This window comes from Raphanus sativus, chromosome 7 (assembly GCF_000801105.2).
Source record: "Raphanus sativus cultivar WK10039 chromosome 7, ASM80110v3, whole genome shotgun sequence".
NCBI classification, from domain to species: Eukaryota; Viridiplantae; Streptophyta; class Magnoliopsida; order Brassicales; family Brassicaceae; genus Raphanus; species Raphanus sativus.
The window spans coordinates 17,010,324-17,154,502 of record NC_079517.1 but is presented as its reverse complement, the minus strand read 5'-3'; the positions used below and the strand labels follow the sequence as shown (position 1 = coordinate 17,154,502).

Sequence of the window (144,179 nt, the reverse complement as noted above, 5' to 3'; positions counted from 1 at the left end):
TATCCACTACTCTGAGCACTCTCTCCCTGAAGTAAATGTGACTTCCTCTCAGATGACTGAGTTTCGCGATTGCTTGCAACAAATCGAAATGTTTGACCTCCGTTATCTTGGACCTGTCTTCACTTGGAGTAACCACTGTCCTGAATCCCCTATAGCTAAGAAACTTGACCGCCTACTTGTCAACTCTACCTTCATCTCCCTCTTCCCTAACGTCTCCACCCAATTCCTTCCTTCGCTTTTTTCTGACCACAGCCCCTGTCTCACAAATCTCTCCAACCAATTACCCCAAGCTGGCACTAAACCCTTCCGCTTCTTTAATTACCTAACCAAACACCCACACTTTCACCAGTTGGTTAATGAGGCGTGGAGTCGGCTCGGAGACGCGGCTGAGAACTTCACCAGGTTTTGCTGGAAACTAAAAATCATAAAAGGAGTGCTTAAACAGATAAATCGTGAGAATTATTCCAATATTCAAAAGAGAGTTTTAGATGCTAACCGTTTGTTGCAAGCTGCGCAGGTACAAGCTTTGGAGTTTCCTACTACTGAAAATTTCTTGCAGGAGCGCCAGTTGCATGAGAAGTGGGTGTTCCTGAGAGAGATAGAAGAAGCTTATTTTCGCCAGAAATCTCGCATCAACTGGCTACTTGAAGGCGACCAGAACACCACCTACTTCTTCCGTATCTTTCAGACGAGAACCAGTTACAACTCAATCAGATCATTTCTCCTTCCAACTGGAACTATCATCTCTGATCCGCTTCTGATGAGTGCCCACGCTATCGCACATTTCCAAAACATCCTTGGTCCTGCAGTACTGCCTCCACAGTCTCTTCCTACTCCAGCAGAATGGATAACTGAACTAATCAACTTCTCTCCGAATCCTGCTCAGCTGCAGCAGTTGGTCTCTGTCCCTTCTGCTGAGGAAGTCACAAAGCTACTCTTCAAGCTCAATCCCAACAAGGCTCCTGGGCCTGATGGGTTAACGTCTGCTTTCTTCAAGGCTTCCTGGGGATTTCTAAGCCACGAGGTTCTAGACTCAGTTGCTCATTTTTTCAGCTCCTCGTTCATGCCGGCGGCCTCCAACTCTACTATCCTGTCGCTAGTCCCTAAGCATCCGGGCGCGTCCTCGATCTCTCAATACCGTCCGATAAGCTGCCTCAACACCCTCTACAAAGTTGTTGCTCGCTTGTTAGTTCGGAGACTTAAACCCATTCTGCCTGACTTGATTGTCCCTAATCAAACAGCCTTTGTAAAAAATAGGCTCTTAATTGAAAACACCATTCTGGCGGGTGAACTGGTCAATGGTTACCATAGGAGAACGGGGACAAAGAAAATCACCATTAAGGTTGATATTGCCAAGGCTTTTGACACGCTTTCATGGGAGTTCCTCTTCAACTGCTTGGAAGGTCTGCAAATCCCGCAACAGCTGCTCTCTTGGCTACGAGCATGCATCTGTACACCAAGCTACATGATAGGTTATAATGGGATGGTTCAAGGGTACTTCAAAGGTAAAAGAGGATTAAGGCAGGGTGACCCTTTGTCTCCTTACCTCTTTGTCATTGCTATGAACGTCCTCTCTCTTATGCTGAACAAAGCTGCTGCCGAGATGAGAATCCAGTACCACTCGAGGTGTAGCTCTTCCCGCCTAACTCATCTTTGCTTTGCTGATGATCTACTTATCTTCATAGATGGATCAATAGACTCTGTTCAGAATGTTTTGCAAGTTTTGGATGAATTTGAGCGCAGGTCGGGTCTGGCAGTGAGTAGGCAGAAATCTTCCTTCTTCTCATCGGGCCTGTCGCAACATGAAATTGACACCATCAAAGCTTCTACTGGTATGCCTAGTGGGATTCTGCCGGTTCGGTACCTAGGAGTTCCTCTCTGCACCAAGAAGCTCAGCCTTGCCAACTGCGAAGTTCTGATACAACAAATAAGGGCGAAGTTTAACTCTTGGAGTGTCAAGACTCTATCGTTTGCGGGCCGTCTGCTCCTCATTAAAACAGTGATTGCAGGGATAACTAACTTCTGGTGTGCTTCCTTCTTACTCCCTAAAGCTTGCATCAACAAAATCAATTCTCTATGTGGACACTTTCTCTGGAAAGGGAACACGGAAGGACATCACTCGGCCAAAGTATCCTGGGAAACTGTAACAAAGCCAAAAGAATGTGGAGGATTAGGAATTAAGGACTTGGGATTGTGGAATAAAGCTTCGTGTTTGAAACTTATCTGGATGTTGTTCTTTCAGGCGGGCTCTGTTTGGGTGGCGTGGTACATTACTGAGGTACTGGATGGCTCTCTCTCTAATTTCTGGACAGTGAGGCCTCACAGGAACAACTCGTGGCTTGCTAATAAGCTAATCAAGCTTAGAGGTGAAGTCTACGGCTGGATAAAAGTGCGTGTGGGTAATGGTTTGCATTGTAGATTCTGGACTGACAACTGGACCCCATTTGGATCGCTGGAGGCTCATCTCCTATCGGGCCTCGGCTCTCGCCAAGGGATCCCTATAACTGCGTCTGTAGCTGACCTATACTCTGAAGGGAATTGGCATCTTCCTCCAGCAAGAACAGATAACCATCTTGCTCTCCACGTCTTCCTTACTACACTTTCTCTCTCGGATTCTCCGGATTCCTATGAATGGGCAATTGATGACATGATCAGTTCGAAATATCAGACTGCTCATGTTTATCGAAAGCTTAGAGGTGAGGTGGCAACAGTACCTTGGGCAAAAGCAGTTTGGTTCTCCAAAGGGATCCCTAAACATAACTTCCTCACTTGGCTCTTCACTCTGAATCGGAGCCCTACACGTGATAGACTTCTACAATGGGGTCTCCCGGTCGATGCGACCTGCCTCCTTTGTAGCTCCTGCCCTGAATCGCGTGATCACCTGTTCTTTGAATGCGCTTTTACTTGGTCAATCTGGGATCCGATAGCAAGAAGATGCTCGATAACTCCTACTTGTCACTGGAATCAAACTCTTGTTCAGATGCAGTCTCTGGCAGGGAACAAACACTCTGGTAGAATCACCTTGTTGGCTTGGCAAGCGGTCATTTATTGGATTTGGCAGGAGAGGAATAAAAGGCTTCATTCTAACCAATCCCGAACAGCAGACTCTCTAATCACTATTGTTTGTAGACAAATCAAGGAGCGATTGCTTAGCTTCAGGGTCGGCTCCCCTGCTTTGTCTTCTCGTCTCCTCCAACTTTGGCTCTCCAACGATCATCTAACTAGGAATGCCTCATAGATTCTATCGATCTTGTCTTTCTCTATTGGGCTTAATGGGTTCTGATCTTAAACTATGGGTTCTCTTATTGGGTTGTATGCTTATAAATGGCTTGGGCCGGTTAACTATAGCTTAGGCTTGTAAACTCTTTTATTTCTCTTTTGCAATTTAAATATGAATGCCTTTTTCAAAAAAAAAAAAAAAAAAAAAAGAAAGTGCTTTGGAAATGTTTAAAAAAAAAGTTATTTGGAAATTTATCTAGTCGCTGTTACAACTTCACCTTAGTTATTGCTTCCTTCTTCGAATTTGTTTTCTTGTTTTTTTTTCTAAAAAAAAATAATGGTTAGGATTCAACTTGCTCAATGTTTTCGTGGATGCCAATTTTTTTCTGACAAAATGCCAAATTTTCATTTTTTTTTCATTTGATTACTTGATGTCAGTATTCAGTAAAAGAACAATGAAAATAAAAATCTTTAAAAACACAATGAAAAAACACTCAGAAACTGAAAATAATATATATTTTTAAAATTATATAAAGATATTTTGATCCCTACAGAAATGAGTCTAAATAAACTACGTGTAACAGTTTACGTTTTCGGTCTACGTGTCAATTTCATGTCTCTGACGATGCTGAAATATTATTTTTTCAATAATCGGAATTCGAAATCTGATAGTTTTACAGTATTGGGTTTTGTTCTCAAGTTAATCACTAATATGCCACAAATCTAGTTAAAAAATAATAGAACAGAAATATAAGATGAAATTGAATTCTTTGGGACTTCGCGAGCTCTATCAGGTTGATGTATGTAATGAAAGAGTTAGTTGATATATGATTTATCATCACCAAGCTGTAATTAAAGATCTAAGTACAGCATGTATCAAGTATCTTAATTAATTTCTGATATAAAAAATTATCAAACGCAAGTAATAGAAACTTCAACGTAGTTAATATAGAATTTATCAAAAGAAAATAAACAACTTATGTTTTCAAAATATTAACCCGATTTAGGGTTTTTGATTGATTAAAATCTCCTAAAAACACTACATCTTAACACGTGAAGAACACTTCAATTGAGCCTAAATTAAGGTTAGTTATAGATACTTGGTCAGTGGATCCGGTTCAAGTAGTTTACATGGTAGATCGTAGAAGATGATCGATTCTTCCATGAAATTAATCGAAAAGTATTTCAAATTCGGGTCAGTGCATTTCTCCCAGAGCCGACCAGATCAGTCAGTAGGGTTTATCCAAAAAAAATAGTTATAGATGGTTTGGGAATTATGTCAATTAACACCAAGTATGGATAGCCAGTTTTGTTAACATTTTCTCAAAAAGTATGGATCATTTGTTCAATATGCAAAAAGAAAGTTATGGGCTAGTAAATTAGTAATGCTGCATTGTTGCGTAGAATCGGAAACAAACATGTGGAAACGAAACGTTTCGAAACGTGGATACGTGATTTTTAAATTTTGTAAGAATGGAAACATTTTGGAAACATTATAAATATGTATGTGTATATATATATATATACATGAATAATTAACAATTATTTTCTTTGTCTGGTGTATTTAAGAATATAAATCAACAAATAAATTTTTATGTTAAATAATAGACATCAAAATCATATTAATTTTAATTTAGCAGATATTCAATACTTAAATATTAAGTAGCTTATCTCAAAATAAAGTTAAAGTTATAAAATTTGTTTAAAAAGCCTTTCATGTTTTCAAGACAGAATCACAAGTTTTTAAATTAGAAACGCAAGTTTCCATTGAGTTTTCAAAACAAAATTTTCTAAAAAATGAGTTTCTAGTAAATTTTCATGGGTTTCCAAAAGATTCAGATTCTGAAACTTTTCTAAAACATGAAATACAGCTTCATCCGAATTTCCATGCAACCTAATGCATCCGAATAGTATATACAGTAAGTTTTCGTCATTAGAAATAAGCTGTGTTTTTTTCTTCTCCCGGTAAGCTCTATTTTAGCGAAACATATACTATTAATTGAGACAAATCTTAAAACTGTTAACAAAAAACTTCTTTTACCAAAAATTAATACAAGACCTTGCTATTGTATTTCAGGTACAGTAATCTAGTCCAACGAAAGTGGCCGGTAAGCTAATAACGAAACTAAAATAATAGTTGACTGGGATTTTATATAGTAAAAAGAGAAAAATTTATGCAAAACTGTGTTTTTTATAACCGAGTATCCTGACCCTACCGTGATGGTCCAGACTAGAAACCGAACCTTTAGTGGCGCGGACGCACACCTGAAGGTGGGTCATGGCCAGGTAACGGTGTTCGGTCTCAGGCGCCAGAGCAAAACTGTGTTTGGTGCTCTATTTGTTTATCTTATTATTTTTCGAAAGAATAATCATCTCATGAAATAAAATTTTATCAACATTTCTCACTATAGATGACTCCATCATGAAATTAACTCTTATTTAGCGTTTATATGTCTTTCGTTAAATGAGTTTTAATAAGTTTTTTTTTTGCTAAAATTTGGCGTTTTAATTAAAAAATAAGTTACGACATACCAATGTGCATAATATGTAGTGCATATCATTTATTGTGAATACTTAAATTAATTTATCCAACATAGATGAAAATATGGATTCTTACGAGATGATGATGATGATGCAAATATGCATGCAAAAGTAAAGGAAATATTTATGTTAAAATATTTTATCAAAAATATTTATGTTAAAGAGAAATTTGGAGCCATGTACATAGTAGAAAAAATATTAACTCTATATCCATAAGAAGTTGATGGCTATAATATTCTCTGTATATTATGTGTTAATGACAAAATTATCCTGCGCGTGTGTTTCATTGCACAAATGATTTTTTTTGGTCATAGACAATATTTTTTTAGTATTCTGTTTGTTGTGGTAAGAATTACAAATGGAACGGAACTGTATCACATCATATATAATTTATCTGAAGAATGAAATTATGAACAAGAGTCATTAAGAAAAAGTAGAAATGACGACGACTAGAGAAGAAAACTTTTGGAGAAGATAAACAGTTACTATTGTGTTGTACTATTCTATTTGATAACATAGAATAGATTGGGTTTAGGGTATATGGTATGGGTTCAGGGTTCAGAGTTTGGGTTTAGGGTTTAGGGTATATGGTATGGGTTCAGGGTTCAGAGTTTGGGTTTAGGGTTTAGGGTATATGGTTTGGGTTTAGGGTTTAGGAGTTGAGTTTAGGATTTAGGATTTGAGTTTAGGGTTTACGATATATGATATATGGTTTGGGTTTAGGGTTTAGGATATATGGTTTGGGTTTAGGGTTTAGGATTTGAGTTTAGAGTATATGGTTTGGGTTTTGGGTTTAGGATTTAGGGTATATGGTTTGGGTTTAGGATTTTGGGTTTACAAAAAGTACTCTACACCAATTGGAACTTGTGCAATAAGAAATAGGGAGTTTAAATATATTGTAATTATAAGCCATTTGTGTGTCTGATAATATGACAATTCTACGTTGAATATAGTATAGTCTATGGTTCGCATTTTTTCATTTTGTACATTTTTCCCATGCGCACGCACTATAAAGGAGAGAACTGTCCATTTTGAACATAACCTTTCATATCAAAGAGATATAACTGTAGTATGACTATATTCTTCATTTATGTGCTCCTTATGAATATCCAGCAAATTGACCCTATGTTAAATTAGTCGGTGCAAAAGCATGGAAATGTGCCACAAAGTTGATCATATGTAGTTCAGAAAAAAATGATGATCATATAACTGACATGTCATCATTTTACCATCATCACCTTCTGGTTTTGTAAAAAAACAATAATTATAAGGAATTAAGGAGCGAAGATTACATTTTATTACAAGCGAAGACACTTATAGTTAATTTTCAAAAAAAAAAAAGACACTTATAGTTCGTGAGAATCGCATAAAAGTTATAGTACTCACTAACACTGTAAATCTTTAAAAATTTTCATTAGTACTTTAAATTTTTAATTTGACATTTATATCACAAAAAAACAGGAGTGGACATTTTACCTGCTATCTGGACCGTATCTGAACCCGATCCGGAAAAAACTCAAACCAAAATCTGAACGAAATAGCAAAATACATGAACGGATAGTAATTTAAGAGAAATTGGATATCCGAATCCGAACAGGTAAAATCTAAATCCAAATGTATATCCGAAGATAATAGAACATATGTATACTTACCCTTATATTTTTAACTTACATCTCTCATTTTATTTGAAATATTTATATTGATGCTACACATACTTTAAGATCATATAATATACATATAGTTACTGAGAATTTGACATTCAATTAAAATGAATATCAAATTTTTGTTTTATATATTAACAAAAGTTACATCCAAATTTTAGAAACAATAGACAAATTAATGTCTATTTATTTTTTGGAATGTTATCTCTAAATCTATTAATTAATCAATCAATTAAAAATAAAATATCAGTTAATCGAAAGCTAAATTTTTAAATATAAGAAACTTAAAAAAAAAAAATTCTTTCAAAATCTGAATATCCGAACCCGATCCGAAATAACCGAACCCGAATTAAAAATAATCAAACCTGACCTGAAATAGAAAAATACCCGAACAGGTTTTATATCCCTATACCGAAAATCCAAAAATCTGAAATACCCAATTCGAACCCGAAAGCCCACCCTAACAAAAAATATTCAATTTGACGTATTTATTCATCAGGTCAAAAAGTGACCAGAACTATTCATTTACGGGTAAAAATTGATAATGTGTTAATTTTCTAATAAATAAAAAATAAAACTAATTAAATACATAAAACCAGAAAATTGGAAAAAATAGAAAATTACATACTTTTAAAAATAAAATTATAATCTTTTGAAAAAGTTCTTAAAACAAAATATTCAAATAATATTTATAAATTTTCTAAAATTAAAAAATGAATTTAAAAATCAAGTAAAACTGTTAAACTTATAATACTCAAAAAGAAAAATACAAACCTTCAGAAATTTTAAATTGTTAAGAAAGTAAAGTAATAACAACTTTTAAATTTATAATAAATCATTACTTGAATTGTTTTTTAAAACTTAAAAATCTTAAGTTTTTCCTTTTCCTTTTTGAGTGCTATTATAAGTGTAACAGTTTTACTTGAAATTGAAAAAATTCAGTTATTTAATTTTAGACAATTTAGATTTTAAAGGTTTGTTTTTTCCTTTTGAATATTTTAAGTTTAACAATTTTACTTGATTTTTTTCAAATTTGTTTTTTTAAAAATTTTAGAAACTTTCTAAAAATTATTTGAATATCTTTTAGTTTTAAATTTTTTTTTAAAACAATCATGATTAGTTTTTTAAAAATAATTAATTTATCCTTTTTATTTAATCTTCTAATATTTTAATTTTATTTATTTTTGTTAGAAAAGTGACATATCATCAATATTGTTAGGCTTTTACAAATCCATGTCCAACTCTACATTGTCCGACTAGTACGATATTGTCCATTTTGGGTTCGAAGGCAAAGCCCGCCTGGATTTGGTTTTGGACTCCTTCCCAAAAGGTCACATACTAATTAGAGTTTGACATCTCTTTATAGTAAAAACATTATTTGTCTAAACTTCTAATGTGGGACTTTGTTTGCATTCACAACAAACCTCCTCTCAGACCAAGTACCACATGAACTTTTGGTTTTCAACCTCCAGCGAAACCTGGCACACATCTTATACCGCCGTAGTCACCAATGGAACTCTTCACTTAACCCTTGTTACACCATTAGAATTTATCTACGTAAGAGGACATTCACCACATAATCATTGCGGCACCATTAGAAATATTCACCTAATCTTGTACCGTCGTTAGGGAGAGACTTTCGATATAAGTCTATGGCACTATTTAATCGCGAAGTCACCTTGAAGATTCTCTTTCCACAACCGAAACTTTCAGGATCTTTGACTAGCTTATGCTACGTTCCTCATTTTTCATCGAAGATGGAGCAATTCAAACTTGAAGGATATTTTGGTTTTTTTACAGGTTTTCGTCATCCCGGCTCGGATACCAATTATTAGCCTTTTACAAATCCATGTCCAAACTCTATATTATCCGACTAGTACGATATTGTACATTTTGGACCCGAAGACAAAGCCCACATGGATTTGGTTTTGGACTCTTTTCCAAAAAACTCATACTAATCAGAATTAAACATCTCTTTATATACTAGAAATTATTTGTCTAAACTTCCATTGTTAGACTTTATTTGCATTCACAACAAATATTTACCTATATTTACCTGTAAATGTTGATGAATAACTAAGCCAAATTAAATATTTTTTTCTGATAAAAACGTCAAATTGGAAATTTAAAGTGTTAGTATAAAAAAAATTGGAGGTTTAAAGTGTCAATGAACACCACTTTAATTTTTTTTATGCAATTTTCCCTTTATAATTCTTTTACTATACAAGTCCATTTCCTAAGTTCTTAATATCTTATATATTCTTTTTGTTTCTTTTTATATAATGTTTTAGAAAAAAAAGGATTTATTTCAAACTAAATTATGTTATTAGTTTTCAATGTAAAAATTATTAACTTTTATTTAAATAACCATTTGTATTTGTGGTATATTTTACTATTAATCAAATTATACAAATAAAATATAAAAAATAAATATTTTATTTATCTATTCGCACAATCTAAACTGTCATCTAATAAAAAAGAGGGAAGGATGGATCGTATAACACAAATACAACGAATGACAAAATGGCAAAAGAATAACCACAGCCACAAAGCCCACCAAAACTTCTCTATGCTGACGCCCAGGGCCTATCTGGAGCATAGGTAAAGTAACCCATTTCTTTTTTTTAATCAAAAATAACCGATTTCTTAAGACATCATAATTTTAAGCAAAAAATTTAGTTGTACATAGAGCAAAAAAAATTTAAACATAAATAACAAAGGCATAAAGTTGTACATGAACTTAGAGCATCAGGAAAAAATTGAAAAATATTGAACCGGCATTACTGACACCAGAATTTTTACATGCCACAATGGCACATCTTAGCGGCCGATGCTAGATGAGTAAGCTCCAAAATGGCTACAACCTCTAACACTTAGAGATCAAAGCTGTCGTAGAACTGAGAGCTTGAGAGTACCCAGAGGAGGAGACCTCTCTCCGTCAACAAGCTTCGGTCTCTTGTCGATCCCGGTACTGATATCCATTGACTCGATAGACCCACTTACCTTGAACATGTATAGGAGTCCTATTGGTGCGAACGAGATGTTTGCAGTGTTTTCCTCTATAACCATATATTATGGTTAATTCATCTATTAAAATATATTTCCACCGTTCCATTTTAAGTATTAACAGATTAATTTTTTTAAAAAAATTATATGTAATCCAATAAAACATCATTACATATACACCTAATTGTATTTTAACAAATAAAAAATAAAATGGAAAATATAAAGAGTAATTCTATATATGAAATTTATAATTTTATATTGAAATTTTAAAATGTCACTTGTCTTGTAACGAAAAATTTATTCTACAGCAACATTTTATATAAAACAGAGAGAGTAGATTTTAAAACTATTTTATACTAATGTAAAATTAAACGGACCTTTAAAGGAGAGATGTAGAAAATTTCATATTCAAGGACTTCGAAAGTGTGAGGTATTGAGGCATCTTCTGGTAGTTCAGACCATCTTCAATCTAGCTGCAGAATTTACCGTAAAATAGAGTAGAAAATGCAGTTATGAATAAACAAAAAAAAAATATTCTATTTATAGAGTAATACTTTTTGTTTCTAGCATTTTTCGTTCTATTTTGTAGTAAATTATACAGTTGGGTTGGATATAACTTTAGAGCATCCCCATCTTTACTTTATAATTTATTTCAAAAATAAAATATGAACAAAAAATTAAAAAGTACTCTGTAAATAAAATGATTTTTTTTATTTTTTGTTCATACTTTATTTTTATTCTTTTTAGAAAGGATGTATCATACTTTATTTTCCATTCTATTTTTAGAATAATTTATGGGGATGAAGATACCCTTACCAACTCCCCTGTAAATCAAAACCAAGTTCATGTTTCTTAGTATTGATCTGTAATGTTCAAGCTTTTGTCTGGTATCTTGAAAGTAAATTTATTTTCTTAAAACTTGATTTGTATTGAATCTCCACTCCAACCTACACCAGCCACTTGAGAAATGAGATCAGCATCATCCGCACGGACTAAACCCGTGAGTGTACCAGGCGAAGTATCATGAATCCGGTTCTTCTTTGTTTCCTTGTACCAACCAGCACCTTGACAGTTAAACACACCAGGCAACTATACTAGTAAACTTATTCATGTTCTAGATCTTGAGCAAGCTAGTTCCATCCCTAGCTGGATCAGCAAAGACTCGTATCTTTGAAATAATATTTACCATAGACTATTTTAAAATTATGAAAAGAAATCGGTTTGATTTTACAAAGAACCACACCAATTTTAGGTTAAACTTCTAAATTATTTGGAAAGGTCACCATTAAAAGTTTACATGTAAATGTAAAAGTAAAAACAAGGATAAGACAAAGAAGATTTATATATACAAATGATATAAGGCTCTACAACTTTGGATTGTCAAAAGAGAAAAAAAAATCCAGTCTCTCATATAATTCTTGAAATGTTATAGAAAATTACAGATTATCACAAGAAAAACTAATGAAGATGTCTCGATCAACACACAATAATACAAAATATCTACACACTGCCACATGCCACACTTGTAAGAACAACCAAAAAAACTCAAAAGGATAAAAAAAATAAAGAAATGAAAAAAGATTTGCATCTCTTTGATTCAGACTTTCTCATCTTGTATCGCCATTGGCATGCAACGATGCATCTTGCATCAGTTTGAGGCTGATACTGTTAAACCGTTCCCTCGAGTATTGCCTCGAAGCTTTTCTCCAATCTGTTCCCGTCTTCATCATTGTCACAAATTCTTCATAACTTATTCTCCCATCCTGCAACAGAAAAAAAAGAAAGAATTTGATTATGTTTAGTTATTGACTTGTTTCCCAAGCAATCTTCACCAATGATGATTAGTCTAAACAAACCTTATCAGTATCAACATCACGGATAATGGCATCAACAACTTCTTCACTGGTACCAACTTCATCAGACAAAGCTTCCCTTAACTCCTCTATTTCTATATATCCGTTGTTGTCTTGATCAAAGAAGGCAAACGCTTTCTTGAGATGCTCGTCATTGCCCATTTTCCTTAGATGCACTGATATGGCAATGAACTCGTCACAATCCAAGTATCCATCTTTATCGATATCTCCCTGCAAAAAATGATAGCCTATAAGCTCAAGTGCATTGCGTTATATAACTTCAAAGATTTGGTAATAATAAATAAAAGCTTACAGCGTCCATCAAGATTTGTATGTCATCCTGAGGAATGGTATGACCAAGTTTCTGCAACCCTATTTTTAGCTCGTCTATGTTAATCTTCCCTCTTTGGCTTGTGTCCATTATTTGGAACCCTTCTCTTATACCAGAAGTTTCTTCTTCTGATAAATGCTCAGCAATAACCTATGGAGACAAAACAATGAAAGAACAAATGAAACTATTGTTTATTATATCATAGGAGATGTTTTTATGTTTATAAAGGAATAAATGTTGTACCCTAAGTGCTCGTTTCTTGAGCTTGTTCATGACAGTGAACTGCTTCAGCCTTGCCCTTACTGTTTCACCTAATGATACATTGGGAGCTGTCTTTGCATTCTGTAACCATGGATGATCTGCACAAAATGAAACAAGACACTGGTTACTACTCAGATTCCATATGACAACATTAAAAAAATTGCATCATTAGAAACCATTACCTAGCACTTGTTGAGCTGTAAGACGACGCTTTTGGTCAGGATCAAGCATTTTCCTGATGAGGTCTTTTGCGTGTTCAGAAACTTTAGGCCATGGATCCCTTCTGAAGTCCAGTTGAGATCGAATAATTGCTTGTGCAACTCCTTGTTCAGTTTCTGAAAATAATATAAACAAACAGAAGAAAAGATCCATTATTCCTATGATCACTTCAAATATATATGTCGCCCTATATAGACTGACAAAACTAACCTGCCCAGAAAGGTGGGACACCACATAGCAGTATGTAAAGAATCACACCAGCACTCCAGATGTCAACTTCTGGACCATAGTTCCGTTTTAGCACCTCAGGAGCCATGTAGTAGGGACTCCCAACGATTTCGTTGAACCTCTCGCCTGCAACAGAAGAGTTATGATTGTTTCTGTACCGCAAAGGAGTAGTAAAAAGAAAGCAAAAACAGAACAAAATAATACCTGGTTTGAAGAAAACAGAGAGTCCAAAATCAATAGCCTTAAGAGGTGCAGTTTCCTTCTTGTTTGCAAACAAGAAGTTCTCTGGTTTCAGGTCCCTGTGCATTACCCCATGCTTATGACACACCTGTAGAAATCAATCACATGGAAACTCATTAATCTCACATCCACAAAAAAATAAAAACATTCCCAAGAGGTTAATATTTGCACAAAAACAAACCAAACTATAATGAATGTCAAGAAAGTTCTCTTTATTCAGTCTCTATGCATTAAACCGAGAGTACCCTTCAAGCAATGAAACAATCCAATAATGTCCAAGAACCCTAAACTGAGACATAAAGATCAAAACCGAACGAACCTGAACAACTTCGATAATGGTCTTAGTAACAGCAGCAGCAGCTCGCTCAGTATAATGGCCTCTAGCCACAATCCTATCAAACAACTCACCACCTTCACAAAGCTCCATAACCAAATGAACAGCGTACTCATCCTCGTACGTCTCCTTCAACGTGACCAAATTAGGATGCTCAGGCATATGCCTCATGATCTCAGCTTCTCTCCTCACATCCTCTATATCCACAGCCGTCCTCAGCTTCTTCTTCTGAATCGACTTACACGCCAAAACCTCCTCCGTCTCCTTGTCCGTACAAAGGTACGTGACGCCGAACTCTCCGCGACCTAGCTCCCGACCTAGCGTGTACTTCTGCTCGATCTCTCGACCCGTTGGATCGGATAGGACTGTGAGTTTAAGAGCTCCTCCTCCGTTGTGGTGGAGACCGTAGTCGATCGAGAAAGGGTTTTGCTTCTTCTTTCCTTTCTTTGGTTTGTTGTTGCTGTCTTCGTTCTGAGGGAACGATCCCGCCGTTCCGCAACAGTTACCCATGGTTGAGAGAGATTGATTCACTCACAAGTCACAACCCGTGGTGATTCGAATAAGGATCGTCTAAACTTAGGTATAGATTCAAGGATATATATGTGAAAAACGAAGAAAAAGACGAAGAACACAACGCGTGAGATCGAAGAAGAAGAAGATATTTTCTTGAGGTGTTTTGATCAAATTGTTTGATGTTTTGTAATGAAAAGAAACAGAGAGAGAGATGATGGAAGGAAAGTCAACACGAATCTTCCCTCCCTGATCTCTCTTCTTCATCAACCTCTATGATTGTTTTGTTTTTCGATTTTTTTTTGTTTTTTTTGTTTTTTGTTTTTTGTTTTTTGTTTTTTTGTTTTTCTCTTTTCAATTGTTCTGTTTTATATTTTATTGATTTTATTACTCTACTGTGAATAAAATGACTATAAAGCCCTCCTATTTACGAAGGAGTTACAGCACAATCTTGTAAAGCGTAGTTTCAGTCTTTCAGACGCACTAGCTTGGTAAGGGTGTTTAAGTGATTTCATCGATCTTTAATATAAAAGATAAATGAGCGAGTCTGTGTCACGTTCTAGCTTTGAATTCTGAAAACACCAACAAGGGTAAAACTGTAAATGACGTTGGAGCCACTTTTAAGGTCAAACTCGGCGAATTTGACTCATTTATCCCTTTCGTCGGACCCAGCTAGTAATATTTTATTTATTGCGGCCCACGATATAATTGAAACAACTTCAATTTTTAATATTATTTAATATATTATTGATTTTTTTTTTTGGTTTCTAAATTGTGAAAACATTCTTGATTTTTCTTGTGTTACACAATTTGTTTTCAAGTATTCTCTTACTGATAGCATATTATTAATACGCTGATATAAAAGTCTGATTCAGGGAAATGATTATTAGGTCTACTTATAATGTAGACTATATAAAAAAACGTAACTGAAAAGTCAACTGAATAGAGACGAGAAAGCGAGAGGAAGAGACTTCGTCAAATGTGTTAGATTTATTTGACATCCGAAGCTCGATGATTACGAACCTTCCTTACTCCTTACATCGTTACACCTACACGAGTGTTTCTGGTAGTCCTAGTTTTTACCAAGTCAATGACTTAATTAAATCTGTTTGATTACATTAACATATAAAAAGGTCAATTATCTTTAAATTAATAGGCAATAAACTTAAGAGATTATTAAAAAAAGTTAAGAGATTATATACTTTTTTTTTAAAACACTTTTGCGTACTAGTTCATTCGTAAAGAACTAGTCTTGGTTACCATCAAAATGTTATGAAAAAAAGTTACCATCAATTATCTTTAAGAAAATGAATAAATCAAAACAAAAATGTAGACATAACAAAGAAATCTATATGAACAAGAACACACATTTTTTTCCTTTTCAAGAACCCATATATGATAAAGGAGGTGTAGTAAGTAGTAACTTAAGTAAAAATCATGAAGTAATAGTTAAACTTGGTGATGATCTACACGCTTTGTACGGGATAAAATGGGTTAAAAGAAATTATAATTACCAATTTATAAGTATTAAAAAGATAAAAAGTCATAGTAACAAATAATCTTTACGTGTTATATGATATTATGTTGTAACTTTTGATATACACAGATCAGTTAAAAATAAACAGTTTAGACTTTCAGATGTAATTTGCTATCAAGACTAAACAAAAATAAAATAATTGAGAGTAATAGTCTTCTTAGTAAACTAATATGAGTTTTCATAATTTTATACTATTCACCAAATCCCTATAAAAATACAAAATTAGTTTTTTTGGACAAAAAATACAAAATTAGTTAAAAACAATTCTATTTATTATTTAAACATCTACACTAAATTGATTTAATTAATCACTATATACCAAATTTTCAATTATGTAGGTTCAACTTAATTTAATGTCCACATATATTTCAAATTTTTAACGTCTGATTAATTATGTTATTACAATGCTGAGAAATATTACATAGACGATTTTACAGTCCATATGAGAATACACGTCTGGCTGCGTTACTCCGAGCCGCGCTATGAGATCAATGTTCGATGATATGTCATGCACCATGCTGAAGACCTCTTATAACAATTTTATCCATAATCTGCATAATTTACGTTTCTGGGATTTGAATCCGATATCTCATGGTGTAGAAGCATTTAACAAAATGTTACAAAAAAAATATTTTTATAAAATAACATATTAATTAATTTCGTAATTAGTAATATAAAATCGATGTAAATCAATGTTAACTAAAATTTTACTATATAAGAGAAAATAAAAAATTTATACCATTTTCTACAAATTCTGTAATTATATTCTGTATTATGTAAAAATAGAAGTGCTATATAAATTAAATATAAAATTATATTAAATAGGTAAATTAACAAATTTTATTTTTTCAATTGTCTCATTTAAATAAACTATCACTTATCATTAAAACTGGTTAAAATTTGTAAACTATATAATATTTTATACAAAAATAAATTCATTAACATAGGTTAAAATTTTATTTCTACAACTATATATTATGTTTTTATTTATTTTGAAACTCCCAACAATATATTTTTTAAAAAATGTTTATATACAAAAATATAATAGTATATAATAACCTTTAGTTCATATACTATTTAAAAATATATTATTAGAAAACTATGAAATTTTAGTAATTCATTTGAAATAATAATGACAAATCAAATTTTAGTTGTATATTTTTATTTTAATTATAACGAAATCTGTTGAGAAAAGTTTAGAAAATAGTACCAAAAATTCAAATATCTTTTATAAAATAATTTATTAATGTAGTAACAAAAATAAATTCAAGCTTCATGTAATCTTCCAAGCTCAAAAATAGTAGTGTAATTTTTCAATTTTTTCTTGACAAAAAAATAAAATTTCGAAAAATAAATATTCAAACTCAAAATGAATATTTCAAATTTACAAAAGATAAAACCATAGATAATAAAGAATAACTTTTTGAAATGCGCCACGAAAAAATAAACTATATATGTTGTAAAAATTAAAGCAATCTAATATTTTTAAATATTAACTAAAAATAAAAATAAAACTTCATATGATTAAAATATCATATATCAGTAAAATTTACTAAAATAATATCATAGATGTTACTATGTATAAACTTTACTAAAATAATAGGGCTATATTATTTAAACAAAATATGTTACTTATAAATCCCGTGAAATAGTAAAATAATATATGTCAAAGTATTTTTTTAAACACAACATGTAAATTTAAAACATCTTAAATATATTTATTTAATATAGTAAAGATAAATAAATATTAAAAGTGTATTATAGCAAAATGTATAAATTAAAGAAAAGACATATTTTGAAAGAGGTTAACTATTTGATTAATTCATATTGTTATTTTATTATATCTAACTTGAAACTATATTAGTAATTAATAAATATTAATAACATAGTAAAATGTATTATGCAAATCACTATATATTAATAATGCCGAATAAAAATATAAATAATAATATTAGAGAGTTACACATATATAATACTAAAATGGAAATTATATATTTAAAACATTTTTATATAATAAATTGTCACATTTAAATGGTATACACTATTATTATGAAAAATATATAATAAATTTTAAATAGTTATGATTTGTATATTTTTGCAAATACATTTTACTTTTTAATCTTTAAATTAAATATAGACTTTTAATTTATTTTTGATATTATACATAATATTTAATTTAAAAAATGTGAATTTTATTTATTTGATAGTTCACTTTTAAAAATAACAAAAACAAATACTAATTGTTTAATTAATTACTTTTTTTAATTATGATCAAAGAAGATATAAGTAAACTTTTTGTTAAACTTTATAAGTTTGTGAAATGTTACGATGTATTTGGTAATGAATAATAATTTTCATTTTACCAAAATTTACATATCGTTGATGAATTTAAAAATTAAACACTTATTTAACAAAACAAATATATAAAATAAGATAGAAAAACATGTTACGTTTGAAATAATTGGTTTTATTAAAAACTAGACAATTAGATAACATACTTATGCTTGTATAATGCATTAAAAATATATATGTAATTATAATATATACCATTCTTGAATATATGTAAATAAAATGAAAATTAACATTCGTACTGTTACGCGGATCGAGATCTAGTACTTCCTTAATTTTGTTGATTTAGATGAAACACAACTTTAACAATTTTAAACCTAATTTGGTTCAATTTCTTTTTAATATCCAAGATCACGTCAAAGATCTTTTAAAGATTTTAAATAAAAACAATTGTTAGTATTTTTATTAAAAATCAGTAAAATTGTTTTACATTCAATAGAGGTCCTAGTTTAAAAAAAATTGAAAATCAAAAATAAATTATCGTAATGTTTGGCCATAAACAATGGTTTCAACACACTCTTCTCTTTCAACACCCTCATTTTTCTCTTTTTATATTTCACAGCATTTTCTCTTTCTTCCACCTCATTTATTCAACATCCACTTCAATTTAAACCTCTACAATAATTTGTTTTAAAAAATTCAACACCCTACTCCACAACTTTTAATTCATATTATTTATTTTTCTTACAATATAACAATTACATATTTTTAATTAACTTAAAATAAATATAACATAACTTTTAATAATATTTATTTTGAATTATTATACTTAGAATAATTTTTAAATAATACCAAAATAAATATTAATAAGAGTCCCTATTAATAAAGCAATTAAAATTAAGAACATAATTTTTTAATAAAAAAGGATTAAAACACTAAAATAGTTGATTATGATAAAAATTGACGTTTTCTGTGTATCCGAATGAAATGAGAATAGTCTCTATTTATAGAAAAGACAAAATCATGAATTTTGATCTAATTTTTATATTTTTTTAAAAAAAAATCTTATATAAAAATACGTTTGAATTATTGGGTGAGGAAAAAACAAAAAGAAATTTAAACAGCTAATCAATACGTGACACGTGGCAGCTGTGGACCAGAAAGACAAAGTTTCAACCGTTGAAACTTTACAACACTCATTTATGCCACATAGATTTACTACATTTATCACACCTTCATTGGAGAAAGTTCAACTGTTGAAAAAGGTTATCAATACCCCATTGTTGATGGTCTGAGAAGAATGGGCAAAAAGATAGTGATCAAGCTAAACGATGACATGTGTTATCTTGTAACAAACGTTATATGGTACCTTGAAAATACACATCAGTTTCATGAAAGAGCACAAAGTCCCCAGACTCCCCACTTCCCTTTCCACAGAAAATGCCACATGTTAGCACACTTCCAATAGAAAGAATTATTCCAATAGAAAGAAGTATTTACCACTGAAATTCTTAAAATACATATAAATATACATATATAGTAATATTATAATTTAATTATGAAATTTTAGTTTAAACGAAAACTCAAACTAAATATCTAACATAGATACTTTAGGTTGGATTCCCGTAAACAAGATTAAACAGTTCTGGTGGCTGGTGAGCAATTCGCCACCAGTTACCATCCAGACTCTTTTGTTTTGTTTCCTTTTATTATATTACTCATATCCTTTTCGATCTATAGATCGATAGTTTTCTTCGCTTGGCGATACTAGTCTTCCGTTTAGCGGAATAAAATATTTCGGCCTTGTCCGATCAAAGTTTCCGTTTGCGGAATTTCGGCTTGGTCCGATCTCTTTTGTTGTGTTCTTAGCTCTTATCCTTCTACTCTTCACTCATATTCCATCTGTTCTTGAGGATTGATTTTCCTCTTATTGGCATGCTCAACTCTTGATTCAGAATATGAATAAATCTTCACAAATAAAGAAAGTGGAGTTTCCATGATGATCAAGATAGAAAGTCAGAAGATTCTAGTGAAATTTGAAGCAGAAATAGAAGAGTTGGAGCTGTCGTACAACAAGTGTTCCGACAATGTTCTGTCTCAATCTTACTAAAGCTTCTTCCATGGAGTTTCACCATAATATTTGGAGATGAAATCCTTGTCGAATAGATGGCGATTGAAGAAGATCGGAGCAAACAAGCAGTTCAAGTGAAGTCAGAGATGATTAACACGGTTGATTGGCAAAGTTCCGGCGACGTTTCTCTTTCTCTGTCCAAGGAAGCGGTGTGTTCAAGAAGCAAACACATAGTATACACGTGTTAGGTTTATGTTAATCCTTATCTTTTATTCTTGGATTTACTGTGGGCTGATTGTATAATCTAAAATTTTTGAACTTCTTGTATGGTCCTATTGGGCATGGTTTTAATAAAACCAAAAGTTGACAAAAAAGGTTAGATTCCGTAAAACTAAAAATCTCACAATTAAATATTAAAATAAATATATATGTATTTTAAGAATATCAATAATAGATATTTTTATTGGAAGTGTTCTTAGAAATCAATTCAGATTATATTTGTTTTACTATTTTCTTTCTGCAGTAATCACTGCTAAATTACGAATTATATTATTTTCTTATAATATTTTAATTGACCGACAACTTTAGTAATATTGCTACTTTTCTTTGTTACTCGACTAGTTAAAAGCATAAAAGGTATTCGAACTTGGATTGATCCAATGTTTGCAGAGAAAAAGATTGATAAAATGTTGGATTGCTATGAATCTAAAAGGCACCACTATTTTTGTTACTTAAATGGTTTTTAGTTTTTGTTTTTCAAAAACCAAATTTTCATCCAATCAAGATTTTAAAGAAATAGATTTCTTAAAATTTAGGAAAACTAGTTTTTGTGATAACTATCTAATTGTAAACAAAAATCAAAATCTGTATTTTTCAGTTTTTCAGCAACATTTGATGTTACTTTTCTTTTACTTTTATTTGCCTTTTGGTGATTTTAATATTTAATATATAGTCATTTCTTTCCTAATTATCGTACTTATTATTTTCATTACATATTCATGTATTCACCAAATTAAATTGTACATTAAAATCCATATACTTATTAAGATTATAATAAAAATTAAGTTACATATCATTCACAAATTATTTTTGTTCAGTGAGAAAAAAAAAACATCTACAATTAAAAATAAATAAATCATTGATCAAATTTTAGAAAAACTAAATTAAAAACCAAAAACTAACTAAACTACCAATTCGTAATTTTTGAAATACTAAAATTTATTATAAAATCGAAAACTAATCTAAAACCCAAAAATTTAAAAACTAAAAATCAAAATCTAAAAACCGTACAAACAGTCATCGTCTAAAGCAATCAAGCCGAGGTGGGAGACTAATGATTTACATTTTCAACAGGGCCCAATCAACTAAACCATACCATAGGTACGGCATGATACAAGGTTCGATGTGGCTACATATTTATCTTTCGGTTGACAATATCACAGAATGAAATTGACGGATACCAACTGAATTTATTGTTAAAAATGTGTTTTGTTTTGCATAATTATCGTTAGAAAACTTTTTTTTTCAAGTATCGATAAAAACTTGTCAACGTAACACAAATCAATTGCTTGAATCCAACCAGTGGCAGACACAAAACCAAAGATACGGGGTCATGTGCCCACGTCTCATTTTTTATTTTCCCATAGTAATTAGTATAAATCATAATGAATGCCTCCAATTAGAAAATTGGATATATTGTACAAATTTTATGTGCCCCCATCTACATATAATATAATCCTAGATCCTCCCAGGGGCGAAGCCAGACTTATCTCTTACTAGATGCAGAGTAATCTATCTTATTAAAGTAGAAGTACTTTAAGTTTTTGTTTGGTAATAGAGATATGAGTCTTTAAAAAAATTAAATTTTGTTTGGTAACAAAGATAGTAGAGAATTTTGTCTTTTCCTTATTTAAATGATAGATTTAAGTATTTAATGTTTTTTCCTAATTTAAATAATAGATTTCTTTAATAGAATGAATCTTAACCAAAATAAATTTCTTTATAGATTTTTTGTTAACATTAAATATTTTTCAATATTTATTAATAAAAATAATAAAATAAAAATCACACATCAAAATCAATTTATATATCATATACATAAAATATAAAATATTTTATTTATAAATTGTTAGTATAACATTTTTATAATATAAGTCCAATTAGTTATAAATATTAGATTTTTATATGATACACTGTGATATAATAGACGATTAAAATCACATAATATAATTATTTAAAGTAATAAATAAAATTTTTGTTTTAAAATGTTATACTAACAATTATGTAATATATATTAATTTACACACATATATATATATAGATATTATCATTAGAACAAAGAAAAAAATTGAACTGAAAGCAAATATTTATATGGCCACGGGTCAAACAATAGAAATAAACAACAATGGCGTAAGATTTTTTTTTAACAAATTTATTTTAATTTCAAATATTTTTATATATTTTATTTATTTATAAATTATTTTATTTTTTATTAATAATGCTAAGATTTTTAGAATTAGAAAAAATTATGACCCATCTCTATATTATTTTAATTAAGAATTTAAAATTTATATCAAAATACTTTTTAAACTTTAATTTTTATTATAACTACAAATGTTAATTTTTAATCTAAATTTATGTTTAAATATTACAAATATATCATTTATAAATAAAAAATAAAAACATAAAATAAATACTCGCCCGGTTGGGCGGATCAAGATCTAGTTAATATTAATGATAAAAATGGAGTATTGAACCCACGTCTCTTGAAAATGTGTGCACCCTAGCCACATGAACCAAATCCAGCTCATACGTCCATTGTAAAAGTTAAATTTCTAAATAAATTAAGGGTGCACGTGCACCCGTAGAAGTCAAAGTAGCTTCGCCCCTGGATCCTCCTCTGAATCCAACGTTGGAAACAAGTTAGCGTTGATTTCCATAAGGAGACCAGCTCCTAGTCCACGTTATTGTCTCATATAGGACTGGGCGTTCGGGTACCCATTCGGGTTTCGGTTCAGTCCATTCGGATTTCGGGTTTTCGGAGTCAAAGATTTCAGCTCCATTCGGATATTTCTAAATTTCGGTTCGGATTCGGTTCGGATCTTTGCGGGTTCGGTTCGGGTTCGGATAACCCATTTAAAATGTTTTTAAATTTTCAAAATTCATTATATACTTTAAATTTTCAAAATCTATAAGAAAGATAATATATTACATATAAATTTTCATAACATATATGTCAAAATACCTTAATTTAACATATAAATTGGTTTTCTTTGAATATTTGGATAAAGAATCAATAGATATTTAACTATTTTGGTGTTTTCAGTATACTTTAGCTATTTTAAACATTTAGTTTTGACTATTTGCATATATTTTCCGAGTATTTTGGAAAACTTAAAGGTATCTTATATATTTTTAATATTTTTAATATACATTATATATAAAAATAATGTATATATTTAAGTATATAAATTTATTTCGGATACATTCGGGTACCCAAAATATTTCGGTTCGGATCGGGTTCGGTTTCGGTTCTTTAAATACCAAAATTTTGAACCCATTCGGATATTTAATCAATTTCGGTTCGGATTTGGTGCTACTTTTTCGGATCGGATTCGGTTCGGTTTTTCGGGTTCGGAGTTTTTGCCCAGCCCTAGTCTCATACATAATGCATTCATCAAATACTAGTCGTGTCACACATCATCTTCTAGTTTACAAAACCTATTGCCGACACTCACTAATTTGTCTTCTGTATGTTCTTGCCGGAGATTGATATTTTTCAAACTACTCTATCTGGAATTTGGTGCCCGAGGACTTCGAACATGTTATCAAGACTTGACAGTTTGGTTCCGTTGTACTATTTTCCATATGGTCCATCCTTTTGCGGAGAACTCGAGCTTTGGTTAGGTAATGATTTTGGCTATACTACCAGACTGGTCCAGTTTATGCCTAACACTATTAAAAGATTGTAATATATATTAGATTAAGATTGATGCCTTGTGCGGAATAAACATTATACATACTTATTTTTACGTACTTTATTTATTTACATTTTTACATATTATGAAATAATAAATTTATATTAAATAATTAAGAAGACAGTAACTATTATGTGTATAATTAAATTGATGTCAACACATAAATCAAAACAATCACTGTTTTTTATGTAAAATAGATCCAAACAATCATTTTTATCTATTTTATATGATATATAATTAAATTTAAATAATATTAACATAGATATATAGTATACTTTTAATATAGTTACTATTAAATGAGAATTCTTAATCATATGGGTTTTATGATCATAAATATTTTTATAGCAAAATTTTAAATCATTGTTAACAAAATTTACAATATGGGAATTTTAATAGTTTTAGTAATTTAGAATCATTTTTAAAAGTTTAATGTAAATTTTAATCAAAATATTGAATTCTCATTACTTGCTTAATGCCAATTTAAAAATTTATGTATATTTATATTATATTTTTTTTAATTTAAACTATATATATATATATATATATATATATATATTAATCTTATTATCTATTAAATGATATTTCCTATTTATATGGTTATCATTCAAATGTTTTTTTGGTAAGATAAACTGTTGTGGGTAAAATAGTGACTGATCCTACCCCGAAAGGCTCCACATCTATGAAAATTCTATTAGCACCGTAGAAAATCTGTGGGCTATCGGCGACAGGATTTTTGGAGAGATTTCTGTATCACCCTGCTAATAGAGGGTCGAACTCGCGATCTCGGACAGTCATGTGTGAAAATCTCACTGAAACCACTATACCATTAATAATATCTAAAAAGACATTCAAATGTTGTAATTAATGCTTTTCAAATAATATATAGAGAACGTATATATTAATATGAGTATCAATCAAATAAAATTAATTTAAAAATCTATGAATTTATAGCTTCTTTTGTCTATTGTTGGACATAGGGTTTCAGTTAAGCATCATGTTTGAAGTTTGGTTCTACTACTTCACCAAGACACCAAGACACCAATGACATATGCGCGTTAGACCTTTTTATATTATTTGGGTTTAACCTCTGTACATTTGTGAATCGTAATATATTTACCGAGATTTTGTCTATGAAGTTTACATATAAAGTATAAACTGAGCAGACGTAATATGTTTGACGGAAGAAGAAGAAGAAGGCGCTGGATTTGTTTTACGTTAAAATAGTATTCCGAGCCCAGAGGATTAAGAGCTCTGGTCCGGAATCTTCAGATAATAATAAAAAAAAACATGGGATAATGTACTTTACCCAAATGGTCATTGTGGACTCGTCTTTGTAGAAAGTGTTAGGAATATCAGAAAAGAGAATGTTAAGACAAACAAAATAAGGATGAGGACAAGCTTTGTATTGATGTCGTTATCCAATTTCCAGTATTCAACTTTGGAGGATTGATGGTTTGGTCAAAATCATGTCATGTTTTGAATGGAAGTTAGAATTTCAGGGACAAAATCCAGTGTTTCTAACCAATCCCATCAGACCTTGTTTAACATTATTGGTCCAGTTTCACATGTTACGTAATTAGATTAAAAGTTAACCTCTTCTTTACGTTAACCCACTATATTCATATTTACCGCAAGATTCATGCATTATTCTTTTTCTGATTAAACAACAGACCAACTAGTTTTATAAGGAAAATGGGATAAGTGGCGGAGTGACTAATTTATTTTATAAAGATAAAGGTTAAATCATGGTCTATTAAAAAAAAAAGCTAACTCCAAGGTAAAAGATGCAGTCCACAGATAGATCATCTTCAGGATATTCAAATGGGCTGTAAACATGAACTCATATCCGCGTGGTTACATTTGGAGCTAATAATTTTGCACTAGAAGGGAGTTAATCTCTCGATTGGACCAACATGACAATTCTTTATTTAGTGAAAACCACTAGACCACCACGATGTGATTAGAGTGACTAATTTAGTAATTATTATTTATTTTTTCTATATAACAAAATCACCTACTTGAATATTTCTCATCAAACAATATTTTTTTTGCTCAACGTGTCCATCAAAATGCTAAAAAACTTTGAAATAGTTAAAACACACACACAATTACATTGCTTAGATTTTCTAAATAAAACGCTTTAATCCCTTCAACCAATATGATTGCACTATCTTTTTTCTCAAAAAAGAAGAAGATTGCACTAGCAGTTAAGAATGGAACTCATAGAGCAGCTCCAAGGGCATCTAACAAAATTGTTTATCATTTATAATAAAAGAAAAATTAACAAAATTAAGAGAGAGAATATATAAAAGTTTTTATCTAAGTGTTTTAAAAACCCCGTTAGTATGTTTATAAGACATGTGTCACTTGAACAATGTTTGACAAAACTTTAAGAAACTAAAATAATAATAATATTTTTATTTTTTATAGAAACTGGCATAGATTTTAACCATTAATCATGCTCTTAAGAGTTCGAAATTGGCGAATTATACAATAAAGTTAAAAATATATTTGGAATTCTAAATCCATTTCAAACCAATAAATTTTATATTGTTTACAATGAAGTATTCTAAAATATTAAGTGGATTTTAGTGCTTATATTTATGTGTTTAAAAGAAAAAACATTTGAGTCTTTTAGTTTAATAAATTTGATTCAAATGATAAATCTTCATTTCAATTGATAATATTTTGATGTAAGGTTATATTTTAATTAATGCAATTTTAGACTGATCTCATTTTTTAGTTTTAGAATTTTGTTAGTTTATAAATTTTATAAAAGATTTGTGCGATTTTCAAAAACTCAAAATTTCAATAATAAACCAGTTTTAGACTCATTAATTAATCAACGTGAATGTAATATATATATATATAAAACTGATTCTCAAATAATATTATAAAGATAATTTTCAACAATATATTGTAATGTAGATATGATTATCATGATTAGTGCCAAAATTATTAATAAAAATACTTTAAAATAAATCTGTAAAATACGTTTAAAATAAAATTATTACTCCCTCCGTTTCAAAATGTTATATATTGTAGATTTTTTCACATATTAAATCCCATTTATATATGCATATTTTTGTGACTATCTTTTCTCAAAATTCAAGCCAATAAAAATAAAATAAATAAGATTAAGTTTTTTTAGTAAATAAAATATGCATTAAAAATAAAAAAATAGATCTTTTTGAAACATTTTTGTTTCTAGAATGTAACTTTATGAAACTTATGTGATATGATAATGACTACACCTGATTTAGAGACCAATCAAATGAAACTATTTTAGACCATAATTATTGTAGTGCGTTAAAATCATAAAAGTATAAGAAATAGAGAAAAAGTGATTGTCTTTCCGTGAAGTTAGCTTAGCACCACTAAAATCTCAACTTTATTTCAACCTAGTTGACACAGATTCTAAGATACGGAGTATTAAATACTTCTTTCATATCTTAAATAAAATACAGATGTGCTAGAAAAATATAATTTTCTCTTATAATTTCATATGTATATATTTTGTAATAATATTTTGTAATAATATTTTGTGTAAAAGGGTTCACTGAAGTAATATGTAATACAATTTGATACCATTATCATATTAGTTGGAGTTAAAACAAATAAAATTAATTAAAATATTACTTTTTTTCCTAAATACTTCTTCTGTTTTTAAAAGATGCATATTCTGGAAAAAATATTTGTTTCAAAAAGATGTATTTTTTATGTTTTCTATATAAAAATTGCAATTTTCAATAAAATTAATTAAATTTATTGAAAGACTATTGGTTAAAATGCATTGAAATTTGATAATTTTTAAAAACAATACATGATTAATGTGTTTTCTTAATATGTGTGAAAACTCCAAAACATACATCTTTAAAAACAGAGAGAGTATATTCTAAAATTATTGATTAAATAAAATAAGTAAGCTATCATTGAAAAATAAATGTTAGGCTAGTATTGGACTCAGTGATGTGTAATCTAATTGGTTTCCGGAATTGTGATATTTAATTTAGTTAAATAAAAATAAAGGGAGAAATATTTTTTCTTTATTTGTCAATAGCATCTGTACAATATATTTTATTTGTTAATAAACAAAATTTCACACCACCAAATTTTTCTTTGATATATTTTTGTCTTCACTAATTTTTTATATAAAAGTTAAAATTTAATTAAATCATCAATATTTTTTAATACAGAAAAGGACTTTTCTTCCTCACATCTTCACGCCGCTTGTCTCCAAGTTGTCTTGGACTCGTCGACGATGCACATTATATATATTCTTCGTAGCCGAACGAGAAAACTCTAGAGAGATATTCATTGTCCAAAAAAAAAAAAACTGAAAACTTGTTTTTCAAATCTCTTGTCTGATCCCTTTTCTCACAGTCTGTCGATATAAACAATACACATCATCTCATACACATCATCTCCCCTGCTTAAAGCCAATTCAATCCAAAAGCTTTCGTCTTTCCTTTCCTCAGCCTCGTCCTCTCTCCATATTCAAGGTAGTTTTTTTTCTTTCTGGGTTTGGTTTCTTTTGTTTCATAAAGATCGTTTTTGTTTTTCAGTGAGTTTTCATTGCTTTATGCTGAGATCTGTGTTTACGTTTCCAAAGTTTTTTTTTTTTTTTTTTTAAATTTATTTTGATGGATTTGCATTTGGGGTTTTGAATGATAATGCAAAAAGGTGTAACCTTTATGATTTGAGAGATTCGGGGTTTGTTTGTTTGTGTGTGTGTTTTGATCTTTTATGTTGTGATTGTGACATTAGCTCAGGCTGAGTTGTGTCGTTCTTGGAAGCTATAGAAAAAAGCCTCTATGGTGAGCCTCTTTTGGCGCGAGATCCACTTCGCTGCTCTTCTTTCCTCATTTGATTTCTCACATTCTTTGTTTCTTCTTATTCAATAGGGAGAAGCCCCAGCTTTCTTTGTTGATCATCTGGAGAATGGACAACACACATCCAATGGCTTTGGTGTAAAAACCGAACCGGGACACAGAGATACATCTGTCCAAATCGGAGATCGATCCGTAAGCCTCAAAATTTGAAACTGTTGTTGATTCTTGGACCTTGGTTTGATCTTGAGGGTCCTTTTGTTTGCAGTATGTGATTGGTGGGAATCATGAAGGGAACCCATTGTTCCTTGGAGTTCAGATTCATGACAAAAACACTAACAAGTGGTGTGTGTTCTTATCTTTATAGCTGATAGATTTGTTTCTTCTCTCCCATTAATGTGGAATGTGAAGTCAATGTTGGGTGTGTGTGTGTGTTTCAGGTCTACTCCTACTGTTCTTGGAACAGGACCTAAACCCTGCAAGGGTTACTCTGCCATTGTTCTTAAACAAGGCCGGATCTTAGTTATCAAGAAAGGCTCAGCTTCTGATGACTCTATATGGTTCCTCGAGGTTAGTACTAACAATGTTGTTAGCATAAAGAATCTGTTTCTCGTTCTCATATGATTGATGGCATTCATGTAGGTGGATAGTCCTTTTGTCCGGGAACAAAGGAAACTGTTGGGGAGAGAGGTTGTTGCTTGGAGTAAAGGAGTTAGAGGAAACGCAGAGAAGCCTATTGTCATAAGCGGTCCCTCTGGAGTTGGAAAAGGAACGTTGATAGCTATGCTCATGAAAGAGTTTCCTTCAATGTTTGGGTTCTCTGTGAGCCACACAACTCGTTCTCCGAGGTGTATGGAGGAGAACGGTGTTCATTACCATTTCACTGATAAAACTGTGATGGAGAAAGAGATCAATGACGGGAAGTTTCTTGAGTTTGCTTCTGTTCATGGTAATCTGTATGGAACCAGCATTGAATCTGTTGAGGTTGTAACAGATTCAGGAAAGGTAATAAGAAGATTCATCTTTTGTGTCTTCTCTTTCATGCTGTTGATCTTTTAAAATGATTGGATTCTCGTGTGTAGAGATGCATACTTGACATTGATGTTCAAGGAGCGAGGTCTGTGAAGGCTAGTTCTCTTGATGCGGTATTCATATTCGTATGTCCTCCTTCAATGAAGGAGCTTGAGGATAGGCTCCGTGCTCGGTAACAATCAAGACTTTTACCGTATGAGTTTGTTGTTTCTTCAGCTCTTTCCTCAATTTTCAAATGCTGAAAAAAAAAAAACAGAGGAACGGAGACAGAGGAGCAGATTCAAAAGCGGCTTAGAAACGCTGAAGCAGAGATCAAAGCAGGGGAATCCTCAGGCATTTTTGAACATATCCTGTATAATGACAACCTCGAGGAATGCTACAAGAACCTTAAGGTTACTTTATCCCACTTTATGTTTTGAAAAACAAAACTCTCTTAGAGAAGTTCAAATGATGAGCAACAAATGGCTCTCTGTTTCAGAATGTTATAGGGATAAACGATGAAGCTCCAGTGAATGGTGTAGAAGGTAAATAGAACCAAAACAGAAGAGTATACTAATAAGGTATGAAAGTAAGCTTAATGATTTTTGTGTTTGATGAAAGCAGTAGAAGGGATTAGTCTTCCCAAGGAGCATACAGTAACAAAGGTGGAAGACAAGATTTTGATTCAAGAAACAGGAGAATCAACCAAGAACAACATGTAAGTTCTTGATTCTTTTTTCTTTTTGATATATGTAGAGAGTATTTGTTAATGAAATGTGTTTTGGTGAGCAGGATCGTGTTGGATTTATCCTCAATTAACGGGGGAGCACCAGGAAGAACAAGAGGGATTGTTCTGGACACAGTAAATTCTAGTTAATAAAGAGTCTGACCAGTTAGATGATGATGAACATTGCTTCTTGTTTTTTTTTCTGTTTACTGAAAAGACTAAGGCTTATGGCGGTTCAAAGGTTCACTAGATACGCACTGATGATGAATTGATGATGATGATTATGGTTATTATGAATTTTATGATTGTTGATGACATTCAAAAAGACATGATGAAATAAGATTTTTTTTGTTCCTTTTACTGATCTAAAATCTTGAAAAAGTATTTTCTTCTGGAATTATTAGGACATAAAAAGTTTCCAAAGAGGTTGAAACCGATGCAATGTCTTTCTTGTGATTAACAATAGGACATAGCAGTGTTTAGTGTTCTCAATATAGTTAGTGCCAGTTTGCATTTGAAAATCAGCCAATCAAGTTAAAGAAAACATCTCAATAAGAGAAGTAGAAGAAGACAAAGGTATTAAAAAAGAGAGCACCTTGTAAGACTTTGGAGTTAAATGGGGCCTCGAAAGTTTGCAACATGCATAGATTCGTGGGTCCAAAAGTCGGTGATAGAGCCTACCAGAGTGTTACTTTACCTGAAGAAGACGACGGCGATGTTCTCTTTCTCTCAAGTCTTCCTCCACCACACACAGCCTAATGAAGACCAACTAAGCCAGAAACCTTTAGCGTAGGTGAATACGCAACACATGAAGACATATAGGGAAGTTGTGTACCGTAACATGCAAGATAACCAACCGGACACTGAAATTTCACAACTTCATCTTTGGTCAATTTGAAACAGACATATTTCACAACATTTCATCTCTTAAACTCACGCTTTTATTTTCTCGGACTACTGAATAGAGACGACTTAGAGAGTGCTTCTTTGTTGTTATGCAAATCTCTTGCAAGCATCAGTGTGTGTGTTCCAATCCAGTTTAGAGAGGCTGTAAAGTGTTTTTGTAGAACTTTAACATATTGATAGGTACGTACCAGTTATAAGATTACTTGATACCAGGTCATCTCTTCAAAGCAAGAGCATTTGTTCAAGAAGAAGCTAGGAATACACTTTTCTTTTGGGTAGTTATCACTGATATAAATAGAATCAAGTTTGGAATCATTGACTCGTTCAAAACAGGAATTGTGGAAAAAGATGTCCTTACAAACGGCAACATTGATGAAAGTGGTGAACTGCTTCCTTTCATTACATGAATGAGTGAAAACTAAGAAATTAAGAAGTCATGTAACTTTCTTAATTCAAATACTCTTATTTGAACTCTTTTGGCGTCTTTGACCTTCTTCTACTTGAATCCTATCAATAGGCAGTCGTCGCACAAGTGACTCGTCGGAAGATTTCTCCATATGATTTATCCTTCAGTGATAATCTCGGAACCTTGATCTCAAAACCGCTGCCGAGTGGCCCTAACTATAACGAATGTTGATGCGCTCCGGATCGAGCATCTACCTGCTCGGATCATAGACCCGGTCCAAGGTAGTGATCATGTTGACCAGCTCGACCCAACCGAGAATTTTCCATCAGATCGTTTAAATCCATGTTGATCTGTCCAGATGGAATGATGCGTCTCAGTACATGGATCTGGACCAGGATGATGATCGTGTTGCTCAGCTTATCCCAACCAGTTCTTCCATCCAATCGTGCTGATCGTACCGCCCGTACCATACCATCCGGTCATACGCTTCGTACCTATCGTACTGTCTATCGTATCGATCCACGGACGTCTGGATTGAAAATTAGGCCATAACCACGACCTAACAATGGAACTGACCAAACCAAAGGAGTTCTTTCCCGACCAACTCAATGAACTAAGACTGATAGTCGAGCCAGACTTCACTTGGGATGTGAAGAATCCGAAGCTTCTCACATTTGGCCCTTTTGGTTCGTACCCGCATGTTCCAACGAATGTACTGACGTCCTTGCCTCCGTGTTCGATCCCATGTTGGATTTCTCACTCGGACATTTCTCTAAGGCAAGGATTTTTAAGCTTTCTGAAGATTTGACCCGTGCTGGAACACAACTCGTTCGTGAAGGACACCTGACAGACCGTACGGATCATCCCGCGTGCTTCCTGTTCCTTGCCGCATGTACCGACGACCGAATGGAAATATTTGATTCAGTGTAGGATCCAAGGATGGACTTGTCACTTGGATATTTCTCTAAGGTAAGGAGCCGTCAGCTTTCTGGAGACTTGTCTCACCCAGAAGTTCAGTTCGTTCGTGTGAAACACCCGGCAGGCCGTGTGAATCATCCAGCCCACGTCCTGATCCTTATCACCATGGACTATAAATGACCAGAATGAATCTTGACAGCAGTCGAAGGGTTTCCTTGACCAGATTATGAAACCGAATTGAAGAGTTTTTTTTGACCAATCTGCATGGAAGACTGAATCTTTGAATCAATTTAATTATTTCTAGTCTATATTTAGTTTTTTTAGATGTGTGATTCCCACATTTTTCTTATATCTTTCTTTAACCACATTTAGTATAAACATGTAAACACTTTTCATAATTTATTCAACCGATTTTCCTTTTTTTTATGAGTTTATCTCTTTGTTCTTTATCTAGAACATTTATTTGTTTTTTGGTGCATAATATCCAAGTAAATCCTTGTCTAGATTTATTCAACCGATTAAATCCTTGTCTAGATTTAATCGCACGACCAATCGTAGCTGTGGCCTGTGGGGCTGGGGATCTAGATAGAGTTTCCTCTTTCATGCTGTTTGTAGAGATGCACATTGATGTTCAAGGAGAGAGATCTGTCAAGCCTAGTTCTCTTGTGTTAATTAACAGATAACAATTACAGAACTCGTTTCTAGCTTGGGCTAATAAACAGTCACAATGAAACTAAATCACAACTAAAATACTTGATTGATAGACCAACTAATGAACTACTGTCTACTAGTGCCTATTCATATAGTCTAGTATGAGCATTCCATCAAAAAAAACAGAGGAGCATGCTGAAGCAGGGATCAAAAGAGAGGGTGGGGGGAATCCTCAGGCATTTTCGGTAATATAATGACAACCTCGAGGAATGCACCTTAAGGTGACTTATCCAACCTTTTGTTTTGTAAACAAAATTCGATGATAAACAACAATCGCTCACTGGGGATAAACACTCTTAAAGCAAGCTAGGTTCTGCACTATGCTAGGTTACTTTGTTTTGTCTTTCTCAAGATTTCTGTCGTAAATCACCACCTTGTCTTGTTTTCTCTCTACTGTTCTGCCGGATCAGATAGACATCACGAGCCTGAGAGTTTGGGGAATTGGCGATTCACTTCTGATATCATGAATTCATTTCTTGATCATTATGCACTCTACTTCAGAGAAAAGATCATTCGAATAAACTTTAACTTACAACATGCCCATGATACGCAGGAACTTCCTTTTTAGCAGCTCATTTTTATTTCTCAAACTTCAGACTTGTTTATGAAAAATCTTTCCTTCCACGGAGCCATCCTGTTTCACGAGCTTTTATTTGACTGTGTCAACTCAAACTCATCCTTAGAATCAACAACCTCATACTAACAACTTGGATTGTAATCAACGCTCCCCCTGCTTCATTGCATCTCATTCTCCCCCTGCTTGAGTTCTCACTCATTAAAAAAAAACACAGACTCCTAGCAGTACCTCATTTCAGTATCAGAAACTTTTCCCTGGACACATTCATGCTCTTGTCTAGCTTGTGCTGACGCTTTAACCTTTCCGGCTTCTCATCATCATTTTCCTTACTACCAGTAAACCATAGGGTGTCACCTTTATTCATCATGAATTTTTCTTTTAACAACAGAGACGATTGAGACACTATAACGCTTCACCGAGACACAACTTCTTTCAGAATTTCAGTAACCTGCAATGCAAACTCAGAAGAAAACTTTGACTCTTCAACTGCTTCATGCTCATCTTGGATCTCTAATACCAGTTACTTCATCTGTATCATTGCTGCGGACCTGTCGCTAGAAGCACAAAACTGCAGAACTTGACGTTTAGCTTTCTGATCATGGTCACAACGTAGCCACTGATAAAAGACTTTGTTGCTCAGTCATGATAAACTTTCACAGAGCTTCTTGTAATCCACTACTTCAGAATAGTCAATAACACAACATCCACATCCTGGTCTTGCCATGGAAACTTAACATTACCTGTAGCAACCTTAATAACAGCTTGCAAGTAAAGACCCACAAAATCCATAACCGGTCAAATAGGACACAACAACATATTAACTTTTAATAATTTAATTTAATAGTTTTAAATAAAAAGTTTCAAAATATCATACAAACTTAAACAAAAATACCTTCCAAAACCTCAGATAAAAAGAAATAAAAGGAGTATTATTTTTAATAAAACATTTAAAATAATAATTTTAATTATTATTAAAATTACATGCGAGTGGATTATCCGCATGTTTAAACGGAGTAGGTGCGGATTTCATATTTATTTTTTGTAGATCAAGCGTATCAAATCTTTTGAATAAAAAAACCATTCAACCCACTGAGTTGTGGGTCAAAGAGGGCTAGGTCTAAAGAGATCTTATGTTTTTTTTTCCTGGTCAAAAATAAGAGAACAAATGTTATCAGGAACTGAATGATTTAAAATTTTCGAACCAAACTCAAGTAATTTTAGAAATTTCCAATAAATTAACCGACCCTGAAAACCGAAAGCTGAAAAACCGGTTTGGAAAATTTGGTTCTGAGTTTAATCGCATGTCAATCATAAAATGTGGTGTTGGGCCCAGAATTAACCGAACATGAGAGGTCCAAGCCACCGTGACAAAAAAAAAAAAAAAAAAAAGAGAGGTCCAAGCCACAAACCGGTTGTTGCCTATATAATGAGAAACGATGGGACAGGGATCTGGAATAGAGTTTCTAAACTGCTTTTTATGTCTTGTCAGGTTCTTCTTCTTATCTCTCTCTTTCTCTCCCTTAGCGTTAAAAATAGGATAGGGATGATTATATTCCAATCCAATTAGCGATTTAGATGTGTAGATTCGTCCTTTTCTTTTACTTTGATATATCTGATTAGATCTTACATGTTAGCATCCAATTTAGGGATTAACTTTGTTTATGTTTTTTTTTGTTTGCTCTAAGTAGATCCATCAGATCCAGATCCAGTAATGGCAGGTGCAGTAGCTAGAATTTTGAAGAGGGTGGGTCTCCCTCCATTGGGTGTTCTGGATGTAATCTCGATAGGTTCATTACCGGTCCTAGCCTATATATACTTCCAGCAGGAAAAGCAATTTGCTAGGCTTGATGAGCAAGAAAATCGTGTGAATGCAACGGTTGCTGACATGAGGGCTAGAGGAATAATTAGAGATCGTTGATGATGCTGATTTCTCTTGTTGATGATGATGATTTCTCTTCTTTTTAGTTTTACATACGTTAGTTTTCCATCTATGATATTTTTTTTTTTTTTGTAACTGGCCTTTCCATCTATAATATTCCTATTAAATAAAATAACTCTCTCTTTGCATATATAGATGATCCTTTAGGATTTATTTGATCTTAACCTGAAAGGTTGCCAACTATCGGACATCTATACTATTAAAAGAGGATCATTATGAAAAAATCTATTTATAAGAGGTTATTGCACCCTCGTTAATGGCATAATAGTAATTTAGTTAATGGTCTTATATATCTTGGTTCTTCAAAGTTATTAATTAACATGATCGCGACACGTGTCATTAAATTTTTTAAGATTGCGACATGTATTAATCTATATTATAATTAAAAATATATATTAAGATAATAACAAAAACAAATTTTGTTAAAAAAAGTAATTGTAAGTATATCTAATAGTAATTTTCCATTTTAAAATCCTAAACAAAACATAGTTGCAAATAATTATTTGATAGTAATTTTCTTTTTAATATTTTTAAAGAGGTTAAAATTTATAATGATATAAAATATATATACTAAAATAACAAAAAACGAATTTTAATATAAATTAATTTTAAAATTGATTTAATAGTAAAAAGGAAATTTTAAAAATACTTAATAATTTATAAAATTACTTAATAGGAAAATTGGTTCTTCAAAGTTGTTAATTAACATGATTGTGGCACATGACAGTTATATATTTAAAATTGTAATATGTGTTAAACTACTTCATAATTTAAAATAAACATATAAGATAATAAAAACGATTTTTGGTGAAACTAATTATATAGTAAATTTCCATTTTAAAAATCTTAAACAAAATATTATTTAATAGTAATTTCCTTTTTTAATAATGCGACATGTTTTAGAATATATCATGATTAAAACAATATATACTAAGAAAATAAAAAACAAAAACGAATTTTTAAATTATTTAAGAGTAAAAAAGAAAATTTAAAAATTACTTAATAATATTATTTTAGAAATATTATTTGATAGTAATTTTCTTTTAATATTTTGAAGTTGTGTTAGAATATCTCATGATTAAAAAAAATATATACTAATAAAATTAAAAGAAATTGAAGAAATAATTTTCGTAAATTTAATAGTAAAATTTAATTTTAAAAAAATATTTAATTGTAAAATTATTTAATAGTAGTATTTAGAAAATTTTCTTTTTACGAATCTTAAAGAAGAGAGTTTGTAAAATAACTTATTTAATACTAATTTCCTTTTTCCAAAATCCAAAAAAGATAATTGTAAAAGATTATTTGATATTAATTTCCTTATAAATTTTGACATTTGTTAAAATATCTTATGATTAATAAAATATATAGGAAGATAATAAAAATAATTTGTTTTTTAAAAGTATTTTTTTGCAGGATTGAGCAAGAAAAATATCTGGTGAGTTTTCTTGCATGTTCTTTCACATTTTCGCGTGTTATCTTTTTTGGTGTCACATGAGGAAATAATTAGATATCATGATCTTCACATTAAACTGACGTTGAACTTTTTCTAAAAAGAATATAATTGTCATGCTGTTATACATTAGTTATTGTTACAATTATACTTAGCCGTTTGAACGTATAGATGTAGTGGTGAATATGAATCGGATATCCGGATTTTTGGAGATATTCTAATCTGATCCATTTTTTATAATAATCAATTATTTGATCCAATTCGATCTATAGCCACATGAATATTCGGTGCTCCGGATATTCAGATAATTTTAGATTTTTGACCGGATATCTGATTCGATCCGCACAAATAAATTAAAATTAGTAAATAAATCATAAATTCCAAATATAAGATAAATAATAATAACATTTTATTACAAAAGTAAAAATTTATTACTTTTAAAATTATAATAAATAACTTAATAAATTTATTAAAAGTACTAGAAAACTTATATACAATATAATATTTATATAAATTATTTATATACATATACGTCTTTACATACATGTATATGTATTCATATAACGGATCAGATCAGATATTCATTCTTAATAATATTAGTATTTATTGATTTGCTTCGTTTCTTACAGATATTGCATATAAGTATTTTCTTTGCTTTGTAGAGTTACATATATTTGAAATTTCGGTTCAAATCAAAACAGATAAAATCAAAATTTATGGATATTTGTCCAACTGTCATGGTATTGTGACTAAGTTAATGTGACTATTATGCTTATATGTGATTATGATTATATGTGTTTATTTTTATCAACATATAAAAATTGGTTATGTTGTTGTAGATCATGCTACTATGAAATTTAAATCAAAGAGAACGATTTTCCAATGGATTGTTGTAGGTTATGCTATTAAGGAATTTAAATAAAAAATGAAGACTTTCCAATAGAATAGTGTTATGGATAACTCGCCTATACAATATGAATATTGATGCCAAAATCCTAACCGGAAGTTATGTGGAAAAACAGATTTGCATTCTTAGAATAAGTCTCATACCTACATATGCAAGATGACATTTCAAAATGAAAAGACTTCAATTTTCTATAAGAGTGTTCTATGAAATGACTATCAACTAGAACTAAGGTCAAAGCTTAAAAAGTTGGTCTATTTGTCAAGTTGAGTCTTACAATTATATGTCGCACTATCAAGAGTCACTACAACTGGAGAACTTCAAATTTGTAAACATAGCGACAATAGTGTTTTACAAAATATTGTATATAGAAATAGATGTTAAAGTCACACCATGAATATTAAAGTAAATAAATTTGATGTTTTATCTAGAAATATATTAGATATTTAGCTGAATATCGATAAAAATATTAACTGGTGTTATGTAATATTAATATTTTTAATTGTGTCGTTTTTGGTTTTCTTACACAATATAAACAATATAGAGAGTTCACAGTTCTATATATTTCAATTAACTATAACTAATATTATTTTGAAAAATAAGAAAAGAGAAATATTTATTAAAAAATAAAAATATCAATGTACTATTTAAAACACCATTATTATTGAAATAGAATATCAATCAAAAATTATGTAAGAAAACAGATTATTGTTATTAAAATGTCACCAATATATACTGAAAATCCAAGCACTAACATGATAAAAATATTTCCAATCTTTTTATGTATTCGTGAATTAAAACATCAAATAAAACCCGTGCAACGCACGGATCCATATCTAGTGATAATATAAACTGTAAACTTGTATTTTATTGAATCTTTGTACAACGATATATATATACTTGACCAATGACCGCTTCCTATATCTCTAGAGTTTATCTATAAGACAAGTATATCAACAATAGAATAGGGACTTCTCAATAGGTAATCCTAACTACACTAGGATTCTCTAATATCAACAGATTTACATTAATCGGACTTCAAATCCAAAGTTTAATATTAACCTAATACATAATTACTTCAAATTATGGAAAATAAAGAAAAACTGTTAACCAACAAAGCTTAAAGCTCTTTGAAAAATATAGCGTCATGTCCTCCAAGTTCAAACATCAAAACATATACTATTCCAGGAAGAGATAACAATGCCATTAGTCTCCAACACAAAAATGTGACTATGAAATTTGTTGTCTGTCTTATGTTCTTTACTACACAAGGTACTTAGATTTCGGTTCTAGGCATAACACTCAACCTACTGAAAAGCTTATCAAAAATACGCGAGTTAATCAAGAACAGATCATACTGCTATTACTTACTACCATCAATAAACCAAATGCGCAGTCTTATTGCTATAGTGATTGTATTTGATAATACTACATAATAACATATAGCTAGTGAATAGTGATTAACCGATCTATAAGAAGATTTAACATTTATATTGATAAAAATGTAAAATTCAAATACAGCTGATGTTTTTTCGTTTTCTTTTAATATACTTTAAGGTTGAAGACATGGAACAAGTTAGACCCGTGGAGCAATGGTCACGTGGTCCCCGGATGAGTCGATCAACACAAACATAACATATCAACACCAATAGAAATATACAAATACAAGGTTGGTCGAAAATATATAGTATACGGTGGAATATTTGTGGAAGCGACCAAGCAGAAAAATTAGCAGATGTTCTCTGTTTTCTTTTGCCATGTGAATCCCACATGCACATTGACATTTGCAACTATCCCCAAGACATCCATCCTTGTAGTTATAATAAATCAAATACTATAGTAATGCGCTTCATGAAACATGTGGGACCCACTCTCTCAATTTGTTAAACAATGGGTCGATGGTTTTTAATTCATGTGCGACACTCTCTCAGCTTGATACCCGAGTATTATGTAATCAAGCAACACATAATGGATTTATTGTACATTATACATTTTTTTTGAAACACTCATTATACATTATTAAATCCAGTGAATTAATATCTGCATATATTATTTATTTCTCTGGCTATTAATACCTCAAATCTAAGTTTGTGTTTATATTTACTCAACCCATCATAGTTAAAAAAATATCAAATAATTTTTATACTTAAATTTCTTTTTTTTGTACTTTAAATTTTACATATACACTATTAAATAAAATTATTTTTTAAAAAATCTACTTATACAAATTTGTTACACTATTTCATTAAACTACTAATACTTTAGTCTTACCTTAAATTTAGATTAACAATATGTTGTCATATATTTCTTTAACAATAACTCAGTCAATATCTATCATAAACTCTTTTTAAAAAAAAATATCTATCTTATTTAATAACCAAGTATTTCGGCTGATTTACCAAATAAGTGGATCTTGGCTTATATACTGATTGGCGTAATTATTACTTGGGTTCCTATAGGATAATACCAAACATAATCTCATCCACGGTTAACCGTACCAGTGTAAATAACATTATTACTTATTGATGCCCTAAGGGGGAATTATTCGGTACACATTTTATACACAATAAATATATAATTAATATTTACTGATGCATGTACAATATTCCATATTTTAAACCAATAAACGGTTTATATATCGAGGCATGTACGATACTCCATATATTTTAGGTCTTAATTATCTCAACTCCTTAAAAAATAGTTTCATTTAACATAAAAATTAAATCACATAAACTAAATTTGATAAAATTATAGAAAATATTTTGAAACACACATATGAATTTTTCAATATAGAGTGTTGAAGATATAAAATATTTTATTTAAATTAAAAAAAATCAGTGTAAAATAAGTTTTAATTTCGGGTTAAATAAATAAAATCATATTACGGGTTAGAATTATTTAAAGTCTTCAAAAGTTTAGTCATAATTAAAATAACAAAAATAAGTAATAAATAAATTTAAGATAAATTTTATAAAAAGTTAAAATATATAATTTATCAAAAATCATAAGTTTTATTACGTAAAATAATTTTTCCAACAAAAAATTTACCCGCCCTTTTTAAGGGCGGGTCAAAATCTAGTAAACTCATTAAAGAAGAGACCATTTGAATGTTATGTTAAGTTTAATATTTTCAAGTTCACTGTGCTTTTATGTGTGTTCTCTTTCATGCTGTTTGTAGAGATGCACATTGATGTTCAAGGAGAGAGATCTGTCAAGCCTAGTTCTCTTGTATTAATTAACAGATAACAATTACAGAACTCGTTTCTAGCTTGGGCTAATAAACAATCACAATGAAACTAAATCACAACTAAAATACTTGATTGATAGACCAACTAATGAACTACTGTCTACTAGTGCCTATTCATATAGTCTAGTATGAGCATTCCATCAAAAAAAAACAGAGGAGCATGCTGAAGCAGGGATCAAAAGAGAGGGTGGGGGGAATCCTCAGGCATTTTCAGTAATATAATGACAACCCCGGGGAATGTGAATGCCACAAGAACCTTAAGATGACTTATCCAACCTTTTGTTTTGTAAACAAAAATTCGATGATAAACAACAATGGCTCACTGGGGATAAACCCTCTTAAAGTAAGCTAGGTTGTGCACTATGATACGTTGAATATGGTTAAAACGTTTACATATATGCTAGGTTGATGAAAACTCGAAGACATTTTTCTCTCACTTAATAAATTTTGATAATGAGTCCACAACTAGATTTAGACTTCTGTCCAATTGTTTTCAGGGCAATCTGTGTTATTTGATACTCTGAATGAACACTGTCAGCATATTTTATATGCAGTTTTGGAAAATGTAAATCAGAGGCTAAAGAAATCTACTCCTCGGTTATACTATTTTTCATAGAGAGTTGTTGGTAAATGGAAAACAAACATCACTGGCTTCAACAAATCACTTCAGAGTGTCCTATTTCTTTTTTTTTGTCAACTCAGAATGTCCTATTTCTAACACGCATTTATTGCATTTCTCTCAAATACAAACTTCAACAACATACACATGCTTTGCGTTCTATAAGCAACATCTATTGGCTTTAGAGTGCTGAATATCCCGAATGTCTTCTCCGATCTGGTAACACGTCAAGAAGTTGAAGTTAGGAGTACTGTATTAGGACGCATTTGTTAGCGTGGTGGCTCTTGTTTGTGCTTAACGCTATGCTTACCAGAGTTATAAAGAAGGAGCTTACACATGAACACAAGAACAAGTGCTGATGCTCCACCTCCTCCGTTGCATATTACATGAACTCGAGAACAATTTCCCAAGCGAACAACCCAGTGTCTTCAACTCCAAATTCTGAAGAGAATGGACCTTCTTTATTATTATCGAGGTAGCTTTTATTTTTATTTTTGGTGTCATTGCATGAAAATATTACCAGAGATGCATGCAGGACAAGACATATCCTTAAGGACAACATACTCTGGAACCATGATAACAGAAATATAGCCAGATATGAAGTATCAACCAGAAATGTTGCTAATAGGAATAGCCATACTCCAGCTCTTATTTATAACGGTTGACATTTACTTTTTCTTTTTGAAGCAAAAATGATTATCTAGACTAGAAAAACGATAATACACAAGCGTTAATGTGGTGGTGAGTTTGTTAAAATAAGAAAACAGGTTCATGAGTATAGTCCCACCCTTGAAAGTATAAACCACCTTTAGAATGAGGGTTTAGCACACAACAGAGTACATAAAGACAATAGCTTCAAGTTTAAAAAGGTTCCGAGCAAGTAAGATGATACGGGACTTTATAGGACGGCCAATGTTCTGTTCTTGCCGACCGGGGAAAGTGTCTGCAGCTCTGTGTTTGTCTAACAGAATCTCCTGTACCCACAGAGCAGTCATTAGAGCGTGTCAAAATGATTTTTTTTTTCTCTCTTAGCTTCTCTCTATTGAATATTGTTAGCAATAACTGAAAAGTGAATAAAAGGAAAAAATCCAATAAATCCATTATCTATACCTTAGCCATAAACTGATCTCTGCACCACTGTGCAATTCCGTCTGCTGATTCAGGCAAGTCTTTTATCGAGTGATACTTGATGTGAACATGCACCTGAAACCAGCAGCAATGATTTGGAGGATGGGCAGAAGTTACAGAAAGCTTTGGGACTATGATTTCTAAGACATAATGGAATCAAAGGTGACATTTCACTCTTTTTAAACCAGCAATCCACAAGATAATAGGCTATATTCGTTTCAGTTGGGAGTAAAATATGTGGATAATGAAGTGAATACTATACAGTTCGGTCTGAGAAGAGTGGAAGATGTAAACGAAAACGTATTCATATATTTACTTGCTTACCAGAGAAGGTTGTCCTTTGAATAGCCACGGTCATGTCACTTTATGGATGGGACAAATGAACGCATCTTACTAACAGCTGACACAAAGCCCTGAAATAGAAACACAACCAAAGTCTAGTAACTAGAACAGGAAACACAATATCCACACCACCAGATGGATCTGATGAAAGCGTAACTATAAGGATCATGACCACGCATTGAGATTTGGATCAATCATAGTAGCCATTATGATGCTATATTCCTATCTTATCTCATCGGTGGAACATTCGGGACTATAACCTTCTACCTATCTATATTCACCAGCAACTAGATAAAGTAACAGATGGTTCGATTTCACATACACAAGGCCGGTCACCAAGAAGTCTATCTTAATCCCCATTTAAGCGTTCAAGCAAAAAAGATTATCAAGCAACAAGATGCATGAAACTGTGAGATTAAATCATGTACCTGAGCCGAAATCCCTCCCACAAACTAATCATATCACTTCGGTGATTAAAAACGACAAGAACATGTTCTCTACCTGGAAGAAAATTATAGAAACAGTCACTGAATTAACAGATCCATAGAGCTCATATATTTCGATTCTCAATAAGTAAGAACTTACCCATTCGATTGAAGGTCTCATCATCAGCAAACACTTGGATCTAGGGCGGAAGAAAAAGTAAGTTTCAGAGCAAGTCATAATACTTAAAAAGTAAATCTACATATGGTCATGTGTACAGTAAATAAACGTAAAAAGGGATGGTCTCAATCTATTCTAGTCAGTGGATACATGATATTTACCTTAGCCACAAACTGGTCTCTGCACCACTGTGCAATTGCGTCTTCTGATGTGAACATGCACCTGAAACCAGCAGCAATGATTTGGGGAATGGTAGGAACTAGGAAGTTACAAAAAGCTTTGGGATGCGATGAGCCCTATGAATTCTAACACATTATGAAAGCAAAGCTACTCAACTCAAACCAGCAATCTCCAAGATAAAAGCATAGATTCGTTTCAGTTGTGAAAAGAAAATGGATAGTGAAGTGAATACCGTATAACTCAGCTGTGCGAAGAGTGCAAGATGTGACTACTATATGTTACTTAGCGAAGATCGCTTCATATATTTTACTTGCTTACCACAGAAGGTTGTCCTTTGAATAGTCTTAGCATCGTTAGGGGTGGAGAAGTTTTTGGAATAGCCACGGTCATATCATATATGGCTGGCACAAATGATCGCATGTTACTAACTGCTGACACAAAACCCTGAAATATAAATACAACCAAAGTCTACTAATTAGTACAGAAACACACAATATCGAGACCACGCACTGAGATTTGGTTGGACAGTAGTCGTCATTTTCCTCGTTAAAGGTCACAGTGAAGAGATCAAGTTGTCAACCAAGGAATGGGCAAAAAGAAAAAACAATAAAACTTACTTTGATGCGAGGAATCAATACATTTCGAGGGATATGCAACTCAGAGGAGGCTGCGTACTCTTGTGGTGCTTTAAGTTTAGCTTCGGTAAAGCGAGTTCCCTCCCAAAAAAAAAGAGCTAACCAGAAAGGCGGTGGGAAGTTGCTCAAGTGTTGAAGACCTGACTGTAAATTTAGATAAACATACATAACTCATGAAGTTAAAAGGAAGATTCTGCATTTTTCAGGCTAATGAAGTATAACATGCTAATAAGCATGAGCAAAACTGAATGAGCTTTACGTAATAAGAAGAATATAAACCCATGCCTTTAAAGTGCTTTCATCCTCCGCCCAATTTCTTTCCAGAAACAGATACTCTGAGAACCACACTGACCAGCCTATGACCTGTATGTGTGGGCCAATTCTATGCTTAAGAATACTTTAGAGTATGTCACAGAGGAACCAAAAGGAATCTCGACTGAAAGGAGAGGAGACCTTAGGATATCTTTTTCTCACCCCAAAACCAATTATCAAGGTTTTTAACTTAGAGCATAGATTTAACGATTACTACTTTCTTTAAATCTATCAAGCACAGCAGTAAACCTAATAGATTCACACACTGGCAGCTAATGCGCTTCCCAAGCAACCTGACCTCTGCAAGGAAAGAAAAATACGAAACAGTATATCAGTTAAAAGATTCAAGTAGGATAACATTGAGCCTTTTAGAGAAAAATGTTATTTATGATATATCTGTTCTTATCTCATCAGTGGAACATTCGAGACTATAATAACCTTCTGCCTAAGAAAATCTATATTCACTAGAAACTTAATAACCTTCTGCATAAGAAAATCTATATTCACTAGAAACTAGATAAGGCAACAATTGTTCCATTGCACATGTACAAGCTTTAGCCACCAAGAAATCTAGTACCTTGATCCAGTACCAATTATTTAGAAAACACGATGCATGAAACTGTGAGATTAGATCATGTACCTGAGCGGGAATCCATATCCATCCAACAAACCAATCAATATCACTTGGGTGATTAAAAACGACAAGAGTATGTTCTTGGCCTAGAAGAAAATTAAAGAAAGAGTCACTGAAGTTACAGATTCCGTACATAGCAGAACTTGTATGTTTCAGCAAACACTTGGATCTAATGCAAAGGAAAAAGGAAGTTTGACAGCAAGTCAAGATGAACAAAAGTACATGTGCTCACTAATTGAAACCATTTAAAACTTGTAAATCATAAACATGAGGCAAACGAAGTACAGAGAGAAGACATGACGATTCCTTCCTCTAGTCTAAAACCTATAAACAGAGTCTCGAGGTTTTTGGCATATCTTAGTGTAGAGAATCAACATAAAATAAAATGTGACCAATTAACCAACAAACAAAACTACTGAGCATTCCGACACTTTCATGAGTCTATATCCACTTCTAAAGGGCAAGAGCACTTTAATACTTAAACGATAACACACTCTTTTGATAAGTGCATGAAGCAGCTACAGAAAACACAGAACCCGGAAAGCCTAAAAAAGGGACTGAATCTATTGGATCGAAAACATTGGAAGGGTTACGAATATTAGGAAACCCACCTAAAGGAGATTGACAACAGCTGCAGCCTTCGCCATGGACAACACCTCAAAATCAACAACACAGCGTCGTTTCACATAAGCCAAAGATGGCACCCCAGATTCCAAATTAATTTTCTAAGAAAACAAGTCGTGAATTTAACAAATTGAAAAGTTTCAGGATTTATTTATGGATTGGATTGGATTGGATTGGACGAGGGCATCTCCAACCCTACTCTATTTTCTACGCTAAACTCTATTATAGAGTAAAATCTTCTCCAACTCCACTCTATATCCCAATCTAAAGATACATTAATGGGAATGTTTAAGTTAAGATGTATTATATTGTTAGTATACTGTAATATAATTATTAATATAATATGTTTGATATAGATATATAATTTATGGAAAATAAAATGTAAGGGATCAATTTGTAAATTTTGTAAGTAAAAGCTATTAGTAATAAAATTAGAAAATAATATATTTAAGAATATTCCCTTTTAGTGTCAAATATAGAGTAAACCATTGGAGTGAAACTTTACTCTATTTTAGAGTAACACTATTTTAGATTGAAATCTACTCTAAAATAGTGTAAACCATTGGAGATGGTATGAGAGGAGATGATCGAGAGGCTACTGCCGAAGTGTCGAACATGGCGTTTCTCTCATGTGTGGAAAAGATATAATAATGGGTATCTTTTAAGTTAAAATGTATTAATATAGTAATGTAATTTTAAATATAATAAATGTTTGATATAGATATATAATTTATGAAAAAATTTGTGAAAAATAAAATATAAGAGCTCAATTTGTAAATTTGTAAGTAAAATGTATTAGTTATAAAATAAAAAATCTATATATTTAAGAATATTTTTGGAGTCAAATTTTATAGGTAATACTAGGGGTGAGCAAAAAACCCAAATATAGAATCCCTATAATTAATGAAAATCTAACTATTAAATACGAAATTAACTAAGATCACTAAATCATGATTTCAATAGGATTCTTAAACATTAAATTCTACTATATCGACATATTGCAAATAAATGAGTTGGAATATAAATTTAATCTTAACAAAACTCTAAGATTTCAGATACATGCATAATCAAACAATCAAACCGGAGAACCGAATGAATACATGAATATTTTAAAATATTAATTATATATACATATAACATAACAAAAATTTAAAAAGTTTTTATTTAAAAGAATCCAAAATATTTGAAGATAACTAAATTATATAAAATATCCAAACTATCTAGACTACCCAAAAGTATCCAAAAATATTCAGATATTTTTATCTGAAATATCCAAAAAAATAATCTAAATCTTCCTAATCATTTGAAATTTTATCTTAAATAACCGATATTTTACCAGAAATATACGAACTACCCGAAAACCAAATTTTTTATGGTTAGTAAAATTTGAGTGCTCACCTTTTTACTTTCCACAAAATATTCACAATATATAAAACATAGTTAATTTTTAACCCTCAACCATCAATTTACCTAATTTATAGCTACCACCTAAATTTTTCAGATTGGAATATTTAATTTCCTAAAATAAAATCTAAATATAAAAGAAAATGATCGAATATTATTATACTAACAAAAAAATCTAAGCATGTAATCTTATTATGTTTAATTGAATTCAAAATTCTTTACAGAAAATCAGAAGTAAAGGCAAATGATCGATATTTCTATACTAATACCAAAACATGTTATTCGTTCAATTAAATTCTATATTCTTAGGCAAACCATATAAGAATTACATTTATTAATAGGATAATCAATAATAGTAAAATTTTAAAGTTGTTTCAGTATTAATGTCCATGACTTTGAGAAAAAATATTTGAAATCTGTAAATTATATAAGAATAATTAAGTATTACTTTTAATTAAATTTTATACAAGACTATATATAAATAATTAATATTTTATAGTATTATTTCATGCATATTTTATATAAATGTTTGCCAATGCAAATCTAATAATACAAATATATATAGGCAAGAAACTAATGTAATTGACTATTCAAAACAATAAATTGCTGAATATGAACAAAAAAATAGTTTTGTGTAGATATATTATAAATATATATTACAAAAAACTATATTTAAATTAAATGTTTTATAACAGTAAAAACATGTATTTGTTTTAAAAATGTATTTGACAAGGGCCTATACCAATTGAAATGTATATGTTTAGACATGTATTTATTTTTTAAAAAGTCAAATATGAACTTCGTATATAAGTTTAAAACAAAATTTTGGAATATAATTTAATAAAAATTTAAAGTTTATTTAAATCTATAATATTTACGTTTTAATGTTTAATATATCAAAATAAATTGAATAGAATCCGATAGAACGTAAATCTCATATATTAGAAAGTTCGGAAACTAAATGCATTAAAAAAATACAGCAATGCCAAAGCTAAATAACATATTAGTCTACAAAGCTAAATAACATATTAATCTACAAGATGAACACAAAAATCAAGTTGATAACATACCCAAAGATTAGAATATATAAAAACAAAAAGCATACCATGCGGGCGCACGAGTCAATATCTAGTATTTATTATGTCCAATACACTATACAGTAAGGTGATGTAAATTAGTCTTTGTTCTTGATCATTTTTCATCTTCAGACATTTATTGAATTAGTGTACTATGATATTTTTTTTTTATAAAGTGGATGTTTTAGGTTTAGATTTATGTTATCATTTAGTTTCTTCTACTTAGTTTGATTATTTTATAATTTTAACAGTAAAATAAATATATAATTGTAAATGAAATAGGAAAATAGTAAACAATAATAAATAGCAAAATTTTATGCTATTTTAGTTGTGAATAAATTAAATATTTAAATATATTTATATTATTTTATTTATTTCTTTATTCATCTTGAATTTTAGCGACCAGTAAAATAAATTATCAAAATTTATATGGTGTAGTTAGTATGAGAAATATTATATATGATGAGTTGTATATAGAAGTCATTTCGTGTGCATTACAGATTAAAATCACAATTAGAAATTTTGGAATCAATCCATGAAAAAATATGGACAATTATAAAGTATTCGAATAAATTGCAAAAATGTATAAAAAAGACTTAAAATGTAAAAAATGAATACAAGAAGACACATGTCAACAAAACTCTATTTCACACGTCGTAAGTACTTTACATATATATACTGTAAACACACCATATATTGAAAAAAAACACTCACATTTTGGGTACCAATTGTATTGAATACTAACCATGTCTTCAACTCCAAATGCATTGTGTTCAATATAATTTTGTAACGCTACACAATATTACATACTTTTAATCATTCTTATTTTAATTATATATACATGTGATTGATATATTTTTTTTTAATTACTCAACTATTTAGGTGTAACTGCAGTTCTATACCAAAAACAAGCCAATGCTACTTATTTTTGGACGGTGCGTATGATCTATAAAAAAAAATTAATTATTCTATAAGCAACATTACTCTAGACCCTAGAGTAACCGTATACCTTACGTTAATTGGAGTAGACAATATAGAAAAAGAGATTAATACCCATAAATGTACGCACAAGTGCATAGTCAAATTAAATTTAGCAAATTTGTAGTTCGCATTAGGTTAGCGGGCCACATCACTAGGCCCATTTATAACAAAGAAATTAACAAATAAAAGAAAAAATGATTTTATAAAAAATCATATGTACACTGGTTTTTTTGTACACTGCATTCTGATGATTATAATGATTTTGAGTATCTTACTATAGTTTTTGTTGCATAAGTTCTTTTGTACATTGCCATTGTTAAAAAAGTACAAACCCATAAACCACATAAAATATTTCACTCAAAATGAATAACTTTGATAGGTTTTTGTTGCAAAGACTTCAACTTTAATGAATAGACAAATCTTAAAAAAAAAAGATAACTAAACCAAAATGAAAAACAACAAGTTAACAAACATAATGCAAAACTCAATTTAGTTTGCATTATACGTAAAATGACACTTTATCTAACCTATAAGTCTATTTATTTATGATTAAACTTAATTTAGTTGTAATGTGGTTTTGGATATTCCATGTGAATACGTGGTGGTGTGTTTAGATAGTGGTTGTTAGAGATTTATTATATGTGTATAATGGAGTATATGTGTACAATAAAAATGGTGGTGCGTATGTGTACATTAAATAAGGTGTACACTAACATCGGAGATGTACTTTCATATATCTCAAAAGAAAGATCGACTAATAGAAAAAAAGATTTCATAAAAAAATTTGAGAAAAAAAAATTAAGAATCAAATTTAAATTTTCTAAAAAAATAGAGAATAAATGAGGAAGAAGACGAAGAAGAAGAAAAAGAGGGATCCACTTAGTTAGAAAAAAAAAAGAGATAAAAAAGGTTGTAGAGAATGAATGGTTGTGGTTAAAAGACGAAAAAAAATATATATTATTTAGTTAGCTTATTAAGTTAGTTTATAAATAGAAATGAGTTTGGTTAGAGAAAACTGCTCTAGTAGACTTAGAATGTAATAATAAACTAGATTTTGACCCGTGCTTCGAAAGCGCGGGTATTATTTTTCAGTTTTATGAAATATATTATTTGTTTGTAGTTATTGAATATATTTATCATAGTGAAATTTTCTTTATAATAAATTTGACACATAGAGTGTCTCTGGTAAACTATATGCTTCTCTGGCTTTGTTTTATTCTCTCTCCAATCAACATATTTATTTGACTTGTTGTTAAAAATAAATGATTTTAGGACGCAACTATACAATACTTTTACATTGATATTTTGTTTAAACAACGTGACATATTTTTTATATTAATTAAATATTTACATTGTAATTGAAACTAAATTTTGATCTGCACGCCCGTGCGGGTGTATATTTCAAATCGATTTATATGTTAAGTTTAGGTATTCTGACATATGTTATTCAGATTTATATACAATATATTATTTTATTTATAGATTTTAAGAAATTCAAAATATATAATGAATTTTAAAAAATAATTTAAATGAGTTATCCGAACCCGAAGTGAACCCGCAAAGATCCAAATATAATTCGAAATAAAATTTAGAAATATCTGAATGGAGCTGAAATCTTTGACCTCCGAAACCCAAAACCCAAACAGATCTGAAACGAACCCGAATGGATACCTGAACGCCCAGCCCTAGTCATAATTCGAACTGAAATTTAGAAATATATGAATGGGGCTGAAATCTTTGACCCTAGAAACCCGAAACTCAAACAGATCCGAAACAAACCGGAATGGATACCTGAACGTCCAGCCCTAGTCACTATTATGTATCATGTATATGTCAGCATATAATTAATTGTATTGGTCCATCATATAAATAATAGAATAGTCTTTCGACGTCAAAAAAAATTTGGTCCATCGTATAAATAATTATATAAGTAATAGTATTTTATATGTATCATCTTATAAATAATCATATATATTATATTCTTAAAGTTTAATGTGAAATATAAAAACCATAATTTAAATTGGTATATAAAATTAATCTTTTTGTTGTATTTCTTATATATAATGAAAACATTTTTTAATAATGGCTATTGGAAAATATTTTAGTAAAATAATTTTTGAATATATGAATATTTTAAACAATTTTTTATATAAATCAACTTTAAATTATTATTTTGATTTGAAATATTTATATAAAATTTAAATTTTATTTTATGAATATTTTAGTCAAAACAATGTTTTTAGGTAATTAGATTAGTCTATTTTGTATATTTTTAAAACTGATATAATGGATTTCCAATTTTATTAATAACATAAGCCATTATTTTTTCTTCTTGACATACTTTTATCCATGTTTCAAAGTTTTAAATTTTTTGCATTAGTTTTCTATGAGTTATTATTAATTTTATGATATTTTTTTGAAAATTGAACTCTTGAAATTTTATATTTGACAAAACTAAATAAGGTAATAATACTGTTTTTAAAAATTGTTTTACATGATATACTATTTATATTTCAGTTTGTGTTTTTATTTTCACCATAAAGAATGTTAAATAAAAAGAATTGTAAATATAGTGACATAATTTTAAATAAAAAGAAATATAGAAAGAAGGTTGTTAAATTTATTATTTAGCTAAATGTTTAAATAAAAAGAAGTATTAATTATGTTATTCATGTTTCCAATCAATTCTCATTTGTTATTAATTTACTGAAAATATAATGGCTAAATATGTAAATAAAAGAAAGTACACATCTCTACTATCCGTGTTGCCAAACATATCTCATTTATTCTACTATCCATATTACTAAATATATCTCATTTATTCTATTATCCTTGTTTCCAAACATCTCCATTTTGTACTTCAACTTTAATAATATAGATTTAAAACTGTTTTCTGGTGTAATTTTTTCATTTATACACTCGCTCTTTCTAAATTTCGTTTCCCACATCACCACATTATTACCTCTATCTTTCTTCTAACACTTTTAAACTTACATGGAGAGATCATCCTCAATGAGACAATGGAAGATAGGTCTTGCCCGTGGCAAAGGCGGTCCACAAAATGCTCTTTGTAGGTACCGTGGAGTAAGGCAAAGGACATGGGGAAATATGGGTGGCTGAGATCAAAGAGCCAAAGAAGAGGACAAGACTCTAGCTTGGCTCTTTTGCTACTGCTGAAGAAGCAGCCATGGCTTATGATGAAGCTGCTGAAACGATATGGTCCTGAGCATGACATTTATCTCAACTTACCTCATCTTCAGCAAAGAAAACATGGGCCTCTTGTGAACAACACTCAGAGGTTTAAACGGGTACCTTCAAAGAAGTTTATCTCTATGTTTTCTTCTCGCTGTGTATGCTTAACGTGAATGCTCAGCCTATGCTTCACATTATCCAGGAAAGACTAGACGAGTTCAAGAGAAACATGCTTCTATCTCAATCCTATTCTTCATCTAGCTCTCCCTCTACCGAATCGAGAGCTAATACTACTACTAGCTTTCTTGATGAAAAGACGAGCACATGGGAAACAGAAAAGATGTTGGAAGATGATCAGAACAAACCACAAATGGACCTGAATGAGTTTCTTCAGCAGATGGGGATCTTGAAGGATAAGAGTCGAGCATAAGCAAGCCAAGTAGCAGAGTGTCAAGAAGAAATTGAAAGTCCTTTCACAGATCAGAGTATTAACTGGGAAACGATGATTGATATGCCAGGCATTGAAACCTCAGTTATGCATTTCGACTGTTTCGGAAGCTATGATGATTAAAAGAATGATTTAGGTTTCCCTTCCATCTGGAACTTCTGTGGAATATTAGATGAGTAAAAATCTACTTATAGATCAGATTCAGAAGTACACGTGTGGTTTAAGTTAAGTGTAGTGTTTTTGAGTGTAAATAGCTACATGGTAGGAAAGTGATATGCTCTCAGTGCACTGTGCAGCAATAAAAATATGTCAAGTGTACTTCTAAATATGAACGACTTGTTCATTTTTCTCCTGAAGAGTTAGTAAAAACTAGTGAATGTCACAGTCCTGCAAGAATGTTATATGTTTTGAGCAAGTAACCATGCAAAAAGCTTACCTACCATGTAAAACAAAACATGCCATCATATAGAAAAGGACAAAAACAGAATAACATAAAGACACATCACATGATCCATTAACACCCTTCAAAAAAGCTTCAACTGCCTGCACTGTTCTAAATCGGAAAAAAAATCTAAGAGGGATATAGGTAACATCCATGTGACCCTAAATGTAGAAACTGTCTTTTTCGTTTCACTTCATGTCTCGTAGACTAGGTCTAAATAATATCTACAGATCAAAACATGAAAGCGTATACCTTCGAGAACGCAACAAACTCACTGCTTAACACACATAATTCATCTTTATTCCAATACAAGAAACAATGCAACAGATAGAAAGCGAGTAATAACTTGATGCTCCATCAAGCTTTTAGGGGTGAGGAAGAGCCAAAAAAGAGCCGAACCTAACAATCATTTATATATAAGGGCATCACGACCGGGTCCAATACCAATGTAATGAATGGGCACACCCACTAGTTCTTCAATCCTCTCAACATATTGCTGTGCAGCCTTTGGGAGCTCAGCATAGTTTCTTATTGAGGATATGTCAGACTTCCATCCAGGTAAGGTTTCATACTCCACCTACATACATGTAATGTTTACAATCAACTTTTTTTTTTGTTTACAATCAACTTAATAAAAAGATAAGTTGCCCTATCTACTAAAGGTGTTGGTCAAACATATGTCAGAGAACAAAACTTACTTGCAATTCTTCAAGAAGACGAAGATCACCAGGGAACGAGTCCACACGAGTCCCATCACTCTTCTTATAAGCGACACCAAGCTGGATTTCGTCCAGGTCCGAAAGTACATCAAGCTTAGTAAGATTAAGTGATGCAAATCCATTGATCTGGCAAGAGAATCTCAATGCAACAAGGTCAAGCCAGCCACACCGACGAGGACGACCAGTTGTAGTGCCGAACTCCTGTCCAGCCAACCTAAGAAGGTCACCACCTGGTCCCAAATTTTCTGTTGGGAATGGACCTGAACCTACTCTTGTAGTGTATGCTTTCACCTGAAAAAACAAGATCATCATCATCTCATCGCTTTCATTGTAACTCACATGTATGATATGAACATTATCAAAGCTACTTACCACTCCAATAAGATCACCAACAGCTCTCGGAGCGATACCAAGACCTGTGCAGATCCCACCAGCTGATGGACTAGAAGAAGTAACAAAAGGATAAGTACCAAAGTCAATATCCAACATTGTAGCCTGACCACCTTCAACCAAAACCTTCTTCTTCTTCGAAAAAATCGCGTCATTCATGAAATGAACAGTGTCAGTTATGTAAGGCTCCAACCTCTCAGCATATCTCTTGTACACTTCAACTTCTTCCCTAAGCATCTCCGGAGTATACTTGAACCCCGAAAACCTCGCAGCCGCATCCGCTAGCAAAACCTCAAGCTTCTGAGGCAAAGTATCCATATGCCTAAGATCCCCAACTCTAATACCATTCCTTATCACTTTACTGGAGTAGCAAGGACCAATGCCTCTCTTAGTCGTCCCAATGAAAGACTTAGCAAGCTCGGATTCTCTAAGCCCATCAACCTCTTGATGAAAATCAAACAAGAGTTGAGCACGGTCAGAGACCAAGATCCTTCCTTTACAGGAGACACCATTGGACTCTAAACCATCAATCTCTTTGAAGAGACCTGGCAAATGAACCACAACTCCGTTCCCAATCACACAAGTTGTGTCCTCGTTGAGTATACCTGAAGGCACGAGGTGAAGAGCAAACTTCTTTCCTTCAGAGTTGTATATCGTGTGTCCAGCGTTAGCTCCACCCTATGGTTCAATCAAAAAGACTTAACCTTTAACGATGCTAATGTCTTAAGGTTAACGAAAGGTGATAACTTTATTTCTTTTACCTGACAACGAGAAACGATGTCGAAGTGTTGTGCTAAGATGTCAACGAGCTTGCCTTTGCCTTCGTCTCCCCATTGGCAACCTAACACGCCTGAGACTTGACTCAGTGAGTCGATTCGTTCGAGGGACTTAGTGGCGGCTGAGTCAGCGGTGACGCTTAGGGACGCGGAGATAGTGTGACGCTTAGGAGAGCAGGGGATGAAGCTCCGAGGGTGGTGGAGCAGTGGATAACGGTGGTGAGATGGAGCTCCGACGGCGAATCGTGGCTTGGAGTCTAGAGAGAGAGAGGATAGAGACATTTTTTGGAGAGAGAGAAGGGAAAGTCTTTAGGGTTCGCCGGCAACACTTGAGTAATGTGTAAAGACAAGACCTGTTTCAAACTGATCTCAGGTGACGTGACAATGACTGTTTTGCCCTTTACTTGAAATATGTTCTGAACCAACAGAGAATATGTCGAACCAGGTAATTTTTTTGGTCAAACCGGGTATTAAGAAACGGATTTAACAAAGAAGCATTCAAATCGGTCCGTACAAAATTTTGTTTCACATCTGGCACACGATTTTTCTCGACAAACACAAAAGCATTAAACCGAGATCTAACTGAACAATTTCATAATTTCTATTTCCGAGTCATCAATTGAACAAAAGTATGGTATGAGTTTAATCTGGTTAGACCGATAGTATCTATCTTATTAAAGTAGAAGTACCTTTAAGCTTTTGTTTGGTAATAAGGATAGGAGTCTTTAAAAAAATTAAATTTTGTTTGGTAACAAAGATAGTAGAGAATTTTGTATTTTTCTTATTTAAATGATAGATTTAAGTATTTAATGTCTTTTCCTAATTTAAATAATAGATTTCTTTGAAAAAATGAAACCTCAAAATAAAATCAAGTTGAAATAACAAATAATTAAATCAACAAAATCATACGGGTCTTAATTATCGCAACTTCTTAAAAAATACTTTCATTTAAAATAAAAACTAAATCACATAAACTAAATTTAATAAAATTATAGAATATGTTTTGAAACTCACAAATGAATTTTTCAATACAAGAGTGTTGAAGATATGAAATATTGCTAATTTAAATTAGAAAATCAGTGTAAAATAAGTTTGACTTTGGTTTAAATAAATAAAATCATATTACGGGTTAGAATTATTTAGAGTCTTCTAAATTTTAGTAATATTGAAAATAACAAAAATAAATCATATACGTATATTGAAGATAAATTTCATAAAAAGTTAAAATATATAATTTATCAAAAATCATAATTTTTATTACGTAAAATAATTTTGCAACAAAAAATATACCCGCCCTTTTTAAGGGCGGGTCAAAATCTAGTCTATACTATTAAAGAAGAAGGCAGTTTATGAACATGCCCCTAACTTTTCTAAATAATTACTAAACAATTCTAATTAATTACAAAACAGCCCATTTTATTAACTTTTTAAACTGAATTCGCCATTTTAAACTGTAAAACATCTTCTTCTACGAGCCTAACAGCCTAATCCATTCTTTAAATAAATTGACAACCCAACTTTTTTTTTTCAGTGTTTTATTTAAACGAAATGGACTTCGAACTTTTGAATCACTGGGCTTAAAATTTTACCTAACCCATTTTCGACTATTTTAACTAACCCATTTAATTATAACCCTATACCCTAAACTCTAATCACACCCTAAACCCTATTCAAACCATCCAACCCTACGCTAATGCACTATTACAGTCGAAAAGAAATTTATAAACCATAACTCAGTTCAAATTAGTCCAATAGTAATACAAACCCATTATTTGTTATGAGAAATCACATATTTGTTTTGTAGACCATTCCTCCAGCATCCAAAATATTCAAACAAAAAAATTTGAATTTTTACGCATAAACCAAAATAATCAATAACCAAAAATCGTTATAAACAGATCGCAAAATTTCGGGATATTTATGAGTAACAGATCATAGAATATTCTCTGTAATTGAATATTCTCTGTAATTGTTACCAACAATAAATTATGAAAATAAAATAATATAGAAACATAAATAAGATCTGCCGGTTTAATCGCATTGATTGAAAAGTAAAAATATAGAAACAGAAATCAATATATTTGCGTGATTTACTTCGTCATCACGCACGCCATATAATCCATGGTAACAACTTAATTATGTTTTCCAAATACAAATCCTAAAATATATTCGATACACAAGATAATATCCCCCAACGTTCTCTCCAAGTTTCTCCTATAACCTAACCATGCAACTTAAATCTGATATATATTATAAATAGCTAGCACCCTATTCCTATTCAACTCACACATTCAAACAAATATATACATGTAAAACATAATTAAAACATTCAAACTTATATTATTTAAATATCTCATATGAATATATACATGTAAATTAAAAAAGATATTATTATTACATTTTTACATAATAATGATTTACCAAAGCAAAGTTTTCAATTTTTTTAACATCTTAAAATTAAATTTTAGATCTAAACATAAAAAAAATACAAACTTATCATAATAACCAAAAAAAATTATATTTTCATATCCAAAAAATTATATTTTCATATTTCATATCAATAATAAACAAAAAAATAGATTTATCAACTAAAAAATATATATTTTCATACGACATAATACAAATCTCATTAAAATCCAGATTTTCTGTTTGTTCAATCATTAGGTCTTGGTTAGATATGAAAACACCGCTTGAAAATCTATTATAATAGAATAAGTTTTTTGAAATACAAATAGAAAACTTTAAAATTACTTATTCTCTAATCAAATATTTTTTTTCAACCATTCACAATACTAACATTTTGTATAAATGAAAATGAACATAAACCTAAAAAACCACTCCTAACAAAAATCATTAAGACACTTGATATACATTTATGTTGAAATACATTTGTTACAAACATAAATTTGCCAAAGAAACATATCCGCCCTTTTAAAAGGCGGGTCAAAATCTAGTTTATATTATTAAAAACAGATTACACTTGGAATATTTTATTCTAACTACTCCTACAGATTAACTTTGATATTTCTTTAATGGTTTAGCATTAAACTGTGTTTTCCAAATTCTAATCTGGTGAACGATTATTTTCATATTTGATATTCTAAAAACATCAAATAAACTAATATATATTTACCTATTTATTTACTATTTGTTTCCTTATCAATATTTCTCCGAAATTTAGAAAATAATTTACACATAAAATATATATATCCTAAGCAACTTAGTGGAAAAGGAATTTTGCGAACCTCATCAATAACAATAATTACTATAAATATATAACATTTTCTTTTGCTTGACTAATCAAACGGACCATGGTAAACCTAAAAACTATCTTTTTGACTAGGTTTAAACAACAAAAAAATTATTATTATTCGACAACTAATCGAATAATAGCGTTTAGTTATGTTGAAATCGTTTAAATCTTTACTGATTTATTTTTTCCAGTGGCCAAAATCGGTCAATATTTCCAAGTTCAAATAGGAGAATATTTTCACCATGTGGAAAACATGAAAAATTCTCTAAAACGTTGAACTCCAAATGCTTTTCTGCATTTTAAATTAAATTTTAATAATATATAAAATTTAAACTTACAAATATTTGACACAGTTATACGAAACTTACAAAAAAAATCATGTCATTCATTAATGGTAGTTTGAAAGTTTTAAAACATTAAACCACCTCACATACTTCCCTAACTTTTTGATATTTGTTTCTTTATTAATATTTTAAAATCAATAATATAATAAAAATCGTGATTAACAATATTTTATTTATCTAACAAGACTTAAAATATTATATATCCACGAGATTTTAGAAAATATAAGCAGAAAATCTCCATAAGCATTAATATATTTGAGATCTTTATAAATAGAACGTGTAAGTGTCCCACATTGAAACTTTGTGAAACTCATCAATAAGAATGATTATTACTATAAATATAGATGATCTTACGCTTGAGTAAAATCAAATGGGTCATTGTACATCCAAAGCCTATTTTTTTATTAAGTTTAATCAGTTTTTTATTACTCTTCGGCAATTAATCTAAGTAATAGGGTTTAGTTATTTTAAATCGACTGTTTAAATATTTACCGATTTACTGTGCCGAGTAGTCAAAATAGCGGTAGGTTGCCCCTATTAACGTTTTTTACAGCTGCAAAACTGGTAATTCGGCCAAGTTTTTTTAATTCAACGAGGAGAATATTGTCATCATGTGAAAAACATGAACAACTCCCTAAAACGTTAAACTCCAAATGCTTTCCCACATTTTGAATTAAAGTTTAAAAATATATAAATAAACATGAAATTACAAATATTTGACACATTTATATGAAACTTACAAAGGAAAAAATTGTGTCATTCATTAAAGGTAATTTAGACGTTCTAAAACATTAAACCACTTAACATATTTCCCTATTTTCTTGTTATATGTTTCATTACTAATATTTTCTAAAATAAATAATATAATATGAATCGTGGTTAACAAGATTTTATTGACCTAACAAGATTTAAAATATTATAATATATCCTCGAAATTTTGGGAAATTATTTTTGCAAAAAATCTCTATCAGCATTAAATATATTTGAGATCTTATATATATATATATATATATATATATATATATATATATATATATTATATATATATATATATAATATATATATATGAAGTGTAAATATCTCACATCGAAACTTTGTGAAGCTCATCAACAAGAATGATTACTATACATATAGCATGCTCTTTTGTTTGAGTAAAATCAAATGGGCTATAGTAAACTCAAAGCCTATCTTTTTGATTGTATTTAAACATAATTGTTTTATTACTCTTAGGCAATTAATCCGATTAATATTGTTTAGTTATATACATCGACCGTTTAAAAATTTACTGATTTATTATGCCGAATAGCCAAAATCACGGTAGGTTGCCTCCACTAGCGTTTTTCCAGCTTCAAAGCCAGAAAGTCGGCCAAGTTTTTTAATTCAACGAGGAAAATGTTATTACCATATAAAACACATGCCAACTCTTTACAACATTGAACTCCAAATGTTTTCAGACATTTGAATAAAATTTTAATAATATACAAAAACATGAACTTACAAATATTTGACACATTTATATGAAACTTGCAAAGAAAATGTTATTACCATATAAAACTCTTTACAACATTGAACTCCAAATGTTTTTCAGACATTTGAATAAAATTTTAATAATATACAAAAACATGAACTTACAAATATTTGACACATATATATGAAACTTGCAAAGAAAAGAATCGTGTTATTATAAAGCGTATTTTGGACATTTAAGAACATATATCCCCAAATATATTTCTCTATATTTTTGTTATTTGTTTCCTTATTAATGTTTTAAAAATAAACAATATGATATAAATTATGTTTAACAAGATTTTATGGATCTAATAAGATTTAGAATATGATATATCCTTGAGATTTTAGGAAATAATTTATACATAAATCTCTATAACTGTTAACACATTAAATATATTTATAAAATGTAAATGTCCCACATCGAAACTTTGTGAAACTCTCAACAAAAATAATTACTATAAATATAGCACACTTTTTTGGTTGAGTAAAATCAAATCGGTTGTAATAAACCAAAAACATATATTTTGATTGGTTCAAACAACATATGCGTTTTGACACATTTATATAAAAGTTGGAAAGAAAAAAATAATCGCACTTTTAAAACGCGGATCAAAATTTAGTAACCAGATTAAAGTTTAAAACACAAGAAGCCAATTACTAACATTTTACCCCTTCGAATAATCTTTTCTATTAAAATTGAAGTACAAAATAATACTTGCATTGCATAATTTTAAGTGTATTCTTACAAATATTTATTTTCTTTTCGACTCATTCTAACCAATTCATTTATTGTTTTCATTTAAATGTTTAATTACATATTTTACATTTTTTCATTCTTCCAAGTTACTTCATTAATTATATTTACCATAATAATTTGATAACATTTATTTTATGTATTAACCATAATAATTTCACGTATTAAATGAAATTATTTCATTAGTGACAATAATTCAAACCGGTTAACAAAATTATTTTATTTGTTTACATAATCAGTTAGATATGGACATTTATTTTAGAAGTATCAGGCTGTTAGATTTTAAAATTCAACTTTTAACTATGTGGCACAATGGCCTAGTAGTTCCTCTTAATAGAGACAGGTGTAGGGTTCGAACCCTGGCTTGGTGAGATGACAGCAAAGGTGGTTGCGACCACTGACCCATTTGCTCCTCTCACTTTAAAATTAAACTATGTTTGAGTATTAAAAAATTCGAACAGTGTTTGATTTAAGTTTTTCCAGATCTGGATAAATTTGTATGAATTTACCTATGTTTAAAATGTCATTAAACAAATTATAAAATTAGAAAACCCAAACCCGTACAGATCAATCTCTAGTTATGTTTAAAATTTTACACACTTGTTAATACAAACATAAATGTATACTTTTATTTTATTTACTAGTAGCTTTTGTTAGATTTATTCGAATTTGTGAGGTTTGGTGTGTGATCTTTGCGCTTGCCAGCTTATACAATACCCAAATAACCAGAAATCGCTTTGACTCTGATGCAAATATACTTATTTAGTCAACTCCAAAAATGCAAATATATATTTACAAATATATTTTAATACTTCTCTTACCAAATAAAATTATTTTAAACTAAATATGGAAGATGGGGGGTTGACAATTGGAACTTACCTTTTTGGTAAATATTGAATTGAAACTTATATACCTTGAGAAAAGAGTTCTATAAATACAATACGGATGACTAGAAAACAATAGAACAGAACAAATTTCTTCGTAGTACAACTAATACTATTATACTAAAACTATACATAATGGGTGTCACTAGAATCTCTCTAACTCTTTCTCTGCTAATAATACTAGCAATTTCGATGTTTTACTCCAATGTTTCGGCCGTGTCGGGTATGTTGTTTCTTACAAAAGATTTTTTTTATGTTTCAGTTATCTTTTTCATGTTTTGTATAAAATATATTATTGGTATAACAAATAATATAGTGTGTATGAGAGTGTATGTATATTTTATAAAGAACTTTGTGAAGACAAACCATTATTTGGAATGTAAATCTAATCTATTAAAACAGAATTACAAAAATAAAATAATCCTAACTTTTCCCTAATATTTACAAAGGATTGCCACTAGCATATTTACAAAAGATCGCAAGATTTTAAATTAAATGAAAAAAATCGTTTTTGTCAACCTTATATCTTGCTAACGTATAATAGCTTTAATATTGTTTTCCTAAAATAACGTGATACCTTCCTTATTATCCTTCACATATCTTAATTATAATCTAAAATTGTGATTTAGTTTTTAAAAAACTAATCTTACGTGATAGATACCCTAATATCTTAGCATGTATCTATAAATAAAGTCAAACGCATAGCTCGACTTCTGCACTACTAAACAGAATCAAAATATCTTTAAATAAGAGTGTATTATTACTCAAACATACTAATAATTAATAAACCTAACATATATCATTTTTCCTATTTTATTATTTATGTGTGTGTTTGAAAATAATTAATAAACCTATCTTTAAATAGTTAATGAACAATATTGTTTTTAAATTTATGTAATTATTTTTATGATTTATTAGTAATAACTAAAAAATAAAAGTCACATAAAAATAATCATTTATATAATATATAAATATATTATGTTACATATATTTTAATACATACAACAATTTTATTATACATTATCATAAATTTTTGATTCACAAAAAAATAGATTTGTGCAGATATACGGGTCATATTCTAAAAATTATGAATGATACAATTGATGGTTTACAAGATAAAATAAAATTACTCAATAGAAACTATAAATTACTCAATTGATGGTTTATAAATGTCATATTAAATAATTATGTAATCAGTTAAATTTTGAAATATATACTATCACTTATACAAATAAATATTTATTAAAAATGTAGATCACATTCCTAACTATTTTAGCTAATTAAATTTTCAAAAAAAATCTACTTTTTAAAAATCTTGCTAACCAAGTTTAAATTCATATCTTCAGTATCTTCGTAATCTTTAGTATAATAATAGTATTTAGAAAGCTAACCAAGAACCAATTACAATTAAAAATTATACTCATAAATCAATTATGTTGACATGTACAATCGACCAAAACAGTTATGATCTTTCATAAAGTGATTTATAAAATATTTTCACAATACATACACTTTCTCTATTATAAAAACTATGGATACAACTATACAAATCTAATATTATACAGAATAAATTTTCTACAATATTTTTCTTTTCTTACAAATGTTATAACTAATGTATCAATTTTTAATACTATATTAACTCATATTTATCTATTTTCTTACTTTTTATGCATAAGTCTAATTACAAGTTTTGGATTTTTTTATACGATGTCCAATATTAAATATAGGTCATATAATTTACTGTAGGACGCAAAAAGTTATTCGATGTAACTAAACATATTTTTATTTCTCAAATGTTATATTAGTACACACATTGCAAATCATGTATAATATTTAGTACAAACAAAGATAAGAAAAATGAAAAATGACACCCGCTCGGTCGAGCGGGTCATAATCTAGTCTAATCTATTAAAACAGAAGCACATTTTGTACTTATTCCTAAGTTTTTCTCAATAATTACAATGACATGCCACTGACTATTAATAACATCATTTAACAAAATTATTAAACCAACTTGCACACCACTTCACGTTTGGCTTATCTAAAAAGAATATTCTATTTGTTAAACCTTTAACAATAAAAGGAATCTATATTAAATAATTCATAACCTTCTTATTATATGTTATAATATTGATAGGCTGTTTAAATTTCAATTGGTTTTAATCCCGTGTTTTTAAAACCGGACCGGCGACCGAACCGAAAATATTTTGGATCATGGGTCAGTGTGGTTCGATCTGGTTTGATTGGGTTCGACCGGGTTTGATGTATTAAACTGAATTTAATAATATTTATATATAATATGATATGCATATTTTAGAAAATAGCAAACTGAAATGTAGTAACAAAAATAAAAATTACAATAGTTCAAATCTAAATCAATAGAAAAAAACACATTTAAAATTTATTCTCCAGGTCACTATAAATTTTTATCACCTTTTAAAAAAAATTATACACATTAGTGCAACATTGCGATGGTTGTTAATTTTCATTATGACAGTTGTTGATTTTCTGTGTTTGAATTTGGTGGAAATCAAATTTATTGATCATTATCTTCTATTTCTTAATACATCGCAAAAGTTTTGCAAAGACATCAAAACACAAAAGTATAAAATATCTTGTGAATTGCAGTCTTTGAGAGACATCACAGACTCAAAAAGAAAAAAAAACGTCAAAAAATGGCAATACCTTGTGAATTACAGTTTGTCACAAACTCTATTTTTATTTTATTTTTAAAACTAATAATTTAATTAATATTTTTTTTGTTTTTTCTACGAACCAGAGTTTTGTCGGTTTGTTGGGTCGTCGGTTCCCGGGTTTTTAACGGTTCAATATACGTTTTTAACCGGTTCAATTTTAGTTGGGTTTTAGCATTAACCCAACCCGACTTGGTGTCCGGTTCACGGTTCAACCCGGTCCGACCGCCGGTTCGGTCCGGGTTTAACAACACTGGTTTAATCAATACAGTGTTATAAAAAATACTTAACATATAGCTACAAAAACAATTATGACATAAAAACAAAAAAAATATTATGTGTAAACATGCCATTTAAAACAAATATGTAATATTATATATACAAATATGTATATCTAAAAACATAGGTATAACAAACTATTGGTTTATGTAACCATAAATAAATTACAACAAATAAACAATAAAAATATCAGTTTTCGGTTTATTCGGTTTTATACCAAAACCCATAAATATATTTATTTTTTATAACATTTTGTGAATTTTAAGTTATATAATTAGATATCAGCTTTACTAAAACATTAATATATTTTTTATGTTTTTATTTTACTATTTAAAATAATTAATAAACATACTAATTTACTAACAAAATAATTTTCATAAAATAAAAATAATAAAATTAGTAAGACCATATTATTATTAAATAAATAAATAATAGCACATATATTTGCCTAAAAAAATTGAAAATTATGTTTTAAATATGAATATTAACATTTTAAATATGAAAATCATATTAATAAAATAAATTATGTATATATTATTAAATATATTATATAATCTACATATAGTTATGCTACTATATTTTAATTAATCGGTTTATTTGGTTTGGTCGATTTATATACCATACCTTATCCATATACCGCATTGTTTACAAAATATTATTTATTCGGTATATTCAGTAATACCAAATCCAAACTATTTTCTTTATTTAGTTCGGTTTTAGTTGATTCAGTATTACTAGATTGAATATATATATATATGTTGCATCTGTGTGTCTTAAATCATCTGCGGGCGACACTCGTTATCAAGGTTGACATCTGGGGGGTGCAACATTGCGATGGTTGTTAATTTTCATTATGACAGTTGTTGATTTTCTGTGTTTGAATTTGGTGGAAATCAAATTTATTGATCATTATCTTCTATTTCTTAATACATCGCAAAAGTTTTGCAAAGACATCAAAACACAAAAGTATAAAATATCTTGTGAATTGCAGTCTTTGAGAGACATCACAGACTCAAAAAGAAAAAAAAACGTCAAAAATGGCAATACCTTGTGAATTACAGTTTGTCACAAACTCTATTTTTATTTTATTTTTAAAACTAATAATTTAATTAATATTTTTTTTGTTTTTTCTACGAACCAGAGTTTTGTCGGTTTGTTGGTACGGTATGCATTTTCGGTTTAGGAAAGTTACTATTTCTATTGGGAAAAGGAAATCGGATTTTTTTTGAGGCTGTATAAATATGGGTCTAAGGGTTTGTAAATTATTATCACATCATTAATAAGAAACCCTAAACGGGTATTTGCCTCAATACGTTTTCTTCTCTATTCTTCTTCTAACCTAAACGACGGCTGTTCACAACAAGTGGTATCAGAGCCAGGTTGCGAACCCTAAAGGATGACCGGAGGAAGTTCTCTTAAGTTCGATGTTCCAAGATTCGATGGGAAGGGAAATTTCGGTCTGTGGCAACGGCGTGTTAAGGAATTGCTTACGCAGCAAGGGATGAAGAAGTCTCTGTTGGAGACGAAACCGGAAGTGATGGATCAGGATGATTGGGAAGAGATGCAGGATAAGACCGTCTCGACGATTCGACTCTGTTTATCGGATGACATAACACATCAGGTGATGGACCTCACAACTTGTAAGGAGATGTGGGATAAGTTGGAAAAGATGTATATGTCAAAATCGTTATCTAGCAAACTATACCTTAAGCAGAGGTTGTTCGGTTTGAAGATGTCTGAGAGCGGGGATCTGGTTGCACACGTCAACAACTTCAATCAAATCATCGGGGATCTGGTTCGTGTGGATGTGAAGATTGAGGACGAAGATCAAGCCATGATCTAGCTGTGTTCTCTGCCTCCTCAATATGAGACGTTGTTAACAGCTCTAACAGTCGATAAAACGACCATAAAGCTGGAGACAGTTTCTGCAGCACTACTCTCTCACCATGAAAGAAGGCAGAATACAGGCGTGGGTGACAACTCTCAAGGTGACGGGCTGTATGTCAGTCAGGATAGAGGAAGGCAGCGGGGGAAGCAGCAGGATGATACTAGCAAGAAAAGGTCAAAGTCAAAGTTCGGGAAGAAAGTAGTCTGCTATAGGTGTGGTAAGCCTGGCCACTATAGGAGAGACTGTCCGGACAAAGGGCAGAATTCGAAGGAGACATCGAACTCTGCAAACATGGTTCAGAAGGTGGAAGACTCGGAAGGATCAGCTGATTCAGATATGCTTGCTGTTACGTCAGGTGATCACTCAGATACCTGGATAATGGATACGGGCGCTTCATTCCACATGACCCCTAACAGGGAGTGGTTTGAAACGTACAAGGCTGGAAACATGGGCTCTGTTCGACTTGCGGATGACAAGGCGTGTGGTGTTGTGGGCATTGGACAAGTCAAGTTTCGGATGTATGATGGGACTATCAGGACATTAACTGATGTCAGACACATACCAGTCATGAAGAAGAATCTGATATCTCTGGGGTTGCTACATAGAAACGGCTTCAAGTACAAATCAGATGATGATGAAGTATTGAAGGTTTTCAAAGGTTCTATGATGGTGATGAAGGGACAGATGACAGCTGGAAGCGTATATCGGTTGATAGGGAACGTGGTTGTAGGTGGTGCTGCAGCTGCAGTTTCTGAGTCGGAGTGTACAACATTGTGGCATATGCGTATGGGCCACATTGGGGAACACGGTTTGAAAGAGCTCTTGAAAAGGGGTCTTCTGGACAGGTTGAAGGACTGCAAGATGGAGTTTTGCAAGTTCTGTGTGATGGGAAAACAGTCCAAGGTATCTTTTAAAACGGGCCAACACACGACAAAAGGTCTTATTGACTATGTCCATTCTGATGTGTGGGGGCCAACTCGGGTGCAATCTATGGGAGGATCAAGATACTTCGTTTTATTCATCGATGACTTCTCTAAGAAGGTTTGGGTGTACTTCATGAAGCAGAAATCTGAGGTGTTCGAAAACTTCAAGGTTTGGAAAGCTGAAGTAGAAAATCAGACGGAGAGAAAGGTGAAGTACTTGAGATCGGATAATGGCACAGAGTATACTGACGGGAAGTTCCAGAACTTTTGTGCGGAGCATGGCATTCAGAGGCACTTTACAGTGCGTAAAACACCTCAGCAAAACGGTGTCGTTGAAAGAATGAATCGTTCGATTGCAGAGAAAGCAAGGTGTTTGAGGTTGAATGCAGGGTTAGCAAAGCAGTTCTGGGCGGAAGCAGTAAACATGGCAGTCTATCTCATCAATAGATCGCCAAGAAGTTCCTTAGAAGGAAAGGTCGCAGAAGAGGTGTGGACTGGGGTAGATATTGATCTATCAAACTTGAGGATATTTGGATGTCCAGCTTACATGCTAGTTGCGGGAGATGAAAGATCAAAGCTGGATTCAAAATCCAAGAAGTGCATTTTTCTAGGCTTTGAGAAAGGTGTTAAAGGATTCAAGTTATGGGATCCTGAGGCAAGGAAAAGGGTGTTTAGTCGAAATGTGGTCTTTGACGAGCAGTATATGGTGCAGCAGGCGATATCAGACCGAGTGCCTGTGACCATTGAGACTATCACGGATTCTGAAGTTACTCAGGAGGAGTCTGGTGCAGATAAACCAGATGAAGTTAGTGATGAGCGGTCTGTGGAAGTGGCACAGAAAGAGGTTCAACGTGGAACAGAGGAGAGTTTGGTTTCTAGAAGACCAAAACGTGCAATAAAGGCTCCAGTCAGGTTCGGGTTTGAAGACATGGTCAACTATGCTCTTATGGTCGAGATGGATGATCCTACCACCTATCATGAAGCTATTAATAGCGATGAGAGGGATGAATGGATTGGTTTTATGACGGAAGAGGCAGTAAGTCTGGATAAGAACGAGACTTGGAATCTTGTGGAGTTACCTGAAGGGAAGAGAGCAATTGACTGCAAGTGGATCTACAAGAAGAAGGAAGGGATGTCTGTGAAAGAACCTAAGAAGTTCAAGTCCAGAGTAGTGGCAAAAGGGTACTCGCAGAAGAAAGGAATAGACTACGACGAGATATTCTCGCCGGTAGTACGACACACTTCCATACGAGCTGTGTTGGGTTTGGTAGCTGTTTGGGATCTGCATCTTGAGCAGATGGACGTGAAAACGGCCTTCCTTCATGGAGAGTTGGAGGAGGAAATATATATGGAGCAACCTGAAGGTTTGGTTAAGCCTGGAGAAGAGCATCTGGTGTGTAGATTGAAGAAGTCTTTATACGGTTTGAAGCAGGCTCCAAGGCAGTGGTACAAACGGTTTGATTCATATATGATGAAAATAGGCTATCAAAGGTGCGAGTACGATTGTTGTGTGTATGTCAAGTCCCTTGACCATTCTCCCATATTCCTGCTGTTATATGTTGATGATATGCTCATTGCTGCAAACGATATGGATGACATAAGTCGTTTGAAAGGGTTACTGGGACGAGAGTTTGAGATGAAGGATCTTGGTGCTGCAAAGAAGATTCTTGGAATGGAGATTCGCAGGGATAGAAGCTCTAAGAGGTTATGGCTTTCTCAGAAGAGCTACATTGAGAAGGTGTTAGAACGTTTTGATATGTCGAATTCAAAACCAGTCTCTACACCATTGGCGAAGCACTTCATACTTACAGCAGAGCAAAGTCCAAAGTCTGCTGAAGAACTCAAAGATATGGCGGAGGTTCCTTATGCTAGCGCAGTTGGTTGTTTGATGTATGCAATGGTGTGTACAAGACCGGATCTAGCACAAGCAGTTAGTCAAGTCAGTAAGTACATGTCGAATCCTGGGAGGAGACATTGGGATGCTGTGAAGTGGATCCTAAGATACTTGCGAGGTACAAGTGACTATGGGCTTATGTTTGGTGGAGAAGTGCATGATTCAGTTATTGGGTTCGTGGATTCAGATTATGGTGGAGACCTTGATAATAGCAGGTCAACTACGGGGTATGTATTTACTCTTGCAGGAGCACCTATTTGCTGGAGATCGGTACAACAAGGTATTGTAGCGATGTCAACCACTGAAGCTGAATACATGGCACTTGGAGAAGCAGCTAAGGAAGCAGTATGGGTACAAGGACTTGTATCCGAGTTGGGTGTTGATCAAGAAGGTGTTCAGCTACACTGTGATAGTCAAAGTGCGTTATGCTTGGCTAAGAATCAAGTGTATCATGGAAGGACGAAGCACATACGTATAAGGTTTCACAAGATAAGGGAGTTAGCAGCTTCTGGAGAAGTCTTATTGGAGAAGGTGCATACGTCGGAGAATCCAGCTGACATGTTGACCAAGCCTGTTACAACGGAGAAGTTCAAGCATTGCTTGAATCTGCTCCGTGTTTGCCAATGCTAAGAAGCAATGGAGGTTCCCCCCAGAAGATAGACGGGATAAGGAGTTTTGTAGAGATTTTTCGTCAAGGTGGTGTTTATTGCATCTGTTTGTCTTAAATCTCTGTTGTACCAGTAAAATGCCCAGTAAAAGGTACGGTATGCCTTTTCGGTTTAGGAAAGTTACTATTTCTATTGGGAAAAGGAAATCGGATTTTTTTGAGGCTGTATAAATATGGGTCTAAGGGTTTGTAAATTATTATCACATCATTAATAAGAAATCCTAAATGGGTATTTGCCTCAATACGTTTTCTTCTCTATTCTTCTTCTAACCTAAACGACGGCTGTTCACAACAATATATATATAAGTTAAACAAATACCCGCACGTGTGTGCGGATCAAAATCTAGTATAGATTAAAGAGTGAATTTGCTCAAAATCCTAAAAGAAATTGGATATTAGGGATTTGCCATAGGATGGAGGGAGAAATGGTAGTGATGGGGAGAAAAAAATTGGGGGATTTAGTGTGTGGAATGCAAATAGGGTGAGTTTGGTGTGTAGGGAGTGCAATTATTCTAGATTAAAATACTAATGTGGAGTTGTATATGTGCAGTGATCGAACAATCAAAATTACCTATTCTTTTTTGTTTTCACCAATGTGTGGGACATTATGATGATCATGCATGTTTCACCGAGTGCACACCTAAAGGGTACGATCATGGATTATGTATGAATAACGTTTGCTGTTGCTTCAATGATAAATGATCATACTCTCGGGATTTGGGATTGTATTTGAGATTCTTGAATATTTACTTTCTTAATCATTGTTGCTTTCCAACTTGTTGGTAATGGAATAAAAACATGAATTATTAAATAAGTGCTTTGACAGCCTAAAAATGTTTTCTTCGAAGGTCTCTGTTTTCTACTCAAAATAATCATATATTGTAGCAAATATGTTTGATTCAAATCACTCAATCAATTCATCTATCTTGTTAAAACAGGAACATTACAACTTCTTCTAGGTAGATTTTTAAAGGTGGACCTCATATATTTAAATTAAATGTCTCATTCTTTATATAATACATACCATAGTCTAACTTTGCATTGATATATTTCCTTAAATACATTTCTTCTTTTTGTCCATATTCCATATATGACTTTTACATTTATTACATATCGATTTAAATAAGATATATACTAAGAATACTAAAAATATTAACTGTTCTATAATTACCCCATACAATTCATTTTAAATTGATCAGTATATTTTCATTGGCCATATTGATTTTATTGGTGCGAATAACATTAGGTAGATAAGTCATAGACACATACATAAAGATATGACTATTTTAATAACTACGTTGGGCCTAATCTACTTTCTAAAACAAATAACACATAGCTTCATATATTGTATAGAATATAATAATATTGTATAGTATTATACTTATACAATAATACTAAAAACAAACCAAACTGAAATATAATATACATCGAAAATGCTTTGAACCATTACACACCAAATATATTAGACCTCAGAGATAAAATTCACTTTGAAATTACGTAATAATTATTTTAAAAAATTAAATTTCGTAATGTACAAAAAACATAAGTTTTATATAAAATTTTGTGTTACAATAAAAAGACACAACTCGCGCTTGCAAAATGTTATTTTTACATACGAAAGAAAGTTTTGATATTGTTCTATAAACACAAAATTGAATTATACAAACTCGATACTACATAAAACTAAATAATATAGAATACATTTTAAAAATAAAATTCGTGCGGGTGCGCATATGTTTATATAATATATAAATATATTATGTTACACATATTTTCATATAAATAATACCCCAATGTAAGTTTTGTATAATAAATGTTGAAAATACAAAATATATAGCACTATATATTTTAAATAATATAGAAAAATCTACTTTACGTTATCATAAAATTTAAAAATCAAATTTAGTAATTAAACACATTGCTTATTTAAATACATTAGTACACATTGTTATTTATCAAAACTTTATATTAATACACATTGCGATCATGTATAAAATTTAGTAAAAACAAAGATAAAAAAAAAATTGACTCCCGCTCGGTCGAGCGGGCCATGATCTAGGTTTAAGGTAAAGAGAATGTCAAGATTAAGTTCTATTTTAGTATAAACCCAAAACCATTCATTGCTTAGAGTCATTTTAAACGTCATGCCGAAACTGGCGCACTAAACTTTGAACCAGTAGTACCACGCCCACAGTCTAAAGAAAACGTTAGTATTGAAGCTATTATCTTCATGATTCCTTAAGATTAAACTGTATCTCTGTAAGAACATACCTGCAGATTCCAGGGCCGGCCCAGAGGGGAAGCCACCCAAGCCATCGATTAGGGCATCCAATTTAAAGTGGCATATTTTCTATAAATTTTTGTTACTAATATTTATAGATAAAATAATTTGATAAGATACTTTAATTGAAAGTATACTTATTGGACATTTTTACTTATGATATTTTGAGGGCATAATTCAAATACTGAATTTTTTTTTAAAATGATATTTCATTCGAACATAATTAGTGGTATTTTATTTATGGAATTAATATTCTACAAGAATCAATGTCAAAATAGATTAGAAAGCCTACTATAATACTTTTTTGTTAAAGAATGATTGCTATATGACAAATATAAATTATTTAGTGTGCATTTTAGAATATAAGAATATCGATCATCACATATAAAAAAGTTTTTAAATGGCATAAATATTTATTTGTAGTATAACATGTTATTTAAGAGATTACCTAAATTGATTTTGTTATCGATCAAAACTGTTTAAGATTTGACTATATTTATTTAATGAATGTTTTTACATGGAAAAATTCAAAAGTATATTTTAATGTTTTAGATTTACTGTTTTAATTCAAATTTTAAATTACTTTTATATTATTTTTTTATAATTTCGATACAAAATATTAAAAGACATAGTTTTATAATTGGATTAGGGCATTGTTAAACGTTAGACCGGCACTGGCAGATTCTCATAACTCATTAAGATTCCTAAACCCATTTTGCAGAGAATTTTCAAAAAATAAGTGCTTTGTTTATCAATGACAGAACTGCTACTAAATTATAGAATGATAATCCCTTCTTTATGGGTAAACATATAGTTACAGACAGTTTTTACAGCTTAGAAATCTCAACCAAACAAATACAAATATGAAAAGAGGCTAGATACATAAGAATACTAAATAATGAAAAAGAAACTAAAACAAAATAAAATAAAAAACAATCTTAGTTTCAGATGGACAACTCCTGAATGCGTATAACTAAATCCAGGTCCTCCGTAAAAGAAATGAACTCCCCACTCGTCGTCTGTGTCCAAATTATTGACATCATAATATTTACTGTCCACGTTTGTCTTTAAACTTTGAACCGGTTGGAATTTGTTGCTAACCACAATTTCAAGATTCCGAAAATAATATTTACTTTTCTGAAACCTTCTGCAGGGAAGTGGCCTGTGCCCATTTCCGTGTTTGTGTCTCTGCCAAAACTATGGGAGTCTACTATCTCACCTCTCCAATGCACATTTTCTGCATATTCTAGATTTGTGAAAAGCTCCCCTGGCCAATATCCTACTATCAAGTTTTCTGGTCCTAAACTTAACCACCAGTTTCCTTGTTTTTGATCCTAATTTTTTTATGTTGTTAGTTGTAGCATACTAATAAAATAAATGTATATCATATTTTAAAAGTACACTAGATTTTGATCCGCGTTTTAAAAGCGCGGGATTATATTCTTAATTAAATATATATTCGGTAAAATCAAAAAATTTATATATTTTATATATTTTTATTTTCCAATATGTATATATATTATTACCAACATATACAATATTTATAATTATAGAAATTAATATGAGCACTATGTAAGTTTTTATGTGGATAATTTTTTTTTGTTGCAAAAGTTTGTTTCCAAATTTTGAGACGATAGTTTAAGAAACAGAGCCGGACCCATATATTTTTATCTTAACTTTTTCAATAAAAATATGGTCTTTACATTTATAAAATTAGTTTTTTACATGAGATATATTACTTTTGAATCACTAAAAATCTACTTACAAAAGTCAATGTTGGATCATTACATTATTTAAGTCTCCTTTGAGTCATGTTGATTCCTGCATTTCATCATTCACGGTTCGGTTCTTCATTCACCATTATTGTTCAGACTTCAGAGAAAGCAACACATCATCATATACAGTTCTTTGGTTTATTTCTCATGTTCAGGAATTTAAATCCATTTTTTTCTGAAACCCACCATACTAAAACTCAAACAAAAACCAAAGCTTATCACCACACTACTGTGCAGAGGAATCGTTAATATTTTCATAAAAGCACGAAAAAATCACATGTGTGGTGTGGGGAAGATCAAAAGAGGTCACAGTAGATAACCCATCAAACATATCATTGCTAGAGCCAGCAAGGAGTTCTCGAACCCACTTCGTATCAAGCTTCATATTTTAACCCAAAATAATCATTGAAAGCCTTAAAGAAAATAAAAGTATCCATTGAATATCAAAGAAGCTATGTGAAAGCTAATCTGCCATGAGATGAACAAAAACATATGCCAATCAGAAAACTTCTTTCTCAAAAACCCATATAAGCAGAGACGCGTCTGCTTTTAGATAACCCTAATCCTTCATCGTTATTAACGATTCTACATAAGTAACTAAGTAGAATATAAAATATAACAATAATGATCAACTAGATTTTGATCCGCGCTTTCAAAGCGCGGATTTATTTTTCTTTTATTTTTTTAATTGAAAAATATTTAGTAAATGTCATATTTTCATATATATATTTTTTTTTATAAAAGACTTAAGTTTTTTATCTTTCTTTATCGTGTTTCATTTTAAATGAGTATAGGCCTGAGTACAATATCCGGACCCGAAGAACCAACCCGAAACCGATCCGAAAATCAGGGTCCCGAACCCGATCAGACCCGGGGTAAATATCCGCATAAGTTCTAAATTGCTATATCTGAAGAACCGGTTCCAAACCCGACCCGAACCGAGAACCGAATGAGTACCCGAAGATATCCGAAATGTGAATATATATCTAAAAATATATGTTATAATTATATTTATTATTATTTTAATATTTTAAATTAATATTATAAGTTAACTATAGTAGTTATTTTCGGTACTTTTGAGTATTTTTGGATAAAATATGATAGTTTGGATAAAAGTTTACCCAAAAAAACTGTATAGAATGGATATTTTTGGTTACTTTTGGTTACTTTTGAGTAATTTAGATACAAAAATTTGAACCGAATCGGATACTTTGAGAACAAATAACCGAACCCGTTTTAGATACTTTGGTTATTTGGTTATTTTTCAGGTTCTTATGCATGAGAACCGAACCCACCTGGACCCGGAAAGACCCGACTCGAACCCGACCCGAAATTTTATAATACCTGAATGGGGTTTAATTTCAAAATCCGAAAAACCCGATACCCGAAAGAATCGATTCGTACCCGATGGGTACCCGAACGTCCATGTCTAGTGAGTATTTATGTTTAGAAAATTAAACTTTATTTTTAATGAATTAAGTTGGTATAACTCTGATAAATTAATTTTATTATGTGGTTATTTTTTTAAATAAAAAAATTATATACTTTTAGTAAAAAATTTTACTTTTCAGTGAAAAAATTCAAATTTTTTTATGAATGCTTAAATTATATTAAAAAAAAGAAAAACATAATAATTAAGTGATTAATTTTTGTTCACTACACAAAATATTAAGAATGATTGAAAAGAAATTATTTGAACTTGGAGAAAAAAAATAAGAATTAGATCCGATTTCTTAATCGGCCCAAATGGCCCAAGAGAAATCTAATGTGGGCAGTGGGCTGGATCCAAAAAAAAATCCAATATAGATATGTTATTAATATTACTTGATTGCCCTTAATTAAATATGCAATGTTAGTAAAGAAAAATGTATTTTTAGTAAAAAACCCAATAGAATCCTGCTTTAATAATATAGATACATTTATAAACAAATCTTAGATAATTAAATAGATTGCATCCGATTGGTTGCATTTATTAAACAAATTTAATTTTTAAAAAAAGAAAATAATGGCATGCCATTGTAAATAATGCAAATAACTAAGGGTACAATCCTATGAGGGATTTTGCTTTAATAGTATAGATATAGTGAAAACTTACCTTCCATACGCGGACGGTGAATTCATATTGTCTATCTCCAAGGACAGAAACATGACTAATGGCACCTCCGAGAACAATACTTCTACTGGTTTGAACAAACCCCGGACACCTGAGGTTATAGCATCCTGTTGTGTGGTATGCGTCACTGTATAAAATATTTAGAAATACTAGGTGTGTTGCCCGCATATACGGACACAATTTTCTTACGAATATTTATCATTTTATATATTTTATTAAAATATATATGCTTATTATTGTATTAAATTTTTAAAATACTAACATATTAAATATTAAAAATATTTTTGATTTTGAAATCTCATACTTTTGTTATCACTTTTTGTACACTTATTTTTACTTATATTTTGCTTATATTTTCCATTTCTTTTCCATTATTTATATTTTTCATTACATATATTTTGCTCATCTATACAGTTTAAACATAAAAATAAAATAAAAATTACTTACAAAAAGTAATAGTTGGATCAATATATTTATTGTTAGATTGAAACAAAAATAATATATATTTTTAGGTTTTGGATGATTATTATTAATATTAATTTTAATAATTTATCTAATCAAAAAAATTAAATTCGTTTCTTATTTTGTGGTTAATTTATTTTTTATTCATTAAGAGTATAAATGATACTGACCACTCTATTTTTTTATTTTAAAATATATTTTTAAATTCTGGATAATTCTTATCATTATTAATTTTATTTACTTTTGTAATCAAAAAAACAAATTTGTTTTTATTTTGTAGGTAATTTATATATTTATCCATTAAAGATATAAACAATATCAATCACTCTAAATTTTTTATTTTAAAATATATTTTTAAATTTTGGGTAATTCTTATCATTATTAATTTTAATCAGTTACCTAATCATAAAATTAAAATTTGTTTTTATTTATGGAGAATTTATATGTTTATTCATTAAGGGTATGAACGATATTAACCAGCTTAACTTTTAAAGTGAGAGCTCCGTTGCGAAAAATCACTTCGCAAATAATATTTTTCATTACATATATTTTGCTCATCTATACTATTTAAACATAAAAAAATAAAAGAAAATTACTTACAAAAAGTAATAGTTGGATCAATATATTTATTGTTAGATTGAAATAAAAACAATATATATTTTCATTAAAATAATATGATAAATATAAGTTCGTTTTATTTTAATATATATTTTTAGGTTTTGGATAATTATTATTAATATTAATTTTAATAATTTATCTAATAAAAAATTAGTTTCTTATTTTGTGGTTAATTTATATTTTATTCATTAAGTGTATAAATGATTTTGACCACTCTAAATTCTTTTATTTTAAAATATATTTTTAGATTTTTGATAATTCTTATCATTATTAATTTTATTTACTTATGAAATAAAAAATAAATTCGTTTCTATTATGTAGGTAATTTATATATTTATCCATTAAGGATATAAACAATATTAATCACTCTAATTTTTTATTTTAAAATATATTTTTAAGTTTTGGATCATTCTTATCATTACTAATTTTAATCAGTTACCTAATTATAAAATTAAAATTCATTTTTATTTTATGGATAATTTATATGTTTATTTAGTAAGGATATAAACGATATTAACCACTCTAACTTTTAACGTGGGAGCTCCGTTGCAAAAAATCACTTTGCAAATAATAGTATAGATTGTTATTGACATGAAAAAATCGGTACCAGTGTAACTGTGTAAGAGTTAAATGTACGGTTCACCAGAATTTCAAAACCCTCATATCCCTTTTTGTGGTATTTTGTTTCATCGTGATTGTGATAAACGCAAAGGCCTTCCAATAAGAATCAGTAAGTTATTCTCCTTTGTGTTATGTATACTCCATTTAAATATTACCTTCAGTATATTACTTTTCCTATCAATATTTCATTCAAGTATTAGTGCATTTTTGTATATCGGAAGATGGATCTTAGTAAAAAAACTTTCAAAACTAAAAAATATATTTTGTTATACAATTTTAGGATAGCGAATCTTATTTTCTCTAGGATATTTGTATTCGAGTTTAGGATAATAGTGAATCTTATTTTCTCATGTTCTTTTCTTTCTCTTACATAATCTTTTTTTTTTCTTTTGGTTTCTTAAGTTCTTTAACTCTTATAATTTTCATTCGATATTATATATAAGATATAAGCCTTTTCAATAATAATTAAATTAACTATATAAAAAACGCCATGAGAAGTTAAGTTCAACAAAACAAAAAAGAATTGATACGCTATTATGTTTTTTTTGCCTTTACTGATTGGCTTAATTTTGTAGACGGTATATATATATATATATACTAGGGTAGACCCGCCCTACGGGCGGGATTTGATGTATTTTTGTTTAAAATATACTTTTTGGAAGTGTTTATGTTTTTGTATTTGGATTTGTCAATCTTATGAATGTTCTTAGTTTTTAAAAATTTTGTTCAAGATAAAGTGGTTGATGTCGGACCAAATGAAAGAGTAATTTATTCTAGTGTGAGTGAGTTCGAGAGAGAGTGAGATTAATTATGCAATGGATTAGGAAAGAATGTTAATGATATATACAGTAAAAACTCTATAAATTAGTAATGTTGAGACTTTGATATTTTATTAATTTATAGAGTTATTAATCTACAAAAAAATTTCTTATTTCGATTTTCTATTTGAAGATATATTTCCTAAAATAAGAAAATATTTGATTTTAATGTCTATATATTAATTAACATTTTGAAATTTTACATTTATATTAGTTTTACTATATTATTTGGTGTATGATAATAATGATATGTTTCATAGAACTTAAATATGTTTTAGCTATTTTTACTAAATCTCATTAAAATATATTAAATGTTAAGAAAATATAAAAATAATTTATTGTAGATATAAAATAAATAATATAACGGTTGGTTTGTACTTATATAAAATATACATACATATAAATTATTAACTTATAATTTTAATGAGATCACATATTTACATAAGATTTTTTGAAAAATATTATCTTATTATTTTATCGATTTGTGTCTCGTATTTTGAATTGGTCCAACTTAAAATAAAAATAATAATTTATAATATTTATTAATTGATTGAGTATTAATTTATGGATTTTCTACTGTACTTTGAAGTTTTTTTTTTAATCTTTAAACCTGCTAATTTCTTCTTAAAATGTGAATCAATATAAAATTCTGTTAATGTTAAAAATTTCTTTAGTGGACATGTGACTTATCACCATTTAATATTTACTTGGTTGGTTCCTAGTGATTAAAAAGTGGTTTATTTTATAAGAAGACCATGTCAACGCTTCATTCCGATTGAGATGGTTAAGTCTATCATAAATTAATTGAACGATGATAGTGTAATGATAGGCTTTGTGCGTTCTTATATTAGATCATTTGGCTGTGTTAGTAGTTTGTAAACCCACTGTTTGGACAATGTAAGCTGGCTGTTCGATTAGGTAAATTTGTGAATGGGAAAAAAATGTTCTACTCGCAGTGAACATAACTATGTGTCTATTTTAAATTGTGCAGGCATATGAAGACCAGATGCAATTATCGTGTGCACGTCCAAGGTGGTTATGTTATGTGTGCCCGTCCATGGTGGTAACAGAGATTAGTATACTGCTGTTAGTTTACCGTAACAGAGTGAAATTTGAAATCACGTAGGGGTGCATTTCATAGATTCTAAAATATTTCTATGTAAACTATACAAGTCACTACAGCTGCTTCTCATGTATCAAGAGAGGCGATGGCTCGCCGGAATCAACTTCTGGTCAAGGAGGGGCATGTCTACCCCATGAGCTCGCCACCTTTCTTCAAATTACAAACCTCCCAAAATTTCAACATTTGGACTTCGACGATGTCGTTACAGTAGCGGCTTTTAGATAGGCAATCAAAATGGAAGAAGCTGCCATCGCTGGTGAGTGATTCTCTTAGGATAAGAGGGAGCAAGAGACATGTAGCGAAGCGGACTCTCTTATTTGTAGGTATATATTATCTAAAATGAAGGAAAGAGGGGTAGTCTTAAGAAAACACTATCATGTTGATTGACCAGAAACACTATCATGTTTTATTTTTTTGAATAAATCATGTTTATAGATTGAAGAAACACTATCCTGCACATCTCGTCCTGCAAACAAACTAAGATTCTCATGTCATCCAGACAAAGCATTTTTCTTCACATCTTTTCCCTTGGCAAACCAACATTTCTCATTCTGCTGTGATTTAACAACTCCTTAGCTCTTGTCACTTATCAAATAGTCCTAGGGTTTACTCCCTAATAGATCCACTTTGGTAAGATCTCCGCTGCAACAAAATAATCATCCACACCGATTCCTCCTTGATTCATAGTGTTTTATTATGTACTGATAGTCCATCAATGTTTCTTCTCTTACAGACCATTGTACATGCTGATCAAGAAACTTAGACAAAACAATTCCTTCTACAAAGGGTGCCTTAGCTCCTCTGCTTGATCCATTCGTTTCCTTTAGTGGCTCTACAGATAGAATCTTTTCATAAAGTCCCGTTCTTTACAAATTACAATAGCAAAAGAAAATAAACATAATGAAAAGTATTATGAGCAAAAACATTGTCTGAATGATGAGATTTAATGTTTTTAGCTATCATCTAAATTAAGAGAGCTAAGAAACCGTCTGTAGGCTGAAGTGAAGGTAAGCTTGGTTGGATCAGGAGGACTGAGAAACGTTAGTAGACTGAAGTTGAGAAAAGCTTGATTGGATCAGGAAGATTTCGATTATCATTGCTGCTTGCCACAGAAAACGCAGATGACTCGACACCTCTCAGAATCTTTCCGGGTACGGATTGATTGAATGCAACCGTAAACCATTACGCCTTGATTGACCAGAGATGGTGGATTGATTTCAGTTTTAGGCCTAATTAAAAAAAGAGAGTCCAACAAATTTAAAGCAAACAAAGAAACCCAAAGTAAACAAAGTCGTAGAAGAAGAGTTTCAAGAGAAGCCACACTCAGTTCCTAATGAAGCTATTTAATGGTGTATCGGTTTGCCGTTGATGGAGAATCTTGATTCACCGTCGCATATCATCCCTCCTCTGTCGGTGTTGATACTGAGAAGGTCACACATGTTGGATTCCTCCGAGTGGCAGTGACGGCAGTCTCCACAATCTCCGGTGAAGATGGGAAGAACGTGATCTCCTGGTTGAAGCTCAGCCACTCCTACAACACTCTCCACAATGCTACACAACAACAGCAAAACAAAACTCAACTCTCTAAACCCTAACAGCAGAGACCAAAACTGAAAAAAGAGAGATTTTTTTCGATTCTGGTGGTGTAGTATTGAGCTCTCTTTGAAAGCCTTTAGTCAAAAAAAAAAAGTATTGAGCTCTTTGATGAGTTCCTGGTTTCTACTGAAGGAGACATCGATTGTTGAATAGAAGGGTTGGTGAATAGTTGACCAAAGTCCAGATTCCACAATAACAGCAATCTAACCTCAATTGTGGAAGAAAATCTGTCGGACTTCAAATCGGAAAGAAAAACTTTGGATTTAGCCATTTTCGGAAAAAAAATTATTTCGTTTGAACAGATTGATAAGATGGTTTGAGAGGAGGAATGCATAACTTTTTATACTCGCAGATACACCGACTCACTGATCTTAACCATGCATTGAAGACTTTGTTGGGGTTAATTCAATTAAATGGATTAAAGACGATGAAGGCATACCGTTACAGACGTTTGAGAGATAAGGACGAAGATCTTTTTTTTTTTTTTTTTTTTTTTTTGAACAACGATAAGGACGAAGATCAAAAGTCTGAAGAAAGACGAACTACAATTATTGGGCTATTGAGCTACTTCTATATCTAAAGTTAAACCCATCCGATTTTTTAGCTCAGAAACACTTCAAAATGTATATGTAAAGAAAGATGCCCAACTCACCAGAATATCTGAGTTAATGAAACGGGGAGTATTGAGAGCACATGACACGTGTCGACGTCGCACAGGTCCTATTTCTGACATGGCATCCTAGCTATCGCAACAGGAGGGATACACCATGATTTATAGTAATAGATTGGATTAAATTGATGAATCAGCTTAAGTTTGGTATTTTCATGCTTTGAATTAGTTTAATTTTTATTTTATTTTCCTGCATGTAACAAGAAAATACCAAAACATTGAAACATACAATATTTATTTTGATTTACTAAAAGGGATCTAGGCATATATGCGTGTGTTCCACACACAAAAAAAAAACTGATATTGTTTATAATGATGTATCTTTGGTTTAGTTTATTATTAACAAAATTTGTTTTTGTTATTATCTTAATATATATTTTTTATTATAATATAGATTAACACATGTCGCAATCTTAAAAAATTTAATGACACGTGTCACGATCATGTTAATTAGTAACTTTGAAGAACCAAGCTTTATATAATAAGATCAATATTTTCTAAATTAATTGAATTTAATATAGACTCGACTGTACTGATATATGTACACTTATAGATTCAATAGTATAATATATCTTTCTATAAAGTATAGTATTACTTTAGAGTTTAGAATAATTATTTTCTTTAGATTGATGATAATATAATAACAATATATAATGTATGTTTTTAAATGTAAAATAAATAAAATAAGATAATATAAATCAAAATAAACTTACCGTCCAGAAAACAAATACCCTTGGCCTGTTGTCGGTGTAAAGCTGCAACTATAAAAATTGTTGGTTTTAAAAATACTTAATTAACAAATTAGTAATATGGTAAATATTAAAAATATACACCACTAATTATGTAAATCAAATATATATATAAATGAAAATTAATCGCCCGCACAGTCAATATCTAGTTTTAATTGTAAGATGAAGTCAATTAAACACTGTACTTCTGTAGATGTTCCACAAAGAAGGATTTTTGGACCGAACTTAATTTTTGTGTGCGCTTATTTTTTTGAACACAGTGTGTTTCTTCGTTATGACTTATGAGTAATCACGCCTTTGTGAAGCTAAAGCTAGTAAGTGTAATTTTGAACGAATAGAATCCGAAAGAAACTAGAGGGAAAGAACCAAAGAAAAAGTATCGATTAAAATGATAATTGATGAATGACCGTCTAGGTTCTTGTGAGTTTGATTAATAACAATTTGCCATCATTAAAATTGGGTATTCGAGCCTTTGTTATCAATGTCAGAGCTTAGTTTTTTTTTTGAACAACAGATATTATGTTAAGCAAAAGAGAAAGTAGTATGAGGCCCATGGACTAATTTGCAGAAGGAGAAGAAAAATGACAAGGGATTTTGAAGACCTATTTAGCTAAATGGCCAGCTTCTCTGTTCTGTGAAAGAGGGATACACTGAAAAAGAATAGAAACAAAGTGAGAGACGGTTGATGTGGTGAAACAAGAATGTATTCCCACCAGCTATTAGAAGTTGTTTTTCATTGAGTTATTGTTCTCTAGTTCGTTTCCTTTTTACATTAAAATTCCAAGAATGTGGTGAAACAAAGCAACTCTTCATGCAGAGAAGTTGTCTTCCGTTATGCAAAACAGCAACTTCCGTATAACTACAAGAAATCATACGATTACAAACGGAGGTTTTCGTTGGTAATCTGTCGGGAATAATCACTCCCTATGACAGTATCCTCTAGTGATTGTTCTCTCGTCTCTCTTAGAAGGTTGAAACCTATTTCTCTATTCGGTGAGTATGTCTCTCTTCCACACCGGAAAAGAAGGTAAACACCAGGTTAACAAAAATCTCTTATGTTCTTTCTTTACTGTTTGATTCAAATTCCTCTGTGCTTGGTAAGATGATTATGCTTGGGATACAAATTACTCTAAGCTTGAAGTAATCGTTAAATCCTGATCATATTCAACGACCAAAACTTGGCTTTATACATTTTTCAAAACAAAAAAAAAGCGTGGCCTTATATCTTTTTATCTTTTGAGCAAAAAAGAGGTGAAACAAGATATATTCATCTCTGTTTCATAAACTCATCAACTCATCTCTTTTTTGATATGGAGTAACAAATGAATATGGAGTAACAAATGCTCCAACCCAACCAGTTGCTTTTTTTGCATAACGAAAGACACTTTTCTGCATGAAGAGTTGTTTTTGTTTCACCACATTCTTGGATTTTTAATGTAAAAAGGAAACGAACTAGGGAACAATAACTCAATGAAAATCAACTTCTAATAGCTGGTGGGAATACATATTAGAAATGACTTTGGCGTTTAACCTCTGACTTTGGCTAATCTTATTTGGGTTTCAGCGGAAGAAGAAGTTTTGACAGAACCTCTTTAGTTGCTTGGCCACTTCCACCATTTTAGGAACTTCCCCTCTAAGACCAATGCATCTTTCTGAGAGGACAAGGAAAGCTTCCATTTGGAAACGCTCTTCTTCATCAACTTCGCCCATTTTCTCTAACATCCTTGGATCCACGATCTCATCAACTCGTCCTTCCCCCATGGGCTTGGACAACAATCTTGAAAACTTTCTTTTCACTAAAGTTTTCCGATCCTTCCGGCCACAGATCTCACGAAATCTTTCCTCTCCTGTAAGAAGCTTTTGCATGAGAATCCCAAAGCCGAACGCATCAGTTTTCTCGGACACCACGTGACTGATCTTGTAATCATCATCGATGTAATCATACGCTCCCCTTACGTAATCAAGCTTGACAAATGTTTGTCCTTTTGGAATAGAAACGCAATAAGAGAAGTCGCTTAGCTTCGCAACACCATTTTCGTCCAGTACAATATTCCGAAGATCCATATTACTATAGACGAAGGGCCTTGGGAACGCAGTGTGAAGATAAGCTAAAGCAGTTGCGACATCCTCTGCTATTTTAATCCTCTTCTCCCACGACACTACCATCTTTAGGTCTATGGTTGAGTATTGTTTCTCTGAACCATAATAAACCATGAATGGAGTTTCAATCTCTAGACAACATCCCGCAAGTTTCATGAAATTCTTGTGACCACTGACCATCGATGATATCGTTATATCGCGGGCCTCCGGGTAAAAATCTTTAGGGAAAACGGACTGTGCGCGCCATAACTTCTTGGCGAGAATGGTGCGATGGTTATGGAGCGTACCTGAATACCATCTCTCGAAACCAAATAGTTGAGAAACACGACTACAGATACAGAAACTGTTGGTGGCTTTGGTGATGTCAGCAGCAGAGAATAATTTGATGGGATTAGATTTTCCATCGCAACATTCGATCAACTCTTCTGATAATATCTCTCCTCTAACGCGTCCTAGAACCAACCTCTGCTTCTTAGTAACGGCTCGAGACTTCTTCTTCTTCCACCAATCCATCTCAAAACCTACCAAGTTATAAGAAAAAGAACATACGTTACTTTGAAGATAAAATGGCCAATACTGAAGACCTCGCATTGAGTGATAAATAGTCGTCGTTGAACTGGATAGTGACCACTGTTTACTTTTAAAAAGAAATATAGAAACTAAGTTGCAGTAAAGAACGGCCTAACGTCTTAGGTACGTAGACTCGGAGAGACAAATACAATGACAACAACTACAATAGCAATAAAAAAAACAATAAACAATAAACTTCTTAAACAAAATCAACTAGAAATTTCATAGTCATTGAGATCTTAAACTAAAGATAAATCATCAAAGCACTTCACTTTCATTCAAAATAAACTAGAGTAATTTTGCTTTTGTGAAGTTAGAGCTATTAAATATAGAATCCGAAAACTAGAGTGAAAAAAACAAAAAAAAAACCTATTGATTAGGTGAATGACGGTCTAAGTTTTGATTAATAACAATTTTTCATCACCAAAATTGATACTCGATCCTTTGTAATATCAATGTTGTGTAGAAAAAAAATACGAGGATGAATCTACCTTTTAAACCTCTGTTTTGCTCAAATAGATAAGAAGATATAAAGCCAAAGTTGTGGTCACTGCATATTCCACAACTTTCACAATCCCTTTCCACATCATATGCATTTCCTCGGAAAGTCCTTGGGAGAAAAAACAAGTGAAAGATGATATAAATTGTTAATTATCTTATATATTAAAACAGACCAAGTGAAAGATGATGTAAATTGTTAATTATTTTATACATTAAAACATAAGTCATAATCTTGATTCACGTGTGATATTTTTAAAAATGGATTTTCACTAGAAATCAATTATCAATCATAGTGGTAATGTAAACCATATTAAAAGAAATTTATTATATTGAACTAAATATGATCATTTCATTTATTTTTATCTTCATAAATATAAGCATATATTTTATACAATACATTGGCGGGTTAACATTAATAAAATATATAATACATATATAAAATTAACATTTCTTAAATCTTTATATGTACAATAATATATTTAAACATGATGAACATAATAAAATGCTAAAAGTGATCAAAATTTGAAACTTGGATCAAAATTCAGTACAAATTAAATCTAAAATAATTTTGAAATATGATATTTCATGCTTATAATAATTTGTTTAATAATCAAATGCAAATTTAATAATATAAATATATAATAAGATGCAATAAATAAATGGTTTAAAACAATTGATTAATACAACATATAAACTATAAAGTGAACAAGTAATATAATATTTAAATATATGATTAATGTTACTAATGATGCAAAAAATGTATGTTAAAAATGAAAATAAAATCCGCACGGTTATGCGAATCAAAATCTAGTTAGACAACAATAAAATATGTGTAACTTCTATTTTTTTTATTTTTTTTAGTCATCGTCCCTTCTATTTTGTTATTATGGCTTTTTGTTATTTGCTTAAACATAGATTTGAAAACATTTTATGAAATGAATGTTGTTTCAAAACTTCATAAAAGATATATAAATTGTTTTCACAAAAGTACTACTGATCCTTCATCCTTAACACGCTTCTAATACTTTTTTGACAAATTCTAGTTGTATTATAAACTAGTGGTTTGCCGGCGCGTAATTTTATAATAATTTAAATAGATAATTTAAATATTAAAATGTATTTAAGTAAATATATCAACTTTTACTATCATTTTTTTTTCAAAATTATAAAAATATTTTAGTTTTAACTCCTACATCATTGATTATGAGATTTTTTTTAAAAAATGAAATATTTAGTAATATTTAAATATATGCATGAAAGTCGTATTAATCTTCACATAAAATATTTTATAATTTTATGTATTAGTTTTTGTTGTTTTGCTAAGACTTTTTAATAATTATGTTTGCATAGATTGAATGTATTCTGTTTTATTATATCAGATCAGAAAAGAGTTCATACTCATCACATCTCAGAGACATATATACTCACCAAAGTTTTATATATCACACGATGCATAAACATACACAAACATAAGTCCTCTGAAAATATTATATTTTTGTTTTTATTCACTACATAGTGAAGGTAATATATTTCCTGCTGCTCACTTTTGTCATCTTAAAAAAAGACTACTTGAAGAACCCTAAATCCTTCTTCCTTGTAACCATCTCCATCTTCTCAACGTTCGCACCACAATTATTATTCTCTTCTGTCTTGTTGAGCTAAACCACTTCGTATGTTCGGCTCTGTATGAAAAATATTTGCTTTGAATACCCAGCAGAGTAGGTGCTGAAAATCTGTAACCTCCTTGAATAGTTTCTTTCAAAGTTTCCGAGGAGTTTACCTGTTTTTCTTTTATTTATTGTAACATCAGGCTATCTACAAACACATGTACTGTATGTAATAAAATTGACAACCATGTGTTTTTAAGAAGTGCGAGTAATTAGTGTCATAAGTCCGTAATTCTTCTTGCAAGTGCACAAATGTACATTTCTATGTTGTCAAACTGCATAAAAGATAACTAACAGGAAATGATTTATATGAATAAGTGAAACACAATTGTTGTTATAATAGCGTTGTACTAAAATCTAGAATGTAAAAAATACAAACAAAGCAAAAAAAAAAAGAGAGAAAGCTAACAACGCAAACATCAAGCTTTCAAAGGTTTTCCCAGAAAGAGAATCAGATGAGAGAATTATCCGTTTCATGAGACAAAGTGAAAGCAAAGCTCATGAAAATTCCAATGTAGTACATGGTTCAACATGAGTGGTCAAATAATCAATTCCATTAGATACATTACGGTAGTCAAACACAAACAGAAGACCGAGGTGATAAGTCAAGTTCTATCTCAGAGGAATAAGGCAGTTTGTGCCATTGTTAATAATTGAAACAGCAACTATATCACGTTAATTTTTAAAACAAAAGGAAACAGATTTAAGCGAAAATGAAAAAGATAATAAAACCTAGCAAGTTGTTCTTTGGTCGTTGCAGAACGTCCGGCACTGGAAGCATTAGAAGTAGATGGCTTCTCTCCAACATTGCAAGTGTTACCACTTACCCATATTTGTCATCTCTTCATGATGCCACAACTTCAGGCAGCCTTACTTCAGGGATATTTGCACCTTCCTGCTAATAAGGTAAGGAACACACAGATTATATATTGTAAGTAGCTGCAAATTCAGCAAATTCACATTAAGAAAAAGGACCAACAGTTTCAACAAAGGATAGTTTGTTCATCTACTGCCGAGGTCATGTGATTCAAGATGAAAAGACTCACCTCAGTGAGCCTGCGAAGATTTGTGTCCGTCCCATCAAGAAATGCTTGTGGTATTGCAGAATTGCAAATGTTTATACCCATCAAGAAACCCTTGCAAGATTGCTTGAAAGCTCAAATATCACGCAACATTTCCTTTTCTGAAACTCCATTACCTGCATAAAGACAAAGCCAAAAAAGATCACACAACACAATCATTCAGAGAGAAACTAATCAAAGGGATCCAAGCTTAAAACTATAACCTGGTTGTTTTCTTGCATATCTCGCACCGAGACTGAAAACTCAATGATGGTCCAGCTCAACGTGCTAAATAGCCGGTTAAGAAAAGGATCCAACCTTAAACTCTATAAATGTTGCATATCTCCCAATACCTCAGAAAACGAACCTCTTCAGTGTTGGAGCAGCACCCAGCTTTCAGATCGGTAAGGAGGGTGAAAGATTCATAAGCAACGGTAGACACTTCCCTCAGACAGTTGTTGCCTGAACTTGAGCTGGCGAAGAGCAGTAACAGACCCATGAACCATCGTCGCCTGTTGAAAAACAGAGAGACAATTGATTATGAAATCCATAGATTTTGAGGAAATAAAAAATTACAGCAAGAAAAGTTCTTACATTCTCATTGATGAGCAACATGTCAACACTGATGAGGTCTTCACTGGTGATATTTCTGGCCTCCCAAAAATGCAGCAGACGCACCTCCGTGGTGTTAGAGTATCGGCCGGCTCTGAGATCAGCAAGCAGAGTGTATGAAGACATGGAAATCGATCACTGGAAATTAGAATCCTTTCTGATATTGTGAGAGGTGCGCTCATCGCAGCAGGAGGAGACCGATATTTATAGGGAAGCCTTCTTTGGGTTTTTAAGGAAGACAAAGAGGTACTTTTAAGTCGGGTTGGATCAAACGATTAAAGTCGGAGTAAAGAGGTGATTAATTGAAAGGAGAGACGTTACTGATCAACGCCGCCGACTGAAGTTTGAGGATCACATCGGGGAGATCGCAGGGATGTGAGGAAGACGAAGTGACGACAGGAAGAGGGTTGCTGGAGAGATGGGCCTGGGCCTGATTCACAATCAAAGAGAAAGCGCGTTTTTAGAAAAAAAGGAATAGAGCAGTCACGTCGCGACACGTGTCGCAAAATACCCCATCCTTCTTTGGTGTTGTGGATAGTCTAAGAAGGCAGATTCTTCTACTTTATTGTATTAGATGTGAAGTTACAAGATCAGAGTGAAGTATTGGTGCAAACCACCGAGGTAAATACACATTGACTGAATACAAAATATTGGATCAAAGAGCTTTCTTGGCTAACATGTGTGCTGCTCTGTTTGACTCTCTGTACGTATGAAATATAGAAACAGTTTGAAACTTCGACGACCACCAATTGATGTTACGACAAACCTTAGAAATAATAAGAAGTCGCAGATAAGTGTAAAAACAAGTTGTTATCATCTCCTTCGAAGCTGGTCTGTCGATAGCCACCAAATAGTATTCTTGACTAACTCGAAGTAAACCCTTAGTTTCAGCATTAAGGGCGGAGTCCGAAGCTTGATGATCCCAAAAGATAGCCGAACGAACTTGTATGATCTTCGAGAATCCAACCACCAGAACAAACACGTGAATCAAGCACCTATCTTTATTGAAAGTTGCATTCCAATCGCACAGTTGTAATAGTGTCTTGGAACTGTCGGTGGATAAGGCTCAAGACAGAACAACAAACTCTCTATTTCGATACACTTTTCAAATTTTGATCCATACTATTTAGCGTGAAAGGAATGTGAGACGACGTGGGGAAGCTCCAGAGGCTCCAATACTCATCTTAAGATTCATGACATTGACAAATCAGTATGTAACAGAATAACATCTCTTCATGTTCGAGGAAGCAAAATATTTGCCAAAGCTAAGGAGTTTGGTTTGCTGCCAGACAGTAATCAAATACTCTGTTATAGCTCTATTTTCTTATGAATTTTTTACCCTCCAAGACACTTTATGACTTTGGTATTACATCCCAAGACACATTACACTTGTGAGACACATTATTGAGTATAAAAGACATTAATATCCTTTGACCAAGACATAACAAAGTTTTCTTGCTTCTCTTATCCAAGTTCCCACGTGTCCAACTTGATCCTAAAGTTAAATCTTTTTGATTTAAAAATTTTAATACCTCCACATTCATTTTTTTCTCGTTTCCCAGAAGTGACGAAAGCCACAAAACCTTTTCTGAAAGCCAAAATGTTTAAATGTACCTCGTAACCTTGTCCACGGAACATCGTCCACAAAACTTTTTCCACAGAACTTTGTACACAAAACATTTTTTCATCAAACTTATTGTACACAAAAGAAATTTCATCCACCAAAATTGTAGGTTTTGGAAAAAGTCACTGCAAAAATATTAAAATATTTTATATAAATTCGTCCACAAGTAAATAAATGAAACAAGTTCTAGATAGATTCATTATATATGAAAGCACTGTGGATGGAAGTTTTGTAGACATATTTCATGGATATCGTAGATGGAAGTATCATGGATGCGCTCTCAACGATTTGGGTGAAGGAAGGGAGGGTAGTTAGGAAGTTGAAAAATTTGAAGGGCCTGGTTCCGGGAGAAGGCAAGGGGCAAGAGAGGTTCAGGAGACAAGGCGTGTGGTCAGAGAATTCGTAAGGAAGGAAGGTAGCAATGCTGTGAGGGAAAGATTCAATCCACTGATCATTTACCAGAGCACGATCAAGCTTCTTAGTAGTGGGCATGGAAGGCGCTTTATTAGTCCAGGTGTGCTTAGATCCTTGGTATCGAAGATCAGAAACTCCCAGTGCAAGGAGGTGATCTTTCATCTCAATCATGTCGGAGGTAAAGTGGTCAGTCTCACAGGAGGAGTGTTCTTGATAGTGAATGATCTGATTGAAATCCCCTCCTATGATCCAGTTGCGGTTCTCCAGAAATAAAGTGCTCTGCACCTCATAGAGATCCTCCCAGAGAGATCGCCTTTCCTCCCTTGTGTTTGCGGCGTAAACCGCTGTGAAAGTGAAGTCTGGCAAAGTAGGGATCGTGACAGTGCAGGTGAGAGATTGCCTTGATTGATGCATCACTTGAACCGTAGCAGGGTGCTTCCATATAACTATGATTCTACCATCAGCATCAGTGTCATGATTCGAAACAAACTTCCAGTCTGGGCATAGACGTAGAAGAAGATTATTTAGATTGGGCTCCTTAATATGTGACTCCAAAATGGATTCAGGGTGGAAGTATTGCTACAGATCTTTCTTGTCTGGGGTTTAAGCTGAAACAATTAAAAAGAGAGTTGAAAACACTAAACAGAGAGAATTTTTCAAATATTCAAAAGAGAGTTTTTGATACTAACGAGTTGCTTAAAGCTGTGCAGGTGAACACGTTAGATGACCCTTCTACGGAGACATTTCAGGCTGAAAAGGAGATGATGGCCAAATGGACCTTTCTGAGAAGCATTGAAGAAGCCTTTTTCAAGCAAAAGTCTCGCATCAACTGGTTAAAGCTGGGGGATCAGAACACCATCTTCTTCATGAGAGTGGCTGCCGGTAGGAGATCCTACAACTCGATCAGATCCCTACTGCTCCCCAACGGAATCCTCATTACTGATTGCACTGAACTGTGTGAAATAGCGCTGAAGCACTTCAGTGGCATACTAGCCCCCTTGTCTCTCCAGCCGCTAGTCTCTTCTCTACAGTGGTTCCTTGACCTTCACTCCTTCCGCTGCTCACCTGATCAAATACAGACTCTATCATCACTGCCATCAGCTGAGGAAATCCAAAAAAACATACTGAGACTGAATCCTAATAAGTCCCCGGGACCGGATGGATTTACCTCAGCTTTCTTCAAGGCATCATGGTCACTGGTAGGAGGAGAGACTATCGCGGCAATCCAGAAGTTCTTCCTCACTGCGTTTCTCCCATCATCAACAAACTCAACGGTGCTAACTCTTGTTCCAAAGCATCCAGGAGCTTCTGCTATATCTGACTACCGCCCAATCAGCTGCTGCAACACCACCTACAAAGCAATCTCAAAGATGTTAGTCAGGCGATTAAAAGTGATCCTCCCTCATGTCATACTGCCCAACCAAACTGCTTTTGTCCAAGGCAGACTACTTATTGAGAACACGGTGCTGGCATCAGAGATTGTCCAAGGCTATCATAGAATAGGAGGCCCGAAGCGCATAACTATCAAGGTTGATATAGCGAAAGCCTTTGACACAATCAGATGGGAGTTTATATTTCAGTGCCTAAGAAGCCTAGCGGTTCCAGAGATCTTCCTATCTTGGTTACAAGCTTGTGTCTGTACTACTTCGTTCTCACTGGGATTTAATGGGTCATCCTATGGGTACTTTAAGGGTAAAAGGGGCTTGAGACAAGGTGATCCGCTATCTCCCTACTTATTTGTGCTTGCTATGAACTGTCTATCGATTTCTTTAAACAGGGCTGCGAGAGAAGGACAATTCCAATACCATGCGAAGTGCAAGAATTCAGAGCTTACTCACCTTTGTTTCGCTGATGACCTCCTCATATTTTGTGATGGATCCCAGCAGTCGGTCCAAGCGGTTCTTAACATCTTAAAAGACTTTGAGCAGAGATCGGGCTTGGCGGTCAGCATCACCAAAACTTCAATGTTTGCTGCAGGAATCAAACCTCATGAGTTGAATCAGATAAAAGCAGCTACGGGTCTAACGGAGGGATCTCTACCGGTCAGGTACTTAGGTGTACCTCTCTGCACCAAGAAACTTTCATTGGCAAATTGCGCGCCTCTATTGCAATCTATAAAGTCCAAACTCCATTCTTGGACTACTCGTACCCTCTCCTTCGCGGGAAGACTCCAGTTGCTTGCCACTGTCATTGCTGGTATCACAAATTTCTGGTCATGCGCCTTCATTCTTCCTAAGGGTTGTCTTGCGGAAATTGACTCCCTTTGCAGCCGATTCCTGTGGAAAGGAAAAACGGAGGGTCATAATTCTGCAAAAGTTTCTTGGAAATCAGTCACTACACCAAAGCAGGAAGGAGGGTTAGGGCTAAAGGACTTACACTTATGGAACTTGGCGGCTGTGCTAAAACTGGTTTGGATCCTTTTCTTCAAGCAAAGCTCCATTTGGTCTGATTGGTTTACTCGAGAGATACTGGGGGGTGATCTGAATAATTTTTGGGTCATAAATACTAGGCAGAAACATTCCTGGCAAGCTAATCAACTCCTACTCTACAGGGACCGAGTCTATACCTGGATAAAGCGGGTTGTAGGCAATGGAGAGACTACTTACTTCTGGTCCTGTAACTGGTCTCCATTTGGCAATATAGCTGATTTCCTGAAGGATGAGTCTGCCTCTAGGACAGGTATTCCCTCGACATATACTCTCGCGGAACTATGGGAAATAGATCACTGGACGCTGCCCCCTGCAAGGTCTGAGAAGCAAGTCAAAATCTACTCTCATCTCCTAACCATGAAGATAACTGATACTACTGATTCATACCTCTGGTGCCCGGATGGTAATCATATGACGGCTTACTCCATTCGACGAATCTATGATCTGCTGAGAGAGGAGAATGAATTGGTGGCCTGGCATAGAGAAATTTGGTTCTCCAGAGGGATCCCAAAGCATCGATTCCTAACTTGGCTAATGGCGCTTAATAGATCACCAACTCGTGATCGACTACTGCAGTGGGGCGTAATCAGTGATGGCTCTTGTCTCCTCTGCAACACTTCCCTTGAATCAAGATCTCATCTCTATTTTGAGTGTAGCTTCTCATGGACTGTCTGGCAGGACTTCCATCAGAGACTCCAATTCACTTCATCAAGAACATGGGAGGAGGTGATGGAGGAACTCAGGAACTTCAGGGGTTCGCATGCTTCTAAGACTTTGCTCCTGCTTACATGGCAAGCAACGATCTATGTTCTTTGGGTGGAGAGGAACTGCAGACTCCATCGGCAAGTATATCGCTCAGCAAACTCCTTGTCTACTGATATTGATCGAACCATCAGAAGAAGGATAGCGAGTATCCGTCAAGACGCACCGCAATTATCCTCCGTCATGCTCTGTCAATGGTTCTCTGCTAATCTCTCTTGATCGCACAAACTATCGCGAGACGCTTCGTTACTCTCTATGCTTCTACCATCATCATTTGAGGGATGGGCCTAATTCTTGGGCTTCTCTTCTCTAACAACTTCAGTCTGGGCTAATTATTTTGATTGGGTTTTTTAAATGTAATGGCTACTTAGCCTACTAAGCTATGCTTTGTACAATTTGCATTCTCATGCTTTTAATTTGAAAATCGTTTAGCAAAAAAAAAAAAAAAAAAAAAAAAGTATCATGGATGATTGTGTCGTTTTTGGTTTATCATAAATGATTTGTTTTTCATAACCTGAAAATAGATTGGTGTCTACACGTTGCCCAAAAAAAAAAAATTGGTGTCTACACAGAACCTATCCACATAGACCATGTTCACAAAGGCGTTGTCCACGCTTTTTCATATAGACAATTACACTGTGTGTCTCATCAACCATGCTCTGTTGTGTATGATAGTAGTACTCATCCACTCAATCCGTAGACAATATCCTTATATAATATATTAACAGAACGGTTATATAGCTTCTATGTGGACACCAATTTAGTTTCTATGTCCACAATCCTGAATATGCATTCTTTGAATACGTGTACAAGATTGGCATCCACATTCACACGCTACACTTATTGGATATGTGTACATGTATAGATTTTAAAATATAACAAAAAACCATATCAAAATGGATATCAAATTATAGAGAATAAAAAAAATATAATCTATTATATCAACAAATTTATTTTATATATCTTTAACTTTAAAATAATAAACAAAAAGAAAAAATAAAAAATAAACTAAATAATGATAATAATAAACAAGGAAAAACTAACTTTTGGAAGGACACTCTTGTTAATGTAAGATAAGCAAGCTACGGTATATAAAACACACAGTAGTACAGGGTTATTCAATTCCAAGAAATACGACTATATTTATTCTTTCAAAAGCTCTTACAAGTTCTTCTTAAAAGCAATAAATCAAACAAGCTCAAGACAAACCTCGACTTGTTTGCTAGTCAACTCGTTCAGAGATCTAAGACAGACTCTGAACCACCTAAGCCCTTAACCCCTAGATGCTTTGCTTCTCCTTCTTAGGACGTACAAAACTCTCAATTGCTAAAAGCTCTCCCTGTGTGTTAACCGGCAACACAGTGCCAACGCTTCCTTTTATATATCTTTGAGGAAGCCCTAGATCTAATCTATCTACCCAATGGAAACTTTCCATTTCTTCTACTTCAGCGAATAAGCCAATCTTCCTTTTCTCTTTAGATCGATTGCTTCTTCTTCAAGTCTTCCTTTAATGTCCCTCTTCATTAAATCTTCTTTTAATGCATCGGTCTTGATACGTGCTTCTCATGAACCGCCTCTCTGATGTAGTAGTTCATGTCACACTTCATGAACTACTTCAACTCTGCTACAGCATCGTCTTCCCATACACCTTCAATCTCCCCCTTTTTAATTCGTCATCTCACAAGTACCTGAGATAGAAGACAAGAACAAACCACACACAACAGCACCAGTACATATGTCTAAACGTTAATTCAACCAACTCAAGACAATTAAGAACATACTTATATTATCCTAAAAACGGGTTCAAGCAAATCAATACATAATATCAAAAGATAGCATATGCAAATGCTCCCCCATAATCTTAGCCAGTCTGAAAACATGGATAACAAAGAATTGCAACAAGAGGTGCAATTGAAATAACATAGACATAAAAACAAAGCAACAGAACACAGCTCCCCCACAATCTTGGTCTTCTACATCCTAGTCTTCTTCTTCTCCCCCTGCTTGTGAGCACACGGATTAAAAACACCAAGAAAAAAATACATCACATATTCATAAGGAGAGAGATACTAACCTGCTACAGCGCTCTGAAGATCCTGAACTATCTCAGCTAGCGCTTGAAGGGCTCGTGTTGTGTCCTGTAGTGCCACTTGCAAATCAACACGGTTGAGTGGTCCTTGAGGGATGACAACTGATCCAAGCTCATAAACAGATACACGACGTGGTGCAGTTCTGGAGCTTGGTGTAGCAGTTCGTTGAGTAGGAACCGGAGCAGGAGATGAGCGACGTGTTGTTCTAGCAGAGCTTCTCTTCGGTTCAGCTTTGGACGGTGCCTTTCCTTTAGTTAGTTTATGCTCATAGATCTCGCCCACTCGTTTATCCTTCTTGTAAAGAACCGGACGTTGAAGCTTGTCACTGGGATAAGATGGAACCGCATGCTGGCTTTGAAGAAGTGCCATGATCAAGCGAGGGAAGATCAACCAACGGGCATCATTGACTTGAATCACTCCAAGATTAAGAATCTGTCTGAACATCATCTTGCCCAAATCAACACGGACTCCATGAGCCATCTTGTAGATCAGCTTGGCTCTCTCAAGTGAGACATATGTCTTGTGAGTAGAGGGAATCCAGTTGTATGCAGCTATGATCATCAAAGCACCGTAGCACGGAGTAAGATCCGCTGTAGTGAGACCGTCCCATTCTGTCTTTGTATCTCCGGTGATGAATGAAGCCAACTCAGTTACCGAGATATCATCCAATGTTGCATCTTCCTCCTCTTCTTCCTCAGTAAGTGGTTCCCAATCTATGGCATTGTTGATGAGCGCAGGTGAGAACTTGTACTCTTGTCCTCTCACGGAGACAACTACTTCATCAACATCTGCTTCAGCTTTAGTACTCGGCAGACCTGCATAGAACTCAGCTACAACTTGCTCAACATACACTGCAAGACTCGAGACAGTTGATTCCATAGACCCTTTCTTGATAACGGTCAAGTAGCCCCACTGATCAGCTTCCTTCATATCTACCGAACGCTCAGCAAGTACTTTACGCTTAAGGAACTGATCATACCTTTTCTTGATGAGAGGAGGCATTGGTTCAGCACTTTTGTCACCAGACCTTCTCGATCTCAGCTGAGGCGAGGCTCCTGCTTCCTTAGCCAAATATGGAGACTTGGCCGCATCTCCTGGTGTGAGAAACTGAGATTGAGTTGGTGTACTAGACTCCCCTGTCTTTCTCTGTTTCCCAGAACGCAACCCTAATCGCTTCAGCACCCGTTTCTTCCTCCTTTCCTTCTGGGAAGCTTCATCTGACTCAGAACCCACAGTCACAGCATCATCCTTGGGTTCATCGTCCACTTTCTTGGCTGAATCAGACTCGGCTTCACTTAGCTCCTTCTCAGTTTCAATGATCGCCAAAGGTAGAGCAGATTCATCCTTCTCTTCCGGTGATTTATTAGTGACTGGAACATCTTGAATGGCAGCACTAGTGGATCCAATTTGCGGTTGCGGATCTGCTTCAGGAACCTTCGCAGATGGCTCCTCTCCAAGACCTGGAGTCCTTTCATCGCTCTCCTCTGAAGGGGCTTTCTCATTAGCGGTATTGAATGAGTCAAGCTCCTCGGTGACCTCAGGGAGTGCATCGGAGACGGGCATAACGTTTCTCGGTGGAGGCGATTCAGGTTCGCCATCAGTGAGTGACCTCCGACTTCCTTCAGCCTCTGCATGCTTCTCTTCCTTGGATGATTCGGCTTGTTGAGCTGATTTCCTTCCTTTCCCCATGATAGATGTCGATTTCTGTGTGAGGATTGTGTGAGAGATGAAGGGATGCTGCGAGATTGAGCTTCTTAAGCACGATGGAGATTTTCTAGGGCTTGTTCCCCACTACTTCCCTTAATGGAATAAAACTGAATCAACTTTTCTGATATTGCAGATCTGGTCCCTGACTTTTTATCCTCTCCTTTGTATACCTACAACATTTAATTTCTCTCATCCAAACACATAGGCATTAGGTACATTCGTGAATTATCAATGTATCATCAGACTTTCAAGATAGTAATAAAACACGAGTCACAATTCACAATTGGCTGAATCAAGATTAATATAAAGCATTAGATCAGTTCAGTTCAGTTACCATTCGTGTGAAGTGCTTCACGAGTTGCCTCAGTGCTTGATTCAAGCTGCACATATAACTCTTCCTAGATCTTATATTCTGGTGCAGCCGATTGTCTTTTTATGGCTAGCTTTCACATTGATATGCCTTCATCAATGCTGCCGGTTTTCATTCTTTATTCTCGTGCTGTGAAACCCCTGTTGTTTCCCATCATGAATCTATCAATATATATTTTTTTTATTCTCTGAGCATCTTTCTGTATCATTGCTGGCTCTTTTTATTGAGAGAGGGGGGGGGCCACAGATTGACGTGAAACCTATACCATTACAACATTGACGGCATATCAAGCAGCTCTTTTCCACAGCGTTTTCGGGTTCCAAAACCAATCTGAATCATATGTACATCCCGAATCAGCACCTACACTACTCTCTGAACAACTTGACTCAACAATCAAGGTTACATACACCAATTGCATTTCTTAATGTGATAAATCGATTAAATTCAAGAGATTTAGTGAATATATCAGCCAACTGCAAATCAGTAACTACATGTTCGATTACTACCTGATTGTCTTCAACTAATTCTCTGATGAAGTGGTGCCTTATGTCAATGTGCTTCGTCCTTGAATGTTGGACCGGATTCCTTGAGATATCAATTGCACTTTTGTTGTCACAATACACAAGAAAGGACCCGATTGCATTCCATAATCAGCTGACATCTGCTTCATCCAGATAAGTTGTGAGCAACAGCTACCCATGGCAATATATTCTGCTTCCGCCGTAGAGAGTGATACAGAGTTCTGCTTCTTGCTCAGCCACGAGATAAGATTGTTTCCAAGAAAGAAACATCCTCCACTGGTACTCTTTCTATCATCAGCATATCCTGCCCAATCAGCATCACAGTATCCCACCAAGTTCTTGTTGGAATTCTTCGAGTAATACACGCCCAAGCTCTCTGTTCCTTTGACATACTTGATGATCCTCTTTACTGCATTCAGGTGTGATACCTTCGGCTTAGCTTGATATCGTTCACACACACCGACACTGAATGACATATCTGGTCGACTCGCAGTCAAGTACAACAAACTGCCAATCATCCTTTGATAGAGCTTGACATCCACATCTTCTCCTGCTTCATCTCGTGCAAGCTTCAGTGATGTACTCATGGGTGTCTTAGAAACTTTGGAGTTCTCCATATCAAATCGCTTTACCAAACTGCTAGCGTATGCACTCTGAGAGATGAAGACACCTTTCTCTGTCTGAGACACTTGAAGTCCAAGAAAGTACTTCAGTTCACCACACATGCTCATCTCAAACTCTTGAGTCATATTCTGAACAAACTCATTAACCAGCTTCTGTGACGTGCCTCCAAAGATAATGTCATCCACATAGATTTGAACAATGATGATATCTTTTTCAACTTCCTTGAAGAATAGTGTCTTGTCTATACTCCCTCTGATGTACTCCGCTTCTAACATAAACTTTGTGAGTCGTTCATACCATGCACGTGGTGCTTGCTTCAACCCATATAGTGCTTTCTTCAGTCGGTACACATAATCATGATGTACTGGATCCTCAAATCCCTTTGGCTGCTCAACATACACTTCCTCCTGAAGTACTCCATTGAGGAAAGCACTTTTCACATCCATTTGATGCACTTTGAAGTTCAGAATGCACGCCATTCCCAGAAACAACCGAATGGATTCTAATCTTGCAACTGGAGCAAACGTTTCTTCAAAGTCTACTCCTTCAATCTGTGAGTATCCTTGAGCCACAAGCCTTGCCTTGTTACGAACTACTTCTCCATGCTCATCAGTCTTTTTCTTGAAAATCCATTTGGTGCCAACCACGTTTACTCCTTTAGGTCTAACAATAAGTTCCCACACATCGTTCCTGGTGAACTGCTCAAGTTCTTCCTCCATTGCAACAATCCAGTATTCATCACGTAGTGCTTCAGTGTGTGTCTTAGGTTCGATTGATGAGACGAAGCATGCGAACTGCACCATTTCTTTAAAGTTGATCACCTTTCCACGCGTTTTTCGTCCTTCTTCAATCCCTCCAATCACATCAGACTTCGAATGATTGCGATGAACTTGCTGAACCACTGGTTGAGGTACGGTATCTGCGATAGGACCTTCCTCAATGACTTCAGTAGCAGCTACAGATGATCCACCTTCTTCCTCTTCATCTGATCCCAAGTCATCACCTACAACCACAGACAAATCATCAAATACAACATTCACTGATTCTTTAATTGATTCGGTCCGCTTGTTGTAGACTCGGTATGCTGAACTAGACTGTGCATAACCCATAAAGAATCCTTCATCACTTCTTGAGTCAAACTTCCCAAGGTAGTCCTTGTCATTCAGTATGTAGCACCTGCATCCAAAAACATGAAAGTAACTAAGATTAGGAGTTTTACCTGTCCACATCTCATACAGTGTCTTTGTTGTCCCTTTTCTGACATACACACGGTTGATTGTGTAACACGCCGTGCTGAGTGCTTCAGCCCAGAACCTCTTGGCTATCTTGTTACCATGAAGCATTGCTCTTCCCATTTCCTGTAGAGTTCTATTCTTTCGTTCAACCACTCCATTCTGCTGAGGTGTCCAAGGTGCTGCAAACTGGTGAGCTATTCCTCTTGATTCAAGAAAGGTAGTCATGGCTTCATTCTCGAATTCACCTCCATGGTCACTGCGTATCTTCCTGATTCCTCCCTTTTCATTTATGAGTTGAAGCGCCCAGATTTTGAAACTCTCAGACACTTCTGACTTTTCCCTGAGAAAACGAACCCAAGTGAACCTGGTGTAGTCATCTACTAGTACAAACACATACTTCTTTCCTCCGATACTCTCGGTTTGCATAGGACCCATGAGATCCATGTGAACTAGATCCAATGGTGCCTTTGCCTGAACATCCGGTACCTTCTTGTGTTGTATCTTGACTTGCTTTCCCTCATTGCATGCACCACATACAATCTTGTCATCGATCTTGAGTTTGGGTACTCCTCGAACCAAGTCGTTGCATACTAGATTCGTTAGATTCCTGAAGTTCATATGTCCCAAACGTCTATGCCATAGATCAATGTTCCCTTGAGCTGACAAGCACTTAACCTTCTTTTCCCACATGTAACAGTTATTGCCAGATCTCACACCTTGTAGCACTGTTACACCATGTTGATTTATGGCACGGCAATCAATTGCTGAGAAGCACACCGTAAGTCCGTCATCACACAGTTGACTCACGCTGATCAAGTTAGTCTTTAATCCTTTGACAAAGTAGACATTCACCAATTTAGGTACTTCTGAGTTACACGTTGTACCTTTGCCTTGAATGACACCACAGCCTCCATCTCCAAAGGTTACCTTTCCTCCTTTTACCTTTGACACTTTGTCTAGATACTCAATGTTTCCCGTCATGTGTCTAGAACATCCACTGTCGAAGTACCATGGTTCCTCAGATTCAGAATCACTTGACACTCGCGCCATGTTACATCGAACGGTACTTCTTGGTTCAGTCACTACCTTAGGATACAAGTCAGTCTTCTTCATCCAGCCCCGAGAAGTCTTTCCTATTCTCCAAAACTTGCGTTGTCTCCATACTTGTTTGACCCGTTCCAGATACTTGTAGCAATACCTCTTGTAATGACCAAACTTCCCACAGAAGAAACATCCACTCATCTGAGCTGGCGTAGTTGGTGTCTTAGTTTCTTCAGCATGCGCAAAACCTCCAGACACAAAGCGCGTTATACCTGTTGAGCTACTCTGTCTTCCAGTGTAACCAAGTCCCATCAATGAGTTTTCAGTTCTTCCACTGCTCAGAATCTTGTCAAGTTGCTTGGTTCCCGTGAGCATCTTAATCTTCCGATATTACTGATCCAATTCAGCTTGAAGATCAGCTGCTTTCTTTCTTTCAGTCAGTAGCTCTTCTCTGAGCTCGTCCGCTTGCTTAGACAGTACCAATTTTTCTTTGATCAGATTCACACTTTCCTTGGCCAACTCAGCTTCCCTGTTGAGGTCATCCTTCAACACTTGTACTTCAACTTCCAGTCTTGCCTTCTCTTTAGCCAATGTCAAATTCTCCGTTCCCAGCTTCACTAGCGTCTCTCGAACTTCCTTGTAGCTTTCATCTAAATCATTTTCTTGCTCAGCATCACTCTCAGATCCTGAATCACATTCCACGATTCCTAGAAACGCCACAAAATTGTTCACTTCCTCTTCACTTTCGCTGTCAGACTCGCTGTCATTGATTCCTATCATGGACTTTTCCGGCTTTCTCCTACCATCCGACTCGCACTCAGCTTGAGTGTGTCCATATCCCTTGCAGTTATGGCACTGAATCTCTCTTCTTTTTACTGTGGGACACTCAGTTCGAAAGTGACCATACCCCTTGCATTCATAGCACTTAGCATCATTCTTCATGTAGTTCCTCTCTGGCTCAGACGTCTTCCTACTTTGGCCAAACTTCTTTTGCCCATTCTCCACTTTTCGTAGAGCTCTATCAAACCTTCTGACCAGAAGACTCACAGGATCGTTATCATCCATATGCTCCTTTTCAACTGATGCAAGCGCAATTCCTTTTTTGCTTCATTCCACCAGACACACCAGCCACTTCCATCTCATGAGCTTGTAACATTCCAACCACTTCATCAAATGTCATCTCGTCAGTGTTACAGGAGACAGTCATAGCTGCTTTGTATGCCATGAACTTAGACGGCAAGCACCTCAGGAACTTCTTCACAAGTTTCTTTTCTTTGTATTTCTTCCCAAGTGTAAGTGCTTCTTGTGCCTGTGAGCTAATCTTTGAGCTGAAATCTCCAACAGATTCATTCTCTTCCATCTTTAGCTCTTCAAACCTTGTTGCAAGCATATCCTTTCTAGAACTCTGAACCTTTGAGGTTCATTAAAAATGCTTCTGCAGAATATCCCATGCATCCTTTGCTGCCTCGCATCCTTGAATTAGTTCAAACTGCTTCCTTGCTACACTGCAATGTATGACAGTTAGTGCACGAGCATTGAACTTAGCCATCTTGTTCTCATCATCAGTCCAGAGCTCCTCCAGTTTTGGAACATCTGTCCCATCCTCGGCTCTTGCAACAGGTGATTTCCAACCAGATTCCACAGCCTTCCACGCCAGTGGGTCAATACCCTTGATTGTAGCCTTCATGCGCGCCTTCCAGAATCCATAGTTTCCTACTTCAAGAATCACCTTGGAATTTATCACCAACTCGCAATAGCTATCCATCTTACTCCGCAGGATCTACCTGTTTAAATAAACAAAGCACAGATACCTGCTCTGATACCAATTGTTAATGTAAGATAAGCAAGCTACGCTATATAGAACACACAGTAGTACAGGGTTATTCAATTCCAAGAAATACGACTATATTTATTCTTTCAAAAACTCTTACAAGTTCTTCTTAAAAGCAATAAATCAAACAAGCTCAAGACAAACCTCGACTTGTTTGCTAGTCAACTCGTTCAGAGATCTAAGACAGACTCTGAACCACCTAAGCCCTTAACCCCTAGATGCTTTGCTTCTCCTTTTTAGGACGTACAAAACTCTCTATTGCTAAAAGCTCTCCCTGTGTGTTAACCGGCAACACAGTGCCAACGCTTCCTTTTATATATCTTTGAGGAAGCCCTAGATCTAATCTATCTACCCAATGGAAACTTTCCATTTCTTCTACTTCAGCGAATAAGCCAATCTTCCTTTTCTCTTTAGATCGATTGCTTCTTCTTCAAGTCTTCCTTTAATGTCCTTCTTCATTAAATCTTCTTTTAATGCATCGGTCTTGATACGTGCTTCTCACGAACCGCCTCTCTGATGTAGTAGTTCATGTCACACTTCATGAACTACTTCAGCTCTGCTACAGCATCGTCTTCCCATACACCTTCAACTCTCTCTTTCTCACGATCCAATATCTCTATTTCATCTTATTTAAGGACAGATCTGTCTATTTACTTCATAGATCCCACAAGAAAGTGTCTTGCAAGTAGAAAGTATAACCAACTCTTTTCTTATTCAGGGGAAGGCTATTTCTACCTAAATAAATGTTTACATCCATTGTACAAAAGAGTTTTTGATATTATTAAATTTGAAATTCTTTCAAAAAAAAAGAAAGTTGCGTCCAAAAAATCACTTTGGTGGCCTCCTTTTGAATCGGTTGAACGCGTAGGCAAAGAATATTATTTAAGGTTCCTTGAAAAGAGCCTGAAGCCATTCAGAGACGTTCGCATACACATTTGCTACATCATGATGAGGGTTGACAACTTGACGTTTGAAGATAACGATATTGCGTGACTTCAAAATTCTCCATATAAAACCAAATTGGGATGAGTTTTTGGTGGTCATTGAGCGCCGTTGTCACCAAATATATGTATAACAGAAAGTAATAGAGAAAATCGCAAGTGTCACTTTATAGCACTTTAAACACTGAAGTTTTTCAGTAGCACTTTAAACCTTGAAAGTGATATTTTTAACATAACAAACCTCCAAACAAAATAAGTGACCGGTACTGTTCATTTTGTGATGAGGTGTCAGTTTTTTTGTTTTTTAATAATAAAAAATAATAAAATACATGAAAATTGGAAAAAATTCAAATAGTAGGAAGTTCAAAAAAAAATCTAAAATTTCAAAAATATAAAATTAAAATTTCATATTAAAAATATATATAAAATAATTTCTTTTAAATATGTTAATTTTACATAAAATATATATTTTTTAATTTTCTATATGTTAGGTTTTGGTGTGAGTGAAGCTTTTTAGATAAGTGACATTCATTTTAGTTTCTCTAAAGTTTGACAGTAATTTATTTAATTTTAAAGTTATTTACTGTTTTTAAGAACTTTACTAATAAATTAATTTCTTTCAAAACAAACTTAAATTTGCTATTTTTTATAAATAATACTAATAGATATCTTAACAACTTTGTAAAATTTACATAAAATAATAATTATTGTTTTTCTTTTATATATTTATAAAATGTATGTCTTTTATCTAAGAAGCTCCACTCATACCAAAACCTAATATATAGAAAAAATATATTTTATGTAAAATTAACATATTTTTCAAAAAATTTGTTTTATTTTTAATTTTTAATTTTTAATTTTGAAATTTAATTTTTCGATTTTATGAAATTTTGGATTTTTTTTAATCTTCAAACTTTTTGTGATTTTTTTCTATTTTTTCGATTTTTTCGAATTTTTTTATTTAATTCATTATTATTAATTAAAAAAACTGACACCTCATCACCCTCAAATGAACAGTACCGGTCACCTAATTATCTTGAAGAACAAGTAACTTCGTTGGAGGTTTGTTATGTTAAAGGTGACAATTTCAAAGTTTAAAATGCTACTAAAAAAACTTCAGTGTTTAAAGTGCTAGAATGTGATACTCTAAAGGTTTAAAATGCGATTTTCCCGAAAGTAATATATATTACTAATATCTTTCCTAATAAATGGAAAAATAAATCTGAACCCTCATCTTTGATGGAAACCCACTTAATCTATTGGTTTGACTAAGTATTTGTTAATACTTTTACATTGAAAAGTTTGAAATTCAAAATCAAAAATATAAATTGTGTAGATTATAAAGAAAATACTTATACAAAATTTTTCAATAGGGTGCACCATCAAACATATATTTTATAGGACGGTTCGGAATGACCCTGTCAAACGTGTATTATCATAAGAATAAAATTGTCGGTTATAAAATCATCTACATAATATTTTTTCATTGTTATAATACAATAATTAATCAGCATTAAAAGAATTCTTAATTAGAATATTCTGAATTCACAAGTAATGAGCATGTGATATATCAAACCATCAGAACGACTGTTGAAATTTTTAAAAATGTGGGTTTATATACATGACAAGAAGTAACAACCTTGTCTATTTCACATTTCAGGTTCAGTTCCGATTTTCCTTTGCTAAGGGCTGTTAATTGGACTATATATATTCCACATTGGCAAACAAACAAGACTCATAATATGTATATATACCAGTATGGCAGTACATGCGTCAAGTTAAGTATACACGTCTCTAATATGGCAGTCGCCTATTTGGTGTGAATATGTAGAGTCACATATAGAGAACCAGCATGTGACTCTGCTACATGAATCAAGACAAATGATCTTACATAAGAAAGTTGAAGCTAAGTGTTGCTCAAAAAAAAAAAAAAAAGTTGAAGCTAAGCTCAACAACCCTTCTTTTGTTCTTTTGTGATCTTTTGTGATCTTTTCCCTTTCTCGCAAAACATATTGGAGAGTATTAATAAAGTGGTGAACGAAATGCGTCGAGAATTAAATAACACGACGATCAAGTTTTTTTTCTTTACTTTTCTTTTGATATTCATTTGTTTATATAGAAAAATAAAATTTGGTTAAATAGATCAACCACTTCAACATTCTTCTTTTGCCCCTTCAAACTTTTTATTATTTGAAAGAATGTTTGAACATTTTTTTTTTGATCTGAAGAACGTTTGAACTTTTAATTAAAAGAACTATCGATGTTAAAAAGAATCAAACGTGTTCAAATAGTTATACAAACAAACCAACAAAGATATTCTCACACTTTACACCGCACTTGACAATTTGAACAACAACAAAATTAATAAATGAAATCAATAACAAAGGGAGCTAGATAATTGATATCTTAATATAATTGTACGTTTCTCGTTTGCCAAATAAATTACAACATTTCATATAAGAAAAAGAAATAAACATTGTTACCACATGCAAAAGGAAAACAAATTAACACAAATGGAGACAAAACGGACTGTAAGAAAATATTAGAAACCAAGGTTAAAAGTGAAGTTTGATAAAATCAAGTAACGGTAGTAGTAGAGAAATGCTCTGCATAATGCAGAGTGAGTAGAGATCAATTCTAGCTAACATGCATCCTGTTGCTGGCCACTTTTAGGAATCAAATGCTCTAATATAGTATTTGATTGAAATCAAGTGGCTCGATCTGAACAATTAGAAGAGATAAGGGGAAGTTTTGAAGAAAGAAGAGAAAAAGAGGGGGTAGATTGAAATAAAAGAGAGAAACGCCCATTCCGTGTTCTCGAGTATCCTCGTGATCATCTCCGTATATATAAATCCAATACAATCCAATCAATAAATCCTGAAAATTTCCAATAGCTCCCAGTTTTTTTTCCTTTATCTGTAAAGTTAATTTCGCGATTATTTTTTTTTGTTTTTTGGTTGGCATATTTATTTTTCCCCCTTATAAATTAATCAGCAAGTTGTCTTTGGAATCACGGGTGGGGGGAGTTAAAATTCGCCATCTTTGGTTAATGTGAAACGACAGTGTTGTTTTGATTCCTTGGGTTCGGTTCCATGGCGATGGCAGCAGCTGTGATTGTGCCTTTGGGGATTCTCTTCTTCATTTCCGGCCTCGTTGTCAATCTCCTCCAGGTCGCTTTCCTAAAAATTCCAAACCTTTCCATTGTTTCTGCTGCATTTGTATAGATCCTCACCTTTTTTTTTCTTTTCTTTTTAGGGTTTCTTGATTATTCTTCTTATTTTTCCGTATGTGCTGTGATGAGTCTAAGTTTAGCTTCATTTTCACTTAGCATTTTAAGGGCCAACCTCCTTTAGAATGAGAATGTTTGTCTCCGTCCTACTACGCCAATAGTTTCTAGTAGGTTCTGGCCTCCAGAGCCTTGTCTCTGGACTTTGTTTGCTTCAGTTTTTGATGTTTTACAACTTTTTTCTTTTATATTTCAGGCGGTTTGCTATGTCATCATTCGACCTCTGTCTAAGAACACATACAGAAAAATCAACCGGGTGGTTGCAGAAACCTTGTGGCTTGAGCTTGTCTGGATCGTTGACTGGTGGGCTGGTGTCAAGGTGTATTCTCTTTACCTCTATTTAGTAGATTGATTAAGAATCATACCTATCCCTGCGCCGTATGTAATTGTTAGGGATCGTTTATATAAGTCAACGAACAGATATGGAGTTAGGACCATTCTTTTTCATTTTATTAGTGTACATATGTGAATTTTTGTTTTATCTCACTTTTAAGTTAATTGACTTCCTTATTCTCTTTTGCTGTAGATCCAAGTGTTTGCTGATGATGAGACCTTCAACCGAATGGGTAAGTTCCTGCTTATTGGGACTCGAACTATACTCGTTCTATATATATGTACGAATCTGTAACTTCAGTACTTTTCTTCCAGGAAAAGAACATGCTCTTGTCGTCTGTAATCACCGAAGTGATATTGATTGGCTAGTGGGATGGATTCTGGCTCAGGTACTATGATTTAGTCTCACAGTTTCATGCATTTTGTTTCTGAACGATCGTTTTTACTTTAATGCATAAATGGGGACCTCTTGGTGACTTAGCTTGTATATGTGCAGTGGGACCATTTATAGATTCTAGTCAATATAGATTCTGTTAGGTTGAAGGTTATACCACCACTGATGAGATAAGAAAGAATATAGCATCATAACATTTTCACTAACAGGCTCAATGTTTTGCCACTTGCATCTATTAATTTTATTGTCTCATATTTTCTTTCCTTGCAGAGGTCAGGTTGCCTTGGAAGCGCACTAGCTGTAATGAAGAAGTCTTCCAAATTTCTTCCAGTATGTGAATCTATTAAGTTTTGCTAGATTTTATAGAACGTAGTAATCTTGAATTGTATTTCTGAATACCTGCTATAAGTTAGAAACTTGATAACTTGCTTTGGGTTGAGATATATGCCTTGATTTTATGTTCATACACGTCTTCTCCTTTTTACTCCGTTACATACACTAAAGTATTCATAAACATAGAAATGTCGGACACATACAGGTCATAGGCTGGTCAATGTGGTTCTCTGAGTATCTGTTTCTGGAACGAAATTGGGCAAAGGATGAAAGCACTTTAAAGGTATGGGTTTATATTCTTCTTGTGCTAACTTATCTGGTTTTGCTCATATGTAAAACGCCTATTAGGACGTTATACCTCATTAATTAGCCTGAAAATGAGTTATGTGTGTTTATCTAAATTTACAGTCAGGTCTTCAACGCTTGAACGACTTCCCACGGCCTTTCTGGTTAGCCCTTTTTGTGGAGGGAACCCGTTTCACAGAGGCAAAACTTAAAGCAGCACAAGAGTTCGCAGCCTCCTCTGAGTTGCCTATCCCTCGAAATGTGTTGATTCCTCGCACCAAAGTATGTTTTATTGTCTTTTCTTTTTCTCCATTCCTTTGGTGGGCAACTTGATCTCTTCACTGTCACCTTTAACGAACAAAATGAGTCTGGATATTGTGTTTTCTGTACTAATTATTAGACTTTGTTGTATTTCTGTTTCAGGGTTTTGTGTCAGCAGTTAGTAACATGCGTTCATTTGTGCCAGCCATATATGATATGACCGTGGCTATTCCAAAAACTTCTCCACCCCCAACGATGCTAAGACTATTCAAAGGACAACCTTCTGTGGTAAGCAAGTAAAATATATAAAGAGGTCTTCGCTAAGTAACATATAGTTGTTACATCTCTGCATTCCCCAAACCATTGCTGCTGGTTTCAGGTGCATGTTCACATCAAGTGTCACTCGATGAAAGACTTGCCTGAATCAGAAGACGAAATTGCGCAGTGGTGCAGAGATCAGTTTGTGGCTAAGGTACTTATTATTTTTTTTACTGATTTTTTCTACTTTGTTAAGATTAAATAGAGAGAAGAAGCTAAGAGATAAAAGTTTATTCTGACACACTCTGATCTCGGCTCTGTGGTACAGGATGCACTGTTAGACAAACACATAGCTGCTGACACTTTCCCTGGCCAGAAAGAACAGAACATTGGCCGTCCCATAAAGTCTCTTGCTGTGAGTCTCATCAAAACATGTCCTTGACTATCTATCCATAAATACTCATAAAGCTCACAAAATCTCTTCTTCCTTTCCCAGGTGGTTGTATCATGGGCATGCCTACTAACTCTTGGAGCAATGAAGTTCTTACACTGGTCAAATCTCTTTTCCTCATGGAAAGGCATTGCTTTGTCGGCGCTTGGTCTAGGTATCATCACTCTCTGTATGCAGATCCTGATCCGCTCTTCTCAGTCTGAGCGTTCAACACCTGCCAAAGTCTCTCCAGCCAAGCCAAAGGACGACAATCACCAGTCAGGATCATCCTCCCAAACAGAAGTGGAGGAGAAGCAGAAGTAAAAGATCCAATCTAACAGACCAAACACCACAACAAGAAGCTTGTCAGTTTTGTTATAAGAAAGGAAGCCCAAGTGAATCCCTCCTTGATATCATCACTTCCGTTTTGTTCAGCTACTTCAACTACTATTATTACTCTGCCTATGTCTCTTAGTCGATTGATGTAAAGGGTCATGATCCCTATAGACCTTGTGATTTTTTTTTTCCTTATCAAGTGCATAGGACTTGTATAACTTTCTATTATTAGATTGTAATTTGGGATGAGTTTGCATTTGGTCCAGACCCAAGTAACTCGAACTGACCGAAATGATAAATTTTGGTTTTCAGTTTCACATCTCGTTTAACTAAGAACTGACCGGCAAAATTTTAAAAATTCAGTCGGTTCCAGAGATATAGATTTTCAGTTTCACATCTCGTTTTTGTACATAGACGATAGACATTAGATTTATCATAACTAATAGCACAAATCAACGAGAAGTTATAATGTTGGCTGCTTGCTGCTAGAGCGCTCGTTCAAATGCTGCTGTCACTTTATCCATTGCAATTGAGGACAATGAGCCCAGAGCTGAAGCAAGCTGCAATAGTCTAGTCAAAAGCATACATAACTGAAACCGTTCTTTACTTCAATCAAGGGCATTGCAACATCTAACAAATATAGTTTCAGCTGAAAGACACAAAGGAATGCTTCCTGTTACCTAAGAGCAGAAACAATGGTAGTCTTTACCATAAAATCCTTAACAAAAAAATAATTTTATAATATGTGGGGATCAAAAACTTTAGGATTCTGTGCCACAAATGTGTCTTCAAACCGTAAATAAGGATCAATCTTTTGCCAAGTTTGTCACTGTGCGCGGATCCCATCGCCGCGTGGAGACCCACGATTGGCCCGCTTTATTTTTTTTTCTTTTTTCTAAACTGAAAAAAATAAAAATAATAAAATAATATTATTATATCTTGTGTTGTTATCTTCAAATAATATTTTATACTATAAAATAGAAAATAATTTATAATTAAATATTAATCTAGCAAAAAAAATTTATAAATATTTTAAAAAATATTTCTAATATGTAAGTGTGTTTAAAATTAAGACACAATAATAAAAATATATATTTAATGAAAACATTTGTCATATATAAATAAAATAATTTACTATGTTGATTTTTAAATTAAAAAATATACAAACTAATAAATATTCGCAAAAAAAACTATTTTCGAATATGGGAGTATAACACCTAGAACGTAAAATATATAAAATTGATATCCTTAATAAATAAAATATTCAAATTAACCACCATATGAAATGGATTTTATTTTCTTGATTAGACAATTGATTAAAATTAATAGTTATAAGAATTATCCAAAATCTGAAAATTATGTTTTACAATAAAAAGATAATTCCTATATATATATTGTGTTGTTATCTTAAAAAAATACTTTAACAAAAAGTTAAAAATTAAGAAACAGAAGCACATAATTAAATATTCTTCAATTAAAATTCTTAATTTTATATAATTTTATATTTTATATAATTAAAATATTATGTTATTTTATATAATTTTATATAATTTTATATATATAAGAACTAGCTTCATTTCAATTGACTAGCTCTGAAAATTAGAAACAAACTATGAAAAATCTAGAAAGCAATATAAGCTTAACTAGCTGGTGCGATCATCCTTCCTATATCTTGGATTTGGCAAATTTTAACTCTTTCTTTCTTGGTAAAGGCAAATTGTTAAGCTAAGAAATTGTAGTATTGTAGTAGTTACTTGAGGTGTTTTTTTGGTTGTTCACTTCACTAGATTGCTTTTATCAACGTCCATTAGAACTTTGGTAGATTGTTCTTTCTCATTGTCTGCTCCCATAAACGTTTATATGATACCAAAATTAATGTTGGGATCATATTCGAAGATGAGAGAATCTCCTACGTGGACTCCTTATAATCGGCTTTGGCCCAAGCGTAGTAGATGTCGTCCTTGGCAGTCCATTCCTCGTAGTCTCCGACTAGGGATGTTAAAATGGGTTTAAACCTGCGGGTTCTTAATGGGTTTTAGAAAAAATAAATGTCCATTTAGACCCATTTAGCTAGTCGGGTTTCAAATGGGTAACCCTTTTAAGACCCATTTATTAAATGGGTTTTCACTAAAATAAATGGAGACCCATTTAACCCGTTTATGTTTTTTTTTTGTAATTTAACATAAAATTAGATTTGTGGTTTATGCGGAAATTTTTTGATTTTGATGTTTTGACGGAAATTTTTTGATTCTACAGTTTTGGCAGAAAAATTCGATTTTGTGGTTTTGGCGAGAAAACTCGATTTGTGATTTTTGCGGGAAAACTCGATTTTACGATTTTGGCGGGAAAACTCGATTTTACGATTTTGGCGGAAAAACTCGATTTTTGTGGTTTTGGTGGGAAAACTCGATTTTGGCGGGAAAATTCGATTTTACAGTTTTGGCGGGAAAATTCGGTTAGTGTTTCTGATACGAAAACTCGATTTGTGTTTTTGGCGGAAAAACTCCATTTTACGGTTTTTAGCGGGAAAAATCGGTTTTACGGTTTTGGTGGAAAAACTCGATTTGTGGTTTTGGTGGGAAAATTCGATTTTACGATTTTGGCGGGAAAACTCGATTTTACGATTTTGACGGGAAAACTTAATTTTGTGGTTTTGGCGAGAAAACTCGATTTAACAGTTTTGGCGGGAAAACTCGATTTGTGGTATTGGCGGGAAAACTCGATTTTACGATTTTGGCGGGAAAACTCGATTTTACGATTTTGACGGGAAAACTTAATTTTGTAGTTTTGGCGAGAAAACTCGATTTAACAGTTTTGGCGGGAAAACTCGATTTGTGTTTTTTGATAGAAAAACTCAATTTGTATTTCTGATCTAAATGGGTCTAAATGAGTTTAAATGGGTACATATAAATTTTGTGGGTTCTAAATGGGTAGCCCTAATAGGTCTAAACCTATATGGGTCTAAACTTATATGGGTTCTAAATGGGGTGGGTGTTAAATGGGGCGGGTCTAAACGGGTTGGGTTTACCCATATTAACATCCCTATCTCCGACTTTGTAGATCCTCACCGAGCAGAATACCGTGAAGCTCATCATCATCCCAAACAAGAAGCTAAAGATGCTTGTTCTAGTCGCCATTATCTACCGAGTATGATCGAAGAGAGAAAGTTTTGGGAACAAGTATTTAACTCGATGAATCAGAAATCGTTGATGAATGTGTGAATATAACAAAATAGGAGCCCTCCTTATATAAGGTTTTACAGACCTTATCTCTCCTTTTTAAAGATTTTCCTTTTTACTCTATTTCCTTTTTGATGATCTAAAGTCTAAACTATATATTCAGGTTAATACTTAGAAAGATTTTTTCAGGTTTACTAAAGTTGGTGCAATTATTATATTCCCTCTGTTCCTAAAAATAAGATTTTCTAGACAATTCGCTCATATTAAGAAAACAATCAATATTTTCAATTGATTTTTTATTTATATTTATTATACATTTTCCAATAACCATAAACCAATAATATTTAGTCAATTTAAATGTTTTCAATTAATGCATCTTAAAAGTATCAAAAAGTACCTTAAAAATATAGAAAATCTATCTTTATGAAACAAAAATAAAATTTAAAAAATTCTACTTTCAGGTATTATAAACCGACAGTTCTGTATTTTTTTTCTACCCTAAAAAACCTCGACGGCTTTCTCAGGGTTTATATCACCTCTCTCACTTTCAAACTCCGATTAAACTCCGGCTAGAAGCAAATAATTGTTGAAACCCTTATTGTACCCGTGCTTGCAGACCCCAGCAGCAATGGCTCAAACTCAAACCACAGAGGTTTTGTTACGTTTTCGGTTTATGGCGTTCAAGTTCTGTTTTTTTTTAATTTCTTCTTTGATGATGTTTTTAACCTTTTTCCTGGTTTTGCGTTTCTTTAGGGAGCTTCCCAAGTCGTTAAATCCGTTCGATTTAGCTTCATGACAGAACAAGATGTCCGAAAGCATAGTGTTCTGAAAGTTACAAAGCCCGTCTTACTCGATAACCTTGAGAGACCTGTCCCTGGTGGTCTCTATGATCCTCTTATGGGTCCGTTGGAAGATAGAACACCGTAAATAATTCTTCTTTTATACGTAATTCTGTATAAAGACTTGATGTTTATATCTTTGTTTGACTGTTAATGCTGTTTCTCTCGTAATGCAGTTGCAAAACATGTGGTCAGATGATTCTTCTTTGCCCAGGACATTGTGGGCATATCGAGCTTCTCTGTCCTGTTTACCACCCTTTGCTCTTTAATCTTCTTTACACCTTTTTGCAAAGGACTTGTTTCTTTTGTCATCAATTTATGAAATATAGTGAGGTAAGCTAATACATATATAAAAATATATAATAAGTTTGATCAATGTTTAAGAAATAGCTAGGCAGTAATTATGAGCTTTATGAGGAATTATTGCTAACGTCTAGACCAATCTTTAAAAAATTGTTTCGTTAAGGCCGATTTTCCGCCTAGCCAGATACCTAAAATTTTTTTAGAACACTGAGTTTGACAATTGTTTTTTGCGTTTGCTAATTTGATTCATGTTACTTTCTCTTTCTTGTTTCGTTTCAAGGTTGACATATGTGTTTCTCAGTTGAAACTCATCATTAAAGGTGATCTAGTTGCTGCTAAGCAGTTTGGTTCTCAATACACGGAATCATCAGAAGAGTGTGAAGATTCTGACACATCAGAAGAGTGTGAAGATTCTGACATGGGAAAGCAGAGGTGGACATCGCTTCAGTTTGCTGAAGTCACTGACCTCTTGAATAAATTTCTGAGGTTGAAATCAGAAATGTGTGAACATTGCGGAGCAAAACGTTGTAAACTAGAGAAGCCTATGTTCGGATGGGTTCGTAAGGTATGTCCTCTTGGATATTCTAGTATCAAGTTTTGTTGTTTCGTAGTAAATGTTTGTATAGTCTGTTTTTATTCTATTGATTCATTTAATAATGATGCTTGCTCTGTAGTCTAGTGTGCGTGTGAGAAGTGCCTTAGGAAGCATGCTTAGTCTAGTGCCACCAATGTCAGATTGTCAGTATACTCCTGTTTTTTCTCTCTTTAAGGAATAGTAACTTTCACTACCGGTTTTGGCATTTGAAGATAAAATACCTTTGCAATGCTTTTGTTTAACACTTGCCATTTATGTTTGTATTATTTCCTTGATATTCTATTTGGTTTAAAGACTCTACTCTCAGCCTTTTAAGTTAGCCACATATAAGGACTTCATGTCTAATAGATTCTGTGTACTCTTAGAGGATATTTTTTTTTTTGCCTTGTACTTCTGTAGTTTGTTTCTTAAACGTCTTATTAGTGAACCTTGTACTGAACATGTGTTGCCAAAGAGAATTATAGATCCAGTATGAATCTGATCTCTACACTAGGCGCCTCCTTAATATCAGACAGCTATATTCCTAACAATAACAATCTTTTTAATCAGGGGGAGATGAAAGCGAAAGACATTGGAGCTAATGTAATTCTAGGGATTAAGGTAAAGAGCTCAGAAAACAGTGTAGAAAGTGATGATGACAACAGTGCTATCGATGAACAATCAGAAGTTGAAGATGGTACCAAAAGGAAAAGAGGAAAATCTTCGGAAGCAGCTGAAGAGTTTCAAGAACACAAGAAAATTACTAAAACAGACGTTTTGCCTAGTGAGGTTTGTATATGAGATTATGTTCTGACTTTATAATTAGACACGACCAGAATTTTAAAAGGTTTATAATGTCTTTGCTATTATATGTCACTTGTTTCAGGTCAAGAAAATCTTAAAACGTTTGTGGGAAAATCACCCTGAGTTTTGCTCCTTTATTGGTGATCTTTGGCATAGTGGATCTGAAAAAAATGACTACTCTATGTTCTTTTTGGAGAGTGTTCTTGTGCCTCCTACTAAATTTAGACCTCCTACACAAGGAGGCGATGGCGTAAGTAGTTCTTTACTTTCATTGTTCTATTAAATTTCCTTTTCCATTACAGTTTCCCCCATTAACTCATGTTATACTATTTTTGTTACTTACAGGTTATAATAGAACATGCTCAAACCGTAGGACTGAATAAGGTCTTAGAATCCAATATAGCCCTTGGGAATGCCCTTACTAACCCATCAGAGAAATCTAATATAGTATTCAGATGGATGGACCTCCAAGAATCAGTCAATGTCTTGTTTGATAGCAAAACTTCATCAGGTTAGCCTTTAAGCTCATTCACTTGTTTTAAGGTGCATCTGTTACGAAAGAGTTTCCCTGTTCTTTTCTAGCTATGTCTAGCAACTGCCTGCTGAAATGGATTTTATTTCCTTTACAGTTAAAAGCCAGAGAGATGGCACTGGTATCTGTCAAGTGCTGGAGAAGAAAGAGGGTCTATTTCGGCAAAAAATGATGGGAAAGAGAGTGAATCATGCATGCAGGTCTGTGATATCTCCAGATCCTTATATTGCTGTCAATGACATTGGGATTCCTCCTTGTTTTGCTTTGAAATTGACCTATCCTGAGGTATGATCTATTATATCTTCCAGTTTTGCTTGCTTCACTATGTGGAGATGACTAATGGCCAATGCTTAGATGTACAAAGATATATGCCCTACCTGTAGTGTAAGTTGTAACTTTATGTTTTTTTTTTCGGTGCAGAGGGTGACTCCTTGGAATGTGGAAAAGTTAAGGAAGGCTATCATTAATGGTCCAAACATTCATCCGGGAGCAACACAATACTCTGACAAAGTATCTACTATTAAGCTGCCTTCTAGCAGAAAAGCACGAAAAGCAATTGCAAACAAGTTATTTTCCTCACGAGGAGTCACTACAGAACTTGGGAAGACTTGTGATATCGACTTTGAATGTAAAACTGTCTATCGACATATGGAAGATGGTGACGTCGTCCTTGTGAATCGTCAGGTGTGTGCACACACTGTTTTATTTCATTAATATTTGCCTGTCTATATATTATTATTATTTCTCAAAATGAAAATAAAACAACTTTTATTTTGTGTCATGGCAGCCAACATTACATAAACCTAGTATAATGGCTCATATAGTCCGTGTTCTTAAGGGGGAGAAGACACTTCGTCTCCACTATGCAAATTGCAGGTACTCTCCGTGGATATATATAGATAAATTAGATCTCTCCCTCATGTATTTGTTGATTTTCCATATGCATTATTTCTTGTATCTCGAGACTGACTTTAAAAGACTACTTTTGGTTCCAGTACATACAATGCAGATTTTGATGGGGATGAGATGAATGTGCATTTTCCACAAGATGAGATTTCACGAGCTGAGGCCTACAATATTGTCAATGCCAACAACCAATATGCCAGGCCTTCTAACGGTGATCCACTTCGAGCTTTAATCCAGGTGAATTATTTTTTCAAAAACCCTTGTATTATTTTTTTTCACAAATTGGGTGGTTGATCATTCATATGTATCACCTTACTGTACAGGATCATATTGTGAGTTCGGTTTTGCTCACTAAAGGGGACACGTTTTTAGACAAAGATGAATTCAATCAGCTTCTTTTCAGTTCTGGCGTGACTGACACGGTGCTGCCTTCTTTTTCTGGACTATCTGGCAAGAAAGTCACACAATCTGCTTCTAATGCAGAGCTGTTGACTGTCACGCCTGCTATTTTGAAACCAGTACCTCTTTGGACTGGAAAGCAGGTTATCATAATACTCATGCTATATTTTATTTTTAGTTTTTTAGTTTGGTTCTCTAACCAATCTGGTTATGTTATAGGTCATCACTGCAGTGTTGAATGAGATAACCAAAGGTCATCCGCCTTTCAGCGTAGAGAAATCTACAAAACTTCCTGTTGACTTCTTCAAATTTAGAACAAGAGAATCCAACAACAACAAGTCATTTGATGAAGATAAACTGCTCATCAGGAAAAATGAATTTGTCCGCGGTGTGATTGACAAGGCTCAGTTTGCAGATTATGGATTGGTTCACACAGTGCATGAGCTCTATGGTTCAAATGCTGCAGGAAACCTGCTTTCTGTTTTTAGTCGTCTCTTCACTGTCTTCCTTCAGGTTTTTGTTTGCTAGCTCTCAGTTTTATTTTCATTTTTGTTACAGAGTTTTGTATGTTGAACCTTTTTTGTTTCAACATGTTTCAGATTCACGGTTTTACTTGTGGAGTTGATGATCTTATTATTTTGAAAGATGTGGATGAAGAGAGGACGAAGCAACTTCAAGAATGTGAAGGGGTTGGTGAAAAAGTACTCCGTAAGACCTTTAGCATCGATGTTCATGCTCAGATAGGTATGTATATGTACTTCATTAATGTGTGCATGCATGCTTGTTAATATGGTCATCTGCTACATTTTATAGATTAATCTCTTTCCTGCAGATCCTAAGGACATGAAATCTAGAATTGAACGAATTCTTTACGAGGACGGGGAAGCTGCTTTGGCGTCTTTGGACAGGAGCATCGTCAGTGAACTCAACCAGTGCTCAGGCAAGGGGGTGATGAACGATTTGCTCTCTGATGGGTTGCTTAAAACACCTGGAAGGAATTGTATATCTCTGATGACAATCTCTGGGGCTAAGGGCAGTAAGGTTAACTTCCAACAAATCTCTTCTCACCTAGGCCAGCAAGATTTAGAAGGAAAAAGAGTTCCTCGAATGGTTTCTGGGAAGACATTACCTTGCTTCCATCCATGGGACTGGTCGCCTAGAGCTGGTGGTTTTATTTGTGACAGATTCCTTAGTGGTCTCAGGCCACAAGAGTATTACTTTCATTGTATGGCCGGGCGAGAAGGGTAAGCATATATAGCACTTCTTCTTTTTAAAGTGTCTGTTTTTTTTTTATGAAACTGGTTTCTCTGTAAAACTTTTACTTTGTTGAAAGTCTTGAGTTGTATTATTCCCTATGATTTTTTTTTGTTAAAGAGTCTTTGTTATCTTTGTGTTACAGGTTAGTTGATACTGCAGTGAAGACCTCACGTAGTGGGTATTTGCAGAGATGCTTGATGAAAAATCTCGAGTCTCTGAAAGTAAACTATGATTGTACTGTCCGGGATGCTGATGGGTCCATTATTCAGTTCCAATACGGTGAAGATGGCGTGGATGTTCATCGGTCTAGCTTCATTGAAAAATTCAAAGAACTTACACTAGTAAGCATTCCATTTTCAAACACTTTAGCCTTTCAGGAAACTTATGTTGTTATTCATTTAACTTGCTGTTGTTTCAGAATCAAGATATGATCCTTGAAAGATGCAGTGAAGACATGCTATCTGGATCCAGTAGTTACATAACTGATCTGCCTATTGCTCTAAAGAAGAGAGCTGAGAAGTTTGTAGAGTCAATGCCTATGAATGAACGTATCGCTTCCAAAATGGTGAGACAAGAGGATATACTGAAACTGGTGAAATCAAAATTCTTTGCAAGTCTTGCCCAGCCAGGGGAGCCTGTAGGTGTACTCGCTGCACAATCTGTAGGAGAGCCATCAACACAAATGACGTTAGTTCTATAATTCCTTTCTTATGTTTTGGTCTACTTAGTATTTGCTTATAACTTTGTCAATTTACAGGTTGAATACGTTCCATCTTGCTGGACGTGGAGAGATGAATGTGACACTCGGAATCCCACGTTTACAAGAGATCTTGATGACTGCTTCTAAAAACATTAAGACACCAATCATGACTTGCCCTTTGCTCAAGGGTAAAACAAAGTAAGTTTGGTTTACTTACTTGAGAAGATGTTTCATGTTTAAATATTCTCTACTTATCTATCATTTGTGCAGGGATGATGCAAGTCGTATTACTGATAAATTAAGGAAGATTACAGTAGCAGATATTATAAAGAGTATGGAAGTATCCGTTATACCATTCGCACTTCATAAAAAAAGAGTTTGTAGTATCTACAAGCTTAAGATAAATCTGTATAAGCCAGAGCATTATCCAAAGCACACTGATATTACTGATGAGGATTGGCAAGAGACGATGAGGGTTAGGTATCTGAGAAAGCTGGAAGATGCTATAAAGAAACACATGAATATGCTCTGTAGAATCAGGGGCATAAAGGTTAAGAAAGTCACCAGTCCAAAAGATGGAAATGATACGGAGAATGATGAATCTGCTAGTGGGAAGCAGACTCAAGATGATGATCATGATGGTGATGATTCTGCTAGTAGAAAGAAGACTCAAGATGATGATGATGATGATGATGATGATTCTCAAGATGATGATGATGGTGATGGTGATGATGATGAGGCTGATGGTCTTGATGCAGAGAAACGGAAGAAGCAAGCAGCAGCAGATGAGCAGGACTATGAGGAAAGTTCTGAAGATGAGAAGAGCGAACCATTGTCAACTAGTGGAGTAGATGATGACTCTGAGATGGACAGTGAGGATGAGAATGAAGAAGTTAGCAAGGGAGAGACTCAGAAACCACCAAAAAAGAAGAGAGGGAGATTTGTTAAACATAAGAAAGACAGACATATCTTTGTGAAATGCAAAGGAAAGACATTTGAGGTCCATTTCAAGTTTCCTTCAAAGAGGCCTCATATGTTACTTGCTCCGGTACCTTGTTCTTTAAGCTATTGTCTTTATGATTCTTCTGTTGTATGCCAAGCCCTAGGTGGTTTATACTTCTTTTCTTTTGACACGCAGGTTGCTCAGAAAACAGCACAGAAGGTTTACATCCAGAACTATGGGAGAATCGAACGGTGCACGGTAGCTAACTGTGGTGATCCTCAAGTTGTATACCATGGAGACAAACCAAAGGAGAGAGAAGAAGTTTCCAACGAGGAAAAGAAAGCCTGGCCAGCTCTCCACGCATCAGGAGTTGATTTCTCTGATATCTGGGAGTTTCAAGATAAGCTTGACGTTAGGTACTTGTACAGCAACAGCATTCACGACATGCTCAACACATTTGGAGTTGAAGCAGCAAGAGAGACAATAATCAGGGAAATAAACCACGTTTTCAAATCGTACGGTATATCAGTAAGCAACAGACACTTGAACCTCATTGCAGATTACATGACATTTTCTGGTGGATACCGTCCAATGAGCCGTATGGGAGGGATTGCAGAATCAACTTCTCCATTCTGTAGGATGACATTTGAAACAGCCACTAAGTTTATTGTCCAAGCAGCTACCTATGGAGAAGTGGACTGGCTAGAAACTCCTTCTGCTAGAATATGTCTTGGTTTGCCTGCGCTTTCGGGAACTGGTGGCTTTGACTTGTTACAGAGAATAGAGGTCTGATTTGTGTGTTAAACCCTAACGTGGAGTACACGATTTTCTATAATTTAAAATATTTTGTAGTGTTCGAAGTTTTGTTCTAGACTTTGTGCTATTCCATTAATGGAAAGATGAATCTGCCGATATATTGAGAAAAGGTTTGTGCCTTTGTGGATGGCAGGAGATGCCTTTTAGTGACTTTTTGATCTGATTTGTTGTGTTTTTACCGATTATGTTTTATCTTCTTTTTAAAGTTAAAAAAAAGGAGAAAAAGTGGTTAGCAACCACGTTTTCTAAATCATCTATACTACTTTTAAAGATCTTAGAGATTTATTTAAAATCATTTAAATTAGAGATATGATTTTAGTTAATCTTACTTATCTGTTATATTTTCCATAATATTAAGTATTTTACTATTTTCATGTGCTTAATAATAATTTTAACCAATGAGAAATGATTTTGCTTATTTTTCATATTCTTCATGATTTTAGATATTTGCATATTTGTCATGTTTATAGTGATTTTGAATTTTTAACTGATTAATCATCAATTAAAATTTATTGTGATAAAAAATCATCAACTAAAATTTATACTATTATTTAAAATTTTATTAAACAAAAAAATCTTATTTATTTTTCATATTTTCCATAATTTTAGTTAATTTTACTTATTTAATGTTCTTAATAATTTTAACTATTTCAGCAAAAAAAAAAAAAAATTAACTCATGAGTCATGAAATTAAATTTATATTATTATTTGAAACTTTATTAAATAAGTAAAAATAAAGATTATGACTCAATCTTTAAAATCATATTTGTTATAGGATATGTAGTGTAATATACATCAATCCATTTGTAAAAAAAAATTAATTAATGAAAACACTATATATAAATCCTATATACTATGAGTTTATAAAATTTAATTATCGTTTTCAGTTTTTTCTCAAAAAGGATATATATATATTTATATATAATCATTTTATTGATTAAAACTGTAAGATTTTCATAATTATTAAGAAAATAATACCAATAAACTAAGTTCGATCTATATGTTGTTCGTTAGGTTAATTTCATCGATTATAAGTATAACATATAATTTATCCTTAGATACATCTATGAATAATTAAATGAATAAAAGTAAAAGTTAAAACATAATTCTAAGAATATGTCTTCAAGAAAAATTCTGTATTATATACTAAATATTTTGTTTGAAGAAATCTATAAAATAATTTATTTTATAAAATATGTGGCTTAATGTTTTTAATATGTATTAGTTTATTTTAAGTATCTAGCTTATAATTTATAACATTAAAATAATATTATATTTTGATAGTAGTTTACATGATTTTCATGAAAATATTAATTTGTAGCTATAAAACAAACAGAATCATCTATATTCTTAACTTTTTTCAAATTATTGAATTTACATATGTATTTTGATTAGAACTCTAACTTTATTATATGTATGAACTATAAAAGTAAATAAATATAACAATGTCTTGAGAATGTTTACATGAGTTCTTATATTATATTTAAAATGTCTTTAAATCAATCTAATATTGTTGATTAATTGTGTACATAGTTAAATTATATCTAATAATTAATATTGGTTAAAATTATAAAATAATAACATATTATATATCCAAGTAATGCAATAGAATCTTTTCAAATTAAATATTAGATATATATCACAACTCATATACGGTAGTCAGTTTCAAAAATTTCATATTCTAGTTTATCTTTTTGATTTTTATTTATTTTTAATAATTATGAGATACATGTGTTATGAGGATTAATATAATGTAATAAAAAATTTATGTTATTTTATCATTATCAACCAATCAAAAGTTTTCTATCTATTTTTATCAATAAATTTAATTTATCAAAATTATAATAAACAGTCTTGAAATGATGTTTAATATTGAATGTAACGATGAATGAAAAATAATAAGAAAACATGAAAATAGATGAAAGTATACAAAGCCATACTTAAATCATTGGAGTAGTTGAGTTTAGAGTTAGTTATTAAGCAAATATTTCCTTTGCTAATGTTTAGATCATTGGATAAATTATTTCTTGCGTTCTTGAATTTCACTAGTTTTATCGTATGTGTTAGGCGTGGGCATTCGGGGTCCCAATCGGGTTTCGGTTTTATCCAATCGGGTTTCGGTTTTTCGGGTTTATCAAAATCAGCCCTATTCGAATTATTTAAAAGTTCGGTTCGGGACCGGTTCGGATTCTATCGGGTTCGGATCGGGGTTAGTAAATCTTCAAAGAACCGGTACAACCCAATGTACTTTCGGGTTCGGGTCCCAATCGATTCTTCGGTTTAAAAATATCTGATTTATACCTACTTTATAACCAAAACATAAGTAAAATTAGTTTGTTTTGGTTTTGAATATCTAATTTGTACCTTTTTGTAGCCAAAACATAAATAAAATTGATTTAAAAATAAAAAAGAAACATCAATCATGATCATTCAAAATCAAACGAAAGGAAAATCATAAAACGAAAACTACAACCTCATGAAATGAGAAACATTTTTTACTGAAAACAAAATCTAAATCTAAATCTAAATATGTCAAAATTTAACAACCACCTTTAATCATCAATCTTCATGTATTAGAACCACCAACCTTTATGTAATAGATAAATATTTCAGATGTTCAATATATTTTAATGTATTTTGAATACATATTATTAATTGAAATTATGTTTGGTATAGATTTTTTGGGGTTTTGAATGTTTCGGGTTTTATCGGATATCCATTTAGATTCGGGTTTGGTTCGGATAATACCCATAATCCGGAATACCAAAAAACAAGATCCATTCGATATTTATGTCGGGTTCGGATCGGTTCGGATTCATTTTTATCGGATCGGATTCGGTTCGGATTTTCGGGTTCGGTTTATTTGCCCAGCCCTAGTATGTGTACCCACTTAACAAGAAAAGGTGGCCCAAAGGGTTTATTTAAATTTTATTTTGAATGCTGCACTCATTTTCCCTATACTTTTATAAAATAATCACCCTTTTGCGTTGAAGGAAAAGAAAAAGTTGGATATTTGACGACATAACTGAGATGTTTTTAGATATATAAAAATACGATTATATTAAATATGATTAGCTTAAATGATAAAATACGCTCCTATCTATCGTAACGAAATAACCACTTATAGGTGGGCTAGTGGGTGGACGGATTTCGGGTTGAACGTGAGATTCCCAATACTCCTGGATTCGAATCTCCGCAGCTGCAAACACTTTTAAATGGCTACACGGATATAAGTCCATTGCTTAAGACTCATTTGAATACCCGGGAGAAGATCTATCCGTGGGTTGCACCTTCCACCCGGGAGTTAGGCTTGGTTCCATTAATGATCCGGTTTAACCCTTTTGTCTTCAAAAAAATCTATCATAACGAATGAGTGTTGTGTGCGATCATGTATATGATATATAAGCATAATAATATCAAAAGAGTAGGTGACTATTTCTTTTAGGTGAAGCCAATAGTTTGTGGTTCACTTCCTTTACATTTGAATTGTCCCAAAAAGATTAGTAGCTGACTATTTCTCTTCCACAGTGTCCCCACCAACATTTTATCAAAAATTCATCTTAAATATGCGAACTATTTCCACTTTTCACCGCAGGAAATTTCACTATAACATAAAATAAGAGTTATAACTCTTTTACGATCTGAGAAAAACAAAAAAAAAATTTGCCGACAAAATATTAGAATACAAATCATTTAAATAAACAAGCAAAGGAAGAACTGTATGAAAAATGAGTACAAGTAATTTTCTGTCTTCACAGGGGACCCAAGAATTAAGCTCCATATAACACCAGAGGGGAAAAATAGTATGTTTTCTTAGATAGTAATATGTCAGGACTGCATGCATAAGTATTTATCGTGGTTCAACCATTTTAACCTCAGCAAGCAGAATCACTATTTAAACCTTCAGTCGTGTATCCATAGAACTGTTTTAAATAAGAAACATCACATGCAACATAAATGTTCTATACATAATCAATGATGTCATGATGACCTGACACATGGATTGAGTTTTATAATATACTACATTTTGAACCGCGTTTCTAAGCGCGGAATTAATATTCAGGAAAATTTTATTTATGTAACGAAAATATTTTTTCATACTTTATATAATTTTAACTTTTTGTATAATCTAACTTAAAGTTATTGGTGTGATTTATTTTTGTTATTTTAAAATTAGACTAAATTTTTGAATATTTCATATAATTTTGACCCACACGATTTTATTCATTTAATCCATTTGTTTAACTTATTTTACTTTGATTTTATTTTAATAGTATAATTTAAAACAAAATATTATATATTTTAACCCGTTTTGTATTGATAATTTTTGTATGTTTTAAACATTTTTCTACAATTTATGTTAAATTTATTTATATGATTTAATCCTGGTATCTAATTAAATTGTATTATTGAGGATTTCAGATAATTCTGGTCTGTATTATAATTTTAAGTTGGACAAAATATTATGTGTTCTGAACTTTCTGCATAGATTATTGGGCGTTTGATCAAAGTTTTATTTATATAAAACTGACATTCATTTTTTCGGGGGAGGGGGGAGGATGAAAAACAATAATCTCTACATGTAATTATGTAAAGATAGTCAGATAGGTCATTGGTGATGGTTCTATAGCTCCTCGGTAAACCTCTGAAACTGAAGACATCTGGATGAGATTCGTCTTTTTTAAAGTTTATCATAGTTCGAATAAAAAGCTTTTGGATGATATTTTTTTTTAGCAATCATTTGGATGATATGTTATTTCAGTTTTATGTAGGTTAGTATGTTTGATATCAAATGATTTAAAATAATGATTCACGTCGAGATATACCATAGCAGCATTTATTTCAAATGGTTATGTATAAGAAGTCAAGATCTTCTGTATACTTCAACTGAAATAATAGTGAGGTTTATTAAAATGTAATAGGATATTATTTAGTTGCTATAATAAAGATTAATTATAATATTTAGTTGTATATAATAGATTGAGCCAAATTTAAATAGGTACAACGAATTTGCATAAGTAGATTTTTTTAAAAATATTTACCTTTTAATAATATAGATACACATAAAATATCACATACAAAATAAAACCCAAGCACATAAGGCGGGGTGATGGCTTCTTTGGTTCTCTATATAAATACTCCTTTCAGTTTATTATGTTTAAAGAAAATATTTTGCTGTAAAATAAAGGGAAAATTCTATAAAAATATCCGAACTAAATTTTGTTAAGCTTTTTAATATCCAAATTTTTTCACTACCCAATTTAATACCCCAACTAATTATTTTACTCATTTTAATACCCAAGCTTTTAAAATTGTGCCCACTTTAATACCCGAACTTTATTTATTTTAATAAAAATATTAATAAGTTTCAAACAAAAATTAAAAAAATTTCTAAAATTTACAAAACAAACTCAGAAAATTCTAAATTTTTTTGTGGTTTGAGAAATAAAAGTAACTAAATAGTGTAAAATATTAAATTTTGTAATAAAATTTCTAAGTTTTAAATATTGTATTTAGTTTTTTCTGAAATAAAAAAAAGAAATTTATTTTTATCATTCAAGTTCAAAAAAAGTAAATTTTCCATGGTTTATCTACCTTTTTCCTAAATCTTAAAATAAAATTAGAATTTTTAATATTTTTTTCTTCGGTTTTTGAGATTTTTTAAGTTTTGTTTGAAACTTATTAGTATTTTTATTAAAATAAATAAAGTTCGGGTATTAAAGTGGACACAGTTTTAAAAGTTTGGGTATTAAAATGAGCAAAATAATTAGTTGGGGTATTAAACTGGATAGTGAAAAAGTTTGGGTATTAAAAAACTTAACAAAATTTAGTTCGGGTATTTTTATGGAATTTTCCCTAAAATAAATGATGTTCACAGTATTTTCAATAAAAATTTAGTAATAGTTAATATATATTATTAACTATATATAAATAATTTTATTGGTTGAATTCATTTTGTTTAATAATATTTTATGTTAGTAAAATAAATTATATAAAATTTTGTATATGCTTAATGTGTGTGCATCAATTTATATATATATATATATATATATATATATATATATATATATATATGTATATGCAGCGGCGGAGGTAGGACTTTTTTTCACTGGAGTCAAAATTAATATAATTATATAATAGGTTAAAAGAAGCGTAAAGATTCAAATTTTAAGGAGGTCAGTTGTACATAAATTAACCAGATTTTCATTTTGTTTTGAAAAAATTCATCTAAACAACAAAAAAATAAAAAAAATTATGGGGTTCAGTTGACTCCCCTCCTTCTCATGTGGCTCCGCCACTGTGTATATATATATAAGATAAACTCAAATAATATTTTAAAACAAAAGTAATGAGCAAGTAACATGCGACAAATGAGTTTTTCAAATTTTCAGTAGAGCTTTTGAAACGAGGAATACTCTTTTATTTTTAATTGTTTTTTTTCTTTTTTACGAGTATACTTTAAAAATTTGACCACTTATGATAGCTTAAAAATATAGTAACAAAAAATATACATATAAATAGTCACAACTTATGGCTTGGGAAGGCCCAGTATTATGTGGAAGGTCCGAAGTCTTACTGTATTGAAATTATGCTCAATATTAGTTTTACCTACTAAAATATGATATTATCTACAAGTCCTAGATTGATTCTGATTATGGTTTTGAATGGAAAAAAAACAAATTACTGCAAATCAAGTGAATCCAGCAAAACAAAAGTGGATTAGGTAGATTAGCGGTACAAACATGGATCAAATGATCAAAAGCATATGTATGAATAGTGAAAATGAAAAAGGATTTAAAATACTGTACAAATTTAAAATGATATATATAAAGATATATATTACTAATTATTTTCTCCAAAGTAAACTGTTTTGAGAAAATTTAATTTATAAATTTAATAGATAATAATTATTATATTAAAATATAATAAATAAACTTAGATTAATATATAATTAATTTTGAGGTTTTAAAATAATTTCCTAGTTTGGATGATTTGAAAACATAATTATGGTTTAAGGTAAATACTTTATTTTTGAGTTTCAAATTAGTTAACACATTATTTATTAATAAAGTATGGTATATAAAGTATGATGTCAAATTAAAATATATTATAAATATAAAATCCGGGACCCTAGAATATTTGGTATAAATTATACAAATCAAATGCAGTATTTAAATAAATAATATTTAAAATTAAATAAATATAAATAGTATTTATATCTCAGAAAATATAGTTTTATCGTAAATGAGAATTTTTTATCATTGATTAGAAATAAAGAAACTATTTTACAAAATTGAAAAAGATAACTAAGCCAACAAGGATATCCTCTAGCAATATAAGATTGAAAAAGATTCTCTTTAATCACACTTTCTACAATAAGCTTAGCTCCTTTGATGTTGTGATGAGAATGGAATTGAGCTTTCCAATCCGGAAAAACATTCAAAAGTGTCAAGATCTTAGAAGAGTAGAACTTAAGTGACGGCCAAGCATAAGGTTTAGAGATAGACTCCAATCAAATCGTGATCATCACTAACAAAGATGATGGAGTTAAATTGGAGTGTTTTTAGAAATTCAATACCCCATCTCCATCTTTCTAGAGAAGTATTCTGTTTGCACAAAATGTCAGTGAATGATCTTCTGCCATTGAGGAGGACATTATCTTCTCTGTTACAAATAATCCAAGAGGCTCCACTTTGTTTCCTGATCTTACCCCATGCAAAGCCAATGTCACATTTGAGCCAAGAGGTAGGAGGAGGTTTCCAGCCAAAACTAATATTCTTTTTCTTTTCCAAATCAATGAGTTGTTCTTCACAAATATGGATCATCTTTTTTGGAGAGTTCAACCAAAAATGAACGATCATCAGTTTGCTTGGATTTTATGGTATTTGGAAAAAAATGAATAACAAGGTTTTTAGTAATCTTGACATTGACCACATGGAAACGCTCAAAATTGCGGAAATAGAGTCAATACTTTGGGCTGAAGCACAAGTGGTGCTCACGCAGAAGGAAGTCCAACAGGTAGAGGCTTTAAATCTACGTCAATCTGAGGACGATGGTGTCTTACTGATGGAAGAATAATGAGTTTTTCTCAGGACAAGGTTGGTATAGCATTTTACAAGGCTTTGATGGTTTGTTGGGGGCAAAGAATGTACGGGCGAGTCTCTCCCCTCTTCACTCAGAGGTGGAAACTCTACTTTGGGTAATGGAGTGTATGAGGAATTTACGTCAGTTTAGGGTTACGTTTGCAATAGATTATTCTCAATTGGTGAAGATGGTTTCGGAACCAGAAGAATGACCTGCTTTTGCAAGTTATTTGGAAGATATCAAGACCCTGCAAAATAGTTTTCTCAGCTCAGAGATCATTCATGTACCACGAGCGCAAAATTTGAAGAATCAACCATCTTTCGTCGTTCACATGGATGCGGAGCTACCGAGTTAGTTTACAGAGTCAGCTTGATCTGTTTTTCGTTGATGCCAAAAAAAAATCAATGAGTTGTTCTTGCTTTTCAATAGAATTGATAAAGAACCAGTGAACAATCTCTTCGTAGATAGACTTGATGAAGGGAGGTCCTATTTTTAAATTACCTTAGAAGAAGAAAGTGTTTCTGTTTTTCCATAATTCCCATAAAATCCAAGCTCTCGCTCTCCTTTTTTTTCTGGAATTAGATGATTTTTCTTCATCTTTAAAACATAGAAGATGTTTGAGAAGACAGAGTTAGGATCAAATCCATTCGGAGGGAGGGGAAACTACTTAGTGTCCAAGTTTGCTTGGCAACAGTACAAGCGAAGAGAACATGATTTACATATTCTCCTTCTAAAACACAAATTTGGCATCTCGTATCCACTTTCATACTTCTCTCGGAGAGGTTATTAGCTACAAGCACACCACTCACAACTTTCCAGAGAAATATTTTGATTTTTTGTTCAGTATCAAAAGACCAAATGTAATCTTGGATACCATTCAGAGATGGAAGAAGGCTTCCATTAACAATAGCTTCATTTTTAGCCTCTCTTTCAGCTAACCAATAGCCTGATTTAACCGAATACTCTCCAGAGCGAGTACGATTCCAAATGTAAAAGTCTAGTGAAAAGATAACTGGCTTGATCTTGAGAATGATCTCTTTATCATGTGGGTAAAAAAGATCATCTAGCAAATTTTGATTCCAAGCGTCAGAACTGTCCAATAATAAAATTAGACTGTTTGTGTATCGTCCATCTTTTTAATCCAATTGTAAAATTTTAGTGAATAGGGATAATTTGCTGAATGAGATACACTTGTGTATCTTCAACTAATTATTCACTCTCTATTCAAACTCTCAACCTTAGAATTGAAGTGTTAAAGGTCTATATCTGTATATATAACTATATTTTTTCTGACATCAACTATATATACATTTAAAATTTTACAACTATATATAATTGTAAAAAGCTTTAGTGCCTTTAATACTATATAATCATTTTTTAAAGTTAACATTTTGAGGGGTTGAGTTTTAGATGGATTCAGTAACATTGTTTGTGGGGAATTTTTTTTTTTTTTTGAGAAAAAGGCTTTTAGTGGAGAATTTTCTATAACTCTTTTTAGCTGCATAAGTATCACGAAAATCTTAGACACCATTTATGAAAAGCTCCATCTAAAAAGTAGTCATGGAACTGATGAAAGTAGTACTCATGTGTATAACCTACATACATTGCCAAGAAACAGCATTACAATTGCACCAGTGAACATGAAATGTTCTCTGTGAACATGTGGTCCGTTACTTGCATAATAGTGTCATGATGGATATTTTTTTTTTGGAACTCTTCATGATTGATATATAAAACCAAATTATGTCATCAGGAAAAGGGAAAAACACTAGTGTGACAAAAGATCACGATATTTATTAATGTCCACGGAACTATTGTATAAGCCCGATCACCAAAACTTCAATATAATTAAATTTTATTAATGGCAACTCGTACTTCTAAGATTGAATGGGTTTTGCCGTTTTTGTGTGAGAATTAGATTGTAAATCAAAATATTAGTTTGGACTACGATCCATATGTAGTAATGTAGGTCCATTTCCGAATCTAGAACATATATAATATCAATTAACTGAAATTTACAACATACCAGTTACCCAACAAGATGAATAACTCATGTGAGACGAATTTTTTTTTGGTTCGATACCAATATTTAAGCTTAAGTTCAAAAAAATATATTTCATTCTTCCATCGTTCATCGATTTGCTAAAATCTATTTGTGTTTGTGTGTCTAATATAGAAGTATAGATAGATATTGGGTAAGAAGAAAAGGAACAGTGAGGCAGGATCTCCGGTGGGGATTCGGACATAATGATCTTACCGTTTTGAGGGAAAGCCGACCATTGATGCGTACACCAATGCAATTGCTTCTCCTTTTTCTCTTTAAATTATTTCCTCTAATACTACTATAAATAACTTCTCAAATAAAATGGCATTGGTTATACCTTATTACTAAATATAACTTAAGAAAAAGTATATTTTTATGTTTTTTATCAGATTAATCATGCATGTAGACTAACAGTACACCGTCACAATCCGAAGAGATGAATTATTGCGAAGGCATTTTAGTTCGCTTTACGGTCCTCCTCGTACTTGATTAGCAAGTTTTATTTATTTGTTAAACTCCCATGTATATTTTTCAACAATTTATTTTATCTTTTCATATTATACTTCCAACGAATGATGAGACGCCCAATATATGTGAACGTCTGTGCGGTATACTCTACAACAAATCTGCTTCCTATCTTAAATGTAGAAGTGTCAGGTTCAAATTTCAGCGTGGTGGAAAGGAAATTTAGCAACCGATTCTTGTTTCTATCCCAAAGAAATTATAAGTTCGGTTCACAACTTTTTGAATTCACAAAATCAAAGAAAAAGAGAGGTATGTTTTCTCTTTATCTCTCTACAGAGTCGAAAACCTAGTTAACCTAGTGTGGTCTCTGTTTTCCACTTGTTTGCCTTTCCAATGTTCGGTTTTTACCCATGGGAGAGCTCTTCCGATGTCTTCTTCTTTTTTGCATGTTTATCTTGGATTTTCATCTTTGATAATTGCATTTCCTGATAATCATCAGTGGATAGGGATGTCTGATGAGGTGTTGTTGCGATTTTTTGTCAAATCAAAAGTTATATGGTCTTCGCCCGCTTCATATCTGTGAATACCAGAGCAGTCGCGATGTCCTCAAAAGAAAATTTCTTCTTTGCTTTTCTTCTTGTCGGCGATTGGAGACTCTTCTTGTCTTCAACGTCTATTTGTTGTTTTATTGGTGAAGTGACAAGGCGCATGGGCTGGTGGTATCTATTAGTGGAACTATTGGCGTCTTCCTCTAAAGTTTTTGCTGTTCAAGGATGGGGACGAAGCCCATATGGTTTTTTCTGGTAGCGATTGTTATCCAACATCAGTTAAGCGTGTTGTTCTTTTTTCCACTCGATCTCTTAGAGAAGTGCTAGGTATATGACTAGAGATCACCAAACTTGTGTTTTACCTCCCTTTTTGTCTCTGTGGGGGATTCTTCACAACGGTGTGCGGCTGATCTCTCAGATGCGTGATATGGCTGTTTTCCCTACTTGGTGATCTTTCGTTGTTGGCATTTCCCTTCCTTCTTATGTTGGCAGTGACTTTCGGTCGGCGTCCCTAGGTTTATGTTGGGAGGTTGCATTAGCCGGAGTGGTGGATTAAGAATATTTTGTATCTGTCTGATTTTGGGCTTGTAATCAGCAGGTTTGTTGGGGTTTTATATTGAATTTATGTGTGTGTTTTTTTTTGCAAAATTCGTATTTTTTAGAAAATAAAAAATGATTTTTGACAAAATAAAAAGCAAAAAGATCTTTGTTTTGTAGGAAAGAAACATTAGGTTTTGATTTTTTTTTGTATTTTGGGGTAGTGATATTGTTCATCTCATTTATTTTTTCTAGTCTGAAAATTATTACTTATTTTGTATTATATACAATTTAAATTTTTTAATTTTTTTGTTTGGTACGTAATGCCAGATTAAATTTATATGATATTATCTTTGTAGATTTTACATCATAAATTTAGATGTTTAAAGCTTTTAAGAATTAAATTGTTTATTGATAAAAATTATTATTGAAAACTAAGTATTGATAGTAATGAATAAATAATTTGGTATTGTGTATACCTTTTGTTTTCTGTTTCCATTGTACAATTATTCACTATAGTGTTATATAAATACCTTTCTAAGCTAAATTACGGTTGGTAAAACTAAAATTATATCTTAAATTTTAATGTGAAATATTAGTTCATCGATAAATAAACATTTGTTTGTTAAATTATCCTCTTTAAAAGTTACTTTAGGTCTCAAACTAATAAAAATGTTTTTGTTTTTGAGGAAGGACTTTTAAGATAAGTAAATTCGTTTGGGATGAGAGCCAATCTCCAAAAAGCAGTGACACTATCTTTGTATGATGTATCAGCACCTCATATGCTTTAGTGTTATTTTCGTTTTTCTATTTTTGTGAAATACATTTTTTTTTGGTAAACTAGGAGGTGTCTGAGCCTTCGGCCCAAATAATCCCCTCACGTCTGGGACCAGTCGGCATTAATACCGAAAACATGACGTAAAAATATCCCTCCCAACGAGAATCGAACTAGGGATGCAATAAAACTTACTCCAAACACTAAACCAGTAGACCAACACACCGTTGGTGAAATACATGCTTTATGTTTGTTTCTATTTTTATATAAATATAATTCTGTTCCACTCATTCTAGGTATAGTAAATAAATTAAAATTGTTCCAATCTATAATGTTCGAGCATCTTTTTGTTTTGTCATATTGGTTAACGATTACTGTGGTGCATGTTTGTTTGTTTTGATTTTTCATATATACTCTCCAACCTAGCTATCCCTAGTACTGAACGGCTATCCATATTATATTTACTTACGTTTATATATATATATATATATATATGTGTGTGTGTGTGTGTGAAATACTTTAGTAAGTGCGTGTCTTTGATATGATAAAACTGAAATTCAAAGATAATATTTTTGTTATCCAAGGTTCACTTGACGTTTGTGTTCAAAAAGAAAAAGGTTCACTTGACATTTCAAAAAAAAAATGAGGTTTTTCTTTTGTAAAACATGGTCACATTAAAGTACGTGAATTTAGATTTGAATATGGCATGAACAAAAAACAAACTTCTTTAAATGGTATTTCATCCGTTATGACCAAGGCATTACACATACACAACCCGAATTAAGGATCAAAAGTTTGAATTCTTACTGTTTAAGAGAAAAATGATACACATGTTATTTTCAAATATTATCTGCAGTTGTCACACGGTAAATTTCATCTGTTTCAATATAAATAATGTTTTGGTGATTATTATTATTTCACATGTTTTCATATATCTGAGAACTTTAACTTTATCAAAAATGATATAGCCAATTGTGTTTATTTTTTACTTATAATTAAATAAATTTATTTAAAATTATATTTTCAATAATTTTTTTAGGAAAATAAAATAAAATATTTAATATACGTGTAAATAGTCAAAACTTCATATATTATGAAACGGAGAGAATAATATATTTTTCTCTCCTTCATCCAAATAAAATTTCTCTCACTCTCTCCATATCCCATCACAAGCTCCATTTCCATCTTGTGTCTTCTTGTATAAAGAATCCCACAAGAGTAAAAACTATTCTCTTCTCTCTCTTTCTCTCTTCACTATGACTGATCCTTATTCCAATTTCTTCACAGATTGGTTCAAGTCCAATCCCTTTCACCATTACCCTAATTTCTCCACTAACCCACCACCTCCTCCTCCTCCTCCTCCTCCTCCCTCTCCCTTCTTTTTCTTCCCTCACTCCGGTGAGCTTTTCCGTCCGCCACCACCACCAACTCCTCCTTCTTCCCCTCCTCTCCGTGAAGCCCTCCCTCTCCTCAGTCTGAGCCCCGCCAACAGACAACAAGACCACCATGGTCATCTAATCCAAGAACCAATTTCAACTTCCATGGATGTTGCCTACGATCATCATCACCATCAAGATGATCATAATCACGATGACCATGACATCACCCTTGCTCTTCACACAGGCCTTCCAAGCTCTAGTACTCAAGAGATGGCTTCTTTTCTCATGATGTCCTCTTCCTCGAGGACTACTCATCATCATGAGAACATGAACAACCAGAAAGATCTCGACAACGACTACCATCACGACGTCATCGGTGGAGGAGACGATGACGATGAAGATTCAGTCGGCGGAGACGACGCATGTAGAATCAGCAGACTCAACAAGGGTCAATATTGGATCCCTACACCTTCTCAGATTCTTATTGGCCCTACTCAGTTCTCTTGTCCTGTTTGCTTCAAGACCTTCAACAGATACAACAACATGCAGGTTCTTCATTTTTTTATAATTCTCTCTAATTTATATTATGTATATTTATGTATGCATATGTTTTGAAGAATTCGTTCTCTTCCATGTGTGAATCAACATGCTCACTAAGTTTCCTCGACATAAAAAAGTTTCCACCTTTAATCGGTAAAGTTTTTTTTGGATACATATAAATACTGTTCTTAAATTGATCAAATAAGGTGTCTTTGCTCTCTGATGCATGATAAATCATTGCATTATAAAGAACCGAGAGTCATGAGATTGTGAAGACCGAGACTGAGATTTAACAAGACAGTAAATGTTCTCTATGTCTTTAGTACTTTCAGAGTCTATGTGGCTTTGCTGGTTTTTTACAATATTGGCAAATGTATCATCCCTTTTTCGCATGAGGGTCTTTTAATGTCCAACGTGTAAAATAACAGTATTCATACGTTTTTACAAATATATATGGCTATATCAATTAATATACATAGATATATGTATAGATTCATATGCTCTACATATGACCTTGCTTAGATCTTGTATTGAACATGAACTAGGCATCTTGCATTTTAGTAAACTCTTGTTTATTTTGTTACCTAAGCATGCATTTATATATCTTAATATTGGTTCATTTTTAGCTTATGAAATCTATTTCTATTTTATTACTTTCTTGCATTTCAGCATTTGTATAGCATCCTTGTTATAAATCTTCTTTGTCTTTTTTACATATGCTTCAAGGTTGATATGCGAATTAATCAATGTATGATGGTTGTTGGAACTCGTTTTTGACGAAATGGTTTAAGACCATTTTCCGGTATGTTTCCGGACAAAGACGTTCGTCGGAATAACCGAATGTTTGACACTATGAAGTAGTGTACTCGTATGTCAAAATCAGAGTTGGTTTTGAATGAGAAATGGAAGTTCAAAATGAATTTGGCTAAATATTAAAAATTAGCAAATGTCATATATTGGATATTTGGGTTTGAATTTGTTAGTTGGATATTATGTCCATTACTTATTCATGACTATCTTTATGTTTGTATAAACATAAAATGTAAACCCAAATTAAAAGAAATATTATTTATGTTTGATATGGTCAAATATATAATATATTCTTTATTGCTAAGTCATTAAAAATTGAGTCAAAAAGAATTAAATTTTCTTAATGACAATATTGATTTTTTGACTTTAAGACTCCATTACTCTCTTGTATGTTATGGCTTCTCAAAAGCATAATGTGATGTTTTGTATTTTCTATATAAAGGCTTGTGAGCCATTTAGAAAATTGCATAGAGAGACACACTTGAAAACCAACAACAAATACAATTCCTTCATGTTATAGTGATGTTTTTATTTTATTTATTTTTGTGTCTGAGAGTACAACACAAAACTAGTTTCGCCAGGCTTCTGATAGAGTGACGCAAATTCAGAAGATTGTTTGCAGTTGTATCCTGGGACTCATTACGTTATCGAACCGTCGCACTACGGGACGTATTTTGAGTTAAGGAAAGAGATAATATCTCGCCTCTGCAGTTGTATCATCCTTTTCTTACTCTTTGGTATAGTATTATCATTTTTTATTTTTTACAATATTCAGTAATCCGTAGTTTATAAAATACGGTTCTATCAGTCTTAACTCAAAATATCCGTTTATTGCTTTGCACTAACCGGACTGATTATTGCAAAAAGTATTTTTGTAAGAACAGGTTGATCGATTCTCGAGAAAAGATGCCGGAATCAGATCTATAGGATTATTTAAAAATAATCATTCTTCAATCTTAATTCTTTAAATTTTTGTTTGTATTATTATACTAACAAAAAGCTGATTATTTTGTGAAGTGTTTTTTTTTGTCAAAAGAAACAGGAATTCCAATTCTTGGTGATGGAAAATAAAAGAGTTATGATCTTTTAAGATCGGTTATGCGCATGGATCTTTGGGTTTAAAGCGTTATTAATCTCTTTGACTTGGTTAAAGACAAATTTATTTGATTTTATTATCAAGAATGCCTAACGTTTTTTGTTTCATTGTGACAGATTTTCTCTTTATGGTGTAACTTAATTTAATTATTAAGCACATGGATGACCATGAGAAAACAAAAAGGAGTCAAGTTTAAAAAATATGGTGAAAACATATTTATAAACAACATTTTGATCTTTTGAGATCAAGTTGTATGGATGGAAATGAATTTTGTGAGTCGACGCCCCAAATTAAATTTGGGAGAGGTCTGCCACATATAAATCATTTGCCATAAGAAATAAAATGTTTGTTGATATTGATCAAAACATTTGTATTTCGCCAATGCTTAAATGCAATTTTTTTTAAAAGGTTGATCATGCAAAACCAATGAGAATTTTCAGACCAATATGACTGAAACTGACATGTGAATTGTAGTTTCTAAAGTCAATATGTTTGAGAATAACCATAGAAAATGGTGGTTTTGATGGTACAAACAATATCATATAATGATATATATAATTGCTAAAGGCAAAAATATGTTTTGGAACATTAATTCAAAATATATACAAGTTAGATTTATAAATCAACTTGAGAGAACTATGAAAATAGTTTTTATCTAAAATGTGATTTTCTGAGAATGAAATACATTTTAAAGAAAATTATAACAATTTTTTCGAAATTGTTTTTATTATTCATTTAAATCTAAAGTAGTGTGTAGATTAACCTTCTAAGCTCTTAAGAGATGTTAAATGTAAATATATATGTTTTGAGCTATCACAAGAAATGTGGGGGAAGTTTTGCTTACCATATAAAGTCATTGGTAAGAGGCCAAATGAACTTAGTGATAGTTATCAAACTATGATTTAAAAAAAAAAAAAACTAGTGTCATACACTGAGTTTTGTGTATAATGGTTAATTGTATCTTGAAAAAAAAAGATGACAAAAATCATTAGACAATTGATCTCGACTAATCTCAATAGATTATGTTCAATGTGATGACAACCTAGGATCCTGTTATTAAAGGTGTGTCATGAGATCAAATTGTAATATCATCAAGAGGAATGGGTTTAGCCTATGAACTAAGATGAGGTTTGGCGGTAACTCTACTTATCAGATTGGAGATCCCAAGAAATAGGTTCAAGGAGACAACTAAGTCAAACTAAATCTGCCCAAAGCACTGTATGACTTTGGTCTATACCCAGTTCCTAGGATGATTAAACAGTGCTACATGTAAGGAATAGAGGATAAGCATTTGCTTTTAATGATTTGTGCCAATTGTTTTGAGATATGAATGGAGTAGTACATGATACTCCTCTAAACAAAACTAATGGCAAATCACCTTGTGGGTGTGAAATGGGGCCGTTTCTAGGAGAATAAAAAGGCTATATTCTCTAAAGTTCACTCATGATTACCAGGAATGTTCACGGCCAAAATGAACACAATAGAGAAATTGGTTTTGTGAGAGAATGAAACTGTGTTTTGGCTATTGTCTAGGTTTACACCAAAGCCCGGGAGGTTCAAGACATCATGGCCACCTCCTGGCCGAGTAAATCCGATAGCTATTAACAATGACTGGTTCAAGGCTGAAAAATTGCTACCAACTCATCATGCAGTGAATTTCTCGTTTGTACTCTCAAAAGTCCTTAGTTGAGTCTTGTTGAGTTTTGTCGAGTCTTGTCTAGGAAGTCAAGTCTGTCGAGTCGTCTAGTGTTTAGAAGCATTTCTATTCATGTGGGGGATTGTTGGAACTCGTTTTTGACGAAATGGTTTAAGACCATTTTCCGGTATGTTTCCGGACGAAGACGTTCGTCGGAATAACCGAATGTTTGACACTATGAAGTAGTGTACTCGTATGTCAAAATCAGAGTTGGTTTTGAATGAGAAATGGAAGTTCAAAATGAGTTTGGCTAAATATTAAAAATTAGCAAATGTCATATATTGGATATTTGGGTTTGAATTTGTTAGTTGGATATTATGTCCATTACTTATTCATGACTATCTTTATGTTTGTATAAACATAAAATGCAAACCCAAATTAAAAGAAATATTATTTATGTTTGATATGGTCAAATATATAATATATTCTTTATTGCTAAGTCATTAAAAATTGAGTCAAAAGGAATTAAATTTTCTTAATGACAATATTGATTTTTTGACTTTAAGACTCCATTACTCTCTTGTATGTTATGGCTTCTCAAAAGCATAATGTGATGTTTTGTATTTTCTATATAAAGGCTTGTGAGCCATTTAGAAAATTGCATGGAGAGACACACTTGAAAACCAACAACAAATACAATTCCTTCATGTTATAGTGATGTTTTTATTTTATTTATTTTTGTGTCTGAGAGTACAACACAAAACTAGTTTCGCCAGGCTTCTGATAGAGTGACGCAAATTCAGAAGATTGTTTGCAGTTGTATCCTGGGACTCATTACGTTATCGAACTGTCGCACTACGGGACGTATTTTGAGTTAAGGAAAGAGATAATATCTCGCATCTGCAGTTGTATCATCCTTTTCTTACTCTTTGGTATAGTATTATCATTTTTTATTTTTTACAATATTCAGTAATCCGTAGTTTATAAAATACGGTTCTATCATTAGAGTAACCATAACATCTTATATATAGTAGACTACGAAAATGGCTAATAAACACATTCATCAATTAAGGCTCATACATTACAATACAGGAAAGGACCTGAACATCTAATTAAGGGTTTACTGTGACATACTATGAGTTATTCAAACCCTACACGATTATATAAATAATGACGATTTTGTTTACAGATGCATATGTGGGGACATGGATCACAATACAGAAAAGGACCCGAATCTCTAAGAGGAACGCAGCCAACTGGAATGCTGAGGCTTCCATGCTACTGCTGCGCACCGGGCTGTTGCAACAACATTGACCATCCAAGGGCAAAGCCTCTCAAAGATTTCAGAACACTTCAAACACATTACAAGAGGAAGCATGGAATCAAACCCTTCATGTGTAGGAAATGTGGAAAGGCTTTCGCAGTCCGAGGGGACTGGAGAACACATGAGAAGAATTGTGGTAAGCTTTGGTATTGCATTTGTGGATCTGATTTCAAGCACAAGCGATCTCTGAAAGATCACATCAAGGCGTTTGGAAATGGCCATGGAGTTTATGGAATTGATGGATTTGATGATGAAGATGAGCCTGCCTCTGAGGTAGAACAATTAGACAATGAACATGAGTCAAGGCAGTCCAAATAGGGTATATAAATTAGTATACATCATAATTCAATATATATATTAATTCTAAGAACACCTAAATCTGTGGACCATGTTTTGATGGAAGTAGGGCTTTTTTGAGTAAGAGCTATATCATCTAACTGATCATAGATTAAAATAAATGACTCAGGATAACTTGGAAAATTTTTAAAATTGTATCTCTAGTTTTCTACCTAAGTTACTGAAAGGCGATGTATAACTCTAACTAATGAAGTGTCCGCAGTATCTATTTGCTTACTTGTATTATTTTGTCATTTATTTACGTTTCCTTTCGAAGAAATGGATCATAAGCGTTTGACTTTACTATTAGAGTATATGCTATACATACATTCATTCATGCATTTTTCTCTAGATATAAAGTATTCTATATTATAAAGAATATACTGAGATTTATTTCGAGTAATAATAGATTATATTTTTCTTTCTGAAAATAGTTATTTTCTGGTGGAGTTATCTTTAAAATTATTTTATAATAATGGTTAAATAGTGCTACATGATTGTCTAGTGAGATCATAGAGAATAATGAGATAATGGACACTCGAGAATATTACTACTCAAGTGCTGAACTTTCTTAGGATGATCAAGTATCAAGATATACATCATCATGCTTCTTTTATTTGTTCAAATGATGTGATGATAGTAGAGGTATGTCAAATGGTTCTAAATATTATAATACATATATTTATGCAAATCTATAATTTTTAAGTATTTGGTTAGGTTGCTCTGATAATCAACAGTTAATATTTTGCCAAATACCTTCTGTTGGTTATAATATTGACAATTTGGCTGCCATACCCTTGTCGGCTAACACCAATTTGAGAAACTCATTTATTCATTGATCAGGGTGGAAAAAACTTATGTTTTAACTGGTTCCTTGAAAAAAATGAAATATTTTAAATAATTATGTCTCTCAAGATATACTAAGAAATTTAATATAACACTTAATTTATTGAAATATATATTGTACTGGTACTGACGCTATTCAGTCCTTTTTGCCAAATAGAATTCTCCT

General features: G+C 32.5%; 8 protein-coding genes, 4 long non-coding RNA genes and 3 pseudogenes across 15 annotated transcripts; 6 read left to right on the top strand and 9 right to left on the bottom strand.

Annotated features, from left to right (window-relative positions):
- Positions 1-10,161: 10,161 nt before the first annotated feature.
- On the bottom strand, positions 10,162-11,616 carry LOC108815578 (probable galactinol--sucrose galactosyltransferase 2; annotated as a pseudogene).
- Positions 11,617-11,812: 196 nt separating this feature from the next.
- LOC108830394 (calcium-dependent protein kinase 32) lies at positions 11,813-14,707 on the bottom strand. Its single transcript, XM_018603994.2, has 8 exons — positions 13,879-14,707; positions 13,524-13,647; positions 13,302-13,445; positions 13,055-13,207; positions 12,855-12,970; positions 12,594-12,761; positions 12,284-12,511; positions 11,813-12,190 (listed from the first exon to the last, which is right to left on the bottom strand). The coding sequence occupies exons 1-8, from the start codon at positions 14,401-14,403 to the stop codon at positions 12,035-12,037; spliced, it is 1,614 nt and encodes a 537-aa protein (XP_018459496.2). The 5' UTR covers positions 14,404-14,707; the 3' UTR covers positions 11,813-12,034.
- A 13,830-nt stretch (positions 14,708-28,537) lies between these two features.
- Positions 28,538-31,200, top strand: LOC108814608 (guanylate kinase 2). Its single transcript, XM_018587215.2, has 11 exons — positions 28,538-28,779; positions 29,045-29,094; positions 29,182-29,301; positions 29,375-29,451; positions 29,547-29,676; positions 29,749-30,111; positions 30,189-30,310; positions 30,395-30,530; positions 30,617-30,662; positions 30,742-30,835; positions 30,910-31,200. The coding sequence occupies exons 2-11, from the start codon at positions 29,092-29,094 to the stop codon at positions 30,992-30,994; spliced, it is 1,176 nt and encodes a 391-aa protein (XP_018442717.1). The 5' UTR covers positions 28,538-28,779; positions 29,045-29,091; the 3' UTR covers positions 30,995-31,200.
- A 4,508-nt stretch (positions 31,201-35,708) lies between these two features.
- Positions 35,709-36,431, top strand: LOC130497857 (uncharacterized). The gene is made up of 2 exons (XR_008936883.1): positions 35,709-35,851; positions 36,051-36,431. It is a non-coding gene; the product is annotated as an uncharacterized LOC130497857 (long non-coding RNA).
- Positions 36,432-42,600: 6,169 nt separating this feature from the next.
- On the bottom strand, positions 42,601-45,132 carry LOC108816003 (uncharacterized). 4 transcript variants are annotated; one of them, XR_008936882.1, is made up of 8 exons: positions 45,010-45,128; positions 44,759-44,902; positions 44,580-44,619; positions 44,423-44,491; positions 43,977-44,065; positions 43,635-43,727; positions 42,835-43,498; positions 42,601-42,740 (listed from the first exon to the last, which is right to left on the bottom strand). It is a non-coding gene; the product is annotated as an uncharacterized LOC108816003 (long non-coding RNA). The 4 variants fall into 4 exon arrangements; XR_001943778.2 differs by having other exon boundaries at positions 42,603-42,740; positions 44,759-44,819; positions 45,096-45,132; XR_008936881.1 differs by having other exon boundaries at positions 42,603-42,740; positions 44,759-44,819; positions 45,010-45,125.
- A 566-nt stretch (positions 45,133-45,698) lies between these two features.
- LOC108816004 (uncharacterized) lies at positions 45,699-47,200 on the bottom strand. The gene is made up of 3 exons (XR_001943779.2): positions 46,970-47,200; positions 46,365-46,444; positions 45,699-46,024 (listed from the first exon to the last, which is right to left on the bottom strand). It is a non-coding gene; the product is annotated as an uncharacterized LOC108816004 (long non-coding RNA).
- A 6,237-nt stretch (positions 47,201-53,437) lies between these two features.
- LOC108816886 (dehydration-responsive element-binding protein 2F-like) lies at positions 53,438-54,672 on the top strand (annotated as a pseudogene).
- A 112-nt stretch (positions 54,673-54,784) lies between these two features.
- Positions 54,785-56,761, bottom strand: LOC108814968 (adenylosuccinate synthetase, chloroplastic). The gene is made up of 4 exons (XM_018587623.2): positions 56,396-56,761; positions 55,617-56,312; positions 55,224-55,535; positions 54,785-55,102 (listed from the first exon to the last, which is right to left on the bottom strand). Exons 1-4 carry the CDS (start codon positions 56,690-56,692, stop codon positions 54,932-54,934), a joined length of 1,476 nt encoding a protein of 491 aa, XP_018443125.1. The 5' UTR covers positions 56,693-56,761; the 3' UTR covers positions 54,785-54,931.
- A 24,922-nt stretch (positions 56,762-81,683) lies between these two features.
- On the bottom strand, positions 81,684-82,492 carry LOC130498051 (uncharacterized; annotated as a pseudogene).
- Positions 82,493-85,633: 3,141 nt separating this feature from the next.
- On the bottom strand, positions 85,634-87,402 carry LOC108816484 (non-functional pseudokinase ZRK15). Its single transcript, XM_018589061.2, has one exon. It carries the CDS (start codon positions 87,013-87,015, stop codon positions 85,885-85,887), a length of 1,131 nt encoding a protein of 376 aa, XP_018444563.2. The 5' UTR covers positions 87,016-87,402; the 3' UTR covers positions 85,634-85,884.
- A 2,296-nt stretch (positions 87,403-89,698) lies between these two features.
- On the bottom strand, positions 89,699-91,276 carry LOC130497586 (uncharacterized). Its single transcript, XR_008936585.1, has 4 exons — positions 90,818-91,276; positions 90,448-90,735; positions 90,209-90,360; positions 89,699-90,057 (listed from the first exon to the last, which is right to left on the bottom strand). It is a non-coding gene; the product is annotated as an uncharacterized LOC130497586 (long non-coding RNA).
- A 5,910-nt stretch (positions 91,277-97,186) lies between these two features.
- Positions 97,187-100,454, bottom strand: LOC108815577 (uncharacterized). The gene is made up of 2 exons (XM_056990941.1): positions 98,139-100,454; positions 97,187-98,064 (listed from the first exon to the last, which is right to left on the bottom strand). Exons 1-2 carry the CDS (start codon positions 99,841-99,843, stop codon positions 98,045-98,047), a joined length of 1,725 nt encoding a protein of 574 aa, XP_056846921.1. The 5' UTR covers positions 99,844-100,454; the 3' UTR covers positions 97,187-98,044.
- Positions 100,455-109,299: 8,845 nt separating this feature from the next.
- On the top strand, positions 109,300-112,596 carry LOC108818201 (1-acyl-sn-glycerol-3-phosphate acyltransferase 2). Its single transcript, XM_018591099.2, has 11 exons — positions 109,300-109,594; positions 109,907-110,029; positions 110,237-110,276; positions 110,359-110,432; positions 110,708-110,767; positions 110,976-111,053; positions 111,179-111,337; positions 111,479-111,604; positions 111,696-111,788; positions 111,903-111,989; positions 112,071-112,596. The coding sequence occupies exons 1-11, from the start codon at positions 109,517-109,519 to the stop codon at positions 112,326-112,328; spliced, it is 1,176 nt and encodes a 391-aa protein (XP_018446601.1). The 5' UTR covers positions 109,300-109,516; the 3' UTR covers positions 112,329-112,596.
- A 3,416-nt stretch (positions 112,597-116,012) lies between these two features.
- On the top strand, positions 116,013-123,711 carry LOC108814289 (DNA-directed RNA polymerase I subunit 1). Its single transcript, XM_018586824.2, has 20 exons — positions 116,013-116,171; positions 116,273-116,442; positions 116,535-116,691; positions 116,942-117,226; positions 117,806-118,024; positions 118,122-118,289; positions 118,385-118,550; positions 118,669-118,856; positions 118,992-119,255; positions 119,359-119,447; positions 119,567-119,714; positions 119,801-120,019; positions 120,096-120,389; positions 120,476-120,620; positions 120,709-121,120; positions 121,276-121,474; positions 121,552-121,820; positions 121,891-122,031; positions 122,104-122,881; positions 122,972-123,711. Exons 1-20 carry the CDS (start codon positions 116,148-116,150, stop codon positions 123,566-123,568), a joined length of 4,932 nt encoding a protein of 1,643 aa, XP_018442326.1. The 5' UTR covers positions 116,013-116,147; the 3' UTR covers positions 123,569-123,711.
- A 13,470-nt stretch (positions 123,712-137,181) lies between these two features.
- Positions 137,182-143,203, top strand: LOC108817170 (zinc finger protein WIP2-like). Its single transcript, XM_018589787.2, has 2 exons — positions 137,182-137,974; positions 142,697-143,203. The coding sequence occupies exons 1-2, from the start codon at positions 137,303-137,305 to the stop codon at positions 143,147-143,149; spliced, it is 1,125 nt and encodes a 374-aa protein (XP_018445289.1). The 5' UTR covers positions 137,182-137,302; the 3' UTR covers positions 143,150-143,203.
- The last annotated feature ends 976 nt before the right edge of the window (positions 143,204-144,179 follow it).

Bases quoted from the DNA above. Each gene is read 5' to 3' on its own strand.
- LOC108830394 (XM_018603994.2), bottom strand. From the start codon at position 14,403: ATGGGTAACTGTTGCGGAACGGCGGGATCGTTCCCTCAGAACGAAGAC. The intron at 12,971-13,054 runs GTAATGGTTTCT...CATTTTGTGCAG, and splicing joins TACAGCTCAACAAGTGCTAG to ATCATCCATGGTTACAGAAT. The intron at 12,191-12,283 runs GTTTGTTTAGAC...TTTCTGTTGCAG, and splicing joins GTGATGTTGATACTGATAAG to GATGGGAGAATAAGTTATGA.
- LOC108814608 (XM_018587215.2), top strand. The intron at 29,677-29,748 runs GTTAGTACTAAC...GCATTCATGTAG, and splicing joins ACTCTATATGGTTCCTCGAG to GTGGATAGTCCTTTTGTCCG. The intron at 30,112-30,188 runs GTAATAAGAAGA...TCTCGTGTGTAG, and splicing joins TTGTAACAGATTCAGGAAAG to AGATGCATACTTGACATTGA.
- LOC108814968 (XM_018587623.2), bottom strand. From the start codon at position 56,692: ATGTCTCTATCCTCTCTCTCTCTAGACTCCAAGCCACGATTCGCCGTC. The intron at 56,313-56,395 runs GTAAAAGAAATA...ATTGAACCATAG, and splicing joins ACATCGTTTCTCGTTGTCAG to GGTGGAGCTAACGCTGGACA. The intron at 55,536-55,616 runs GTAAGTAGCTTT...TTGTTTTTTCAG, and splicing joins TTGGTGATCTTATTGGAGTG to GTGAAAGCATACACTACAAG.
- LOC108816484 (XM_018589061.2), bottom strand. From the start codon at position 87,015: ATGCGAGGTCTTCAGTATTGGCCATTTTATCTTCAAAGTAACGTATGT.
- LOC108815577 (XM_056990941.1), bottom strand. From the start codon at position 99,843: ATGGGGAAAGGAAGGAAATCAGCTCAACAAGCCGAATCATCCAAGGAA. The intron at 98,065-98,138 runs GTTAGTATCTCT...GCTCACAAGCAG, and splicing joins TCTTCAGAGCGCTGTAGCAG to GGGGAGAAGAAGAAGACTAG.
- LOC108818201 (XM_018591099.2), top strand. From the start codon at position 109,517: ATGGCGATGGCAGCAGCTGTGATTGTGCCTTTGGGGATTCTCTTCTTC. The intron at 110,030-110,236 runs GTGTATTCTCTT...CTTTTGCTGTAG, and splicing joins ACTGGTGGGCTGGTGTCAAG to ATCCAAGTGTTTGCTGATGA. The intron at 111,990-112,070 runs GTGAGTCTCATC...TTCCTTTCCCAG, and splicing joins GTCCCATAAAGTCTCTTGCT to GTGGTTGTATCATGGGCATG.
- LOC108814289 (XM_018586824.2), top strand. From the start codon at position 116,148: ATGGCTCAAACTCAAACCACAGAG. The intron at 120,020-120,095 runs GTTATCATAATA...GTTATGTTATAG, and splicing joins CTCTTTGGACTGGAAAGCAG to GTCATCACTGCAGTGTTGAA. The intron at 121,821-121,890 runs GTTAGTTCTATA...GTCAATTTACAG, and splicing joins GAGCCATCAACACAAATGAC to GTTGAATACGTTCCATCTTG.
- LOC108817170 (XM_018589787.2), top strand. From the start codon at position 137,303: ATGACTGATCCTTATTCCAATTTCTTCACAGATTGGTTCAAGTCCAAT. The intron at 137,975-142,696 runs GTTCTTCATTTT...TTTTGTTTACAG, and splicing joins ACAGATACAACAACATGCAG to ATGCATATGTGGGGACATGG.